The sequence below is a fragment of the Micromesistius poutassou genome (assembly GCF_964030765.1).
Source record: "Micromesistius poutassou genome assembly, chromosome: 23".
NCBI classification, from domain to species: Eukaryota; Metazoa; Chordata; class Actinopteri; order Gadiformes; family Gadidae; genus Micromesistius; species Micromesistius poutassou.
Genome location: NC_140293.1, coordinates 10,146,384 through 10,274,623, shown reverse-complemented (window position 1 = coordinate 10,274,623; position 128,240 = coordinate 10,146,384). Strand labels below are relative to the sequence as shown.

Sequence of the window (128,240 nt, the reverse complement as noted above, 5' to 3'; positions counted from 1 at the left end):
CATCTCACACACACACACATACACACACACACAAATATATATACACACATGCACAGACACAAAAAACCAAGCAATTCACAAAAATATACACACACAGACACACACACATACTCACATAACAAACTCTCTCTCTCTCTCTCTCTCTCTCTCTCTCTCTCCCCCTCAGCATTCTCTCGTCCCCTCCTCAGAAGTATAGGGAGACCTTTCTTCCAACTTCAGGCCCAACACTCACAAAGACACATTGTATGAGGACACACTGGCATATTATCTGGCTCTCTCGGCCGCGCGCGCACACACACACACACACACACACACACACACACACCACCAAACTTTACACATCCTACGCTCGGACACTAATGGCAAAAGCCTGACTCGATGAACAGTGAGCAATTAAAGCCTGATCAAGTTACTCTTATAAAATGCTACTGAGATGCTGGCCGAAGATAGCACGCAGTTTATCCAATAAGCCCCCATCTGGTTTCTGCAACTCACGAAGGTATATCGTTTTGCAAGTTGGAGAACAAACCGTAGAAGTGTTTAATTCAACGTTTAGGAAGATCTGGATTGGGTAGAACATTTGAGTCCTACACTCCCTTCTTCTCGTCTATATTTCATGTTTGGCGGGGGGTTCTTAATATGTGAAACATTGACTCATTCTTTTTTTTCAAACAGTTATTTAATTGGGGCCGAATTTGCACGAATCATCGTTGTATTTTGTTGTAATGTGTCGTAAGCCACGTCCACACTGTATCGGAAGACATTACCCCATTGTTGTTTATTGTCTTTGGTTGTCCGTCTGTTTGTTCCACTTTATTTTCTATGATCTGCTGCCCCCTGGTGGCAGGTCTGCAACGGCGTCATCGCCAGCCGAGACAGCGTTGCCAGATTGGGCCAGATTTCTTGCCCACTCTGGCAACACTAAGCATTGAGAGTTGCTTAACAATAATTCATTTTTTTTGGTGATTTGTCGCAAACCACGTCCAAACTGTATCAGAAGCCATTTCTCCATTATTGTTTAATGTCTTTGAGCGTCTGTCTGTTTGTTCCACTTTTCCTTTATGATCTGCTGCCCCCTAGTGGTAGGTCAGGTACAGTGGTATCATTGCCATCCGGGAATTGCTTCAATGAGGAACTTCAGAAGACAATAAGGGTTATACATCGATTTAATTGATAATTGAAATTTAGAAATAACAGGCATTGGAAACAGAAAAGAGAACACTTTATAGGCCGTAGTACAATTTAAAACAATACCAGATAAAACGTTTTAGCTTGTTATATTGAGTCCTTGAAGAAATACAGAAAATGACCATCAGCGGCGCAGTTTGACAGATATCCTCCTACTAGTCATATCCAAGAGTATAATAGGACTATAAAGTATATTCTTTAATATTTATTTTGATTAGAAAAACAAGAAATATGTATTTTTACCCTGGTCACATTTAAAGTCGCCATTTTCCCATGATAACTTTCCAACATTATAGGATTGTTTTCCACACCTTTTATAATCTGTATAAGAAATTACAAAAAATACTGTGGACAGAAATATTAATATTTCTGTCCACAGTACACTGTTTTGTGCACGGCATCTTTCAAGAACGTTTCAGAGTAAGTCTCTTGATGTGATTCTAAATCAGCCATTAAAAATCCCCAACCAGTTATAGTGCAGCCGGGGCATTCAGCGCAGAGCAACATCTGATTAGTCGAGTACTGAAGCATTTTATTTCTACATCTTTCAACATCTGCAGCCGCAAACCGACTATTTTTCGTTCACTTTGATATGCAGTAAATCACACAAAGTCCTCTTATTGCATCCATAGCAGTTAACTCCATTCTTAACTACATATAATTATCACTTTTATATGTGTTGATCATTCATCTTGATAGCAGTCAGCGCTACAAAACCAATGTTTACTTGCACTGCGGTACGTGAATATAAGTTGTTTTGATAACATGACGGTGCAGTTGTATCGAAACAATTTCATTTTGGATACCAACTTCCTCCGAAAGAGTGAAAGCCTACTTTTAGTTCGAACAGTCTTAAATACGAATGTCTTCTTGGACCAATCACAACAGTTTATCTAATACGAGATAAATACAATGACAGGGCAGAGGATCGACGTAGAGGCATTTTCATCCACAACAAAGATAGCTGCCGGTGATGTAGAACAGTCTGTTTATTCTGCTATCGAGACAGTGTTAAACAAACTGGACAGTATATTTTCACTAAAAGAAGAACAAACTACTGCTCTTAAAGCTTTGTTGAGAAGGATGTATTTTATTTTTCTCTCAGTGCTGCGTCACCCGTTTCGTTGCTATGATTGGTTGTTGATGTCCAGAGGCATTTTGCTCTGCGCCCGTTGGTGACGCCCAATGGAAATCAAAAATGAATGGAGAGGCTCCAGACTTCTTAGGTGAGTGCTGCAAGCAGCGCTCAACTATTGTTATTCTTGGGCTTTATTCTTTCTTTCTTTCTTTCTTTCTTTATTATGCTCTACAAATTTAGGGACCCTACTCATTCCAGTTTTTCACCTAACGACTCCATTCTATTTTTAAAATGTTCATATTAGCTTGGAATTGTGCACTACCATTCAACTTTTAATATATTATTTTTTTATAATGGAAGTCAATGGGAGGACGGCGATGCCGTCCTCCAATTCTCTTCAACTTCAACTACTTCAGAATTTGCAACTTGGTAAATTTTTAACCGTTAACCTTTGTTCAAATATTTTTGCCTAACAACATCAATATTTAACCTAGAAACACAATGTTGAGCTTAAACGGTTACATTATTTCTTGTTTCACCGGCGTTGAAATGATTAATTCCCTTTACATGGCTAGAGGCTAGCCTACTTATCCGGTGTAGGCTACTTCTGGTAGATGCTAAACATGCTTAAAAACAATCTTTTTCACGTCATGCTATCTACACAAACAATATATCATATGAAAGCTGAGACTCCAAGGAGTGCAGCGGTACAAGCCTTATCATTTTGAGAGCTTATCTTGATTAACTAGATGTGAAAGAATCACGTCAATAACATTTTTCCTGGTTACTACAAGTGATGACACACCCCCACCCCTGATGTTTGTGGCTGATGGTGGATCAACCAGACAACTGTTGCTAAATTTGTTCACTACTGACTATCGTGCAGTTGTCTCTAGTGTGAGAAGACTTATACTTTGACTTATACTATACGTTTAATATCTAGTTAGATTAGTTTATTTAGGACAAGGGACAGTGCCATTTAATAAATACATGCGCATGTGGGAGAAAATCTTGAGATGGGCCAGATCTTCGACAGGCACAGTTCTTACAAAGGATAACTTGTTTTAAAATAAGGAATAAACTCAATATACAAATTAATCACAAACAAAAAGAGATTTCACGGAAGTTAGGTTTACTGAAGATTCAACAAATAACAATAAACCGAGCTGGTTCCTGGAGCACCTAAAGCAGAGCAAGAAAACAGCGTCTTTTATCCAAACTTAAACTCCTCCTACAGGATGAATCATTTGGGCGTAGCGTCAACGTATGGCAGCGTCTGCCGGTCATCAGAAGGTTGCTGCCTTTGTGAGCCCCACTTGCCACGGGTTGCTTGAAGCTGGAAAGCCCCCAGCAGCAGGTGCATTCCCCAACAATCTCATTGTTTGTTACTGCTTTATACCAAATACACACATTGGAACATTTGAAAGCACTTTTAGGCTGAAACAAATCATTTGTATAAAAAGAGATTACAATGTCTTTGGAAAATGTATTATAATATAAAGAGTAATACATTATTTGTGTCTAAGTTACATGGTATAGAATAGCGTTTAATAAAAAGGTTATATATTGGCATACAGAGTAACACACTGACATGAATACATTGTACAAAACTTGTTTGTAGGAACATTCTTAAAAAGCCCCCTTTCCTCTTCTTCTGATGCCTTTGGTATTCTATCGGTGGTGACAGGGTGCACACCAGCTCCTCCAAACATGCATACGGACAAATATTTGCAGACAAATCTGTACAACGATATTGTAAACGAAGGAGATGCACAGTCATGGCTGGGCAGCAATGGAAGTGCTTTTATTTTGTATGTGGTGTTCTGAGTGCTTGTTTGCATGGTGATTTGAGTTGTTTCAGCATGCTTTGGTGGGCGTGTGACCAGCTTGTTAAACAGTAGTTCAGATTGGTGAAAATCATAGGATTTAGAATCATCTTGGCAGCCTCTGTAGACTGTATAAGGTATAATCAGTCTAATCATAAGGTCAGATATGATATCACAAATGATTAATCATAACAGTATTAAAAGGTAAATTACACTGATTAACATAAAATGCTATCCTCGATTGGTGTCGTTATTGTTCTCATTATAAGCAAACTAATAGGACACATTCATAGCTGTTAGATATCTTTGTCTTCAAAAGGGCTAGATGTGCTTTAGCTTTGAAGGTCAGTTTTAGATGTATCATCTCTGTCTCTCAGACGCAAAATGTGACCACTACAGTATGACTATTCATGTTCAAATGATTATTCTCAGCCATTTTGTTTATCACCTCTATCAGAACTGCTTAGGGTCATCATGACCTATCAGGGTCAAATGCACATTGCTGAGGGCTCTTTTGTATCTTATGAGTAAATTAATTATCAACACGATTACTTTAACAATATACTGTAATCGGAATAACTACTTATTCTAAAAACAGTTTTTGGCCTTTATTTGCATCATATTTTGTATAATCTAAGAAATAATGGTAATACAGAAAATGACGCAGAGTAGGTAAAACACAAGGTCAATGGAAAACCATTTGTGTGTAAATATAGTGAGATGTACATCTGTATGTGGGAACAGTGAGAGGCTGGAAAATAGAAGGGTGCTTTTCTTAGTTTGCTTCAGGTGCTAGACGGACTATCTCGGTTTATCAATTTGTTGAATCTTCAGTAAACCTTACTTCATTGAAGTCTCTCGTTTGTGCTTGTTTTTTTCCGTATAGTTAAGAGTTTATTCCTTATAGTAAAACAAGTGACCTTTAAATATACGACCAGTGTGTGGTGAAGATCTGATCTGGTTCAAAGATTTTCTCCTACATATCACTCACAAATGTTTCTATCAATAAATAATATATTTGAATATGTAATATTAATATACAAATAATGACGATCTATATAGTATAATAATATATGTCAACGTGAATGCAAACATAGAAGTTTAACAGCTGCTTTACAAATGTCTGCTTCATCTTTGTTGGTTTAACCTTTCATGCCACCATCAAAATGCTTAATTGAAATAATTTGCCTATTCAGAATGTTTAAACCTGCAATATGTAACATATCTGAACCAACTAGAACGTTTCTCAAGAATAAAACATGCCCATCCACTATATTCACATCCATTATTTTAGTTCCCCTTGAAAAAAGGTATAGAAGTAAATCTATGAAAACATAAGTTGATATTTTGGTTTACTTTAGAAGTTAGTGCCTATGCTTAGTGTCTATGCTCTGATTCTGACCAGAAAATACAATAAAAACATTCAGACACTTTTCTGTCCTTTATTTTGTGTTAAACTTACCATCAAATTACACATCAGCTTAATTAATGTTGACAGATATTTCTCAACTGGCTCAATCAAACAAGCAATTAAAAATTACATTTTTTATATTTCTGGATGCTGTAACAATCTAAAAATGAAAAAAAAAAAAAACACTGTAGCAATGCAAGAGTTTATCCAACAAAGCCACATGAACAAATTTAATAAAGAAATCAAAAAAAGAGTGAACATTGAATGAAACAGGAAAAAAAAATAAAATACACCATTTAAAATGCAAAAATATTGACACAAATAATATGTTTTAAGTATTCTAAAATTTTTCTAGACAAAAGTAATGCGAAACAATTAAAATGAATGACCAAGATAGCCTTTATGCTTAGTTTATTACATTAATGTCAAATGTCAAATCATGAAAACAAAAATGCAAACCATCAAACTCAAACTTTTAAAAGTTTCAATGGAACATTACTTCAACAACAACCGCAAAAATAAAGAGGGAGGTTAAGTTCAGAGCTGGGTTTGTAATCAACTGGTTTGAACTAAAAGTAAAGACACATATCCTTATATCACTACTTATATCTTGTCAGTTCAGCCTTTCCTGCCTCACATGTAGTAGGATAACTTCTGCACCAGTGCCGGCTGGTCAATAGAGGGCGCTAGGGCGTCGCCCCTCCGTGAAATATTCACTCGAATATATCTGCCAACTTTGAATAAACTATTATACATACGAAATAAATCAACAAAAATATCCTTGTTTTATCCTTGTTTAATTATGTGATAGACCGTACTTGCAACTGCCAGCAACCATTTAAATGTCAATGATTTGGGCTACGCTAGTTATTGGTCATTTGAAATAAAGCCCTCCTTCAGGTCAGGGGCGCTGGCCAAGTTGAAGTCAACGTAAGCTCGCAAACTTTTTGCTGTCTATCAAGCAGAGGCGGCTTTTCATTGGCGCAAAAAAAAAAATGCCATCGGGGCGCACCAGTGTGTGCCCCAGGCCAATGGTATGGCTTTTCTGTTTTTTTTATCACCACACAATTGGACAATTCAGCGAATCAATCAAATAGGCTACCTCCCTCAGCAACACTCACGCAACACAACTACAGCAGAAGAGATGGATCGCTAACTACTAGCGAGTTGTAAAAGCACTTTCCACCCATTTCAGTGGAGGAATTGGACTCCCCAAGCAATGTTATACTTAAAAGGAGCAAGTAAGTTACATATTAATTTAGTCTTTCGGCCTGTAGCATATAAACTATATAAAGCAACTGTGCCATATTTCTAACTGCATTTGAAATAGCCATTGAGACACAAAAATGGACGCTATAGGACAGGGATCATGATTTGCCTCAATATCATTATAACAACAATGGGTAAGCTTGTAAGCTTGCCCAGGCCCTGCAAGTCAGGATGTAGGCTATTAATCTGAATGAATAGTAGGTAATAGGTAATAGGTAGTGGCCATCTCCAAAATGCACCAGAATACAGTAAATCAAATCTACCAAATTCATTTTTTTCTATTACTGTGCCCCACCAACAATTTTTATCACCAGCCGCCACTGTTCTGCACCATAACATATCGCATGATAAAATTGTGGTGATTTTCATAATGCTCCCATTAGATCAAACATATATTATTCTAAAGGAGGCTGCTCTTGCTCATGGTCAGAGAAGAAATCTCACTCTCATCTTCTCCACAAATCCTATTGCATGCCAAAAGCCTCTTTAAGGCTTTTATAAGCATCCTTCTTGCTAATTGCTGTCCATGCAGTGGGAATATCTGCAGGCTCTGCATTATGAGATTCAGCAAAGTCCTTGTTGAACCTGACCATCACATATTTCCAGTAATCAGATGCTGTATAGCTGTTATCTGCAGGAATTACCCAATCCTCATAATAAGTTTTGTATTTTTTGAAAGGATGAAGCTTCCACACAGAGGGTGTGCAAATAGAAGATAGAAGTTTCTTTGAGTCTTCATGTCTGTATCCTCCTAACCCCTGTGGCCTATGTATTTCAACATGATGAGCGGTGTGACACACTGCCCCTGCGTCACATGGTGCGCTGCAGAATGGGCACCGTTTACCACATCCACCTAACTTAGCTGTAAGGTTGTCTAGTGGCTTTGGCCCGAGTCTGTCTAGTTTTGCTTTGACTTCAGTCTCTTTTTGTTTTTTCTGCAGAGCTTGTTCCATTTCCTTCACTGATTTTTTAAGAAAGTCTGCAAACCTTTCTGCTGTGGCTTCTTTCAAAAGCGCCATGCAAGTACTGAGAGCATCCTGGGACACTACCAATTTATCACTAAGCTCCCTGCAAATATCTTGAACAAACTCTTTTTGGGTCGCTCCTTTGTTCACTTGGGCCTTTTGAATAGCATTGTCAATACATCTGATACATTGTTTTAGATGTTCATCCTCTAACTTCAAAAGTTTAGTCCCATCTGAAAAGTGTTTCTCAATTTGCTCCTGAATCCATTCCCTAATGAATTTATCATATGAACTGATGTACTCTTTGAAGTGGCAAAACTTGTCTTTTGAAAGCAAGTCTTTTAGGACAGAATATTTGAAAGACATGCGCGTGCTGAATGCAAATGACCAATTCATTACATTGACAACTTCTGGAACCAAGGAAACACTAATAAAGGTCTCTACTGCAGGCTGGAGGCAACGATTAACAAATTCCTCAGCTTTCATCCTGCTCCCTTGCGTGATACAGGTCTTTAAAATCATCAAAAAACCTATCTTTATCTCGATTGACACACCCGATTGGGTCATTTTCTGTTATGAAATCCTGGTGCATTCTTTCAAAGTTTCTGGCTGCATGACTACAAATGTGTAATTTTAAACTCACTACATATTGGGTCTCTGTTTTCACATCTTCAAGTTTCGCATCAATGTGCTGCAAAATCTCCTGAATGTAATTGTCATGGTAATCTGTTTTCTCCTGCCTTTTAACAGATACAAGTCTTTTGCAACTTGCTATAATTTCGTCAGCCTTTGCTTGTAACTCTGCTTCATAAGTCCAATTAAAAATTTTTGTCAACTTGCTACATTTCACTTTGAAATCCTCATGTCCATGATCTTTAAGTGATACATTAACTATCTGATTGGCATTACTACCCATTGAGGCTACATGAGTTCTCAGTTGAAAATGAACCTTACCATAGATACAGTCAGTTGTGTGCACTATGTTGTCACGGAGAGGTTCTGCAGCTTTCTCCCACATCTGGTCAAAATCCTTTTTCAGCTCTTCATCTGATTGCTTGATTTTTCTTTTACGGCCTTCCTCTAGCAATCTAAGCACTTCTCCCTCCAAACGTTTTGTGGTGTTTTCCTTGACTTCCTCAACTTTTGCCATTCCCTCTTTATTTGTAGTCGCTATATCTACTTGCGCTTGAAACGACCTTTCCAATGCTTTTCTTAGGGATTTTGCACTGAGTATGAAGTCTTCTCTGTATTTCTCGACTAGGTTGACATGACATCCTTCTTTTTTGAAATATTCATTTACATTGTCAATAAGTTTTTTTTCCCATTTAGTTAGCTCTGAGCAGGCTTTAGTATTCAATTCCCTGACAAGTTCTCTGATGTTGGATGCCTCGGATTTGCCAGCAGCTGTTCCCAAATTTGAAATCTGTGTTTTTGCACTTGTTTCCAATGAGTACATGTGCCTTTTGAATTCCCATTCCCATTTGTTGAATTCTGTGCATAGTTTCATGTACTCATCAGCCACCAGGCTATTTCTAAAGTTGAATATGAAATTTTCATGTTTTACGGCATTCCATAGGTTTGATGTCCACTTCAGAAATTCATCCACGTTAAAAGCAGGTGACTTGTAATCTTTCAACATTTGGATAATGTTCATTTTCAGTTCATGAACTGCTTCACTGTAACCTAAATTAACTGGTGCCATTGGTGGGTTTCCATGCCATAGGCCAGGAATGTATGCATTGCCAGTGTCTAGATCGTATTCCATTACATCCATGAAGCTTTTGTTTTCCTCTTTTTTCTCAACTTTGGCAGCTGCCTGTGTCATCTCATTCAACTGTTCTAACAGCACGGTTCTGTCCCTTAAGTTACTGTCATGGGCTGACACATCCGATATGTTCTGATGAACAAACTGACATTTTGTTTTTTTGCTGACTTCTTTCATCCTGAGAAAGGCATGTACTACGATTTGTAGGATGTCTTTCATGTCTGTCATGTTCCCCATTGCTACGTTTACTATTGTGATGTCACTTAACCCCACAACAATAGTTGCAAGCTCCCTGTCATGCTCATAGCTATCGTCTAATTGTGCTAGCTCTAGCGATTTCAGGCCTTTGGTGTCAATGATGATCACAAAATCACAGTTAATTTCTTTTGAGTACTCTTTGTTCACTCTGATGAGCAACATGAAAGCCCCTCTAGTGCATCGACCACTGCTGACTGCAAACTGCACTCCAAACATGGTGTTGAGAAGAGTGGACTTTCCTGTGCTCTGAATACCAAGAACTGTGACAACTCTTATCTTGCTCTCTGGATCTACCAATTCCTTCAGCCCAGAAAAGACATCCTTCACCCATGACAAAGGAATGCTTAATGCTTCACCTTCCACAAGCTCCAGTGGAAATCCATCAATGAGTAATTGGGCACACAACTTGGGCAAATGCTTGAATTGTTGACGGAACAAATTGGTTTCAGGAAGGGAGACTGTAGATTCGTAGATTTGACACATTTCTCTAAAGTAGTTCTCAATGCCTAAAGAGCTGTTAGAAAGTTGTTGATCAATGGCTTTCAGTGCTTCTTTGCTCGAATCCTTACTTTGGAGTTTATACTGCTCCCTGAGGTTTGATAAATGTTCTCGGGACAAGTTGTCAAGTTTAATTTGCATCCATTTAAAAAAATAAGCCTGTTCAACAGGTGGACATGAGATTGCATTTATGAAGCTGATAATATCATTTGAAATGGCCAAATCCCTCTGCTCATTCCGGAGTATTTTTTTCTTATCTTTTAGGGCACATTTGTAATTTTCTATTTCTTCATTCCCAAGTTTTGTAAGCCTACATTCCTCCTTCTCTAAATGGGTCAGTTCTTTCCATATTAAGCCCTGCCGAGGAAGTTCTTTCTCTTTGTACTGTGCAGTGTTTTTTATTTTTGAGGTGATGGCTTCTGCATTTTTCTCAGCGTTCTGACAGTCTGAGGCTTGCTCATCAACCATTATTCCAAGCTTAATAGCAATTTCAGCCATTTGCTCTATGCTCTTTTTTTTCTCTGTTTTTTGAACAACATTTGTTACAATATCTTGTAGGGTTTTGACAAAGTCGGCGTTGTTGACATTATTTTGTTTAAGAATGATGTTGGTCTTTGTCAATTTTAATTCTTCCAGTACTTTTTTGCACCTGTTGGGGTTGAAATTCTTGCTATTCACATTGATTATCAAGAAAATCTCAGTTTCGTCTTGTTTTTTGAGTAGTTCGTATCGGTTGTCAAAATTGTCAAGAAACACAAAAACTGCAGCAGACGTTTTGCATAAAAATGAAAATTGCAATTCACACAGGGAAATGTCCCCTCTGAGATTAGCTACAGCTACTGGTTCATTGAAAATATCAATGTTGTTGTTACCACAGGGAAGATACCAACTAGTTTCCACCAGTCCATCTGCAATTTCCCTTGGAACATTACCACATTCCATGTTATGGTGAACAAAAGTGTTGTGGTATTGTTGGGGATTGCTCAGGAATATATTCAGAATCTCTGACTTCGATAAAGAACCTTCACCCAGTCTCACAAAGGACACCATCGGAAGTTCAGGGACAACAATTGATTTTTCAATAAAGCTTTTGGTGTTTGAGAGTGCCTGAGTTCTGTACTTTTTAACAATGCCTCTCAAAGCCCAAAGCATGAGCGTGTGCTTCTGTGTGCCACAATCAGGAAGCAGTAGAGGCAACCCAAACTGACACATGGACATTTTGACTGCCATTTCCTGCTGAAGGAGCCCATTAGAGCACAGAAAGAGAGCAGTGATTATGTCTAATGGGTTCAGGTCTTCACCTGACTTTTTAGGGCACAACATGGTGTCAAGATCTAAATCAGCATTGCCATGAGGATCATCCTGCTCTGGCTCACTGCCTGCAGAACATTTCACATTCCTAGCAGTCGCATTGACCATCATTAACTTCTTGAGAAAGCACCGAGGGAGATCTGAAAGACATTTAGCTGCCTCCTCTGTGACGGCCTTCTTGTCAATCTGTAGGACACTGCTTAGTGAGAGCTTCTGCTTGTAGTTCTCTATTAAGCCAAGCTTTTCTAGAAAACCCTCCAGTTCAGGTTCTGTGGATATAATAGTTGTAACCATTATTGTCCATTAATTTTTAATAATAATAGTATATAGTAATAATAGTAATAGTAATAATCATCATCATCATCTTTAAACATTTGCAGTGTTATTTTGATGGAATTTGTGATATGTCATTAATATCCTTTACGTTATTTTAGGTAATTTTATGTGGTTTATTTTTGATTATTTACTATTATGAATGTTTTTTATTAAGGCCCCCAGTAATAGTACTAGTGTGTGTAGCTATCTTATATTGCCAGTAAATAGGAATATAATAGTAGCTTAAAGTAGAGGGGAGAGTATGATAACAATAAACAAAAAGAGTAGTATGAAACTTGTATGAAGAGGTTTTAGTAGCTTATAAGAATAACTCACCTGTGTGGGCAGATGTCAAGGCAGGCTGGCTGAGTCCTCCGCTTTTCAGCTGTGTTTTAATTTGGAAGTCATACTTGAGCCCTGGCTTCAGATCGGTGAATGTCACACTGTCTGAATCTGTTGTCTGCTCTCGGTGTGTCTCTGAATCACGGAAGCAGGTCACAACGTAGCCCCCAACCTCACCAGCAGGTGTTTCCCTTGTAAGAGACACCGTTCTACTGCTGACATGGGAAACTTGGACATTTTCTGGAGGAATAGCCTCTGTAAAAGATGAAAAACAAACAAGCATATTCATGTAGCATGCAACCTTCTGGTTGTATCAGTGTTTGACTTTAAGAGGGGGGTTGATCTCATGTTATGAAGCATGTTTATCAGTGTAGACAGATACAGATGCTGATTTGTATGTTTTCCCTCAGTAATCCTAATGATACTAAAAGTGTATTGTGTCCCAGGCAAAAGGTCCCAGATGTCTATTTTGCAGGAATCACTGATGTGGAAAGTCTGTGACTTGATTTGACAATAGACAAGTTGAGTAGACAAGATGTCAATAAGATTCCACTTGCTGTTCGGTTGTAGCCCAGCCAAGAGTAATGATGTGAGTGCCAGCATGGTGAAATCTATTGATCCAAAAGTACATTTTATATGGTTTATTTCTGTTTATGTACTATTATGAATGTTGTTTATTAAGGCCCCAAATAATTGTGCTAGTGTGTGTGTATCTTAAATTGCCAGTAGATAGGAATAGGATTAGAGATGTTCCAATACGATTATTTTCTTCCCGATACCGATTCCAATTCCTGAACTTGAGTATCGGCGGATACCGAGTATATACGATACAGCATCTAGCATTGTAACAACTAATAGCACTTGTTCTTATTGAAGGGTTCTCTTACGATGACAGCAATGTATAGTCGGTTCACTTACTGTCGGCAAAATTTACTTTCAGAACTAGATTATTTATTTTCATAATCTATAATTATAATAATTAATTTGTATTCTTGTAGTTAAGCATCCATGTTTTTCCGACTTGGTAACTTGAACGCACATAGGTGGGAGATGACGTGTTTCCCATTCCGACTTTCCACCTCTGACCTTTAACAAACGCAGCATAACACCCCACGTGTTTGTGATGTTCGTTGCCTGTGTAGTAAACAGTGTTGGGAGTAACGCGTTACAAAAGTAATGCATTACTGTAATGCATTACTTTTTGCTGTAACGCGGTAATGTAAGGCATTACAAAAAAAAAATTGGTAATATTTTACTCGGTATAAATCTCAGTAACGTGCGTTACAATGCATTTTAAACCCAAAATGAATTGACAGTTCGCAAGCCCCGCGCTCCTTTCCTCTCCTCTGATTTCCTCTCTGGAGCCGTCGCCATAGCGAAATGCAAGCTTGACGGACCTTACCACTCTTGTGATTGGACAGCGCGAACGGTCAATTGGTGTGTTGTTTTTATTGAGAATGAGGCGCTGTCGTCACGGCACAGAGCCCCGCCCCTTCCCGCCATGTTGGAAGGTACGCCCCTGAGAGTGCAGCTGAGCTTTGCGTTATTGTTGACACGGTAGCTGCTAGCAGAGGAGGTTGATGCAACTCTGTACTGTTTTAACAATTCCTGGAAATAACTGCTGCGTTAAAAACTGCTTCAATGCCTCACACGATCGTCGAGGAAACCATAAGAACAGTGGGCTACAGTTTGTCAGGTTCCCTAAATGGACAACGCACTGAAGGCTGCCCCACACTACGATTTTTGAGTCGGATGTACACCACACACATAAAGAGAATCTCTGCCGATTTGTTGCTCTCCGATCGTAAATACAAAGACATGAGATTCGAACACAAGACGGAACACCACACACTATAGGACAATCTTGTCCGATAATTGCCCGCTGCAGGGCCGTGGAGGTAGAACTAGAGCAACTCGCGTCAACAGTGAAAATGGATCAGCGTCTTTTGACAGCAGTGGTTTCCGCGGTGCTTATGCTTACATAATATCAGAGAATATCCGCGTCAGTTCGGCCGCGGCGCAATTAATAAATAAAGATCATAAACATCATACTGTAATAATGCTGTACAAGTGTTCTGAGACACGGCTGCGAACCGGCAACTTTATAAAAAAGTAGTGCCAGTTTGGTTCCGTGCCGCTGCCGTATCCAGTGGAATAGCCTACATTGACTATAATGGTTTCTAATGTCTTCGGCGAACGTTTTTATTGCCGTGCCGCTTCCGTGACGGTTCTGGTGGAAATTGCCCTTCACTCAACATTCCGAAAATATCTATCATGTTGGATATGTTGCGTATTTCCTCATCTGTCTCTATGCCGCTCTGACAACGTTGCCCCTGGCAACCGATAGCCGTGGATGCCATCATGGCGGACGGGCTCAAACCCCTCCCCTCCCCAAAAATCACGTGACTCCTCATTCTCAATAGCGTCAAATGTTTTATCTGCTGACAAAACACAATACCTGTTGGTTTTGAGTTCACTCATTGTTCAGGGAAACACATTGTTAATGACATTGACGGATTGTGAATTTTGTAATTGACTCAAATTGTATATTTATTATTAAATAACAACAACAACAGTTTTGACTCTTCAAATAAAGTGACCATATCACTTTATTTGAAGAGTCAAAACTGTTGTCTTGGCTTTGTTTTGTTCATAGTAGTAATGCTCATGTCATGATAAATCTGGTTAGGTCAAAACTACAGGAATATACATTTTAAATATCAATATACTGTACAGTAGTAGGCTCTAGCTCTATTGATTTCAATATGAATACCTAAAGTTACAGTATTTCTATTATAAAATATATTGCACCATGAGCCATAACTGCGACCATTATATTGTACTTTTGTTGGCCTTAAGCCTAGCTCAGTCATTAATGCCGTACCACATCACCTCCTGATGTGTAATGACCTGCATAACACAAGAAGATCTATTTAACACCAAATCCATATTTCCTTTTATTTTGGCGAAAGTAATGTAAAAGTAGTGTAATGCCTTACAATTCAAAGACAATAATATTGTAATGTAACTAGTTATTTTGAAATGACAGTAACAAGTAATAAATAATGCATTACACTTTTGAAGTAACTTGCCCAACACTGGTAGTAAATGAGCTAGTCATGTGATGGCATCGGATTGGCGCATAAACTTGCATACTCGCTGATACCCGATACTGCGTTTTAGGCAGTATTGGAGGAATTTCCGATACTGGTATCAGTATCAGAACAACTCTAAAATGAATATGAGTTTGTAGGAGAGGGGAGAGTCTGATAACAATCAGCAAAAAGAGTAGTATGTCCCTTAAATGAAAAGGTTTTAGTAGCTTATAAGAATAACTCACCTGTGTGGGCAGATGTTAAGGCAGGCTGGCTGAGTCCTCCGCTTTTCAGCTGTGTTTTAATATGGAAGTCATACTTGAGCCCTGGCTTCAGATGGGAGAATGTCACACTGTCTGAATCTGTTGTCTGCTCTCCGTGTGTCTCTGAATCACGGAAACAGGTCGCAACATAGCCCTCCACCTCACCAGCAGGTGTTTCCCATGTAAGAGACACCGTACTACTGCTGACATGGGAAACGTGGACATTTCCTGGAGGAATGGCCTCTGCAAAAGATGAAAAACAAACAAGCATATTCATGTAGCATTCTGGTTGTATCAGTGTTTGACTTTAAGAGGGGGATTGATCTCATGCTATGAAGCATGGTTACCAGTGCAGGCCGATACAGATGCTGATTTGTATGTTTTCCCTCAGTAATCCTGATGATACTAAAAGTGTATTGCGTCCCAGGCAAAAGGTCCCCGATGTCTACTGTTGTCTGTGACTTTATTTTGCAGCAGTATACAAGATGATAATAAGATTCCACTTGCTGTTCAGTTGGAGCCCAGCCAAGAGTAATGATGTTAGTGCCAGCATGATGAACCTCTTTATTGATCCAAAAGTTATTTTATATGGTTTATTTCTGTTTATGTACTATTATGAATGTTGTTTATTAACCCATTTATGCCTAAAACGCCTGCTAAAACACCTGCTTAAATCCTATGCTATTCTGGGAAAAAGATCCTCATTTCCTGAGGGTTTTCTGAGAAAATAGTAAGAATTGTCAACGTCTACATAAACCTTAATATCTAAGCCTCTGGAGCACCTAGAAAGATGAAATAAGAAGCATTGTAAAGGTAAGAACCACATGTTTTATTAAAACATGCTCCCTGAGCACAACTATAACAGGAAAAAATTGTAAACATTCTCAAAACAAGATAAATAAGAAAAACAGTAAAAACAATGATATAAAATACAAATAATAAAAATTTCAGGCATCAAAACATTATGAGGGAGGGGTGGGGAGGGTTGGGGAGGTGGGGGGAGGGGTGTGGAGGGATGGGGAAAGTCCTGAGGTGGAACTTGACTCCCTAACAACGTGGTGCATAAAGCACTCGCGGTGCAGAGGGACATTGCACTGCTTGCACCCCATCAGTGTTGACCCTGGACGCACGCTGGTGCCACTGTGCTTTAGAGAACACTCCCTGCAGGTCTTCCTTTTCGTAAAGATCTGGGCCAGATCATGGTCCGCAGAAGCAGCTGTTGGGGTGGTGGGGAGCACACAGGGAGCACTTCTTGCGGTCACAGGGATGATCAGCTCCTGGGACAGATCCTCCAGCCAGTCCTTGTAGCCAGTCCTTCTGTACTTCCACTCAGGTCCTCCCACAGACCTGGCAGCAACAAAGGCATTGTAGCCCGCAACACTGAGGAAGTAGAAGAACAGCCTCCTCCACCACTTCGTAGACCGGTGGTGTATCTGATAGTAGCCCACCATCTGGTCCAGTAAATCGACCCCCTTCATGTGTTGCTGATAATCAGCAAGACATGCTGGCACCTGAACATTAGTCTGGCGTTGCCCACCGGTTCTCCTCTTCACTGACCCATGAGCTGTCGGGTCATGAAAGTTGGACAGGACCATGACCGTTTTGGTGTCCTGCCAGACGCAGAAGGTGAGGTCATCCTGCTGTGCCACATTGAATGCATGTTTGTTTAGACCAGCCTTCTTAGTCAGCTCCTTGTTTTTAGGGAGGTCCTTCCTCCCGGCACGCACCGTGCCGCACGCTTGGACACCCCTGTGATGCAGATCCAGCAACAACTTCACGCTAGTGTAGAAGTTGTCCATGTAAACACACAGGTTTGAATCGAAATACGGTGTAGCCAGGTCTGACACAATCCGGTGAGCCAGGCCTGTCTCAGTCTTGCCTGCAATGGCCCCTGTGTACACTTGGAAATTGTTCACGTAGCCTGTTTTGCTCTCTGCCATGACCCACACCTTTATCCCCCACTTCACTGGCTTCATGGGGAGGTACTGCCGGAAGGCAAGGCGTCCCTTGTATTTCACCATGGACTCATCCACGCTCACATACCCATTGACCTCATAGAGGGCCTGGAACTGAAGCAAGAGGAGGTCCATGAACCGCCGGATCTTCCACAGCTTATCGGATTTATCCAAGGCAGGGTCCAAGTTATCTTGTAGATGGAGATATCTGAAAATGCATATGACAAAGAATTTGAGCCTGACATTTATTTCCATCATTGTGTTTATTTGTATTATTATGTATTGTTATTTATAGTATTTATATTTATTCATAATTGTATTACTATTTATTACGCTATTTATTCATTATTCCATTATTGTATTTATTCATTATCAACCATCATCACCATTAGTAATTGCTATAGCACCACTATCATTACTGGCCATTCCGTTATCTAAGAGAAGAGAGAGAAAAGAGTATGGAACTCGGAAGAGAGCACAAGAAAACAAAACATTAATAATTACCTCCAGATCATGTCGAAACGGTCCCTCGACATTGCCCTGGGGACACTCGTTTGGTACAGCCACTTTGTCTGCCTCCAGTAATCCCGACGTGCTGGTAGCTTTAAAATGCCAAAGCAAAGACACAGCCCGAGGAATGTTCTCATCTCTGTTTTCGAGACCGGGGTCCACTTTGAGGTCGTGGGGGTCTGAGCTCGTACCTGTTCCGCGTACCGATTCGTCTCGGTCACTAACGTGTCCCACAGCTCATCGGTAAAGATTAGTGAAAAAACGTCGAGTGGGCTTGCATCCAAGGGGATCGGTTGTTTCACCCCCGGTGTACGAGTGAATGGCTTTGTATGCCGACGTAGGTAATTATCGGTTCTCCAGTCCACCTGGAATCCCCGAAACTCATCCTCCTCCTCCTCTTCTTCGGTGTCCAAAAAATCGCACTGCTGTGCCCGTTCTAGTGGATCATTTGGCACAAACTCATTCTCCTCCTCCTCCTCAGACTCAAATCCCTCGAAATTTAGATCGATATCACTGCCATCGCTATCAAAAACATGCATGTCCATCGCTACTCGCTACTTCCTGCTCGCTAAAAACAACAGAAAAGCATGTGTATATTTGATTGATTTACGTGATTTTCAGCCAATCAAAGTGCATTTTGGTGGTCACGAGATCTTTACCAAAGCCTTAAGACCCACCCCATGTGTATTTTAACCAACCAAAGTGAGTTATTTGCTGCATTCGTCATGAAAACAATCACGTGTACAAAATGCTGCGCCACGCAGCAGCCGGCAGCAGAGCCAATGCTGCGTTGCGCAGCTCCCGGCGGGAGGGGCAATGTTGCGTCACGCAGCATCCGGCGCCAATGGGTTAAGGCACATAGTTATTGTGCTAGTGTGTGTAGCTATCTTAAATTGCCAGTAGATAGGAATAGAATTAGAGATGTTCCGATACCATTTTTTTTCATCCCGATTCCGAATCCTGAACTTCGGCCATTACCGAGCATATACCGATATAGCATCTAGCATTGTAACTACTAATAGCATTTGTTCTCATTGAAAGGTTCTCTTACGATGAGAGCAATGTATAGTCGGTTCACTTAATGTCGATAATTTATTCTCAGAACTAGATCATTTACATTTATAATCGATAATTATGATAATTCATTTGTAGTCAAGCATCCATGCATCCATGTTTTTCTGACTTGGTAACTTGAACGCACATAGGTGGGAGATGACGTGTTTCCCATTCCGACTTTCCACCTCTGACCTTTAACAAACGCAGCATAACACCCCACGTGTTTGTGATGTTCTTTGCCTGTGTAGTAAATGAACTAGTCATGTGATGGCAATACTGAATTTTAGGCAGTATCGGAGGAATTTCCGATACTGGTATCGGTATCAGAACAACTCTAAAAAGAATATGAGTTTAAAGGAGAGAGGAGAGTCTGATAACAATCAGCAAAAAGAGTAGTATGAAACTTGTATGAAAAGGTTTTAGTAGCTTATAAGAATAACTCACCTGTGTGGGCAGATGTCAAGGCAGGCTGGCTGAGTCCTCCGCTTTTCAGCTGTGTTTGAATTTGGAAGTCATACTTGAGCCCTGGCTTCAGATCGGAGAATGTCACACATTCTGAATCTGTTGTCTTCTTTCCGTGTGTCTCTGAATCACAGAAACAGGTCACAACATAGCCCCCCACCTCACCAGCAGGTGTTTCCCATGTAAGAGACACCGTACTACTGCTGACATGGGAAACTTGGACATTTCCTGGAGGAATGGCCTCTGTAAAAGATGAAAAACAAACAAGCATATTCATGTAGCATGCTACCTTCTGGTTGTATCAGTTTTGACTATAAGAGGGGTTTGATCTCATGTTATGAAGCATGTTTACTCGTGCTGCAGAATGACAGGCCTATAGATGCTGCTTTGCTATGCTTTCTTTCGCCAATCCTTATGATGACTAAAGGTTTACTCTTTCGATGGAAGGAACATGTGTTATCAGTAAAACAAAACGTAAAAGTAAGCTTGTGTCTATACACTTGACAAAATCATAGCATGTTATGTGCTTTTCACCTTACCGTTAAGAAGATCATCGGGTTGATGTTCTCTACTGGAATGGCCTGATCCCTCAGAAAGTGAATCAGAAGCATCGGGGAGGTCCTTCAGTTGAAACAAGAGCGAACAAAAATAAACAAATTATTTCATTAATACACAGGATCAGATGTTATAATCCCTTGTGCCAAAATCCAAGGAAAACACATATTCAGAGGCCCCTGTCCAAACCAACCTTACAAGCACGCTGGCTACCAAACTACCAACCAAAGGTGAAAAGAAAAGAAAAATAAATAAATAAATACAATACAATATACCTATCCTATCCTATGGCTATCATAGCCTAAAAACAGCAATGCCACCTTCAACAGACCCAGGCTCCGTTTAAGTGCAAGCTCCAGGTAGTGACAATGCCCCCTGACCAATCCAACCTTATAAGCACATTGGCTACTAAGCTACCAACCAAAGGTGAAAAACACACGGCAACTAGCCCAACTAACAGCAGTAAATACAGCAGTATGCAGTAAGCAGAATATCATTGGGGTTATCAAGTGGGCACCCTCTTTCACAGATGTTTCGTTAAGTTAGGCCCACGACACCTCCTGAAGGCTTAACAATGAAACCAGCGTCCTGGATTCACCCCCCTCAATGCTGCCACCACATTGCCACATTTAATGCATCTAAACACTCTCTTGCATCGTACCCCTAGCCCTACCACTAACCCTGACCAAACAAACACGTTAGCACAATAGCACACGTTAGCACATCTAGCTTACCTTAGCTTGGTAACCCCAGGAAGTATGTTTTCTCCTTACCCACAGCCATTCACTTGCTCGTTCTGCTGCCACGGACATGCTACTAACCGCCTGCCTCAGACTTCGTCCACAAATACCCAGTTCAGTCAGCAAGCTAATAGCAGATCTAGCCATGAACCCCCGTGCACCGACTTCAATAGGTCTTAGTCGTGTAGACCAGCCTCGCTGTGCTGCCTCTCCAGCCATCTCAGCATACTTTGCTTTCTTAAGCTCATTGGCTACTTCAACTCTGTCTTCCCAAGGAACTGTAAGCTCAATAAAATAAACAATCTTCTCTGAGTCTGACCACAATAGCGTGTGTGGCATATGAACATTAAAAAATAACTGACTGACTACCTTTTAGGGCCAGGCACATATTGTCCAAATATCTATCATATCGAAAAATGCTTCTGGCGTCTTATCCGTAATTTTTTTTAATGTCAAAGGTGTATGAGTGTATGTATGAAATTAACAACAAAGAATATATCAGTGACCAATTCATACATGATGAAAACGGCTTTCTGAATAAACTGGTGGGTAAATGTTGCGTTAACACAACCAACTTTTGTGTGTTATGACTTAAGAGTTTGTATGGAAGGCCATAAGTACAAATAAATGCAGCAAAAATTCACATGTGAACACGTCAGGTCTCATTTTGGCACGTTAACATGCAACTGGCCTGCCACAGCCAACGGGTTGCTCCATTCTTATTAAAAACTTGTGGAAGTCTGTTTTTTTTTTTTGCCGAAATAGTTTAGTTTAATAAATATTTGACTTCTGACAATTGCCCTTTGTTAAATAATTTACCAATGTAATACTAAAAAAGGCCCATTTTATATTTACTTTTACTATTTAATCTTTTGTTTCAGTTAAATGTTGTTTTTTACAATTTTAACATCAAGACATTATTGCCAAAGGTAAAAACAAGTACACATGTGACACATCAACCAAACCTCTCCAATAGTGTCTTCTTTGTCATAAAAAAGGCCAATAGAGCGTAACAGCGACTGACTGTTTTAAGGCTGGAACCAAGCCAATTATCTGTCAAGTTAGTTGTGACTATAAAAATATTGATTCAGGCCAAAAAAATATCTGGAAAACGGAAAGAAAGCCAAAGGTATGAAACAGTGTACATTATTTTGTGAACGATTGAAGGAAGTAACCATACACCATTGCAAACTTTTTTCTGACGGCTTCCAACCCGCTTCTTGCATATTATAACCTTTGTCATTATTGTAGTGTTTATATTGTTAATGTTTGTGTGTGTGTGTTTCATAAAGTGTATTGCTGTCATCGACATGGTACGTTTCCTGACTGCAATCACTTCCCGCGCGTCCCTCAATGCCGGTTCTACCGGTTCCCAACGAGTGTAGTTGCTAAGACACAGTGGATGGTTATATAAAGTTATTACACGGCTCTTCTCAATGCTCTGGAACGCTTCGTTCACTTGCATGGGCCTTCCCGACTTCCGGTGGTGAATTATTTTTCAATAATGACCGTTACTAAGCATATAATGACCGCTGTCAAGGAAAGTGGAGTGATTCACGTCTTTCGTATCACTCCGCAAGTAGTATGGTAACTTAAGTGACGTCAACGTCAACGGCGGACTATTTCTCTGCTGATCAACACTACCAATGGTAATTGTAGAATGACACAGCGTGTAAAGTTATTTTTTCGTTTTTGAAAGTAACGTGTAATAAGCGGGATAATGTATAGAACGTCGCCAGTCATTATCTAAAACAAGCCCCTTCAGGGCGAAGCAAGACTGTTGCCCTGTCTGGGCTTATTTCCCAATAATGACCGGCGTTCTATACATTATCCCTTACGTAATCGAGCGGAACAGTGATCGCCCCCTTTTGGAACGGCTGTGGAAGTAAATTTCCCATTTATTTTCTTCATTGACTTTTCAGAAAATCGTTAGATAGTTTTAAGACTGGAATCAAGCCAATTATGCCGTTCCACCACTTCTTCGAGCATGACTTTATTTTAATTTAAAAAAATGCTTGAATTGAATGTTATTTTTTTACAGTTGTAATATTAAGACGTTATTGCCAATGGTAAAAACATGTACAAACATCAAGCAAACCTCTCCAATAGTGTTTTTTTCTTTGCCATAAAAAAGGCTAATCCCCCCCAGTTTGTTTACCATCATCATCACGCTGACACTACTAGCCCGCGTGTGCGTAAAACAAATTTGAAAACTAACAGCAGCTCGTCCTCGATACAGTAAACCAAGGTAAGGGATGTTGAATGATGAGCAATGGCAAAGATATGAGGCCCCCTCCATCTTGGAGCTACTCCGGCCTGTAATTAGCTGTACATACTCGACTGAATACGTTTGGTGTGAATTAGTTGGCGGATCCTGTGTTGTGCTATTGTTATCAATTGGCATGATTTGTGTGGTTATATGAAGCAATGCCGCACACATTATAAATGTTGATAATTTGTTTAAAAAGGTCAATGTACTAGAACTGCCTAGAACTGCTATAGAGACAAACAATTTCTCACTTGAAGGCGGCTGCTGTTGAAGTTTAAAACCTATTGGCTCTGCCCAGTGCTACTCCGGATCTGCCTTAACCAATCGCTAACGTTTGGTCGTGACGTATTTCATGCTTAGCAAACTCCTTCACCAATAACGGAGCCAGCTGGAAAATTCAACTTTTCCCGAATCCCGTGGGAAGAAGCGCCACAACATCTTGACCACCAACAAAAAAAAAATCTGGCTTTAATTTATCTATATTCGGAAGTTTCCACAACAGACCGAATAGCTTTCTCCATGGTCTTCCTGCTGCTTCCTGGTATTCGTTTGACTACAACTGAAACTCGCGCACGACCTGTACGCCACTGTTCTCAGGCCGCACCTCCTGTTTGCTGATTGGAGGGACAAACTTGAGGGAAATCGTTCGAACATACAGCACTCCCAGACCTGTACTGAAGTGAAATGAAAATTGAGCGGAAGTACGGAGGCGGGCGGAACCAGGCTAAATGTACAATGTTTCTGTAATGATATGAGTCCCAACCACTAGGTGGCGGCACCTGTACCTATTTGCATAGTAACTATAACTACCAGGATCAGATGTATTAGAAGACAATGCAAAGCCATGCTTGAGTAACGTACTCACAGAGTTTATTAAATAAAGCCATCTTTTTAGTTCAGTTTCTGCTTAATGTAGTAACATTACAGTTTCAAGTGAGCAAGTATTTAACTTTTGTGACTTCTTTAAAATAGCGTTTCCCCCACTCAAAAAATCCCCTGCAGTCAGATATATTTGTGTCGCATTAAAACTTGTTGGGATTGTTTTGAGTTTTACTGAATAGTAAATTGTTTCCTAGCTATGCCTGTTGTCATATTACAGAATAAGTTGAAACTTAATTGGCTGATTTTCTGACGTAGATATCATGGGCGTCAGTTTGGTTTGAAATGTGCTAGGGACAGAGACGCATTCAAAAGTGCATTTTCAGAAGTGCTGGGTACAATGAGGATGCAATCTTTTTTTTCTCTTTAGTGCAGGTAATGAAAGGTTCTGAAAGACGGCATACCCATGTAGCTTACTAATGATTAAAATGTATACATAAAACTGATGTCTGACACGTTTTATGAAGAAAGTGTTTCCAAAAAGCATTGGACATAGGCTATGACCCACTATGTTGTGCTCCATGTACCAATGTTGACAACGTGACATGACATGACTAAGCTACCAACACAAACAAAGAGGAGCTAGGAAAGGAAATTAACTATGTGTTTAAGTTGTGAAGGGGCAAACGTGTGGCTACACACAGCACTACAAATGTCGAAAAAGATTGAAAAAGCAAAAAATAAATGAACGCTGTATCACATCATGAGGTGGCTGTTCTCAATTCACAACACGCATCCATCCAATCTACATCAGGCATTCTGACCAAAACTCATGTACTCCCCACCACAATTATTCCACTAATTACTCCACTATCGTCATCTCCACTATACCAACACTGTACGAACGCAAACCATGGATAAGTTAGGCTACTTGGTGGCTATGGCTAACATCAATTGCAAGAGTTGAAACGGCCGACCACTTGAGTGCAAAAAAAACACAAAACACCTCACCACAGCACCAGCAAATCTTAAGCAATAAATATCGCATCTTACCTTTATTTATGTGGCAGTGGTCTGCAGATGCATCCCGTGGTGTAGCCTACCACATCCATTTAGTTCAACAGGTTATCGCTCTGATACTGTCCATGGTACTACCGACCTGCTCTGGTGCTTTTTACCTATGTATTCAGGCTAAAATGACTTGATTGTCTGATGCCTCATCATTGCATCCCAGCCAAAGAGTATCGGTATTAATACCTCATTCATTGTCCAAGCCAGGCTGGCAGCTCATACAAAAATAAGTAAGGGATAATGTATAGAATGCCGGTCATTATCGGAAAAATAAGCGCAGACAGGGCGCGAAGCGAAGGTGTCTTGCCCTGAAGGGGCTTGCTCTAGATAATGACCGGCGACGTTCTATACGTTGATCAACAGAGAAATAGTCCGCCAAAGACGTTGACGTTGCTTAGCAACCAAATACGCTGGGGTTGATAAATTACCGGACTACTTGCGGAGTGATACGAGAGACGTGAATCAGAGCCACTTTCCTTGACAGCGGTCATTATATGCAACGGTCAATTATCGAAAAAGAATTCACCGCTGGAAGTCGGGAAGGACCATGCAAGTGAACAGCGCATTCCACAGCATTGAGAAGAGCCGTGTAATAATCTATAATAATTAAACTCAAGTTTTTTGTCTTTTTAAGTGGTGGGTACAAAATGAATCTTGACGAAAACTGGTGGGTACTCGTCAGCGTAATTGACGCCTATGGTAGATATGACTAGTTTGAAAAACATCTGAAGAAATCATCGTGGTGAAGTTAGTTTTAAGTTGGATATTCGACGGATATTCAGTCCGGTTCCAGCCGGACTGAAAATAAAAAGACTTCAACTTCACTGTTACACATTTGTGACTTTAGTGTACACATGCAACATAAATATTTACGACTTCAACTTTACTGTTACACATTTGTGACTTTAGTGTACGCATGCTCAAGACTTTTGCTACAATAATACCTTCATATAAACTGGACAAATAAGACACACTTTATGGCATATATTTAAAATTAATAATAATATTCAGGAATTATCTTCTTCTTTTTTTTTCAATAGCTTCCATGTCATGTGACCCAGTGACTCCTGAAAAGACTCCTTCCATTTAATTTCCTTTCCCTTCCATTTTTATTCTTTCAACACAATGAATGTGTTGAATCTGCCCGTCCTAAATATACCTTTGCCACCTGCCACTTGACCACGCCCACCTCACCTGTTGGTGGGGGGCGGAGCCTATACATTTTTTGAAGAATAAGAAAATACACCAAATTGTGTTGCATCAAACCCTGCTCTTATTCATCACCCATACCACTGTCTTCTGACCGAGACACTGCCTGCTCGCCAAACCTCACTCCACCGGAACCACTATTTACATCAACCTACCTACAGTTCCTACAACTCTAAATCTTTTTTTCCCATAGCTTCTATGTCATGTGACCCAGTGACTCCAAACCAGTATCCAATTCCATTACTAAACTGGACAAAGACACACAACTTTTTATGGTATTTTAGTGCTACTAGTAATACAATTGGATACTGGTTTGGAGTCACTGGGTCACATGTGTCAGTTTGTGTCCAGTTTTCCGTCACGCTGCTGTTCCTGCAGTGGTGACTGAAGACCAGTAGCTCCGTTCATCCGATGTAACGTTCTTTTTTCCCGGCCACGCTGCGTACCGAAGCAGTTGCATTGCGTTTCAGGCAATGCATGCATTGATTTATCCAATGCATGTGTGTGTGTGCAGTATTTTCTTCAGGAAATCCATTTTCTAGTTTTAATATGAGATTGTAAGCACTAAATCTAATCGCCTTTGTATTTTAAGTAAGTTTCCCACAAGATTGTGTATTTCTACTGTGTGTGTGTGTGTGTGTGTGTGTGTGTGTGTGTGTGTGTGTGTGTGTGTGTGTGTATCAGAGATGGAAATTAACTTTTTTGCCCACCAGCCACTCATCTTTTTTACCAGCCACTTTTTATACGCTATATTCTTTTTGATATATGCATACATTTTAAACAATATAATAGTAACAATAGATAAGAAGTGTTTTTCATACACATCATTTTTTCCATCAGAAGAATCTGAAAGTAGTAGTAGAAGCTGAAATAGTAGAAGTAGTTGAAATAGTAGTAGTAGCTGAATTAGTAATACTAATAGCTGAAGTAGAAGTAACTGAAGTAGTAGTAGCTGAAGAAGTAGTAATAGCTGAAATAATAGTACTAATAGCTGAAGTAGAAGTAACTGAAGTAATAGTAGCTGAATTTGTATTACTAATAGTATTAGTAATGGTATTCTCTTTAAGAGAATAGCGGAGCCGGTGCGTGATTAAAAGTAGCACAATAGGGCTGGAAAAACAGCCCAATCTGGCAACCCTGTCTGAAAGTCCTCAAAAAGTAGCTCAATCTGGCAACACTGCTGAACGTCCTCAAAAGGTAGCCCAATCTGGCAACACTGTCTGATCCTCAAAAAGCAGCCCAATCTGGCAACACTGCTGAACGTCCCCTCGCTCGAGCGTCAACGTGAAGTCAACTGAAAAGGACTCTGTTAAACTGTGAAACATAAATATAAAATATAAATAAATATAAATGCTATCGAAATTTCTTTTGATATTATGGGATATACAAGTCTGTATATTTGTGACATGTTTTGAACGAAGGTAAACTATTGAGAATTGACTTAGTTAGGCCTACGATGTGTAACTGTCAGAGATCAATGTGTAATCGATGTGTAACTGTGAGATCAAGAGAACCCGAAACTTAAACTGTGATTCTGAATAAACATAAATGCTATCGAAATTTAGTTTGGATATTATTGAATATACAAGTCTGTAGATAAGTGACATTTTTGAATGAAGGTTAACGGTTGAAAAGTGAATGAATTAGTTACGACGTCAGTGGTAGTGGACAGTGGAAGGTCCGCCGGTTACAATGGGACGAATGGTAGAATATGACGTTTTGAAACTAAAACGGCGAAGAAGGGGGCCGTATGACGAATGTATTAAATATGCAAATTTTATCGGCCCTGACTGGAAAGTATTACCCGACACAGTGGCGGGTGAAGTGACTCAATTCACCCGCCACCATACAAATCCACCCGCAAATGGCGTGTGGCGGGTGTTAATTTCCATCCCTGGTGTGTATACTGCTCCACTGCTATTGGGGAGAGTGGAGGAGGCTTTTATTCTGAAAATTCTCCATTGAGAATAAAAGAGGTGGTATAGGGAGGAGGCTTTTATTCTGTAAGTAAATGAGAATAAATGAGGTGGAGGGTGGAGCAGGCTTTTATTCTGAAAGGTATGTGATCTTACCCCTCCTATTGGCCAGGGCCCCAATCTGTTCATATTGCTGCCGGTGCTTCTGGGCCTCCTCAGCTGGCTTGGCAGGCTGGTTACTGTGTCACACACATACACTAAGAAGAGGGGTTTGATCTCATGTTATGAAGGAAGTTTACTCGTGCTGCAGAATGACAGGCCTATAGATGCTGCTTTGCTTTGCTTTCTTTCACCAATCCTTATGATGACTAAACGTTTACTCTGTCGATGGAAGGAATATCAGTAAAACAAAACGTAAAAGTAAGCTTGTGTCTATACACTTGACAGAATCATAGCATGTTATGTGCTTTTCACCTTACCGTTAAGAAGATCATCGGGTTGATGTTCTACTTTCTCAGAAAGTGAATCAGAAGCATCGGGGAGGTCCTTCAGTTGAAACAAGAGCGAACAAAAATAATCAAATTAATATAATCCAAAAAAACAATTACTTTGTGTGGCATATGAACATTAAAAAATAACTGACTCTGACTACCTTTTAGGGCCAGGCACATATTGTCCAAATATCTATCATGGGGTTAGGGTCTGGGGGGCGCTCCACAGCGTGCGACCCAGCAGTCTACCTCGCCATCTGAAAACGTGTTTTTAACGTGTTTTAATGTGCTTTTAAAGCAATCTATGTAGTTTCTGTCCCGTGTGAATGCGATTATTGCCAGGATCCCAGCCATGCAGATCGTTTTTCGAGTTTTAAATCTTTTTTTGCTACTTTTTGTGGCGACACTACTCTCAGCACCTTCCGCCTGTCAGGAATCAGGTGGAACAGGTGGACGCGGAGTGCTGGGATATGGACGAGAGTTTCTTCTCTCACTCCAGACCTCCACAGCGGGATCGGTCCCGGTCAGCTTACCTAAGGAGCTATGCAAACCGGCCACAAAGACTCGTAAAAGGGGGAGAAGAGGTGGACTACGCCGGAGACTTAAGAGGCTTGGGTTAGACAACCGCCGCCGGCTTCCTCCGCTTCCCACCATACTGTTGTCAAATGTGCAGTCTATCCGGAATAAGATAGATGAGCTGGACGCATGGGCTAAATACAAAAAGGAGATAAGAGAAGCATGTCTCCTTGCCTTCACGGAATCATGGCTCACCGAGTCGGACCGGGATGAGGACCTGACCATAAGCGGATTCGGCAAACCAATTCGACTGGATCGATCCTCGGAAACCACCGGAAAAAGCCGAGGAGGAGGAGTGTGCTTCTATGTTAACGAGAGGTATTGTAATGCCGTCAAAGTCAGGGAAAGGATATGCACCGCTGACTTGGAACTGTTGACGATCTCCATCCGTCCCTTCTACTTGCCACGGGAGTTCCAACAATTGTTTTATACACTTGTATATATTCATCCACGAGCTAAGGCGTCTGCTGCTGCTCAGCTGATCGCTGACACGACGCACAAATTGGATGAAATATGTCCCGACGCACCAAAGTTTATCCTCAGGGATTTTAATAACTGTGACTTGAGCAGCACGATGAGAACTTATGAACAGTACGTGACGTGCCCTACTACCCAGAGGCGCACTATTATTGATCTTTGCTATGGCACAGTAAAGGGTGCTTACAAATCCCTATCCATGCCTTCCCTTGGTGCCTCCTATCACAACAGCGTCTACCTCATGCCAGTGTACATTCCCTCCTTCAGACGCCTGGAGCACAAGGAGAGATCAGTGAAAACCTGGTCAGAGGACAGCATCTCCTCTCTACAGGCATGCTTTGAATGCACAGACTGGCAGTGCTTTTATGATGGCTCTGAGGACATTGATGAGTTATCTGACATAATCACATCTTACATTACATTTTGTGTGGACTTAGTCATTCCATCTAGAAATATTGTCACTTACCCCAATAATAAACCTTGGGTGACCAAAGAACTTAAATCTGTCTTAAATAAGAAGAAAAGGATATTTTATACTGGTGACCCCCAGGAGAAAAAAGAAGTCTCCAGAGAAGTGAGAAATGAAATTAGAAGGGCCAAAATGCAGTATAAGGAGAAAATAGAAAAACAATATAGCAGTGGTGACCTCAGAGCTGCCTGGCAAGGAATTAAGTCAATGGCATCCATAAATCAGCATTCATGTGAATCCAGGCAGCCCATAATGATTGAGGGGTTGGATGTTTATGACCTACCAAATTCTTTTAACTCTTTTTATTCTCGGTTTGAAGGGTCAAACTTCTCTGAGGACATTTCTAATTTGAGGAAGTCCCTTGATCTTAACACCCATATGGTGATATCTCAGGAACAGGTATCTACTCTATTTAAGAGAGTCAATACCAGAAAAGCTGCTGGGCCGGATGGTATCTGTGGACGTACGCTGCGTCATTGCGCTGACCAGCTTAGTATGGTCTTTACTCCACTTTTTAATTTGTGTACAGAGCATGGCCAGCTACCTAAAATATGGAAAAGTTCCATTATAATTCCTGTGCCAAAATCAAAACATCCAAAAGAACTTAAAGATTTTAGACCTGTAGCACTCACATCCTTAGTGATGAAAAATCTTGAGAAAATTTTAAAAGATGAAGTCACATCCCTCATTGGAGACAGATTAGACCCACTACAGTTCACCTATCAGGCGGGGAAAAGCGTAGACGATGCAAAGATTCTTATTTTAGATAAAATCTACAAACACCTGGAGAAGCCGAGCTCTCATGTGAGACTTCTATTCGCAGACTTCTCCTCAGCTTTTAACAAAATGCAGCCACATATTTTGATTGAGAGGCTGGCTTCTTATTTCATGTTACCTCATCATATTTTATTGTTGCTTTTAAATTTTTTAACTGACAGAGTTCAGCGTGTCTTTGTGAATGGCCTCATGTCTCAAGCCATCATCTCAAATACTGGTCCCCCCAAGGCTGTGTCCTCTCCCCGTTACTTTTTATTATGTACACAGACCGCTGCAGGTCATCTCAACAGGGGAGCTTCTTAGTTAAATTTTCAGATGACACCGCTTTGTTGTCTCTACTCCAAGGTCCACAGTCTGATCATGGCAGTGCTCTCACATCTTTTACTGAATGGTGTGAGGATAATCACTTGGACCTAAATGTCATCAAAACCAAGGAATTAATAATAGACTTCAGAAAAAACAGCGAAGACCCCATAGCTAGTATAATTCATGGGGAGGAAGTCCAAATTGTGGATACTTATAAATACCTTGGCACAGTGTTTGACAATCAACTAAAATTTCATGCAAACACGGAGTCTATTGTCAAGAGAGGACAACAAAGAATTTATCTACTAAGGAGGCTGAACTCTTTCTGTGTTTCTAAAGTTATTTTAAGTAACTTTTATCATTGTTTCATAGAAAGCCTTTTAACTTTTTCATTTGTGTGCTGGTTTAATGGGCTATCAGTGAAAGATAAAAACAGTCTTGCCAGCATTATAAAGGTCTGCTCTAAGGTCATCGGAGTGCAACTCGATGACCTGAGCTCACTATGGAAGAGGCAGGTAGTGCAAAAAGCCAAATGCATTACCAGTCAGCCTGGCCACGCCCTGAGGAGTGAATTCATGCTGATGCCCTCAGGGCAGCGCTATTGCGCAGCCAGGACCAAAACTAATCGCTACTCTGACTCTTTTATCCCATCCTCTATCAGGCTTCTGAATAAGATTGTCATGCGTAGGTAGGTTAGTTTGGTTCTTTTCTCCTTTTTTTTTTTTTTTTTTTTTTACTTGCTTAAGTGTATGTGTGTGTGCGTGTAGGGGCACACCATATCTTGGCTTATTTCCCCTGGCTCTTAAATGTTGAGTGTCAATTTGAATGTGTTGCTGAGACTCTTTTCACGTCATGCTGGTTGTGGTATGGTATTGTATTGTCCTTTGTTTATATGTATTTATTCACCATGGCTAGGTGCAACTGCAAACTGAATTGCCCATTGGGATCAATAAAGTTTTCTCTCTCTCTCTCTCTCATATCGAAAAATGCTTCTGGTGTCTTATCCGTAATTTTTTTTTATGTCAAAGGTGTTTGAGTGTATGTATAAAATGAACAACAAAGAATATATCAGTGACCAATCATACAAATTGATGAAAATGGCTTTCTGAATAAACTGGTGGGTAAATGTTGCGTTAACACAACCAACTTGTGTGTGTTATGACTTAAGAGTTTGTATGGAAGGCCAGGGCGGGTTCTACACTGAATTGCGCCCTAGGCTAGACCCCCTCCGAGCGCCCCCCTCCTGGTACGGAATTGCGGGCTTGCGGAATTGTTGACCAGGGGGTGGGTGGGTACGGGATTACCGGGATTACGGGCTGGTGTGATTGTTGACAGGGGGGGGGGGGGGGGGGGTGGGGAAGTAACTTTCCCATTTATTTTCTTCATTGACTTTTCAGAAAATCGTCAGATAAAGAGTTTTAAGACTGGAACCAAGCCAATTATGCCGTTCCCCCACTTCTTCGAGCATGACTTTATTTTAATTTAAAAAAATGCTTGAATTTAATGTTATTTTTGTACAGTTGTAATATTAAGACGTTATTGCCAATGGTAAAAAACATGTACAAACATCAAGCAAACCTCTCCAATAGTGTTTTTTCTTTGTCATAAAAAAGGCTAATCCCCCCCAGTTTGTTTACCATCATCATCACGCTGACACTACTAGCCCGCGTGCGCGTAAAACAAATTTGAAAACTAACAGCAGCTTGTCCTCGATACAGTAAACCAAGGTAAGGGATGTTGAATGATAAGCAATGGCAAAGATATGAGGCCCCCTCCAACTTGGAGCTACTCTGGCCTGTAATTAGCTGTACATACTCGACTGAATACGTTTGGTGTGAATTAGTTGGTGGATCCTGTGTTGTGCTATTGTTATGAAATGGCATGATTTGTGTGGTTATATGAAGCAATGCCGCACACATTATAAATGTTGTTGATCATTTGTTTAAAAAGTCAATGTACAATGTTTCTGTAATGATATGAGTCCCAACCACTAGGTGGCGGCACCTGTACCTATTTGCATACTAACAATAACTACCAGGATCAGATGTATTAGAAGATAACACAAAGCCATGCTTGAGTAACGTGCTCACAGAGTTTATTAAATAAAGCCATCTTTTCAGTTCAGTTTCTGCTTAATGTAGTAACATTATAGTTTCAAGTGAGCAAGTATTTTACTTTTGTGACGTCTTTGAAATAGCGTTTCCTCCACTCAAAAAATCCCCTGCAGTCAGATATATTTGTGTCGCATTAAAACTTGTTAGGATTGTTTTGGGTTTTACTGAATAGTAAATTGTTTCCTAGCTATGCCTGTTGTCATATTATAGAATAAGTTGAAACTTAATTGGCTGATTTTCTGATGTAGATATGACTAGTTTGAAAACCATCTGAAGAAATCATCGCTGTGAAGTTAGTTTTAAGTTGGATATTCTACGGATATTCAGTCCGGTTCCAGCCGGACTGAATATCTAATATTTACTGAGGTTTGCCCGCAGCAGGAGAACGGTTAGCTCACCTCCCAGAGCCTCGCGCTGAATCGCTGGAAACTGATTTAGGGACCATCATTAAATTACTTCACATAAATGATATATATATATATCATAATATAACATCAATATTTTTTTCTTTCAATAGTTTCTATGTAATGTGACCCAGTGACTCCAAACTAGTATCCAATATTGTAGCAAAAGTCTTGAGCATGTGTACACTAAAGTCGCAAATGTGTAACAGTAAATTTGAAGTCGTAAATATTTTTTCTACCATTGTAAACACAAAATAGGGGCTACGAGTTCACAAGTCCTTTGTTACAGGTGCACATATCCTATCCTGTGCATCACAACTTCAAAGAGTCATGCACTTGACACTTTTGCTACAATCATTGCAGCGCAGTTGGTGCAAAACACATTCGCACACCCGTGTTTCGTAATCTGAGAATGTGCACGACATTTGTGCATTCGTAACCCAAATGTGAACTTATGCATCAGAAGTTGCACATCTGTGAAATATTTCCTCACAAATAAAATTATATAGATCACTATGTTCATTGAGCATTTTAATGAGCAAGCACAAGTCCATCGATACAAGTGCTCGAATCTGCTGCCACGAGTCTCAGCTGTTGTTTTTCCTGCAGGGTACTTTTGCAACACGTCTAGGTGGTACATATGTAGCAAAAGTAATTTGTATCCGTATGACGCAGAGCGTCCGTGGGCGGGACAAAATTGCAGCATAAACCAATGAAAGTCGCCGGCAGGGGGTGCACTTTTCAAACTACACTGAGACCTATCCAAGCAAACTCTTTCTGGAGTCTTGAAAGAAGAGAAGAGGGCATCCTACACAACGGAGGTGGGTATCTTACATTATGTCAAATGAAATGACTTAGTTAAACTGAATTCCCCCCAAATTATTGCATAAACATGCCGCAAGTGTCATTCAATGTATTTTGATGGTCGCCATAATATATAATAATATGTATAATATATAAGTTCAGAAATGACTCGGATACTCCCATATGTCTTGGTGGGGGGGGTTGTTCGGGATGGAAGGGTTTAACCAGGTTAGGGATCATAAGCATGTAGCGGTGGGGTGGCTTTTTCATTTGTGTATGTATTTTTAACATTTGTGTATAACTGCTAAATTTGACAATTTGTGTATTTCCACTTGGAATGTGAAGGGCCTAGGACATTCAATTAAGAGGAAAACGATATTTTCCATTTAGAGATCTAAACATTTTGATGTAGTGTTTCTACAGGAAACACCTTTCAGCTGAAGAATCAGAAAAATTGTGTAGAGACTGGGTGAGCCATGTATATTACAGTGTAGGATCTAGCCAAAGCTGTGGGGTTGTGACACTTATTAATAAGAAATTACAGTTTAAATGCATCAGGCAAATTAAAGACACAATAGGAAGGGTCCTAATATTAGTTGCAGAAATTCAAGGCCACACAATCATTTTGACAAATATTCATGCTCCGAACGGAGATGAGCCACAATTTTTTGCCGACTTGGAGGTAAAATTGCAACAGGCAGGAGATTATAATGGTATCATCGGTGGAGATTTTAATTTGGTTATGGATCCCATCCTTGATCGTAGTGGTAATAACCCAATTAGGATGTCCAGGGCTTCATTGGCAGTGAGGCGTATGGCTGAGTCTTTAGGTTATATAGATGTGTGGAGGATTTTAAATCCGAAAGGAAGGGATTATACCTTTTTTTCACCTCCACACTCAACATTTTCCCGAATACTTATTTCTAATTTCTAAAGGTTTTTTGCAATCTGTAATTTCCTGTTCTATTGGGAGCATTTTAGTTTCGGACCATGCTCTAGTTAACTTGGAAGTGCTTCCTTTTAGTGACAGGATTAGGATGCCCAGGTGGAGATTTAATTCCTCTCTTTTGCAAGAATCTGAGTTTAAGGAGGCACTAAGAAACCAAATGAAAGAATATGTTGAGTTGAATGTACCAACAGCGCCCTCTGCAGGGATTTCCTAGGAAGCCCTGAAAGCGGTACTGAGAGGCTTTGTTATTCAGCAGGCTTCATATAAGAAAAAAATGAGGTCTGCAAAAAAGGCTGAAATTGAAGACAAAATTAAGAAGATTGAGAGTAAGTAAAAAAATAATTGTAATTATGAGGATCTTCGGGCCGAAATAATAGATGATAATTCTCTGTTTTATACAATTAGCTAATAATTTCCCTGCTTTATCCCCTGACTCATAATATTTTTGTCTCATTCTGAATAGCGAAAACTCCACTTTTTGTGAAAGTATACAGTTATAATCATATTTAATTCTGTAAGTAAATGAGAATAAATGAAGTGGAGGGTGGAGCAGGCTTTTATTCTGAAAGGTATGCGATCTTACCCCTCCTATTGGCCAGGGCCACCACCATCTCCACCATCTGTTCCACCACCATCTCCACCATCTGTTCCACCACCATCTGTTCATACTGCTGCCGGTGCTTCTGGGCTTCCTCAGCTGGCTTGGCAGGCAGGTTACTGTGTGACACACACACACACACACACACACACACACACACACACACACACACACACACACACACACACACACACACACACACACACACACACACACACACACACACACACACACACACACACACCAACCTCACTTTTAAAAAGCATATTAAAAAGATATCCAGAAATGTCTGAGCTAGTTTGATTAATTTTAGACATATTAGACATCAATTACCAATACATGCTGCTAAACTATTTATGCATTCATGCATTATGCGACCACCACTGTACCATTATTAAAAAAAACATGACCTAACATTTGATAGTTTTCTTTGGTTTTCTGACATGTGCTTGGTGTACAAACTGATTCATGACCTTGCACCACCACCACTCAAGCAATATGTGTCATTCTGTAAGGACAATGTAAGGGTACCTAGGGCTGCAACGAGAGGTGATTGTACCACCAAATATAGGAAGACCACCTTTGGGCAATCAGCATTCTCATTCCAAGCAACTGAAAAATGGAACTCGATCCCACTCCATATTGCAAGTCTTAACAGTTTTAAAGTCTATGAAGTCATGGCTAAAAGAGAATCAATCATGCAATCATTGATCCTTTTATATAGAACACCAAATGTTTTTTTTAATGTATTTTGTATGATTTTTACTCTGTAATGTTGTCTGTAATGCTGTTGTTTTGTTTTAGTTTGTCTGTAATGTTTAGTATGTGTTTTATTGTCCTTTGAACTCCCTGCCCAGGGACCACAGAACTAAACTAAACACCCATTGAAATTCAACAATTTCAAACTTCATTAGAAAAGCTCAGTTATTCTGTATTTTATCTCAAATATATTCAAACTTTATCACTTTAGGTATTTCTTTAACTCTTAAACTGTATTTGTTTACAACCGTTTTTTAAATGGTGTGTATGTTTACTCCATGTAGACTTTTGAACTCTGTTCAAATCTTTTCACTTGATTCAAGCCATTCCACATTTCTTTAGTCTGAAACTATGTGGCTTTATTAAAACATATTTTCAACCTCACTTTGCACGACAGCACTCACCGCATTTTCTGCAGGAAATGCCTTTTCTAGTTTTAATGAGATTGTGAGCGCTGAAACTAATCGCCTTTTTGTTTTCATTTTCCACATGATTGAGTATTTTACATTTAAAAAAAATGTAGCAATCTAAAACACACCTTTTTATGTTGGAAGGAAAGATGTTTGGAAGGGCCTTTCTACTTATTTAAATAGACAAGAGAACTGCTTATCACATCTTTCAACAGTGAGACCAATGCTGAAATGACGTACACCACAACAGATCCAGCCGTATCTGACTGCCTGTATCCAGAATTGATGATGGATCATCAATTATGGATCCCGCCTGCTCATTATGTAAAGATCCGCCCACGCTCCAAATCACGCTGTGATTGGCTGGTGATGACCAAAGCACACAACCTAACTAAACCTCCTTTTCTTTTATCTTTCACACTTTTTAAAATAACACTAGGAAAGTGTAATATGCATGAAACTTGGTACGCATAGGCCTACACCTTTCGTCATAATGAACAACTTTCAGATTGTAACTCCATGTGGATAAAATCATGGGTGTCGGAATCATTTCAAATGTACAGTATGCGTTTAGAAACATGGTTGGTGATTATTTGGATATCTCCTGGTAAACCAGTTTTAGGCATAGCCTACTGTTGGCACTACTGCCGCTGCAATTCTGCACCAGTAGAAAAAATTAATAAATTACAAATATCTAGATCACAACTGGAAAGAAGCCGATATAATGCGCTTGTGTCTTCACATTCTGAACATTATGGGGCAGCTCACAGGAGTCTGATCCTGAAAAAAATGGTGGGATGACCCTAGCTAAAGTGAAAGTATTTCCATTGGAAGTAATTCGCAATGTCTGAGAATTCACTTTCCATGACGATTCGTGATTAGTTATTAATAATGATAAAACGGAGGGGGTCAGAGAAAGAGAGAGAGAGACTAGGCACTAGGTCGACTCCCCAGCCGCTTTAATCCTGCGGCAGTAGAAAAATACAGATAGCAAAAGATGTTATTTCAACGTGGAATTTTGATTGAAATGGTTGATTTACGGTTATGGTTGAAAATGTGTTGGTGAATCAACCACTGAAGAATTTAAAGTTGAAAAAATGTAATTGAATCAACATTGTATTATGGTGGGATTTAATTGTTGAATTGCAAACATTAGATCAATGTTTAATCAATGTTGTCAAACAGATTAGGCGCGACGCACGAGGAGTGGCGGGTACTGCTAGGTGAGACCATTGAGATGAGGGGTTTCATATATTTTTAATTATTATATTTTTAATTAAACACAATGCTGTGGACAATTGATTGTGATGTTTTTTGTTTAACATGTATCTTAGGTTAGAGTGTGTAACCTGTAAGAGAACAAATAAAAACAAGAAACAAAAAACATATCTCGCCACTTTTGGAACAGTCCATATCAGTTTCTAGCTGCTACCGTTACCGTTACAGAACTCCAGCGCCATTTTGAGTGACTGCTTTCCTCATACCCACTCCCGCTTGTGGTAAGTTTTAACTGAATTATGTAAAAAAAACAAAAAAAAACAACATGCTGTTTGTTTGGGCACTTTGTCGTTAAATGGAAACGTTAATGGTGATATACTGGTACCTGCAAAAAGAAAGATATTAATTGATATATTTGGAAGCATCAACAAAACTTTGAGAGGGCAGATTGTGTTGTCAGCTACCAAAGGAGGTCATAACAAAAAATTGTTATTAAGTAATTTTATGTCATGCTAATATGTCAGTTTCATTGTGGAGTTTTGTGTCCATGGCTGTACAAAAAGTGTTGCTGTAGTATGGCATCATACCCTCTCTCTGTGGGACCTGCAGCTGGTGGTACGGCCCAGCGCCGCCGGGGGATGCTGCCATCATTTCTGAAACACACAATAAGAAATGTAAAAGTCAGTGAATGAAATTATTTTACAAAAGACATACAGAGGCTTATGTGACTACTGACCATTATTTGAGCGCTTACCATGGTGAAATTGCTCACGTGCTGTTTGTTTTGCTGCACTGGCACCTGCAAACATATCTGCAAAAGGGGCATACAATACATGTGACTTACCATTTCTTGGACCTTTTTTACATGAGGGAGTTAGCAGTTAGCACTGCCCTCATGCCCCCATGGGTCTGCTATAAGCTGCCTGTCCATAACTTGGTCTACGTTGTCCAAAATTGTCTCGTTCTTTTTCCTATGGGCTACATGTGGTGAGCTTATACAACAGGACTATGGGTCAATTTACACCAGACTTACACTTTAACTAAGCAAAAGGTATGAGTGTCCTATTGGATAATTACTGCATGGAACATTATCTTTCAGCTGGCAACAAGTTATTTAAACCCAACTGATGCAATGAGTATCTTCTCATTCCTTAAACAACCATTTTGTATTCATGTCTTTCAGTTGCTTCTCGGCAGTGACCGAAAACTCACACAGCAGGCCTTCAGCGACATTGTCAAAAATTGGCTATGTTACGCCCCTTGGCGTGCAGGAGGCATCGAGAAAAAGTAGATGTAGGTGAATTTGATATTCCTAATATTCATAAATAGCTGTTGCATAAGTTGCTCTGCAAAATGTTTCATCGTGAGTGCTGACATGTTGTCTCTGCTTCTCTCCCACAGTGTCCTCTTCATATGGGCTATGGCCCTGGTTGCAGCCTTTTGTTTTTTGTTGTTCTCTAATAAATGGTTTTATCCATAGAAACTAAATGAATCCAAAATGTGTCTGTTGTTATTATACAGTTAGTCCTATTGTTGGTGGCATAGTCTTAATAGAGTGTATTTCAGTGGAGGTTGATGTTGATTGTTCTGCAAGCTACAATGGCCATCATTAATTTTAATACTTATATATATATATATATATATATATATATATGTTATACTCAATAATTCATTATTCATTCATACTCAATTAATATTTAGTATACCTTTTAGATAATGGTTGAACCAATATTGATTCAGTAACATTATTTCAACATAAAATCAACTGAAATTGAAATGTAGATTCTCATTTAAATGATGGTTGAATCACCATTGATTCAATATCGATATGGTTGAAGATCCAATGTTGATTCAACAAAAAATAGAGGGGACACTTTCAACATCGTTTCAATGTCAGGCTTCAACGTATTTCTGCCATTTCTGCTAAAGAATATTTAAACATTGATTCAACTGAATTTTGCTATAATTGCATTTATTTGTATTTGTGAAAGTTAAAGTATTTTCCATTGGAAGTAATTCGCAATGTCTGAGAATTCACTTTCCATGACGATTCGTGGTTAATTATTAACCAAATCGAGAGTGTGTATGCCCACTGTGGTCTAACAGCGATCTCCTCTTAATCCTAATATCCTAACTATTATCTCCATGTGTCAACTTACCCCCCAGTTTGGCCTCAAGGCTCACTGCGTTGCTGTTACAGTCGATAGCCCGCAGCATTTCCACCACTACCCTTCCAGCTTCAGCTTCAGTGAAGGTTGAAACGAGAACATCAACAACACCGATTCGGTCCAGGTCCTCCAGTGCGCTGCGCCTGACCCGAGGCTCTCCTTCCCGCTTACGGTCCAACAGTTTGGCGCAAAACTTCTTCAGATCTTGCTTTCCCAGATCACACAGACTGTTTAGCAGAACGTCTTTTATCGTTGAGGCCATAGCTTACACCACTTATTTATATATTAGTTAAATATATGTAGATATTATTCATTATTACAAAATGTTGTCTGAAATCCATCGTCGCCAACGTAGCTACACTAGACAAGGAAAAGCCAAATATAGCGGAAGTAACCTACGATGTAGGCGTAGTTGCTCGGTCGCATCGCGTCACTTACGCGCATCAATCGATAATCACGTCAAAGCAAAGCAATACAGATATACAAATAGTCCCTCTATTGTATTCTATAAACGTCACCTCGTCCGCGGCGGCCATATTGTTGACATAGTTGACATTCCTAACATACGCGACACACGCAACCTTGTCAGCACTACTTTCCCCGAACCTTTTTTTTCCACAATGGTTTGTTGTGTTATCTACGGCTGTTACGGCTGTTCCAACAACAATATGCAATATGTTCCAACATATTGCGATGTGATAGGCGCGCGCGCACGATGACATCCTCACAGCATGCACACCTGTCTATTTTCTGGACGGCAGCCTAATAGTTGTTTTACAGACACTTTGCAGCAACATTGAAGACGACAAGCGTCGAGAAAGTCCTCATATCGGTTCCAGCTTTTCTCTTAGACATGATGCAGGATGAATCCAGTCAAATAGCCTTGCGACTTGCGGCTTTTTTGTTGTTTTTAAATTATATTTAATGTCATCGCAAGGGGGAGGTGGGAGGGTAAACGTGTGCTGTCTGTACATAGCGTTATAATGGAGAAGTGGCTTAATTCGTTTTCAAGACAGACAGCCAAAATTGACATTTTTATTCAGAAAATTTGCTTCCTGTAAAAAGCATATTTGTGAGTGACACTGGATAACTAAATGGATATGGATATATACATCATCTAGCCTGCATGTGGCCACATAAGAAATTGGTTTACTCATGATGACCTGGTCAAAGGTCTAATAAGCGGTCCTAATAAGCTACGATTGTGATCTGATTCTGGTTGGTGCTCCAGCTAGTATGCATTCTAGATACAGATTGCAGCTACACACGGTGCGATTGCTATGCCAATGTGGTTATAGTTGTTTTGTCTGGTTGAGATATGTGACGTTAGACTTGGAGCCTGGTATCCTAACATAAATATGTTCTGAGTCTCGCATAACCTGTGTGATTATCCTAAACTGTAGGGGATTTTATTTGCCGGCAGTTTGCTTATATGACTTTGTAACAAATGAAGTCTACCTTAGTCCTTCGCAAGTGTTTACTACTTTACTGGTGGTGAGGATTTGGCAGATGCAATTCTCCTCTGGGCGCTTGTTTTTTTTTCTTTTTTTAATGCATAACATAGGCTACCAGCAGCCCTTGCTCTTCTTCAAAAGGCTGATGCTCAGTACCTCGTTTCATTTCGTACCCCCTTTACAGTCTGGCATTGTTTGTCTGGTAAACTTTGTTGATGTCAAGAGAAGTGTTTAATTGCCAATACTGTTCTTTGTCCTATATGATGTGTATTAGTATTACATATCCCGAGTCAATACCCTGGTGTTTCCAATGCCGTTTGCAAAACAAGCCAAAAACACAAACTGTGGTTTTCAACTTTTATTGTTCGAATAGGATTTTCAACACCTGACAATACACTGTAGAGCATATTGTAATGCAGCGTTGAATGGATGAATAGCTTACATAAGGGTACCCAGCACTTTTCAAACCACACTCAAGCTTATGGTTATTGTCCCCAGCACTTCTAAAAACAAACTGACGCCACTGTCTGTACCTGTTGTGGAAGAGGGAGAGACGTCGGAATGCCCGTCGTTTATGGGTTCATCATATAAATAGAGCCGTACAGAGCTCGGTGAATTTCACCGTCTTCTCCAGGAGCTCCGTCTGGACGACGACCTTACTCTGCCTTTGTAAATGTGGCTTTTGATGTTGCCACTGCTATCTGGGACTGTCTGGTGGAGGAGTTCATGGCTGTGCCCACAACAGATGGGTGGAGGTCCATTGCAGGGAGGTTTGAGGAGCGGTGGAATTTCCCTCTTTGTTGTGGAGCATTGGATGGCAAGCATGTGGTCATCAAAGCCCCTGCTCACTCTGGATCCCAGTTCTTCAACTACAAGGGAACTTTCTCTCTTGTTCTCTTGGCAGTTGTAGATGCAGAATATTGTTTCCGGGTGATTGATGTCGGGGGCTACGGAAGAACCAGCGATGGTGGGATTCTGGCCAACTCTGCTTTTGGTGCAGCGCTTCAGTCTGGCACCCTCCAACTGCCTGCTGACCTGCCACTACCAGGAGCTGACCACCGAGGACCACAGCCACACGTCTTTGTGGCTGATGAGGCCTTTCCACTCCGGAATAACCTCATGAGGCCATTCCCTGGTCGCAACCTGCCACGAGAGTGCCGGGTGTTCAACTACCGTCTGTCCCGGGCTCGTCTGGTTGTGGAGAATGCCTTTGGGATCCTTTCTTCCCAGTGGAGGGTCTACAGGCGTGCCTTCGAGGTCAATGTAGAAGTTGCGGAGAAGTGTGTGAAGGCTACCTGTGTTCTCCACAACTTCCTGCGGAGGACAACCCCCCCAAATGCATTGAGGGGGAACATCCCAGTTGGTGAGGTGGACCCACTGCCAGGTCTGGGAAGAGTTGCTGCCAACAACTCAGTGAGGGAAGCCATCAGGATTCGGGAGGCCTTCACATCCTTCTTCTCCGCAGAGGGAACCGTCCCATGGCAAGACAACATGTAGCGCACCAGCACACCCAAAACGGTGCTTTTAAGAGCCACCCACAGATTACTATTGAGCCTACTTCCTGCAATTACTATATATATATATATATATATATATATTCATTGTGTCACTCTTCTGACTTAATGAAGCATGTCTCCTTTACGTACAACAGTAATATGCCATCATTAATTAAGTTTGTTAATATTTTGAAATCAGGTAACTGTGACGGTCCTGAGCCGTCTTGCTTCCCTTCTGCTGGCCTCTGTTCTTCTTCCAGGGAAGCTGATTGCCTGGCCACCTCACTGAGGGATTGAACTCACCTGCCGGAAGCCTGCATAAGATGGGGGGAATCCAACATGGCGCTCTCGCTCTCCCACCTGGAAGGCTGGTGCTGCCCGGCACCCAACTGGGTTTTATTTGGGGTTGTTATTCTAGCCCTTTAGCCTTTGTTTGCATACTCATAGTTTAGTTTAACTGTTAGGTTCATATCACTCAAACACCACACTACACTACTGAATACTGATGTGTTTTTTTTTATAAATGTAACGGGACATTTAACTGTAGATGTGTGGATCTCCCGTTCTTGGTTGTGCTCTTCAACAAGTTGGGCACAACATAACTGACAAAAAAATACCTTAAGCAAACGTGAACTACGATTCATCAATAGTCAAAGTAGCTTGGACACCAAATTCTGTGGCACAAAATAATTTTTAACATTTCAATATTTCCCTCAAGCAACATAAATGACCATTCAAGCAGTGCAATGGTAGGAAGATGGTTTGGAAACTGGATCCTATAATGGCTAGAGACCCAATTTAATTGTATAGAGGTAAACCAGCTTTACTTTGGCATGTCTACATACATTACACCAAATTATCAAAAAGTATGGTTATCTTCGGATAAATGAAGCATACACAGTAGCGTAAACAGTGTCAACTGTGTTCTTTAAATAAAGAACATGAAGCCACATTTTTTTTTATAAAAAATCATTTATTTGTGGCTGTGTGTGTGTGAATTATTATTATTATTTTTTTAATGGGCATGGATCGTTCCCTGCAACGATTGTCACCCCAGTGAACCTGGTCTAATTGTCCAAATTATGCAACACTGGGTTATAATAACTGTTTGCCTCGTACAAAAGTTTATGAATTTGAAATTAGATTTCATCTTTGGCATGGGGTGGCAATCGTTGCAGGGAAGGAAGGAGGGACTTAAAAAAGTGCTCATCCTCCGAGAGAGGTGCTGGAGGTGCTGGAGCAGGTGGGGGCGGTCTTCTCAAGACCTCGAGGAGGCACCGCTCCATTTCATCTTCCCTCCCCTCCTTCTCACTGTTTGAAAAGAGACAACATTTTTGGGTCAGGAAACAGACAAAAAATACATTCAACATGAAAGGCTACGAATAAATAACTAGTTATACTCATAACATAATTCATGCATAGGGACCCTCATGACCACATAAACGAAGTGTAGCATAAAAGAAATGTAATTTCTCTCATGTTAAATATAAGAGATAAGACATACCTGGGGCGAAAAGAGGAGTGGCAGGAGTGGCATCAGCAGCAGTTGGGGGTGGTGGTATGGGTTCAGAGGCAGCAGGCTCCTCCACGCTTGAACTAGCGACATCTTCTGAGGTGACAAGAGGTTGTTATCAATCTATAGAACAAATCATGAATCTGTCATGCTGTGTGTGTGTGTGTGTGTGTGTTCACTTATCGACCAACCTCCTGTGTCACTCGCTGTCCCTGCTGCTGCGTCTGAACCCTGGTCCTCTGCAATCCTGTCTTCCTCGACCCCCAGCGCCATGTTGCTACTGGTCTCCCCGGGAGTAACAAATGGGTCAAGGAAAGACAGGATCACAGAGAACCTCCACTTTTTAAATGGCCCTGCTGCTGACCCACTCCTCTTTCCTCCTGCCTCCTTCCGTCTCTCCCTCAGGTAGCTGTCCCTCAGCCCCTTCCACTTTTTGCAGCACTCGTCCTCTGACAAGAAACAAACCTACGTTGTGAAATCCGAACTGAACTGTTGAATGCTAACTGCTAATTAACTAGCTTGGTTCATAGTAAAACACAATTGATAGCTAGAATAAATTTCTCCTCCATTTTGCAGTTTGATCTGGATCAGGGAGTGAATGCTACGTCACTCGGGGAGTGAACACTGATTGGCTGTCTCACCGCGAATGCCGCGAAGAAGTTAAAATATTAAAACATCTGCGAAATCTGTCGCTCATTCGCACGACAAATCCACGTGAACGCACCTGCCCATTTTGGGGAAAACTGTCGCCCCGTCAATCAAATCTTGTCACAGGTTTTTGCTGCGCAGGTTTTTCGCCCGATACGCGTCTCTACGTTCACTTTGCGGTGTGAACACAGTTATATCTAAGTTACTGAGATTCTGCCCCCACCCCCCCATGCGCAAATGTTGCAGCCCTACCGCATGTGCTCGGTGCTGCCCCTTGTGGCTATGGGAGGATATTACCTTTTAACTATTATATGTGTCTCACTCCCTGTGGCTATGTGAGAATATTACGGCTGAAATATATTACATTACGTTGTCGTTGCATCTGGCAATGTACACCAAGTTTTCAACTCAGAAGTTTGTGTTCCTTTGCTCTGTTTGTCTTGTCAGCATAGTCTTCCATTTTGTCGGTGCATTCTTTGTGGGGTCTTTGAATGTCTGTCTTTTAATTTTCATCCACCAGGTTTGTTAACTTAGTAGGCATGTCTAGTAGTCCAAACATGAGCTTGCTAGGAGAATCTTTGGGAGTTCCTCTCTCCATTTCTTCCCTTCACATTCAGCTCCTTTGAAGGCTTTCTTCAGGTATCAGTGAAACGCAGAATCAGGACACGCAGGTAGTGGAGTAGGCTGAGGGCTAGCATTCTGGGGGCTAGCAGGCCGGGTTTCAAGGGTGTTGAGGAAGTCCTTAGCCCACCCAGATAACATGATCCTCAGCCAAGGCTTAGCAGAGACTTCCTTGTGCCATTCTTAGAGATTCCTCTTTTTACTCACGATTAGGGGCCCTCTTCTTTGGTTGCGCGCGGACACAATTGTTGACGGGGGGGCGGGGGGGGGGGGGGGGTTGCGCACAGACACGATTGTTGACGGGGAGGGGGGGGGGGTAGATAATGTGGGGCCGCCGTCGCGACGGTGGGGCCGCGCGATCCCAACAAGCATGCCGCTCCGTGATTGGCCGGCCCAAATGGCCCACGAGAAGCCGCGGCCCTTCTGGCATCTGCCAAAATGCCAGACCGTCCAGTCCGTCACTGCACCCAGGCTCATGTCCAGCCCCTGCCCAACTCACTCATACAACTTGGTAGCACAAGGTCAAGTAGGTCAAGGTCAACCCCGGAGAGCGACCTCTGTTCGGACAGCGGTTGACTGCGGCATCCGAGAGGGGGTTAAGCTTCTCGGACCAATCCCAACCGTTTATCTAATATGAGATAAATACAATGACAGTGAAGAGGATCGACGTAGAGGCATTTTCAATCACAAGCAAACTGCACAGTATATTTTCACTAAAAGAAGAACTACTACTGCTCTTAAAGCTTTGTTGAGAAGAAAGATGTATTTTATTCTTCTCTCAGTGCTGCGTCACCCGTTTCGTTGCTATGATTGGTTGTTGATGTCTAGAGACATTTTGCTCTGCGCCCGTTGGTGACGTCCAATGGAAATCAAAAATGAATTAATTAATTATTCTTGGGCTTTATTCTTTCTTTCTTTCTTATTCTCTGGATTGGAATCGTACACTACCATTCAAACTTTTTAAATATTTATTCAACTTCATTATTTAACATGGAAACATAATGTTGAGCTTTAATGGTTACTTTACGTCTTGTTACACTGACGCTGAAATGATTAATCGATTGGGAATATGATTGTTATATATCAGGCGTTGTGTCGCTAGAGGCTAGGGGCTTCCTACATATCCGGTATACTTCCGGATGCTAGATGCTAACATGCTTAAAATCAATCTTTTCACGTCATGCTATCTACACAATATATCATATGGAAGCTGAGACTCCAAGGAGTCCAACTGTACAAGCCTTATCTTTTTGTGAGATTATCTTGATTAACTATCTGTGAAAGAATAACGTCAATATCACACTTCCTGGTTACTAGTGATGACACACACCCCACCCCTGAGATTTGTAGCTGATGGTGGATCAACCAGGCAACTGTTGTCATGTTTTGTCTCCATTACTGACTATTGTGCAGTTGTCTAGTGTGAGAGGACTTAGTTTAATATTTAGTTAGATTAATTTATTTAAGACAAGGGACAGTGCAATTTAATAAACATACAGTATGTTTGTGGGAGAAAATCTTGAAATGGGCCAGATCTTCGACGTGCACTGTTTTTATAATAAAGGATAACTTGTTTTACTATAAGGAATGAACTCAAAATACAAAATAATCACAAACAAAAAGAGATCTCAACAAAGTTAGGTTTACTGAAGATTCAACAAATAACAATAAACCGAGATGGTCCCTGGAGCACCTAAAGGTGATGAATGATTCATCCTACAGGATGAATCATTTGGGCGTAGCGTCAACGTATGGCAGCGTCATCAGAAGGTTGCTGCCTTTGTGAGCCCCACTTGCCACGGGTTGCTTGAAGCTGGAAAGCCCCCAGCAGCAGGTGCATTCCCCAACAAGCTCATCGTTTGTTACCACTTTATACCAAATACACACATTGGAACATTTGAAGGCCCTTTTAGGCTGAAACAAATCATTTGTATAAAGAGAGATTACAATGTCTTTGGAAAATGTATTAGATATTCATACAAAAAGTAATACATTCTTTGTGTCAAAGTAACATGGTATAGAATAGTTTTATAAATAGGTTATATATTGGCGTACAGAGTAACAGAACTGGTTATACACTGACATGCATATATCGTACAAAACTTGTTTGTAGGAACATTCTTGAAAAGCCCCCTTTCCTCTTCTTCTGATGCCTTTGGTATTCTATCGGGCGCACACCAGCTCCTCCAAACATGCATATGGACAAATATTTGCAGACAAATCTGCATATACAACAACATTGCAAATGGAGGAGAAGCACTTTGCAACAGAATAGTGCATCTCCTCTTCCTTGTGACACGATGAGTCTTGGTTTAGACTACAGGCGGCGGTCAAGCTCAGTCGTGGGTGGATTTGATTACCAAGCACAAGTTAGCATTTTTTATTAAATCATGCTATTTTAAATTTGATATTATTTTTAGAATTGGGCCCCAATGGAAGTGCTTTTATTTTGTATGTGGTGTTCTGAGTGCTTGTTTGCATGGTGATTTGAGTTGTTTCAGCATGCTTTGGTTGGCGTGCGACCAGCTTGTTAAACAGTAGTTCAGAAAAATGAAAGTTTGGTGAAAATCATAGGATTTAGAAACATCTTGGCAGCCTCTTTAGACTAAGTATAATCAGTCTAATCATCATAAGGTGAGAAAATATATCACAAATGTTTAATCATAACAGTATAAGGTAAATTACACTCATTAACATATAATGGTATCCTCGATTAGTGTCGCTTCATATCTGTATCCTACAAACCCCTCTGGCCTATGTATTTCAACATGATGAATCTCGTGAGACGCTGCCCCTGCCTCACATGGTGCTCTGCAGATTGGGCACTGTTTACCACATCCACCCAACTTAGATGAAAGGGTATCTAGTGGCTTTGACTCGAGTCTGTCTAGTTTAGCTCAGTACTTTCCATGCAAGTACTGAGAGCATCCTGGGACATTACCAATTTATCACTAAGTTCCTTGCAAATATCTTGAACAAACTCTTTTTGGGTCGATCCTTTGTTCACTTGGGCCTTTTGAATAGCATTGTCAAAACATCTGATAGATTGTTTTAGATGTTTATCCTCTAACTCCAAAAGTTTAGTCCCATCTGAAAAGTGTTTCTCAATTTGCTCCTGAATCCATTCCCTTATGAATTTCTCATATGAACTGGTGTACTCTTTGAAGTGGCAAAACTTGTCTTTTGAAAGCAACTCTTTTAAGACAGAATATTGGAAAAACATGCGCGTGCTGAATTTCACAGAATCTTTGCCTGACACCATTTCATCAACAACTTCTGGAACCAAGGAATCTCTGATGTAGGTCTCCACTGCAGGCTGGAGGCAACGATTAGCAAATTCCTCAGCTTTCTTTTCATCCTGCTCCCTTGCGTGATACAGGTCAAATCATCAAAAAACTCTCTTTGTGTCAATTGACAGACTTGAAGGGGTCATTTTCTGTTATGAAAGCCTGGTGCATTTTTTCAAATTCTCTAGCTACATAACTACAAATGTGTAATTTTAAACTCACTACAAATTGGGTGTCTGTTTTCATGTTTACAAGTTTCGCCTCAATGTGCTGCCAAATCTCCTGAATGTAATTGTCATGGTAATCTGTTTTCTCCTGCTTTTTAACAGATACAAGTGTTTTGCAACTTGCTATAATTTCTTCAGCCTTTGCTTGTAACGTCGATGTGTAATTCAAGTCAAGGCTTTTAAGATTTGTCCACTTGCTACATTTCACTTTGAAATCCCTTTGTCCATGATCTTTAAGTGATACGTCAATTATCTCATTGGCATGACTACCCATTGAGGCTACATTCTTTCTTAGTTGAGCATGGACCCTACCATATATATCAGTTTTGTGCATTACTTTGTCACAGAGAGGTTCTGTAGCTTTCTCCCACATCTGGTCAAAATCCTTTTTCAGCTCTTCATTCGATTGCTTGATATTACTTTTACGGCCTTCCTCTAGCAATCTAAGCACTTCTTCCTCCAAACGTTTTGTTGTGTTTTTCTTGACTTCCTTAACTCTTGCCATTCCCTTTATTTTCAGCCGCTATATTTACTTCCTTTTGAAACAACCTTTCCAATTCATTTCTTATGAATTTTGCAGTTTATAAAGTTCTTTTTTGAAATATTGTTTAAGATTGTCAATACATTTTTTTTCTCCAATTTAGTTAGCTCTGAGAAGGCTTCAGTATTCAATTCAATTCACTTCAATTCACAAGTTCTCTGATGTCGAATGCCTCAGATTTGCCAGCAGCTGTTCCAAAATTTGAAATGTGTTTTTGCACTTGTTACCCATGAGTACATGTGCTTTTTGAATTCCCATTCCCATTTGTTGAATTCTGTGCATATTTTCATGTAAGCATTAGCCACCAGGCTATTTCTAAAGCTGAATATGAAATTTTCATCTTTTATGGCATTCCATAGGCTTGTTGTCCACTTCAGAAATTCATCCATGTTGTAAGCAGATGACTCGCAATCTTTCAACATTTGGATAATGTTTGTTTTAAGTTCATAAACTGCTTCACTGTAACCTGAATTTACGGGTGCCATTGGTGGGTTTCCACTCCATAGTCCAGGAATGTTGTGGAATGTATACAGGAATGTACCCGTTGCCAGTGTCTGGATCATATTCCATTACATCCATGAAGTTTTTGTTTTCCTCTTTTTTTCTCAACTTTGGCAGCTGCCTGTGTCATCTCATTCAACTGTTGTAACAGCAGGGTTCTGGCCCTTAAGGTATTGTCATGGGCTGACACATCCGATACATTCTGATGAACAAACAGACAGTTTGGTCTTTTGCCGACTTCTTTCATCCTGAGAAAGGCATGTACTACAATTTGTAGGATGTCTTTCATGTCTGTCATGTTCTCCATTGCAATGTTTACTATTGTGATGTCACTTAACCCCACAACAATAGTTGCAAGCTCATTGTCATGCTCATAGCTATTTTCTAATTGTACTAGCTCTAGCGATTTCAGGCCTTCTGTGTCAATGATGATCAAAAAATCACAGTTCATTTCTTTTGAGAACTCTTTGTTCACTCTCTCTAGGTCGTCCTCAAACGAGCCCTCCATCGTTGCTTCCAGTCATCCCGATCCTCCATACATCTGGCCAGTTCAATGGTACTTTGCGCTCCTGCATCCTTCTTGAGTACATCCACGTAGGTTAGTGTAGGACGTCCTCGAGACCGATGCCCATGGTTTGGTTCCCATAGTACCAGTTTGCTGGCTGGCAGCTCTTGGTGTCTTTGGCAGTGTCTCGCCAGTCTCATTCTCCTGGAAGCTACTTTCTTGCTAACCCTTGGTAATCCTTCATACAGGTTACTGTTAGTAACATGTGTACTCTTGCTGATGTTTAGTACTGCACGTAGCATTCTGGTGTAGCACCCGTCTAGAGACTTCTGCAAGATTGGCTTCAGGGACCAGCATTCGCTGCCGTAGAGGAGAACAGACTCTACCGTTGCAAAGAAAAAGCTGAGTTTGATTTGACGGGGGAGGTTGGAGTTCCACACACAGGTCATGCCGTTCAGGGCCCTCCATGCGAGTGCCTTCCTCACCTTTAGGTCCTGCTCGGTTGAGTTGACCCATGAGCCCAGATACTTGAAGTCCTCGACTTCCTTCAGCACAGCGCCACCAGTTGTTGTCAGCGGTTGATGCTCCGGTGAGATGTTGTAGGTGATGACCTCTGTTTTCTTGGCGTTTAGCCTAAGGCCAACCTTGGCGCACTCCAGCTCCACTCTGTTCAGGAGTTCCTGTGCTTGCTCCACGTTGTTGGAGAGCAGGCTGATGTCATCCGCGTAGTCCAGGTCTGACTGTCCAACTGCAGGGTGTCGCTTTGACCTCCTTGGGGTTAGGGTGAAGACGAGGTCCTGCTCCCGCCCACTAATGGCTTTACTGAGCGCGTAATCCAGGACTATGATGAAGAGGAAGGGGGCTAGTGTGTCCCCTTGCATTACTCCAGCCAGGATATCAAACTCCTCAGTGTTGCCATCTGGGGTAACCACCTTGGACCTTGTTCTTGCGTGCATGGTCTCAATAGCCCGGTGTAGGTTGGGAGGAACACCGTAGGCCTTAAGGATCTTCACCATCATGCCTCTGTGGATCGAATCAAATGCCTTTTTGAAGTCGATAAAGCACAGTACAGCTGTCAGGTTATCCTTCTTCACCTCCTCGATCATTCTCCTTAGTGCCAGGATCTGGGCTGTGGTGGTTCTCCCTTCGCGAAAGCCATTTTGGTTCACCCTCAGGTGAGGGTCGATGGCGCTCCTGATCCTGTTTAGTATCATGCGGTTGTATATCTTTGCTGTGATACATGTCAGGCTGATGCCCCGGTAGTTGTCTGGCTTTGAGAGGTCTCCTGATTTAGGCACTGGGATGATGTTGGAGAGAGACCATACTTCAGGTAGTTTGTTTTGCAGTAGCGCTAGGTTGGAAAACTCCAGCATGATGTCATCGAGGTCACAGTTCTTTAAAACCACTGGGGGTATGCCATCTGGCCCAGCACTTTTTCCAGCTCTCACTGTGGCTTTCGTCTGGGCTAGCTCAGTGACAGTGAATGGACCATCATCGATGTCTAGGTTCTGGAGGACTGGTGGAATTTCTTCCTCGGCCCCATCTGCTGTTGAGCCCAGAAGGCTTCGGAAGTGGTTGAACCAGGTTGCCATCCTCTCCTCAGGGCTGTGACCTTCAACCTGTCCCTCCTTTGTCCTTTTCCGCCCAGTCATTTCGTTGATGACCCTCCAGGCTTCCCCATACTGTTTTTCGCCTTGCGCAACCTGCACCCTTCGCACCTTCTCCATCAGTTCCTCCCCCTTGATGTTGTCGTAGGTACTGAACAGAAGCTGCTTGGCTTCTCCCAGTTCCTCACGTCTCTGCTGGGTTGGTTCCCGCTCAAAGTTGAGGCGTGCTTCCTCCACACTTCCTCGTGCCGCTACAACCTCCGGATGTTTGGACCTCAGGGAGGTTCTGGCTCTGTCCAACATCACACAGCACACACATCCTTGTTGCCTCCTCGTTCGCAGCAACAAATCTCATATATTCGCTGCTGGGCTCCGCTCCCTTGTCCAGCTGCTGGAAACTATTCCTGACTTCCACAGTGTACCTGGTTTGAAGGCCAGGATCGTTTGCGAATGCCTTCCAATCGTGCCGGATCTTGGGACTAGGCTTGGGGACCCTGAGGCTCAGTCGCACCCTCATGGACACCACACGGTGGTCCGAACCCACCGAGCTGAACGAACTGTATGGTTCGGCATTAAGGATGGAGTTCCTCCACTTTCTCCTCACAAGTATATAGTCCAGTTGGCGCACCATACATGTGGCTCGATCCTGGAAGGTCCATCTCTTGCCTTTCCTTTTCTGGAACAAGGTATTCGCTGCCAGTAGTCCGTGCTCCGTGAGAAGGGCCGAGAGGTATGCACCATTGCGGTTGGTAGAGTCGTGGTATGGGAAGGGTGTGTCCTCTGGTCCGAGCCTTGCGTTGAAGTCCCCCAGGATTGCCAGGAAGTTGTGTGCTGGAACACCTCGTACGGCTGTTGCCAGGTCCTCGAAGAACTTTTCCGCCTCCTCAGTTGGGGCCACGTTGGTGGGTGAGTACACGACTATGACTGTTGTTACCGGGTTGCCTGAGAACTCTGCGATAAGGATCCTGTCGGTGTGGTGGCAAACCCGACGGAGAGCCTTACGCGCCCGAGAGCCCAGCATTAGCCCCACGCCGCCTGTTGCAGCCTGGGCCTCGTTTCGCCACGCAGACGAGGTGATGAACATGCATCTCTCTACTTTGTGGTAAATGATCTGGTCATCAGTGTGCACTCTTCTGTGTTCCTGGACTCCCAGGATCTCCACTCCCCGCTCCTCAGCACAGTGTGCTAGCTCCATCAATCTAGCTTCTTCTCTCACTGTACATGCGTTGAAGGTTCCCATTACAAATGGTCTCCGACAGCGCATGAGTGCATTGGCAGGGGTGCAGTGATCGGACAGAACCCTCCCTGGTTTCCCAGGGTTTGGGGTCCTGTCGTCATGGTGTCCTCCAGAAGGAGGACCAGCACCACCGTCCGCTGCGTTGCTCCTGCAGACTCCCGCCGCTGGAAGTATAGGGTTGAATAATAATAATAATAATAATAATACTAATAGTATAGGGATGACTTTGTTCTTCATGGTTGGCTTTACTATGCTAATTAAGGACTGTGGGGCGCAAGAGTGTCCTTCTCCTAGGTGGGTTGCCATCCAAGGCTATGAGCCCCTCCTGCCCGTGTCCGCCATGGAGTCTTGTGAACCATTCTTAGTCTGGACCCTCACTTGAGACCACTCTGTCATGGGAGACCCTACCAGGAGCACAAGGCTCCAGACAACACAGCCCCCAGGTTCACAGGGACACGCAAACCTCTCCACCACGATAAGGTGACGGTTCCAGGAGAGGTCACTCTGATGAACACCATAAAAGCCCCTCTAGTGCATCAGCCACTGCTGACTGCAAACTGCACTCCAAACATGGTGTTGAGAAGAGTGGACTTTCCTGTGCTCTGAATCCCAAGAACTGTGACAATTCTTATCTTGCTCTCTAGATTTACCCTTTTTCTCAGTTCAGAAAAGACGTCCTTCACCCATACCAAAGGAATGCTTGATGCTTCACCTTCCACAAGCTCCACTGGAAATTCATCAATGAGTAATTGGGCACACAACTTGGGCAGATGCATGAATTGTTGACGAAACAAATCTGATTCAGGGAGGGAGACTGTAGATTCATAGATTTGACACATTTCTCAAAAGTAGATCTCAATGCCTAAAGAGCTGTTAGAAAGTTGTTGATCAATGATTTTAACTTCTTCCCTGCTGAAATTCTTACTTTTGAGTTTATACTGCTCCCTGAGGTTTGATAAATGTTCTCGAGACAAGTTGTCAAGTTTAATTTGCATCCATTTAAAAAAATAAGCCTGTTCAACAGCTGGACATGAGATTGCATCTATGAAGCTGATCATATCATTTGAGATGTCCAAATCCCTCTGCTGTTTCCGGAGTTGTATTTTCTGTTGGTTTAGGCCACATTTGTAATCTTCTGTCTTCATCCCCAGCTTTTGTAAGCCTACATTCCTCCTTCTCTAAATGGGTCAGTTCTTTCCATATTGAGCCCTGCCGAGGAAGTTCTTTCTCTTTGTACTGAGCAGTGTTTTTTATTTTTGAGGTGATAGCTTCTGCTTTTTTCTCAGCACACTGACAATCTGAGGCTTGCTCATCAACCATTATTCCAAGCTCAATATCAATGTCAGCCATTTTCTCTATGCTCTTTTTTCTCTTTTTTTTAACAACATTTGTTACAATATCTTGTAGAGTTTTGGCAAAGTCTGCGTTGTTGACTTTATTTTGCTTAAGAATGATGTTGGTCTTTGTCAATTTTAATTCTTCCAGTACTTTTTTGCACCTTTTGTGGTTGAAATTCTTGCTCTCCGCATTGACTATCAAGAAAATCTCTGTTTCGTGTTGTTTTTGGAGTAGTTTGTATTGGCTGTCAAAATTGTCAAGAAACACAAAAACTGCAGCAGACGTTTTGCATAAAAAGGAATATTGCAATTCACGGAGAGCAATATCTCCTCTGAGATTAGCTACAGCTACTGGTTCATTGAAAATATCAATGTTTTTGTTACCACAGGGAAGATACCAACTAGTTTCCACCAGTCCATCTGCAATTTCCCGTGGAACATTACCACATTCCATGTTATGTTTAACAAAAGTGTTGTGGTACTGTTGGGGATTGCTCAGGAGTGTATTCAGAATCTCTGACTTCGATAAAGAACCTTCACCCAGTCTCACAAAGGACACCATCGGAAGTTCAGGGACAACAATTGATTTTTCAATAAAGCTTTTGTTGTCCGAGAGTGCATGAGGTCTGTACTTTTTAACAATGCCTCTCAAAGCCCAAAGCATGAGCGTGTGCTTCTGTGTGTCACAATCAGGAAGCAGTAGAGGCAACCCAAACTGACACATGGACATTTTGACTGCCATTTCTTGCTGAAGGAGGCCATTTGAGCACAGAAAGAGAGCAGTGATTATGTCTAATGGGTTCAGTGCTTCACCTGACTCTTCATGGTACAACATGGTGTCAAGATCTAAATCAGCATTGCCATGAGGATCATCCTCCACTGACTCACTGCCTGCAGAACATTTCACATTTCTAGCAGTCGCATTGACCATCATTAACCTCTTGAGAAAGCACCATGGGAGATCTGAAAGACATTTAGCCGCCTCCTCTGTGACGGCCTTCTTGTCAATCTGTAGGACACTGCTTAGTGAGAGCTTCTCCTTGTAGTTCTCTGTTAAGCCAAGCTTTTCTAGAAAACCCTCCAATTCAGTTTCTGTGGATATAATAGTTCTAACCATTATTTCAGTTCATTTCACATTTCTAAAAGTAAGTGAACATCTTTTTACATTTGCACGTGTTATTTTGATGGAATTTGTGAAAGCATGTCATTAATATCCTTTGTCATTTTAGGTAATTGCATGGGGTTTATTTTTGTTTATTGGAAATGAAATGAATAGAGAATATATCTGATAAGCATATTTGATCATATGAGTAGCAAAGCCATGTCAAATTGCCTGCGCAATGATGTCACATTAGAACGTGTGTGCCTGCGTGCACTAGGATTCTATTGTGAGCATGCGCAGAATAAACAGTGAGTGAGTTCCCAGACCAAAGAGACGATGGCGGTCTGTCTTTTCGCTCCCGTGAACATTATCCACTAGAACAGCGGTTCTCAAACTATGGTACGTATACTACTGGTGGTATGTGATGCGCTATTAAGTGGTACGCAAAAGAGTTTCCAAAAATTCATTCATTACTACATACATACATTCAGTGTTTCCCATACATAGACTAATGTGTGGCGCAGCGCCAGATTCAACAACGAGCGCCACAAATTGATTCCGCTTTTTACATTTATTTTTATTTTAACGCGATTTTTAAGTATAATTATCTCATGCACACGCAACAAATGTCACACCAAAAAAAGAAAAATACCCGTTAGATCTTAAGATTAGTTACCGTTAGATCTCTCGTTGCTTCGGATGAGCGCTAAATTGCTGCGGCTGTCACCCCACCCCCCGTCAACAACTCCACCAGCCCGTAATCCCGTACTAACCCTCCCCCCCCCCATCAACAATCCCGTCTGCCCGCAACCCAACCCCCCCAGTCACCAATTCCACCCGCGGTTATAATCAGGGGTGCACATAACTGGTACGGCGCTTTTGCGTAACTCACCGTCAGGTTATCAAAACAAAACTACACGTGTATCTTACTTCTGCGTTTCCCCACCTGCGCAAAAAAAGGCAAACGCTGTGCACCGCGCGCACACGGGAGAACTGCGCAAAATCAGCTGATCGCAACATCCGTTACTGTGAGACATCGCTCCGTGGCAGTGACAGTGATTCCACCCACGGTGGAATCGCCTTATCAATATCAAAACGACACTACGTGTGGAGTGCGTACCGAACACCATCTCCTGATACTCAAATGAGTAACTCACTTAAAAAGTTATGTGCACCCCTGGTTATAATGTAAGCATTATAAGATTCTACAGAGTCTCACTCCGGCCAAAAACCAAAAGTTGCCAACCCTGCAGAGGCACCACACATTGCTACCTGGTCTGTGGGAAACACTGTAGACACATAGGCCTACAACAACAAAAACATAATATCAAAATACTAGGACGAATGGAAATACATTAACCAAGAGATCATTAAAAATGGGGTTTAAAATAAGTTTGGCCTTTCCTGTAATATTTTTGTTTCAATATCAGCTGACCACATCACATCAGTGCGAGAAAGTCTTGTCTTCACTTTCCATCATAAAAACAAAATACAGAAGCGGGATTGATGCTGAACCACACCTGAGACTGAAGCTGACCTCAATGTATCCAGACGTCACTGTGTTTGCAGAGGCAGGCGCGCCCGTCTCATGAGGCTTATGGAAGTTCAGTTATCAGCGGGCTGGCCAACTTTCAATATTATTTGTATTTAGCCTTACATTTTCAAACAGGTTGTTGGTACACAGTTGTTATTCTTAATGTTCTCACTTGTTGTGTGCGTGTGTGTCTCTGTGTCTGTTCTAGTGCTACCACTTTGTACAGCTGACCACAGTTGACAATAAATAATATATTTTTTAAGACAAAATGTGCCTCCGGCGTGAACTGTGTGTAGCAGAATAGGGCCGCAGGCCTACGCTACTGTAGTTTGTTATATTTTATAACATTGTTCCTAATGATGGTACTTGGGGAGACAAATATTTTCTGAGGTGGTACGCGGTATAAAAAGTTTGAGAACCACTGCCGTAGACCACAACAGGTCTGTGTGGGTCCAGTGTGTGGGTATCTGACCGTAAACAGACTGGAGAGGGAGCTTCGGCTGTATGGAGCGGAGTTTGTACTACTGAAATGTATATAATTTCCACATAACCAACCAGCTTCACAACCATTCATTGCCAAACAGTCTAGCTATGTTAGTAGCATGCCTGGCGGCCATGCCTCAGTCTCCTAATATCCAAGATTGTTGGGTTCTAACCCTCTGTTCCATTCCAGACCTTCTCACTACTGTGGTGCTGTCCTTCCACATCAACCAGCCACTGCTCATTCCCAGCAAATAAACATCTGAACTTTTTTTTTCTGAACTCATTTGTTGTTGACTATAAAATGGCTAAGATGTCTACACTGCTTATGTGGAGAGTGTCTTAAAGACCGGGTAAACCAAATTCAGTATTTTTCTTCTTATCATATTAATTAGGCCTTAAATGTGTCCCTCAAAACATGTAAAAAATATTTTTCCCATTCATCATTTCCTTGAGGAGCTAGGCCTCAGAGAATGTTCTGTGTGCAGGTTTAAAATGGGCGGGTCTACATCGAAGACCGCTTTACGTAAAGCGGTCTTCGATGTAGACCCGCCCCCTGCTGCCCTCTAGGTATAAATACATTAACCGCGCACTAGCATTCTGTGGTTTCACCCGTCTATGGTTTTACCGCTCACGAGTCTGGTTTGAATTGTCAGTTTGCAGCTAGCTTGCCCGTTATGCCTCTTCAACCTCGTTGGTGCATCTTCCCTGGATGCCACAGTGGGAAACGTAACGTTAACGGTTCGTTTACTTTATTTAAGTTTCCGACCGAAGACGGTCTCTCTCCGGTGATGGGCGTGGTTTCCTGGCCTGCAGCGCACACGCCCCCACCGTCCTGAGCCAGGGATTACTGCTCATTTTTCATCAACTTTGAAGCATAATTTTATATACTTCGCGATTTTTTTAGTCCTTCAAATTTGGCAGGGTGGTTAATAATATATTTTCCTGTGGTATTATAAACTCAAAACCCATAATTATTTTTGGTTTACCCGGTCTTTAACCTTTTGCATAATCTGCTGGTTCGGCAGCACAGCAGAAGCACTGAAGAGGAGGCTTAGGAAAATAGTGACCACTGCCAGCTAGCTGTTGGGTACTAATTTGAATAGTCTGGAACACACCTACAGAGAGAGAGAACGGAGTAAAATGTTTTTAGAGGCGGGTCAAGGTGGAGGGTGGGGGTGTGGCCCTGAGCAGCTTGCGGCCACGGTACCATGCGCTAGTGTTTACAGTGGAACACTGAACACTCCGGGTGCTCCGGCGGGAGTCCTGGAGCTCTATATCTAATATCATATTATATTTTGATATCTATATAATATAATATATATTATCATGGTCAAAAGCTGTTTTGGCCTCCGGATGATATTATGAATCTCTCAGATGCCTCTGGTTCTTCCACTTTCACGTCAATATTAAGTACAGACTGAACCACGAAAGGGATTGTTGCCCGGGGTTGTCTCCCGCCGGAGCTCCGCTGCCCGCCGGAGCCCCGCTGCCGTGGTAGCGGGGCTCCGGCGGGAGACAGCAATGGGCAGCAGGGCTCCGGCAGACAATCCAGAGGGGTGTTCCAAGAACGGAGGTTTAACAAACACAGAGTTAACGCTGAACTCTAGGTTGATTGATCCTGTGCCGACTAACCCAGAGCTGTCGGTTCCACAGCACCGGTTATGAATTTTAATGCGTCTCGTGGGTTTATGGCCTGGAAAAACGATGAAGTTACGCAACAACCGCTTCAGCGCAAGATAGACGCACTGAGCGGCAGACGGTAGCTTTGCCTATGTGCTCAGCATCTCCTACACTGTACAAAAAGCTACCCGTCGCAAAAAAACGGAAAGCTATGCAAATTGTTTGTAGTGAACTGAGGGCAGATCCACAATTGGTAACATTTGCAATGTAGGGTTGGAGAAGGCTATTTAAATATATCAAAGAATCACGTGAAAAACTATATCTCTCCAGCAAAAAGTCATCCGGAAAGGACAATATGTCGAGCCGTGGTCTAATTAATCTCTGTGAATTGCACGAATTATTTGCGCTCCGATATCAACAGGCGAACACGTAAAAGCTGCGATAAACGCGGGTTTAAATAGCCTACTCTGAGCAAAACAGGGTTATCTTCCAAACTTAACCTGCGCAAAACCTGCTCCGACCAGGTTTGATTGAGAGCATATGTTTCTATAGCAACTTACATACCGTGTTCATTTTGGAACGGAAAACCTAGGGTTGCCGCTAACCCTGGGTTAACTTAGCTGGGTAAGTGATAAAACCGGCTTTGTGGAACACCCCTCTGGGCAACAATCCTTTTCTCCTCCATGTCGTGGTTCCCAAGTCCTTCTCAACCATGGCCGAGATAACCCCCACTACGAATCTCATTGTGGAAATACCAGAGACCTCAGAGAACCTGACGCAGTCTAGTCTTTTCACCAAATGGGAGCTTTATGCAAGCTTATGTTATTGTGTTGCGTGTTATGCGCCATAACATCAACAGCAGAACGGTTATCCAAAATACAAAGAACACTTGCGTTACAGTGTGTGTATTCACACACACATGTGGCGCTCACACGGTCCTAGCTCATTTCATTGGCGGGCCAAATTCTCTGGGCTGGCCAAGCAGAGAAAGGGGAGGTAACCTGGCCCCATATGACGACATATGGGGCCAGATCCCAAATACGCAGTTTATTCAATCAATTCATAGTAACACACCACATTTAACATTCAGTAACGATTGTAACGACGGAAACAGTAATTAGTTTGATTACCCCGTTACTGAAAAAATAACTGCGTTATTCCAAACACTAAGTCTTTCATCAAATTGGAGGTATTTCCCCCCTTACACAAAATAGCTGTATTGCACTTACATGTGCTGCTCATTTTTTGTAAAGCCAAGTAAAGCCATACTTTAGAGCGTTTTACCTTGGACATGATGGCTGCAGCTGGGCAGCAGGAGAGGAAAGTGCTCTGCATTTTTTCCAACCACAAGAGGGCAAGAGGATTGTTGCGGCATCAAAACGAGGCACCAAAAGAAATGTAGTCATTCGGTCCGGGTAGAACCGACCATGTTGTCCCCGGTACCACTCCGTCCTCGGTACCCAACCCTACTAACGTAGGAATAAGGCACATTTGAATATTACCACCCACTTCCCCATCCCCCTCCCATCAGAGCATAAATAAGATACGCCCTTTTGTGGACCAGGGACGAACACTGGGCGGAGATATTCGCGCATTTCAGAAGCAGGGAGGTTCTGTTCGAAAATATGTCTAAATTGTCAGTTTGCCGTGTGTCCGCTAGTGATAGGTCGTTTGCGAACTAATCAGTTCGAATGAACGACTCTTTAACAAGAACAAACCATCCTGATTCCCTGTTTCAGTTTGTCTCGTTCGTTATCTGAGACTCGACTCCCAGCTCCACCCACTAGTCGCTGACTCGCGAGTCGCCGTTCGTTCACTGACTGTGATTAGTGGTGAAGACTCGAGGACTGAGACGTCATGAGAGCCAGCTGGACTCATCCGACAACAACATCCGATTCCGAACATGAAGTGCTCCTCAGCTGAAGGAACTTAGTTACTGTTGTGTTGATTGATGACCGTCTGCACCATTGCATGATCGTGATTCGTTTGAGAATGAGAACGAGGGAGGAGCTGAGTCTGACCGATTCAGCTGAGAACCATGATTCACCGCTACCGGAAACGCGAACAAATGATTATTCTTGACGAACTGGCCGACGCAAACTGATTCAAGCAAACAAATCATGAAATCCATCATTAGTGTCTGCCTGGCAGGGAGTCCGGCAGACTCCTGCCGGAGCTGAGCTCGGACTCCCGGAGCGGAGCTGCAGGAACTTTAAGGCTAATTGTCTTATTGGTTTCATGGTCACCAATGTTAGCTTTTTCTGCTTCAGCTTCCAGACTGTAGGGACAGGGGCTGCAGACCCGTACTCACTCCGGAGCTAAACCCCGTCAGTTCACTCAGTCCACTTACAATAAGACACGGGAACTTCTCTGGTGATGCTGCCGCTTTCTTTGCTTAGCTGCAAATAACTGTACATATACGTATGCTGTACTATTAAACTTGAATACTCCTCTCCGTTTTTCCCCATTGATTACTCTCCACTCACTACACATAGGCCGTTTCTCTCTCTCGCTTCACCTCGAGTGAGATATATTCACTTTTTAAAAGTGAATATTAAAAGATATATATATACAGTATATATGATATAGCAGTGCTATATAGTAATTTGGGTAGGATAAAGGCTAGGAATACATAATGTTGAATGAACACGTAACTGGAATACGTAACCAAATTAACATCTATTAAAAACGAGTAAGGTCATTATCTCATATAACCATCCACCGTGTCTTAGCGACTACAATCGGTGGGAACCGGTGGAACCGGTATTGAAACCCGAACTGGGTTTGCAGTCAGGAACGAAGGAACGTGGAAATAAGGCACTTCCTCAAACAATACAATGCGGTGGTTTCCCAAGTCAAGGTGTGCTTGGCCTTGGGTCAGGAATGGGTGGCCTAGGAGAGTCTCCTCACGAGCTATGTCAACAACAAGGAAATGCATGCTCACCTGGCGGTTGTTGATCTGGACAGGAACGTGAGCCACCCGAGTACAGGTATGTCACCAGGCCCAACACCACTCAGAGTCTTTGTAGTTGATGGTTGAAGTGGTGGTCAGACATCTGGGTGATAGCGTTGTACTGACACAAAGGAAACACACTCTTCCGTGCCCCACTGTCCAAAACAGCACACACTTCCAGCTCATACACAAGCATGTGAATGCTCATCTCTTGACCTTTGGTTTTAAGGTGAAGCAAGGCAGGCTCTGAGCTTTCAGGGTAGGTGGTTGAAACTGGGGCTCTGGTTATTTTCCTTGGTGAGGGGCAGTCTCTCTTCGCGTGACCCAGGCCTGAACAGTTATGACAGCGAATCTCTTCCCATGTAATGTCTTTACGGCTTCTTTGTTTATGCTGTGTGTGGTACCTTTTGTAGTTGGCGTCAGGAGGCTTAGGCTGCCAGGTGGCTGCTGGGAATGCTGCAGCGGTCTCTGCTCTCTCCTCCTCTGTGCCTTCCCTGACGACAGCATCCCGGGTTCTCTGTTCAGTCAAGCTGCGTGCCCTTGATTTAATTAGACTGGTGACTTATGACACTGTCCGCTTGGTGGTTTCATGACGGCAGGTAATGTCATAAGCTTGAGCTAGTGTATGGGGCCGCTGTTCCAACAGTTTCTGTACAATGTCTGCATCTCCTAAAGCGTTAGTGAAAACTTCAACACCTATAGCGTCCTGCTCAGTCTCAGTCCTGTCGCTGTAGGCTACTGACACTTTTCCATATATGTAGTTTCTTAAAACATGAAGAGCCTCACCCAGTTTGCCGGTCTCAGTTCAATGGCCACTGCACCAGCATGTTCTGAAGAAGAGCCATATGCATTCTCCATCTCCTCCACCAAGCGGCTGTAGTCCCACTGAGAAGACTGTGGGTTTCTGTGGATGCTTACCCCTGCTTGTAACATATTTCAGCCATAATATTCTCCCATAGCCACGGTACATAACATAAGCTGTAACACTTGTGCATAGCCACAAGGGGGCAGCAGCTGATCATACATAGATGAAGGGGGCGGGCTTTTAAAGCCACAGAACACGCCCACCTCTACCTGCCTATTTAACTCGGACTCCGCCATCTTAGATTCAGAATCTCTCGGCGGCGTATCCTAGATGCCAAGCTTAGAGACGCTCCGCACGTTTTATATATCATTCCTCTCCTTTTGTTTCATAGACGATAGACAATAGACCAAAACCTTTACCAAATAAAGTGAGTTAAAAGCGATCCTGTCTCGGCGGCCTTTCCTGGACTAAAATATCATAACATGCTGTACCCACCAAGCAGAACTTTAACTGGACAGTCATAGTCTTTTCTGACCAGTGATTAGTCCGAGCACAGCTCTCAAACCGGTGTAGGAACTCTTTCCAGGGAATGTGCATCCATCATACTGACCAGCAGTGTTGGGAAAGCTACTTTGAAAATGTAGTGAGCTAAGCTACCAGTTACTCTGCCTCTTCACTACACAGGAGCTACCACCCAGTCAAATGTAGCAAGCTAAGTTACACAAACACCGCAAAAGTAGTTAACTACATGTGAAGCTGCTTTAAGTTGCGTCAATTTAACATGGCAATCAACATGAGAAACTAAATGTTTAAATTACCATATTCATGCAAAGTCAACTCCATTGGGTTATCAATATACATGCCAGAGTCACTATAATTAATTAAATCAAAGACCAAAGATTGCTTGGATTCCATTTCTTTATACGACAATTCACCATGACGTCACAATATGTTCTTCTGGGTGGCAAAAGCAGATGCGTTCTCCGATGGCACCACTAAACAAACCCTTCCATGTCATTTGACCAGGGCAGAGCGATCGAGAAAACGGCTAGCAAATGGCTTGAATTAATGATTTTCTTCTTGAGGAGTGCTACGGGATGTCTCATTAATATATATATATATATATATATATATATATATATATGAGTTACAGCAAGAGGTGTACACCCCTGGGTATGTGGGGCATGGTAGATAATGGAAGACTGCTCTAGATGAAACTGCCCGAATGGGCAGAGGAAACGTGACGCATCTGGGCCCCGTTTCCCGAAAGCATCGTTAGCCTAACGACGTCGTTAACACCGTCGTACGATCATCGCAGAATTTTCGGACCGTTTCCCGAAAGCATCGTTACGTAACGACGTCGTTAAAACCCTCGTAGCTAACGACGCCTACAGGGGTACTCGTAGAGCACTAAGATGCATCGTTACTATAGCCTCAGTGGAGTCACCAGCTGGACATTCCGTGTATTGGATGTGTTTTATTAAAACACGTCATCCAATACCACTGAATGTCCAGCTGGCGCTATTTCGCAATACCCCAAAAACAGTGGTTCCCGCATATATAATACTCGTAGACTACTGTTAGATTTAAACAGCAAAGACAGAGACATGTTAGAAAGCAACACAAATATAACTTATTGCAGCAATTTAAAATTCCAAAAATAAATGTAGGCCTACCGATGAAACGCCACGTCACAAGGCAACCCTATCACAAGGCATATAATAAAATCAAATGATTCCGTTGCTCGTGTGGGAGGTTGCGAGCGGCACTTGCTGTCTCCCTCTGATTTTAATTCAACCATCGTGGTTAAAATGTCCTCATATTGATCAATGACAGAAGACATAGGCTACTGTACATGAATCATGCTGAGACCAGCGGGTGTCGGATAATTTCTGCAGGCGTTTTTTGTTGCGATTGTTTGCCATAAAGCACTGTAGGCGCGTCGGTGAGGCTGTGATGAAGTTCACTATTTATTGGACCGTGTCTAGACAGTTACGAACATCCCTGACCTTAGTGGACTGCACAATCGCCAAGTTGAGAGCGTGGTTTCTGCAGTGAACGTAGACTGCTGCGGGAAACTGTGCTGCGAATCGATGCGTGCCATTCCCGCTTACATTGCCCGCATCATCATAACCCTGCCCAACAATATGGGCAGGAATCGATCTAGACCAGCAACAGCAATAGCCGTGTCAATGCCTCTGCGTTTGAATGATAATGAATGAATGGAACGTTGCATTTTTAATGTTGACACCAAAGTTTCTAGAGAGTGCGCGGCGCGTCAATCACTGAATGAATGAATGAAACGGAATGCAGGAATCAGAGAAAGTCTGTCCTCTTTGCGGCGCAAAGCATGTTTCAGAAATCAGCACATTTAAATAAATGCTATAGGCCTAGTTGTCACACAGACACATGATATTTTTTTATTTTTGTAATATGGAATAATTTCAGGGGAGAAAATGCCGTGAAACAATGTACGCACGGTGCGTTCGGGATTAGGACTGATATAGCATATGTCGGCCTAGACCAAATCAATTGTGTTTTAATATTTGTAGCATTCATATTAGTCTATTCTTTTCGTAGGCTACTCTGCTGTTGGCCTTGATGGGGAGATATTTTTTTGCTACCACAAAATATAGTTTAATCCAACAACATTCCTGCGTCTCCCCCTCATACGGAGCCCATTTCAGCACCGTGTCAGTAGACAGCTACAATCCTACGACGTCGTAAGAGCAGAGCACGCGCGTTCATGTTAAGATGAGTTTCGGGAAACGCTCCCCTAAAATTAACGATGCATCGTGAGATCCATCGTACGATGGATCGTACGAGCATGGATCCATCGTTATCGGGAAACGGGGCCCTGGACGTGAGCCCTGCAGGTTGTTTTGTTAGCTCTGCACCGCTTGGCACGCACTGTTTCAGGAGGATTTTCTAACTCAGGACTGTTTTGATGTAACACAGTGTTGCTGTTGCACAACTCTGCCTTCACCTGTTATAAACACACCCGCAGATACTCGTGAAACCAATCAGTTAAGATTCAAAGATTCAAACTGGCAGTTAGATTCAGGGCAGATTCAGAGGAGACAGGGCTTTTTGAAAGGCAGTTCTTAAAGAAACAGGCTCTAAAATGTTTTGTTCAGAGAGAGGCTGAAAAGAGGAGATTCAGCATTGGCACTGTGAGAAATAAAGGTGTTTTTTTTTCAGATACTACACAATGAAAGTTTCTTGTATAAACAAATTAAAAATTTGAACCAGAATATTTGAAAAATGTAGGACATTTAAAGTGTTAACATGTTACTACATTGGAAATTTAAAATGTTTTAGTTTGATCTTAATGTATTATCACTATTGCACTTAGTATTGAACTTTGTCTTGTGTTAATGTTGGAAATGTGTACTGCTGTCCATCTTGGCCGGTCTCTCGTCTTCATGTAGGCCTTGTAATGGTATGTAAGTTTGTTGAACCTAACCTATCAATATTTCTTCCCAAAATGTTTTGATCTTTTTCTCCTCTTTGTAAATTTGGATCCAAATCAAAGCAATTAAATGTGTGTGTGTGTGTGTGTGTGTGTGTCACTTATTGCTCAATAGTAGCTCAGTATTGCTCAGGAGAAACAAAGGAGCCATTAAAAACACTGAATTGAGGAATAGCAAACACTACGCCCTCACTCTCTTCACCTCCAGTGAGGGCGTAGTGCGCTCGCTCCCCACACACACTACGCACTGGCTCCGCTACTCTCTTGAAGAGATCGCAAAGATGGGCTAGTAAGGGAGTATTTGCTTTTTCACAATTTCACACTGAAAATACAATAAACACATCATCACAGCAAATCATACACATATATTTTTTGTGTCCAGTAATAAAATATTTCTGGGAAGAGGTAGAGAAAGCCATCAAAGACCTCCTTGACATTAGGGAATCCCTGACATGCGAAAATTGGTTGGGTATTAACATACATAATGGGATAAAATTAAAGGAGCGAAAGATCTTCAATATGTTGCGCCTAACTGCACTGAAACAGCTGAAAAGGCGATGGAAACAGCGCAAACCACCAGAATTACATCAGTGGTGCAAAACAATAGAACAATAGAACCAGTGTTGGAGATGGAGAAGCTTACATCGGTGGCTAATGGTAGCCTGGACAGGTGGAATAGAGAATGTTCAGGGTACATTGGCAACCTGACGGGTACCTCGACGGCCTGGTGTAGGACAGATGATGCACACACACACACACACACACACAAACACACACACACACACCTGAGGGGTGTTCCAAGAACGGAGGTTTAACAAACACAGAGTTAACGCTGAACTCTAGGTTGTCCGATCCTGTGCCGACTAACCCAGAGCTGTCGGTTCCACAGCACCGGTTATGAATTAGTTCAATCAACACGGGGTTGGTTAACACAGGGTTGTGCGCGTTCACGGCAAACCTATAAAGACGTGATGTATGGATCATGGAAATCCTGATCAAAATGGCGAAACGGGCCGCATATTTTACCGATCAAGGTACTAATTATTCTTTTTCCTCCCTCAGCAACTAAAGAATAAAAATGATGGAAGAAAAGTGTTTTTTTTATTTTTTTTTATTTAAATGATTTCTGCAAATGTGGTCTCGCATCCTTTGTCAGCCCTTACAAACATTTGCGAATGTGTTCCTCCTCGAGGAACGGGTAAAGTGGGGAGGCATCTCTTTGCGCAGAGTGGCTATATTGTGGAGGACGGCGCATGCAACAATTAGGCCTACATCGCATGCCCGTTCCGGACAAACTCTTAGTCCACGTAGGCATTGGAATCTGGACTTCAATATCCAGAATGTATTTTCAATCTTAACGCGGGTTCTGCTGTGTGCCAGGTTAAATGTTGTCTGTGGTCCAGGAGCGGGATTAGGGTACGGGGTGATGAGCGTCGGGAGGCATTGATACCCTCGATCTCCTAGGAGATCCCCATCGAATTGCCCTGCGATCAAATACAAACTTTGAGCTATCTTGCACAAGCACAACAATTATATGAGGTCTATGATATGTTCATAATGCAACGCACCCTGTTGAAATGTATTGCTCACATTGGATGTGTGCCATCAATGCACCCAATTACATTAGGAAATCCTGAAATATAACACCCAGATGAAAAGTCAACAAGGATAATTTCGGAGCCATTTGGGAACACTTAAAGTAGATAATGCTGACCTGCAAGTTAGTGAAACTCCATGAAGTTACGCAACAACCGCTTCAGCGCAAGACAGACGCACGGAGCGGCAGCTTTGCCTATGTGCTCAGCATCTCCTACACTGTACAAAAAGCTACCCGTCGCAAAAAAACGGAAAGCTATGCAAATTGTTTGTAGTGAACTGAGGGCAGATCCACGATTGGTAACATTTGCAATGTAGGGTTGGAGAAGGCTATTTAAATATATCAAAGAATCACGTGAAAAACTATATCTCTCCAGCAAAAAGTCATCCGGAAAGGACAATATGTCGAGCCGTGGTCTAATTAATCTCTCTGTGAATTGCACAAATTATTTGTGCTCCGATATCAATAGGCGAACACGTAAAAGCTGCGATAAACGTGGGTTTAAATAGCCTACTCTGAGCAAAACCGGGTTATCTTCCAAACTTAACCTGCGCAAAACCTGCTCCGACCAGGTTTGATTGAGAGCATATGTTTCCATAGCAACTTACATGCCGTGGTCATTTTGGAACGGAAAACCTAGGGTTGCCGCTAACCCTGGGTTAACTTAGCTGGGTAAGTGATAAAACCGGCTTTGTGGAACACCCCTCTGAACTAACTTTACTGTTTTGTTTTCTTTTGTTTTATTTATTTTTTATATTTTTATTTTTGTTTTTATTTTTCTCTTAATTAAAAAAAAAAGAAAATATTTTGGGGCACAATCGGGAAAACACGTAGGCCTACAAGATTGTGGTTTGATGTGAAAGCACTTCAATAAAAGTGATAAAAAGAGCTATCAAAGAGATACGCTACTCAGTAGACAGTCTTTTACCTTTGCCTTTTCTTCCGTTTCCCAAATTGTTATTTGATCCGAATCAAATGTTTTATGGTAACAAATAATTTGTGGGATAATTGGCCTGGTTCCAGACTTACAACTTTTTTTTTCTTCTGAAAAGTCAATGGAGAAAATGAATTTGAAATAAATTCTGGAACCAGAGCCGTTCAAAAAGGGGGTGGTCACTGACTGTCGTGCTCTACATAGACTGAATTTTACCTGGTGAGATGTTCCTGGTCTGTCGTCTCCTCCTGCAGTTCAAGAGAGATGCTGAGGTCTTCTTCCAGCCCAGCCTCCACAACGTGGCCATCTTTGAGGCTGAGTTAGAAGCATACATAGAAATCTGTAAGATCATGGAACCAAGGTAGGCTGGGGACTAATTCAACAATGATTTATAGAAATATGTTCCTTGAGTTAATAACAGCATCATTTGACAGTAAACCATGTCATTCACAGCTCTGCAATTGGACGAGGTAAACCACCACGGGTTCAGTTGAAGGATTTAACATCAGATGACCTGCGAAATATCAGTTCTCACGTCGACCAGCTTTCTGCTATCAGGTGAGCGCCACACAGGATCTGGAGGTGGACAATTATGACTTTCAATGTTTTCAGGGGTCCGAGCTCCCCTATTGTTTCTGTACCGTTCATTTTTTCACCCAAATTCTGTAAAAGTCATACTGCAGCCTATACCATAAGTTGAAAACTCTTGAAATCCTCAGATATGGTTACCAATAACCCCCACTAACCATAAACCCACATTTGTGGTACTGCACCCAAAGATGGCGCTATTGTAAAAAATCATGAATTAGGCTTATTTCTCCTCACCAGATTGACCTGGACTCAAAATTCTTTAATCATATGAATCTCTAGAATCAGATGCATCATTATGGCCCTGTTCTTATGCCCTAAAAATGTTTACTTTTCCCAATTTCATAGAAAAGCCAAACGTCCACAGTCTCAGCCCATTTTTCCTAAATGACTTTTTGTTATTGTATAACTACCATATGACTATCATTAGGTGGATACTATTAAGTGCAAATTTTCAGATCTGTACTCTTTTAAGAAAGCCCTTGATTCTCTTGTGAAATGTGTGCTTGGAGTTTTCTTGATGTGTGCTTATCAATATACATTTTCACCATGTGAATGAGGGTTCAGTACAGGAGTGTCAGTGGCTCAACGGGATAATGCCTTGAACTGGTGATCCTTAGGTTGAGAGTTTGAATACCGACTAGAGCCTGCTGAACTATCATTGCCACTCATTTAAGAAACACAACATTGAACAGCACCTGAAATTCATCAGGCAACCAACATTCCGGCTCATTTGTTTCCAAGAATCTGACTCAAAAGCATTGTTGGCTTTGTTGTGAAAGTTAATATTAACTCGCTGACTTGCTAAAAAGAGTCCATCAAGATATGGCAAACATTACACACAGAAAAAAATGATTGTCTAAGGACAGAATTAATCATATATTTTTTATCCACTTTGTCCAGGAAGGACAAGGACTTCAGACTGACATTCTTATTCCAGGAGAAGTCGTTGTCTGGCTTTGTCGACCAGTTCAGCGAGTGTCGTCCCAGAATGCTCCAGTTACTCCCTGAGGATTTAAGACTTGCCCCAACTCTGACAGCTTTTAAAACAAGACTGAAGACTTTTATGTTTGCTTTAGCTTTCTGCTAAATCTTAAATCTACAATGCTTCTATTTTTTATTTTATTAGTAACTTTGCCTTTATTTTCTCACTTTCTAAAATGCATTTTTTTTAACTCTGCCTTTCTAAAATGTTTTTTCTTTAAACTTTGCCTTTATTTTCTATCTATTTTACTTTTTACTTATCTATTATTTTCTTTTATTGTATGACAATGTTTATATGTAAAGCACTTTGAGTCTGCCTTGTGTATGAAAAGTGCTATATAAATAAAGTTGCCTTGCCTTGCCTTCCTTGATGACATGGAGGGCTGTGCCGTCCAGCTGGACCGGATGAAGAAGGGCTCCGAGATCTCTAGTGTGGCTGGGAGCTCAGTGGGGGTCGTTGGTGGGGTCATGACCCTTGCAGGTCTGTTTCTAGCCCCGATGACAGCTGGGGGGTCTCTGGCTCTGAGCATCGGGGGGGTTGGGTCTGGGGGTTTCCAGTGGAGCAGCCATTGCAGTCACCGCAGTAACAGAGATGGCAGTCAATAAAGTACAGCAGAAGAAAGCCAGTAAAGGCCTTCAGAGCTTCATGCAGGATGTGAATACAATCCAGGGGTGCCTGGATGAGGTCATCAACCAGAGGGAAGAGAAATTAGGAGAGGATCATTGGGATAGTGCTAAAGGGGCAGCAAAAGTGGTTTTTGGAGTTGGTGGAATTGGCTTCAGTGTTAAGAATATTTGTAAAGCTAGAAAGGCTGCAAGAATTTCAAGAATAGCAGCAAAGCAAACCTCGAAAAAAATTGAAGGTGTTGGCTCGTGGGTGGAATTGATTTTTTATTGGTTTGGACATCTACACCATCTGTAAATAGAGCATCAGTTTGGCCAGAGGGAAACAGAGTGAAGTCTCAGAGTTCATCAGAGCCAGGGCGGCCCTTCTGCGCTCAGAAGTGGACTGTTGGACGAGAATCCATGACTCTGTGGGTACTGGCAGGCAGAAATTAGAGAATGGGAAAAAGGTTCTTCAAAAGCGTTGGATTGTTCCACAATTGATCGTTGTTCCACAGTCGATCGTTGTTCCACAGTCGATTTCAACTAGAGCTTTTTGGAGACAATTATTATACGTTTTATTTACTATATTAATTTTTTAATTAATAGGCTACTTCTACTGTTAAGAGATGCACAGTTGTGTTTTGTTTGAACACTGGGCTTGTCCCAAGCATTAAGAACGCTTGGGTAGTGTGTTTGTGTTGATGATATACTATAACAATAAATAGTTTAAATGTGTATGTATTTTCCTGTTCTTGTTTCGTAGAATCCATTTATGTATTGGGATCCTTCACACGTACTGTCGTCCCATGCCCCCCTGCCAAGCCCTCTTGCCACCCCATGTAAAACTTTCTAGATCCACCACTGGTCGGGATTAAGTAAATCAGAGTTCATGTCAGGAACTATTGAAATAATTTGTCAAATATACTGCAAACTAAATCAAACTCAGAAATACAAATGAGAGCCTAACAGAACACGATGACATCGCTAACCTTAAAGGCCTGTTTTTGGCTGATATTTTCTGGTTTTCTTTCTTTGATGTCAATTGTCCACATTAGCCTACCATTTGTTCTAGCCGTGTGGGAGAAATTGGAACTCATACCATTTGAGCTTTCATATATTTGAGAAAATGCATTATCCGAGGTCAAACTGAACTCTGGTTTGAGTGGGATAGTTTCAGACTGTCAAACTTCGCTTTAGTTTTGGTTGCAGACTGAGGTCATAGGCTAGACTATGGAACCAACTCAATTGAAGACCATCTATTGTATCTACATTTAACATAATAAAATCCTGTTTGTTTCTAGCATTTAGAAATCCCATAATCAGACCCAAACGGGTGAGGTAGAAGAGAAACAAAGTTCTGTTGGCTGACTCCAGGCAATGTGAACAGAATCTACTAGCGACGTGATTTCATAAAACTTTATGCTTTTATGAAATGATGAAAATGAAGTCAATAGGCCGACAAGCAATTATTCCGTTATGAAGTCCAAACAGATAAACAGATATCAAACAGATATTTGATGCTAATAGCTTCAGAAACACTAATGAAAAAAGCAATAAATTGATCAATCGGGTGAATTCATTCATTGAGGCAAGTGAGTTAATTGGTAAATGAGAGCGGGCTCACCATTGGCTGATCCTCGTCTATGTGCTGCAGGACTTCCCTCTGCCTCACGACCAGCAGATCCAGCCGACGGGCCTGGGCCTTCTCCAGCTGGAGGAGAGGTGGAGACAGGTAGAAATAGAGAGAGAGGGGGGAGAGAGGGAGAGAAAGAGGGGGAGAGAGAGAAAAGAGATGCATGTCATTCACCACTACACTTTTCCTTCTCCTCGGCATAAATGTTATGGTGCCATCATTACTTCCAGTTTTGTTGCAAAACAATAGAACAAGTGTTGGAGATGGAGAAGCTTACATCAGTGGCTAATGGTAGCTTTAGTTTTATTTATTTTTATATTTTTATTTTTCTCTTTCTTAAAAAAAAAAGGACCAACATTTTGGGGCGCAATCGGGAAAACATGTAGGCCTACAAGATTGTGGTTTGATGTGAAACCACTTCAATAAAAGTGATTTAAAAAAGAGCTATCAAAGAGATACGCTACTCTTACAACAGTACACAGTCTTTTACCTTTGCCTTTTCTCTTCAGTTTTCCAAATTGTTATTTGATCCGAATCAAATGTTTTATGGTAACGAATAATTTGTGGGATAATTGGTTCCAGACTTACAACTTTTTTTTTCTTCTGAAAAGTCAATGGAGAAAATTAATTTGCTCTAGACTGAATTTTACCTGGTGAGATGTTCCATGAACCATCTCCAGGATGCAAGCTTGTTTACCTTGAATCTCTGAATAAACCACGTGTTGAACATTTACCACTCTCCGAGTCATACCTCGCCCGAAACCATGACAACACAGAAGATTGAAATGACGTTTCATCACCATGCCACAAGGGCATTTAGATCTGTCTTGCCATGCATCTGGAATCCTCCATCTTTATGCATGGCTCTTTTCCAGTTTGAAAAACCAATGCCCGAGGAAAACGGACGTTGTCTCAAGAGCATAGGGGAGCGAAACATGTCCCCACAATGTGCAGTATTCTATCCTAGCATTGAGAATTCTCCAGCCAAGGGTACTCTTTATACCAGGAGCAGGGCTGTAGTGGTGGCTAAACGCACGTAAACGCCGTTTACCCACCTCTGGAATTTTGGAAATAGCGTTTACACACCTCTGAGTGGCGTTTACGCAAAAAAAGTGGCAACATTTCATGTGTTGTACCTACACAAGCACAAGCAATTTGCGCTGTATTATGGTGCGTGTCTGTGTAACCAATCACTACCTGTGGCGCCGGCTATCAGGAAGCAGCAGGTTGTCTCTATTGATCAATAGCTCGAGAAACGTTTATGCGGTTTGCAATATATATATATATATATATATAAAAAATTTAGTGATTTCTGAAGCGTCTCCGCAGCATCTCCCCTCCCAAAGATGCCAACACAAGGCCCCGAATACAAAGTAAGTTCAAAGAGCAATATTATGTTTATTTTAAGGTTGTTTTGGTTCGCATAAGATGATGCATTCAGTCAGTGATGATAACGTTACCACTAATTGTACACAGCTCTTTGCTAGCGAGTTATGTTTATTGCGTTGCTTTACAGTGTGGAACAAAGCTTATTTTTCACTTACAATGCAATCTTGGGTTTAAAGTCACAACGAACAGGTGTAGATGATGTTGGTGCATGTCATCACTTTGTAGGAAAATAAAGAACACGCCTACTCTGGCAGAAAGTTCTCAGAAAGCGCCCCTTCTTAAGATGCTTCTCTAATAACAGAAACGTGTGTGAACGTGGACCTGGGCTGTAGCACTAGACATTCAGACATGCTTTTGTAGGTATTTTAGCAAGGGGTAGATTAGCCAGTAGGCTAAATAAAATGACAGGCTGCCTACCAAGTGTAGGAAGTAGGCACCTACCAGGTACTTCCACATAATTCTCCAATACAATTAATTTTACATTTATTTTACAGGCAGTGGTGAGACAGGCAGTGATGAGAGAGGAGGAACAGGAGGTCAAAGAGAGGGAGGAGAAAGAGAGAGATAGAATTGGATATAGTGACTGAAGGCATGAGAGCGCACTCAGTGATGTAATTGGTACAGTCTAATGGCCACACATGTGAATTGGATAAAAAACATTGGGTAATAGACTGCAGGTAGTATCCCATTTCTTTTCACAAAATGAACATTAAACAATAACCACAATATCATCATAACCATAACCAACAATTTTGACAATGATGCCACAGGTCCGGTTTGGTACAAAATATATACGCCGCGCGGTCTGCCTCACTGCATCGTGGTCCATCTGATCACAGAATTCAGAGTTTACCCACCTCTGATTTTACCACTACAGCCCTGACCAGGAGCCGTTACAGCCTCTTGTCCGACCTACCCCGTCCGTGCTGAGTGCGATGGAAGGTTTTCATGATCGGTTGTGCAGCTCTTGTAGGAGAAAAAAAAAGAAAAAGATTTTCGGTCAATGCTGAAATTGTCTACGACTATCATTGAGAGAGACTAGCATTGAGAGTTGCTTAACAATAATTCATTTTTTTATGGTGATTTGTCGCAAACCACATCCACACTGTATCAGAAGCCATTTCTCCATTATTGTTTAATGTCTTTGAGCGTCTGTCTGTTTGTTCCACTTTTCATTTATGATCTGCTGCCCCCTAGTGGTAAGTCTACAGTGGTATCATTTCCACCTTGGAATTGCTTGAATGAGGAACTTCAGAAGACGATAAGGGTTATATATCGATTTAATTGATAATTGAAATTTAGAAATAACAGGCATTGGAAACAGAAAATAGAACACTTCATAGGCTATAGTACAATTTAAAACAATACCAGATAAAACGTTTAGCCTGTTATATTGAGTCTTTGAAGAAATACAGAAAATTACCATCAGCAGCGCAGTTTGACAGATATCCTCCTACTAGTCATATCCAAGAGTATAATAGGACTATAATGTATATTCTTTAATTATTTATTTTGATTAGAAAAATAAGAAATCTGTATTTTTACCCTGGTCATATTTAAAGTCGCCATCTTGATAGCAGTCAGCGCTACAAAACCAATGTTGACTTGCACTGCGGTACGTGAATATAAGTTGTTTTGATAACACGACGGTGCAGTTGTATCGAAACAATTTCATTTTGGATACCAACTTCCTCCGAAAGAGTGATACCCTACTTTTAGTTATCCAACAGGGAAACAGCCTTAAATATGAATGTCTCAAAAATGTGTATCATCATATATGGGTGGGGCTGGACCTAGTCCAGCTCAACCTCTAGGTCCAGCCCTACCCCGGCTCAGGTCCAGCCCCTCCCCAACTCATCTAGCTACGGCCCCGGAGAGCGACCTCTGATCGGGCAGCGGTTGCGGCAGAGGATCAACGTAGAGGCATTTTAAACCACAAGCAAACTGAAGTAGATGTTCACTAAAAGAAGAGCAAACTACTGCTCTTAAAGCTTCTCAGTGCTGCGTCACCCGTTTTGTTGCTTTGATTGGTTGTTGATGTCCAGAGAGATTTGGTCTGGGCCCGTTGGTGACACCCCATGGAAATCAAAAATGAATGGAGAGGCTCCAGACTTCTTAGGTGAGTGCTGCAAGCAGCGCTAAGCTATTGCTATTCTTGGGCTTTATTCTTTCTTTCTTTATTATTCTCTACACATTTATAGACCCTACTCCTTCCACAATTTTTCACCTAAAGACTCCACTCCACTATTAAAATGGTCATATTAGATTGGAATCACGCACTACCATTCAAACTTTGAAAATAATTATTCAACTTCATTATTTAACCTAGAAACACAATGTTGACCTTTAATGGTTACTCTATTCCATGTTACACTGGCGCTGAAATGATTAATCAATTGGGAATACGATTGTTATATATCGGGCTGTTACGGGGACAGGACGAGCGAACCCAAACGCTGGACACAGGGAGGCGGAGACGGGGTGAAAGGAAGTGGGATTTATTGGAACCAAGGGGTAGTCAGGCAGGCGAGGGTCCGGTAACGGGCAGGCAGTCAAGCAGGCGAGGGTTCTGCGACAGGCGGGTGGTCAGGCAGGCGAGGGTCCGCGGTAACAGGTAGTCAAGTAGGCAAGGGTTCGGCGGCAGGCGGGTGGTCAGGCAGGCAGGTGTTCGGCAACAGTAGACAGAACGAAGAACGAGAACTAGAGGACAGGGAAAAGGGTTGTCAAGGAAGTCAGGGAAACTGAACTAATCTCAAAGAATGCTGGTAGGACCGATACGAACTTGGTAGTAGTATACGACGAACTGGCGCTGGCTGATTGAAGATCACCGGCTGAAGTAGGGAATGGAGATTGCAGATTGCAGACAGGTGTGTTGGGAGAATGAGGACCAGTGGCGACAAGCGGCCACTAGATGGGGGTGTTGTAGCAGGACGTGTAGCAGGACGTGGCGTAACACGGGCGTTTGTGTGTGGCGACCTCCGTTTACATATCTGGTGTACTTCCGGTAGATTTCCTTCACGTCATGCTATCTACACAATATATCACATGAAAGCTGAGAGTCCAAGGAGTGCAACAGTACAAGCCTTGGCCATTACGGCCATCATTTTGTGAGCTTATCTTGATTAACTAGATGTGAAAGAATCACGTCAATATCATACTTCCTGGTTACTACAAGTGATGACACACACCTCACCCCTGGGATTTGTTGCTGATGGTGGATCAACCAGGCAACTGTTGTCATGTTTTGTCTCCATTACTGACTACTGTGCAGTTGTCTCTAGTGTGAGAAGTCTAAGTTTAATATTTAGTAAGTTTAGTTTATTTAAGAGCACTTCAATAATTATACATATGCATGTGGGACAAAATCTTGAGATGGACCAGATCTTCGACACGCACTGTTCTTATAATAAAGGATCATTTGTTTGGAATAAACTCAAAATACAAAATAATCACAAACAAAAAGAGATCTCAACAAAGTTAGGTTTACTGAAGATTCAACAAATAACAATAAACCGAGATGGTCCCTGGAGCACCTAAAGCAGAGCAAGAAAACAGCGTCTTTTATCCAAACTTAAACTCCTCCTACAGGATGAATCATTTGGGCGTAGCGTCAACGTATGGCAGCGTCTGCCGGTCATCAGAAGGTTGCTGCCTTTGTGAGCCCCACTTGCCACGGGTTGCTTGAAGCTGGAAAGCCCCCAGCAGCAGGTGCATTCCCCAACAATCATCGTTTGTTACCGCTTTATACCAAATACACACATTGGAACAATTTAAGGCACTTTTATTGGTGTATGTAAAAAAAAAATATATATATATATTTTTAAATGTATTAGATATTCATACAAAGAGTAATACATTCTTTCAGTCGAAGTTACATAGTGTAGTATAGAGTTGTATAAATAGGTTATATATTGGCCTACAGAGTAACAGAACTGGTAACACACTGACATGAATATATCATACAAAACTTGTTTGTAGGAACATTCTTAAAAAGCCCCCTTTCCTCTTCCTCTGATGCCTTTGGTATTCTATCGGTGGTGACAGGGTGCACACCAGCTCCTCCAAACATGCATACAGACAAATATTTGCAGACAAATCTGTACAACGATATTGTTAACGAAGGAGATGCACAGTCATGGCTGGGCAGCAATTGAAGTGATTTTATTTTGTATGTGGTGTTCTGAGTGCTTGTTTGCATGGTGATTTGAGTTGTTTCAGCATGCTTTGGTTGGCATGTGACCAGCTTGTTAAACAGTAGTTCATATTAGTGAAAATCATAGGATTTAGAATCATCTTGGCAGCCTCTGTAGACTGTATAAAGTATAATCAGTCTAATCTTCATAAGGTCAGATATGATATCACAAATGATTAATCATAACAGTATTAAAAGGTAAATTACACTGATAAACATAAAATGCTATCCTTGATTGGTGTCATTATTGTTCTCATTATAAGCAAACTAATAGGACACATTCATAGCTGTTAGATATCTTTGTCTTCAAAAGGGCTAGATTATGCTCTTGAGCTTTTTAGCTTTGAAGGTCAGTTTTAGATGTATCATCTCTGTCTCTCGGACGCAAAATGTGACCACTACAGTATGACTATTCATGTTCAAATGATTATTCTCAGCCATTTTGTTTATCACCTCTATCAGAACTGCATATGTAGCGGACGGAACCTATGTCCGCTTAGTAGGGGTAAATCACTCTTCCCTGAACGGCTAGAAATCAGAGGATCTAGGTCCCTAACCCCCAGGCCTATTAGTCTCCTGTCTACTCTGCCTGCTCAGTTGGAGTACAGTAGCTCAGGCTTTAGGATTTGGACCTGTCACGGTGAAGACCTAAAGAACAGAATACCAGTAAGTAGCTGTGTGTGTGACTTACCCTGTATTCCCCCTAACTACTATACTTTAAGGACAGAGGGTGAGACGCCCCTACTTCAGAGAAGATGGAAAAACTCCACAATAAAAGCAATAATGTAAAAGTTGAAAAATGAATGTGTATTTATTATGCTAAATACTAGTTTTCTTACTAAGTAAAATAGAAAAGTAAATGAAAAATAGAAATAAACACACACATATGTAGAAATCACGTGTAAAGCATATATGAATAGCTTCCCTATCCACCTGTAACCACTATATAACGTTCAAAACCTTACACCAACATCCACTTCACCAGAGTGGCTCAATAACACTTTCACAAGTTGGCTTAACAACACAATCACACAACAGTAACATTAGTATGTCGATTGTAACATCAGAAACGGTTTTGCACCATACACATCATAACACTCAATAACTATGTCCACTTTCAATGTTCCTTTTGGTTGATTGTCCACGTGTGTGCCGACCGTTCACCAATTAGACATGTCCATCATGAGTGCGTTGCTGTCCGTTGAGAATGATAGTCTTGTGTGGCAGGGTAGCCTATTTACTCACCCACCGCACCGTGCATTAATGGCGGGAGAGAGAGAGGGAGAGAGCAGGAGCCACAGACACGTCCTGGTCTGTAGCAATGAACTGGCTGGCTCTTCGTCCTCTGGCATGACAGGCTTCCAACGACGGGCTATATAACTGACTAGTCAACACTTTGCACTACCTAGCGAGGACGGTCGCCTCGCACTACGCAAACTATACTTGTTCATGATACGACCCCGGATGAATCTTCAGCGCTGATGGCGTGGAGTCTCCCGCTCTTCCACACGCCACTCAAGCCGTAACTGTTCCGTAGCTCAGATTAAAACATGTCGCACACGCAATAACTAAGAGCTAAACTGTTATTCAACTGATCTATCATACCGAAATCTCCGTCAGCATGGGACCTCTCAGAGCGCCGCCATCTTCCTCGTTCTTCTTCGCCAACTCTCTCAAGTCCCGCTCTCTCAAGTCCCGCTTTCTCCTCTCATTCGCCAGTGCACCTGCATGCGAGTCATTGATTGGCCGAGCCTATGGCGAAGTTCATGGGTGCGATTGGGTGAGGCTATTTTGAGGGAAAGGTTATCGTAGGGGCTACTTATCAAGAAATATATGCACACTCTAGGTGTACACCGACACTTAGGGTCATCATGATCTATCAGGGTCAAATGCACCTTGCTGAGGGCTCTTTTGTATCTTATGAGTGAATTAATTGTCATCAACACGATTACTTTAACAATATACTGTAATAGGATTAACTACATATTTAAAAAAAACAAAAAACTTCATTGAATTCTCTTGTTAGTGCTTATTTTGTTACGTTTATTCCTTATAGTAAAACAAGTGATATTTTAATATAAGAACAGTGTGTGCTGAAGATCTGATGACATCTTGCCCATCTAAAGATTTTCTCCTACATTATCACTGACAAATGTTTCTATCATTAAATAATATATTTAAATATGTAATATTAATATATAAATAATAATGATCTATATAATATATGTCACTGTGAATGCCAACAGAAGTTTAACAGCTGCTCTACAAATCTTCATCTTTTGTTGTTGGTTTGATGTTTTCATGCCACCATCGAAATACTAAATCAAAAGCATTTGCCTATTTAGAATGTTTAAACCTAACCTAGTCCTAACTAGACCTTCATACTCATTTCATTTCATTCGATGGTCTAGAACTGCTATAGAGACAAACGATTTTTCACTTGAAGGTGGGTGCTGTTGAAGTTTAAAACCTATTGGCTCTGCCCAGTGCCACTCCGGATCTGCCTTAACCAATCGCTAACGTTTGGTCGTGACGTATTTCATGCTTCGCAAACTCCTTCACCACTAACGGAGCCAGCTGGAAAATTAAACTTTTCCTGAATCCCGTGGGAAGAAGCGCCACAACATCTTGACCACCAACAAAACTAAGCAAAGCCTGTTCCTGCTCCGGCTTTAATTTATCTATATTCGGCAGAGTTTCCACAACAGACCGAATAGCTTCTTTCTCCATGATTTTCCTGCTGCTTCCTGGTATTCGTTTGACTACAACTGAAACTCGCGCACGACCTGTACGTCACTGTTCTCAGGCCGCGCCTCCTGTTCGCTGATTGGAGGGACAAACTTGAGGGAAAATAAATCGTTCGAACATACAGCACTCCCAGACCTAGTACTGAAGTGAAATGAAAATTTAGCGGAAGTACGGAGGCGGGCGGAACCAGGCTAGTTTAAACCTGCAATATGTAACATATCTGAACTAGAACGTTTTTCAAGAATAAAACCCATCGACAAGTCAATCCCTCCAGGGAAATTATCATGTTGGTTCTATCATGTCCCGAAAGGAATTGACTCCACCAAGCCGTGTGTACTAGCAAGTTGACTTTTATATTGTATAAGCCACGTACAGGTTACATGATATGTTCACTACCGTATATCACTGGTGCATCAACTCTACTCGCGTCTTATGAACAACCCCCAGAACCCCAAGTCCAACCTGATTGGCTATTAGGATGCAGCATATAGTGGGCTGCCTAGCACTATACTACAGGTTCCACTTGAAAAAAGGTATAGAAGTAAATCTATGAAAACATAAAATGATATTTTGGTTTACTGTAGAAGTTATGCACAGTGTATGCTCTGATTTTGACCAGAAAATACAATAAAAACATTCATAGACACTTTTCTGTCCTTTATTTTGTGTCAAACTTACCAAAAAAGCACACACACCAGTTTAATTAATTTTGAGAGATATTTCTCAACTGTCTATATCAAATGAACAATTAAAAATTACATTTTAAATATTTCTGGATGCAGTAACAATATAAAATGACAAAAACACCTTAGCAATGCAGGAGATATCTTCTCCTAATTTCTGAATTCTTACAATGCCTGAGAGATTATCCAACAAAGTCACTTTAACAAATTGAATGAAGAAATCAAAAAAAGAGTGAACATTGAATGGATGAGAAAAAAAACAAAATAACCTAGGCAAAAATATTAACACAAATAATATATTTTAAGTAAAAAAAATAATTAAAATGTATATGCATGATAGCCTTTATGCTTAGTTTATTACGTGATTGTCCACTTTCAAATCATCAAACAAAAATGTCATCAAGCATCAAGCTCAAGCTTTTAAAAGTTACAATGGAACATTACTTCAACAACGAACCGTGAAATTAAAGAGGCAAGTTAAGTTCAGAGCTGAGTTTGTAATAAGACACACATCCTTTTATCACTACTTATCTCGTCAGTTCAGCCTTTCTTGCCTCACATATGTAGTAGGATAAGTTGTGCACCATAACATGTCGCATGATAAAATTGTGATGATTTTCATAATGCTCCCATTAGATCAAATATATATATTATTCTAAAACAAGCTGCTCTTCCTAATGGTCAGAGAAGAAACTCTCACTCTCATCATCTCCACAAATCCTATTTGATGTTAAAAGCCACTTTAAGGCTTTTATCAGCATCTTCCATCTTAATTTGTTCCCATTCCTTGGGAATATCTGCAGGCTCTGCATCATACAATTTGGCAAAGTCCTTGTTGAACTTGGCCATCACATATTTCCAGTAATCAGATGCTATATAGCTCTGATCTGCAGGAATTGACCAATTCTCGTAAAATGTTTTGTATTCCTTGTAAGGATGACACTCCCACTTTGTATCATCATTACGGAATCGGCTGTCACTAAAGACAGAGGATGTGCAAATAGAAGTAGTAAGTTTCTTTGAGTCTTCATATCTGTATCGTCCTAACCCCTGTGGCCTATGTATTTCAACATGATGAAACTCGTGAGACGCTGCCCCTGCCTCACACGGTGCACTGCAGAATGGGCACTGTTAACCACATCCACCTAACTTAGCTACAAGGTCATTCAGTGGCTTTGACCCGAGTCCGTCTAGTTTCACTTTGACTTCAGATTCTTTTTGTTTTTTCTTCAGAGCTTCTTCCATTTCCCTCACAGATTTTTTAAGAAAGTCTGCAAACTTTTCTGCTGTGGCTTCTTTCAAAAGCACCATGCAAGCACTGAGAGCATCCTGGGACATTACCAATTGATCACCAAGTTCCTTGCAAATATCTTGAACAAACTCTTTTTGGGTTGCTTGTTTGTTCACTTGGGCCTTTTGAATAGCATTGTCAATACATCTGATACATTGTTTTAGGTATTTATCCTCTAGCTCCAAAAGTTTAGTCCCATCTGAAAAGCGTTTCTCAATTTCCTTCTGAATCCATTCCCTTATGAATTTCTCATATGAACTGGTGTACTCTATGAAGTGGCAAACCTCTTTTGAAAGCAAGTATTTCAAGACAGAATATTGGAAAGACATGCGCGAGCTGAATTCAAATGAATCTCTGCCTGACACCATTTCATCAACAACATCTGGAACCAAGGAAACTCTAATGTAGGTCTCCACTGCAGGCTGGAGGCATCGATTAGCAAATTCCTCAGCTTTCTTTTCATCCTGCTCCCTTGCGTGATACAGGTCTTTAAAATCATTAAAAAAACTATCTTTGTCTCGATTGACACACTTGAAGGGGTCATTTTCTGTTATGAAAGCCTGGTGCATTTCTTCAAAGTTTCTGGCTGCATAACTACAAATGTGTAATTTTAAACTCACTACAAATCTGATGTCTTTGTTTGTATTTGCAAGTTTCCCCTCAATGTGCTGCAAAATCTCCTGAATGTAATTGTCATGGTAATCAGTTTTCTCCTGCTTTTTATCAGATACAATTTTTTTGCAACTTGTTGTAACTTCGTCAGCCTTTTCTTGTAGCTTTGCTTCATAAAATGCATCGACATTTTTTACCGCTGTTTTAGCCCTATCAAACCAATTGCCACTTTTCACTTTGAAATTCCCTTTTCCATGGTTTTTAAGTGATACGTCAATTATCTCATTGGCATGACTACCCATTGAGGCTACATTCTTTCTCAGTTGAGCATTGACCCTACCATAGATATCAGTTTTGTGCATTACTTTGTCACGGAGAGGTTCTGTAGCTTTCTCCCACATCTGGTCAAAATCATTTTTCAGCTCTTCATCTGATTGCTTGATTTTTCTTTTACGGCCTTCCTCTAGCAATCTAAGCACTTCTTCCTCCAAACGTTTTGTTGTGTTTTTCTTGACTTCCTCAACTTTTGCCATTCCCTCTTTATTGTCAGCTGCTATATTTACTTCTGCTTTAAACAACCTTTCCAATTCTTTTCTTAGGGATTTTGCACTGTTTATGAAGTCTTCCCTGTATTTCTCAACTAGGTTGACATGACATCCTTCTTTTTTGAAGTATTCATTTAGATTGTCAATAAGTTTTTTTTCCCATTTAGTTAGCTCTGAGCAGGCGTCAGTATTCAATTTCCTGACAAGTTCTTTGACATTGGATGCCTCAAAATTGCCAGCATCTGTTCCAAAATTTGAAATCTGTGTTTTTGCACTTGTTTCCAATGAGTACATGTGCCTTTTGAATTCCCATTCCCATTTGTTGAATTCTGTGCATATTTTCATGTAAGCATCAGCCACCAGGCTATTTCTAAAGCTGAATATGAAATTTTCATGTTTTATGGCTGTCCATAGACTTGCTGTCCACTCCAGAAATGCATCCATGTTGTAACCAGATGACTTACAATCTTTCAACATTTGGATAATGTTTGTTTTCAGTTCATAAACTGCTTCACTGTAACCTGAATTTACTGGTGCCATTGGTGGGTTTCCACGCCACAGTCCAGGAATGTACCCGTTGCCAGTGTCTGGATCATATTCCATTACATCCATGAAGCTTTTGTTTTCCTCTTTTTTCTCAACTTTGGCAACTGCCTGTGTCATCTCGTTCAACTGTTGTAACAGTACGGTTCTGTCCCTTAAGTTACTGTCATGGGCTGACACATCCGATACGTTCTGATGAACAAACAGACAGTTTGGTTTTTTGCCGACTTCTTTCATCCTGAGAAAGGCATGTACTACAATTTGTAGGATGTCTTTCATGTCTGTCATGTTCTCCATTGCTATGTTTACTATTGTGATGTCACTTAACCCCACAACAATAGTTGCAAGCTCATTGTCATGCTCATAGCTATCGTCTAATTGTGCTAGCTCTAGCGATTTCAGGCCTTCGGTGTCAACGATGATCACAAAATCACAGTTAATTTCTTTTGAGTACTCTTTGTTCACTCTGATGAGCAACATGAAAGCCCCTCTAGTGCATCTGCCACTGCTGACTGCAAACTGCACTCCAAACATGGTGTTGAGAAGAGTGGACTTTCCTGTGCTCTGAATACCAAGAACTGTGACAACTCTTATCTTGCTCTCTGGATCTACCAGTTTTCTCAGTTCAGAAAAGACGTCCTTCACCCATTCCAAAGGAATGCTTGATGCTTCACCTTCCACAAGCTCCAGTGGAAATCCATCAATGAGTAATTGGGCACACAACTTGGGCAAATGCTTGAATTGTTGACGGAACAAATTGGTTTTAGGAAGGGAGACTGTAGATTCGTAGATTTGACACATTTCTCTAAAGTAGTTCTCAATGCCTAAAGAGCTGTTAGAAAGTTGTTGATCAATGACTTTAAGTTCTTCTTTGCTCAATGTCTTACTTTTGAGTTTATACTGCTCCCTGAGGTATGATAAATGTTCTCGGGACAAGTTGTCAAGTTTAATTTGCATCCATTTAAAAAAATAAGCCTGTTCAACAGGTGGACATGAGATTGCATTTATGAAGCTGATCATATCATTTGAAATGGCCAAATCCCTCTGCTCTTCCCGGAGTTTTTTTTTCTTATCTTTTAGGCCACATTTGTAATTTTCTATGTCTTCATTCCCAAGTTTTGTAAGCCTACATTCCTCCTTCTCTAAATGGGTCAGTTCTTTCCATATTGAGCCCTGCCGAGGAAGTTCTCTCTTTTTGTACTGTGCAGTGTTTTTTATTTTTGAGGTGATGGCTTCTGCATTTTTCTCAGCGTTCTGACAGTCTGGGGCTTGCTCATCAACCATTATTCCAAGCTCAATAGCAATGTGAGCCATTTGTTCTATGCTCTTTTTTTTCTCTGTTTTTTTAACAACATTTGTTACAATATCTTGTAGCGTTTTGGCAAAGTCTGCGTTGTTTACTGTATTTCGCTTAAGAATTATGTTGGTCTTTGTCAATCTTAATTCTTCCAGTACTTTTTTGTTGAAATTCTTGCTAGCCACATTGACTATCAAGAAAATCTCTGTTTCGTGTTGTTTTTTGAGTAGTTCGTATCGATTGTCAAAATTGTCAAGAAACACAAAAACTGCAGCAGACGTTTTGCATAAAAATGAATATTGCAATTCACAGAGAGCAATATCTCCTCTGAGATTGGCTACAGCTACTGGTTCATTGAAAATATCAATGTTTTTGTTACCACAGGGAAGATACCAACTAGTTTCCACCAGTCCATCTGCAATTTCCCTTGGAACATTACCACATTCCATGTTATGGTGAACAAAAGTGTTGTGGTACTGTTTCTGATTGCTCAGGAATATATTCAGAATCTCTGACTTCGATAAAGAACCTTCACCCAGTCTCACAAAGGACACCATCGGAAGTTCAGGGACAACAATTGATTTTTCAATAAAGCTTTTGCTGTCTGAGAGTGCCTGAGTTCTGTACTTTTTAACAATGCCTCTCAAAGCCCAAAGCATGAGCGTGTGCTTCTGTGTGCCACAATCAGGAAGCAGTAGAGGCAACCCAAACTGACACATGGACATTTTGACTGCCATTTCCTGCTGAAGGAGGCCATTAGAGCACAGAAAGAGAGCAGTGATTATGTCTAATGGGTTCAGCGCTTCACCTGACTCTTCATGGTACAACATGGTGTCAATATCTAAATCAGCATTGCCATGAGGATCATCCTGCTCTGGCTCACTGCCTGCAGAACATTTCACATTCCTAGCAGTCGCATTGACCATCATTAACTTCTTTAGAAAGCACCAAGGGAGATCTGAAAGACATTTAGCTGCCTCCTCTGTGACGGCCTTCTTGTCAATCTGTAGGAGCTTCTCCTTGTAGTTCTCTGTTAAGCCAAGCTTTTCTAGAAAACCCTCCAGTTCAGGTTCTGTGGATATAATAGTTGTAACCATTATTGTCCATTAATTTTTAATAATAATAGTATATAGTAATAATAGTAATAGTAATAATAATCATCATCATCTTTAAACATTTGCAGTGTTATTTTGATGGAATTTTAACGTAAAGAAATTTTCATTAATATCCTTTACGTTATTTTAGGTAATTTTATGTGGTTTATTTTTGATTATTTACTATTATGAATGTTTTTTATTAAGGCCCCCAGTAATAGTACTAGTGTGTGTAGCTATCTTATATTGCCAGTAAATAGGAATATAATAGTAGCTTAAAGTAGAGGGGAGAGTATGATAACAATAAACGAAAAGAGTAGTATGAAACTTGTATGAAAAGGTTTTAGTAGCTTATAAGAATAACTCACCTGTGTGGGCAGATGTCAAGGCAGGCTGGCTGAGTCTGTGTGAGTCTGAGTGCTGTGTTTTAATTTGGAAGTCATACTTGAGCCCTGGCTTCAGATCGGAGAATGTCACACTGTCTGAATGTGTTGTCTGCTCTCCGTGTGTCTCTGAATCACAGAAACAGGTCACAACATAGCCCCCCACCTCACCAGCAGGTGTTTCCCATGTAAGAGACACCGTACTACTGCTGACATGGGAAACTTGGACATTTCCTGGAGGAATGGCCTCTGCAAAAGATGAAAAACAAACAAGCATATTCATGTAGCATGCTACCTTCTGGTTGTATCAGTTTTGACTATAAGAGGGGTTTGATCTCATGTTATGAAGCATGTTTACTCGTGCTGCAGAATGACAGGCCTATAGATGCTGCTTTGCTATGCTTTCTTTCACCAATCCTTATGATGACTAAAGGTTTACTCTTTCGATGGAAGGAACATGTGTTATCAGTAAAACAAAACGTAAAAGTAAGCTTGTGTCTATACACTTGACAGAATCATAGCATGTTATGTTCTTTTCACCTTACCGTTAAGAAGATCATTGGGTTGATGTTCTCTACTGGAATGGCCTGATCCCTCAGAAAGTGAATCAGAAGCATTGGGGAGGTCCTTCAGTTGAAACAAGAGCGAACAAAAATAAACAAATTAATATAATCCAAAAAAAACAATTACTTTGTGTGGCATATGAACATTAAAAAATAACTGACTGACTACCTTTTAGGGCCAGGCACATATTGTCCAAATATCTATCATATCGAAAAATGCTTCTGGCGTCTTATCCGTAATTCTTTTTTATGTCAAAGGTGTATGAGTGTATGTATAAAATGAACAACAAAGAATATATCAGTGACCAATCATACAAATTGATGAAAACGGCTTTCTGAATAAACTGGTGGGTAAATGTTGCGTTAACACAACCAACTTTTGTGTGTTATGACTTAAGAGTTTGTATGGAAGGCCATAAGTGCAAATAAATGCAGCAAAAATTTACATGTGAACACGTCAGGTCTCATTTTGGCACGTTAACATGCAGCTGGCCGGCCACAGCCAACGGGTTGCTCCATTCTTATTAAAAACTTGTGGAAGTCTGTTTTTTTTTTTTCCGAAATAGTTTAGTTTAATAAATATTTGACTTCTGACAATTGCCCTTTGTTAAATAATTTACCAATGTAATACTAGAAAAGGCCTATTTTACATTTACTTTGACTATTTAATCTTTTGTTTCAATAAAATGTTGTTTTTTACAATTTTAACATCAAGACGTTATTGCCAATGGTAAAAACAAGTACACATGTGACACATCAACCAAACCTCTCCAATAGTGTCTTCTTTGTCATAAAAAAGGCCAATAGAGCATAACAGCGACTGACTGTTTTAAGGCTGGAACCAAGCCAATTATCTGTCAAGTTAGTTGTGACTATAAAAATATTGATTCAGGGCAAAAAATATCTGGAAAACGGAAAGAAAGCCAAAGGTACAAGACTGTGTACATTATTTTGTGAACGATTGAAGGAAGTAACCATAAACCATTGCAAACTTTTTTCTGATGGCTTCCAACCCACTTCTTGCATATTATAACCTTTGTCATTATTGTAGTGTTTATATTGTTAATAAAAGTTGTCATATATTGCTTGTGTGTGTGTGTGTGTTTCATAAAGTGTATTGCTGTCATCGACATGGTACGTTTCCTGACTGCATTCACTGCCCGCACGTCCATCAATGCCGGTTCTACCGGTTCCCAACGAGTGTAGTTGCTAAGACACAGTGGATGGTTATATAAAGTTATTACACGGCTCTTCTAAATGCTGTGGAACGCTCCGTTCACTTGCATGGGCCTTCCCGACTTCCGGTGGTGAATTATTTTTCAATAATGACCATTGCTAAGCATATAATGACCGCTGTCAAGGAAAGTGGAGTGATTCACGTCTTTCGTATCACTCCGCAAGTAGTATGGTAACTTAAGTGACGTCAACGTCAACGTCTTCGGCGGACTATTTCTCTGCTGATCAACACTACCAATGGTAATTGTAGAATGACACAGCGTGTAAAGTTATTTTTTCATTTTTGAAAGTAACGTGTAATAAGCGGGATAATGTATAGAACGTCGCCGGTCATTATCTAAAACAAGCCCCTTCAGGGCGAAGCAAGACTGTTGCCCTGTCTGGGCTTATTTCCCAATAATGACCGGCGTTCTATACATTATCCCTTACGTAATCGAGCGGAACAGTGAACGCCCCCTTTTGGAACGGCTGTGGAAGTAAATTTCCCATTTATTTTCTTCATTGACTTTTCAGAAAATCATTAGATAGTTTTAAGACTGGAACCAAGCCAATTATGCCGTTCCACCACTTCTTCGAGCATGACTTTATTTTAATTTTTTTAAATGCTTGAATTGAATGTTTTTTTTTACAGTTAATAGTTAATATTAAGACGTTATTGCCAATGATAAAAACATGTAGGCCTACAAACATCAAGCAAACCTCTCCAATAGTGTTTTTTCTTTGCCATAAAAAAGGCTAATCCCCCCCAGTTTGTTTACCATCATCATCACGCTGACACTACTAGCCCGCGTGCGCGTAAAACTAATTTGAAAACTTAACAGCAGCTCGTCCTCGATACAGTAAACCAAGGTAAGGGATGTTGAATGATAAGCAATGGCAAAGATATGAGGCCCCCTCCAACTTGGAGCTACTCTGGCCTGTAATTAGCTGTACATACTCGACTGAATACGTTTGGTGTGAATTAGTTGGCGGATCCTGTGTTGTGCTATTGTTATGAATTGGCATGATTTGTGTGGTTATATGAAGCAATGCCGCACACATTATAAATGTTGTTGATAATTTGTTTAAAAAGTCAATATATAATGTTTCTGTAATGATATGAGTCCCAACCACTAGGTGGCGGCACCTGTACCTATTCGCATACTAACTATAACTACCAGGATCAGATGTATTAGAAGACAATGCAAAGCCATGCTTGAGTAACGTACTCACGGAGTTTATTAAATAAAGCCATCTTTTCAGTTCAGTTTCTGCTTAATGTAGTAACATTACAGTTTCAAGTGAGCAAGTATTTTACTTTTGTGACTTCTTTGAAATAGCGTTTCCCCCACTCAACAAATCCCCTGCAGTCAGATATATTTGTGTTGCATTAAAACTTGTTGGGATTGTTTTGAGTTTTACTGAATAGTAAATTGGCGAGATGGCGGCGGCGGCGGCGGCGGCGGGTGCTGCTGGTGGAGGCTCTGCTTGTCCTCGCACAAAACCTGCAATTTATAAAGCAGATGATGGGGAGGTGATTGTGGAAGATGAACTGTTAAACTTTATCGTGGTTAAGATGAAGACACTAAGCCATGATGAAATTGTTCTGCTAACAACAAACAACTTTTCATCTGAGTGGATTGAGGAGTCCAAGCGGCTGCTATTCAATGCATGCCCGTATACCTCGCAACGCTGTGTCGCACACAAAGGCCCACAGAAGGACACAAATAATATCAAGGCCTGTTTGAAGGTTCTAAATGAGTGCGGTGAAAATATTCCACGCTTTGTCTCTCATTACCTGGACGTACTGCCTACTGTCGGCTTTGGCAATATGGACGCCTCGGCGTTGCTTAGCCGAATGGAGCAGCTGAGCCAAGAAGTCACTGGCCTGAGGAGGGCATTGGAAACACAGGCAGAAGTGAGTGAGAACCTGGGGGCAGTTGTTGTGGCCATGGATCGCAGACTGACAGTGGTGGAAACGCACCGATCAGAGGACTACGACTCGTCGACTGCTGGCACCGCACGAGAGGGGCTGCGGGGGCTAACAGGCTCTAATCGGCAGCAGGAGTCGATAACGTCTGACGCTGGGAAGACCCGACTCTTGGGGCTGGGCACCGGGTGCGCCAGCACCTCACGCGGGGAGATGAATGGGCTGATGAGCTCCGCACAACAACAGGAGCGCCTAGATGGAGCGGGCACATCGCCACGATTACGACCACAATCCCCACAGTGGAATGTAGTTGTGAGAGAGGGGCGTAAAAAGTCGGGGCCCCTCAAAGCAACTGTGCCACCGAAACCCGGCAACAAACAAGCCCACAGGCAAGCTCACATGAAACGTGAGCAGAGGAATGTGGGAATCATTGGAACCGGTACTGAGAGCAACATTGGAGTAGTGAAAACAAAGCTGGTCAATGTGTTTGCTACCCGGTTTTCTCCTACTCTGGATGCAGACACACTACGTGACTATCTGTCTGAGAAGATGGAGAATGAAACAGTGACGTGTCGAAAGATCGAGTCGGCCCGCAGCAGGTATGGCTCGTTTCACATCACCGCTGAATGTAACAATATTGCTGATATGTACGATCCAAAACTCTGGCCAGCCGGGACCTATGTCCGCCGCTATTATGAGCCCCGTGGACATAAGGTTGTTGGTAATGAGGGGGGGAGTGAGCTGAATTGCCATGGTACACCTGCAGCTCCACCTGAGAGCCAGTCTGCATAGCGGATATGAATTAACATCTCTATGAACATCTGTGTCGTGTCTTACAATGCGCGTGGGCTGCGTGTTGGGCACAGTGAAACTGACAAATCACGTCGTGTCGTTGTGGACAAATTGATGGAGACATGTGACATTTTGTGTGTTCAGGAGACGTTCCTGGCTAAACAACACCTGGAAGGATTGAATTCTATTCACAGGGACTTTCATGGGGCGGGTGAATCAACAACTGATTTAAGTGATAAAATTGTTCGGGGTAGGATCCCAGGGGGGGTAGCCACAATGTGGAATAAAAAATATGACCAGTTGGTTAATGTCATAAGACTGGGTGTTGATTGGGCTATTGGGATTGAGCTGTGCTGTAATGATAAGAAGTTGTTGATTTTGAATGTATATACGCCATATGAGTGTGTACAAAACGAGGATGAGTACCTCAGTAGATTGGCATTTATCATGTCTTTTATTCAGGACAATCCGTCCACCTGCATCTATGTTATTGGTGACATGAATGCGGATGTAACTGATGCCAACTCCTTATTTGGTAATCATTTAACTCAGTTCTGTTCAGACAGTGGATTGATTTTGTCCAGTAAGGTACTACTGCCAAATGATAGTTATACTTAGTATATCAGCGAGGCCTGGCATTCAACCTCTTGGCTAGACCACTGCTTCTGTACGATGGATGCCCATGACTCCATCGATATGATAAAAATTGATTATGATTTGGCCACAACAGACCATATACCCTTTCACATGGTACTGAACACAGGTAATTTACCAGTGCTGTTGCCTGTGGATAATGGCATTGGTGTAGGGAAAGTAGACTGGGCAAAATTGTCCAAGAAGGATTTTAATAAATATGTTAATTACTCTGATGTATTTCTGGGTAATATTAAAGTACCAAAAGATGCCTTATTGTGTCAGGATATGAATTGTAAGAATGTACAACATTGTAAGGAATTATGTTCTCTGTATGAAGATATTGTGGAGTCTCTCCGTATCTCGAGCAGGCCTCTACATAAGCATAGGGCTAAAGTGTGCAATGGTAAGCCAGGATGGAAGGACCATGTAGAGGAGCTCCATGCAGAGGCCCGAAATGCTTTTAAAAAATGGGCTGAGGCAGGAAAAAGCAGGCATGGTCCTCTGTTTGAAAATAAAAAATGTACTAATGCTAGGTTTAAATATGCACTTCGCTACATTAAAAGAAATGAAAATACTATGAGGTCAGATTCATTGGCACAGAAGCTGCAAAAAAATAATGTTAATGACTTCTGGAAAGAAATAAAAACTATTAACAATTGCAAAACATCTCTTCCATCTAATATAGATGGTGTGAGTGGTCTTGATGAAATCGCACAGCTATGGCGGAAACAATATTTTGAACTGTTAAACTGTGTAAAGAGTAATCTGTTTGTAGTTGATAATGTTGAGTTTAATGATGATGTTATTGTCACTTCTGATGAGGTACATGAAGCAATACTGAAGTTAAGAGATAATAAGGCCTGTGGTCTCGATAATATTACAGCTGAACATATTAAGTTCGCCAGTAAGAAAATGTGCCCTCTGGTGGCTATGTGCTATACAGGTTTTTTTGTTCATGGAGTGTTACCCGATTCTATGATTTCTGTTGTGCTAGTGCCAGTTATTAAAGATAAAGTGGGGAAGCTGAACAGCTCAGATAATTACAGGCCAATAGCTCTGGCCAGTGTCATGTCCAAGGTACTGGAGACAGTTCTACTGAGTAGACTTGAGAGATACATCATGTCTACAGACAACCAGTTTGGTTTTAAACAAAAGCATGGCACTGATCTATGTATTTTTGCACTAAAGGAAATCTTAGAGAAATACAATAGTCATAATTCTACCATGTTCTTGTGCTTCATCGATGCTTCTAAAGCATTCGACCGTGTTAATCATGTGAAATTATTTTTGAAATTGTCGAAAAGTGGGGTCCCTGGTTTTTTGATTAGAATCCTGGTCTACTGGTACTCGCATCAGACAATGCGAGTGAGATGGGGGAATGTAACATCTGATCCCTTCCATGTGACCAATGGTGTCCGCCAGGGCGGAATCCTGTCTCCCTTTCTTTTTAATGTGTACATGAATGATTTGTCTCTGATGTTGAATACATGTGGTACAGGTTGTAGAGTTGGTGATCTACTAATTAATCACTTTATGTACGCAGACGACCTGGTCATCTTCAGCCCTTACAATGCTGGTCTCCAACAGCTATTGAGAACATGCACACAGTATGGTGCTGACTTTGACATAAAGTACAATGCTGGTAAGAGTAAAGTTATGATTATTAGAAGCAGAGAAGACAGACAGTCAACCTTCCCTGACTTCCATCTGTCTGGTACTGCACTCAGTGTGTGCAGTGAGATTAAGTATCTGGGGCATATTATTGTTAATGACTTGTCCGATGATAAAGATATGTACAGGCAGCGTCGTAAGCTCTATGCACAAGCAAACATGCTATGTCGTAAGTTTAGCATGTGCTCTGTATCTGTAAAAATTGCATTGTTTAAAGCATATTGCACACCTCTGTACACAGCCCACCTGTGGTGCCGCTACAAACAAGGTAGTATAAGAAAGCTTACAGTAGCTTATAATGACAGCATGAGGCTACTGTTGAGAGCCCCAAGAAGCTCCAGTGCAAGCCATATGTTTGTTAGTGTCGGGGTACCCACCTGCTCTGCTGTTCTGCGCAATCTGATGCACAGATTTATGTGTAGGGCGTCAGAATCAGAGAATGAACTTATTAATGTGTTGGTTAATCCTGTACGCAGTTCTGTAAGATTTTCGTCCAGACTGTGGAACCATTTTAGAACATGTTTGTATGCAAGCCTACACTGAATAGTGGGGAAGGCTCTGTACTTTGTATTTTGTGTTTTTTTTTTCTGTCTTTGTTTTTATTATCTTATTCTGCTTTTATGGTGATATGGATCCCCCTGGGTCTGAAAAATAAAGATTTATTATTATTATTATTATTAAATTGTTTCCTAGCTATGCCTGTTGTCATATTATAGAATAAGTTGAAACTTAATTGGCTGATTTTCTGATGTAGATATGACTAGTTTGAAAACCATCTGAAGAAATCATCGCGGTGAAGTTAGTTTTAAGTTGGATATTCGACGGATATTCAGTCCGGTTCCAGCCGGACTGAATATCTAATATTTACTGAGGTTTACCCGCAGCAGGAGAACGGTTAGCTCACCTCCCAGAGCCTTGCGCTGAATCGCTGGAAACTGATTTAGGGACCGTCATTAAATTACTTCACATAAATGATATATATATATATCATCATATGACATCAATATTTTTTTCTTTCAATAGTTTATATGTAATGTGACCCAGTGCCTCCAAACTAGTATCCAATTGTAGTACTAAACTTGAGCATGCGTACACTAAAGTAACAAATGTGTAACAGTAAAATTGAAGTCGTAAATATTTATGTTGCATGCGTACACTAAAGTCACAAATGTGTAACAGTAAAGTTGAAGTCGTAAATATTTATGTTGCATGTGTACACTAAAGTCACAAATGTGTAACAGTAAATATGAAGTCGTAAATATTTTTTCTACCATTGTAAACACAAAATAGGGGCTACTAGTTCACAAGTCCTTTGTTACAGGTGCACAAATCCTATCCTGTGCATCACAACTTCAAAGAGTCATGCAGTTGACACTTTTGCTACAATCATTGCAGCGCAGTTGGTGCAAAACACATTCGCACACTCGTGTTTCATAATCTGAGAACGTGCACAACATTTGTGCATTCGTAACCCAAATGTGAACTTATGCATCAGAAGTTACACATCTGTGAAATATTTCCTCACAAATAAAATTATATAGATCGCTATGTTCATTGAGCATTTTAATGAGCGAGCACAAGTCCATCGATACAAGTGCTCGAATCTGCTGCTATGAGTCTCAGCTGTTGTTTTTCCTGCGGGTACTTTTCCAACACGTCTAGGTGGTACATGTGTAGCAAAAGTGATTTGTATCCGTATGACGCAGAGCGTCCGTGGGCGGGACAAAATTGCAGCATAAACCAATGAAAGTCGCAGGCAGGGGGTGCACTTTTCAAACTACAATGGGACCTATCCAAGCAAACTCTTACTTTCTGGAGTCTTGAAAGAAGAGAAGAGGGCATCCTACACGACGGAGGTGGGTATCTTACATTATGTCAAATGAAATTACTTAGTTGAACTGAATTCCTCCCAAATTATTGCATCAACATGCCGCAAGTGTCATTCAATGTATTTTGATGGTCGCCATAATATATAATAATATGTATAATATATAAGTTCAGAAATGACTGATGATACTGCGCCATTCTCAAAAATAAAAAAAATAAATCCATAAACAAAAATAAGTTTCACAAACACATTTCTGATCTTTTGATATTCATCAAAAATGTATTTGGATGTTGTTACATTTATATACAAACTGTTAAACTTGAATTTACAAGACGCTTTTCATTTGTGAACTTGTTTGCATTTGTGTGTGAACTGGTCTGTATTTATATGTGGATTTTTGAGACTCCCCTGACACGGCTGGATTCACAAATGCATTTTTTTCACCAAGGAACTCTCTGTAGCCAATCAGATGCCTCCTTATTTTTCAGCCAATCGCATGACTGCAATCCCAAGAGGGGTACCTCAGCATAGACCTCTGAAGAAGTTGTCGGGAACTGAAGAAGTTTTTGAATGATCGTCCATAACGAACTCTGTAGGTGGCGAAGAAGTAAAAGCTGCGTCACGTTTTCAACTACAACCTTTTTCCATCTGGTTTCCACTGGGTTTTGGATTGTCGGGCCATTAAAGTAGTAAACGATTATTAATGCTAACCGGGAGCTAGTTACAATCTGCGCAGACTTCATACGTCATACTTAGGGAGGAGGGAGTGCTCGCAACCTGTCACAACCTAACATGATGGTCATTCCACACGCGATTTCAGTGTGTGTATAAAACTTATTCACTGGCGAGGTTCAGCCTCTTTTCTCCACGACTTGACTTTTTGGTTTGACCGTGATAAGAGTTTGTTGGCTGTTATTGAGATTTAGATCGATTTGATCGATTTCACACATGAACGAGCAGCGTTGGCGCCACCTCCGTAGGCGGGCTCTGGTGCCACTGAACTCCATTTCGGTGAAGACAAAAAAATAAACATTGCCGTTGCTATGCAACCTTGACTGGGAGAGTCGTGACGTCCTAAGTCTGCGCAGATCCGCGTTAGCATAATACTTCTTCATAATAGTTTACTACTTTAACGGCCCGACAATCCAAAACCCAAGTGGAAACCAGATGGGAAAAGGTTGTAGTTGAAAACGTGACGCAGCTTTTGCTTCTTCGCCACCTACAGAGTTTGTTATGGACGATCATTTGACCGAGAGACACGGGAGCCATGTGATTGGCTGAAAACGAGGCAGGCATCTGATTGGCTACAGAGAGTTCCTTGTTGAAAAAAATGCATTTGTGAATCCAGCCGTGTCAGGGGAGTCTCAAAAATCCACATATAAATACAGACCAGTTCACACACAAATGCAAACAAGTTCACAAATGAAAAGCGTCTTGTAAATTCAAGTTTAACAGTTTGTATATAAATGTAACAACATCCAAATACATTTTTGATGAAAATTGCTAATATTTTTTTCATTTATATATTTATGGATTTATATTACATTTATTTTAAACAAGACACATTTGTGTGTGGATCAGAAATGTGTTTGTGAAACTTATTTTTGTTTATGGATTTATTTTACATTTATACATGCCGATATCCATTTGTGTGTGCATTGAAATGTATTTGTGAGAAGAGAGTAATTTATGTATAAATCACAAAATACATTTGTGAATCCTTCTCTGTGCATTCATTATTAATGAGACTGTTCTGACCCCATAGACCACGCCCACCTCACCTTTTGGTGGAGGGGCGGAGCCTATACATTTTTCGAAGAATAAGAAAATACACCAAATTGTGTTGCATCAAACCCTGCCTCCTTATTCATCACCCATACCACTGTCTTCTGACTGAGACACTGCCTGCTCGCCAAACCTCACTCCACCAGAACCACTATTTACATCAACCTACCTACAGTTCCTACAACTCCAAATCTTTTTTTCCCATAGCTTCTATGTCATGTGACCCAGTGACTCCAAACCAGTATCCAATTCCATTACTAAACTGGACAAATAAGACACACAACTTTTTATGGTATTTTAGTGCTACTAGTAATACAATTGGATACTGGTTTGGAGTCACTGGGTCACATGTGTCAGTTTGTGTCCAGTTTTCCGTCACGCTGCTGTTCCTGCAGTGGTGGCTGAAGACCAGGAGCTCCGTTCATCCGATGTAACGTTCTTTTTTCCCGGCCACGCTGCGTACCGAAGCACTTGCATTGCGTTTCAGGCAATGCATGCATTGATTTATCCAATGCATGTGTGTGTGTGTGTGTGTGCACTCACAATCTCATATTAAAACTAGGGCTGGGCGATTAATCGAATTTTGATCGCGATTTCGATTTCAGAGTGAAACGATCACCAAACTAATATAATCGAGTTGAAACTATTTAAAAAAATATATATATATATATATTTTTTTTTTTTTATAGAAATTGCAGAACAGCTGGATTCATATCTGGACTTTATTTTCTATTTGACCATTTTGTGTATATTTTTAAGGGGAAATTTCTCATTTACAAAGTGTTTTTTTTGGAGAGAAATTATGAATAAATGCATCATGTTTTCAAACTCAAAAATAATCGTTTGAATAATCTAGATTTCAATATTGACCAAAATAATCGTGATTATGATTTTTTCCATAATCAAGCAGCCCTAATTAAAACTAGAAAATGCGGTGCTGCACTCACCACGCGCACAGTGCACACGCTGTTTGTGTGTCTGTGGGTGTGCGCATCAGTAGTACAGCATTTTCTGCAGGAAATCCATTTCCATTTCAGTTTTAATATGAGATTGTAAGCACTAAATTTAATCGCCTTATTTTAAGTAAGTTTCCCACAAGATTGTGTATTTCTACTGAGTGTGTGTGTGTGTGTGTGTGTGTGTGTGTGTGTGTGTGTGTGTGTGTGTACTGCTCCACTGCTATCGGGGAGAGTGGAGGAGGCTTTTATTCTGTAAGTCCTCCACTGAGAATAAAAGAGGGGGTATGCAGAGGGTGGAGCAGGCTTTTATTCTGAAAGGTATGAGATCTTACCCCTCCTATTGGCCAGGGCCACCACCATCTGTTCCACCACCATCTCCACCATCTGTTCCACCACCATCTGTTCATACTGCTGCCGGTGCTTCTGGGCTTCCTCAGCTGGCTTGGCAGGCAGGTTACTGTGTGACACACACACACACACACACACACACACACACAATCATCAACCTCACTTTTAAAAAGCATATTAAAAAGATATCCAGAAATGTCTGAGCTAGTTTGATTAATTTTAGACATATTAGACATCAATTACCAATACATGCTGCTAAACTATTTATGCATTCAATTCATCTTTCACATTTATCATATTGTGCTACAAGCTGGCGCAGGCAGGTGTGACTACGCTGAAATCCTTGTATACTCATTACAAACAGGCTGTGAAAGGCTTTGATAAAAAAAACAAGAAATGACCACCACTGTATCATTATTAAAAAAAAACATAACCTAACATTTGACAGTTTTCTTTGGTTTTCTGACATGTGCTTGGTGTACAAACTGATTCATGACCTTGCACCACCACCACTCAAGCAATATGTGTCATTCTGTAAGGACAATGTAAGGGTACCTAGGGCTGCAACGAGAGGTGATTGTACCACCAAATATAGGAAGACCACCTTTGGGCAATCAGCATTCTCATTCCAAGCAACTGAAAAATGGAACTCAATCCCACTCCATATTGCAAGTCTTAACAGTTTTAAAGTCTATGAAGTCATGGCTAAAAGAGAATCAATCATGCGATCATTGATCCTTTTATATAGAACACCAAATGTTTTTTTTATGATTTTTACTCTGTAATGTTGTCTGTAATGCTGTTGTTTTGTTTTAGTTTGTCTGTAATGTTTAGTATGTGTTTTATTGTCCTTTGAACTCCCTGCCCAGGGACCACAGAACTAAACTAAACACCCATTGAAATTCAACCATTTCAAACTTCATTAGAAAAGCTCAGTTATTCTGTATTTTATCTCAAATGTATTCAAACTTTATCACTTTAGGTATTTCTTTAACTCTTAAACTGTATTTGTTTACAACCGTTTTTTAAATGGTGTGTATGTTTACTCCATGTAGACTTTTGAACTCTGTTCAAATCTCTTCACTTGATTCAAGCCATTCCACATTTCTTTAGTCTGAAACTATGTGGCTTTATTAAAACATATTTTCAACCTCACTTTGCACGACAGCACTCACCGCATTTTCTGCAGGAAATGCCTTTTCTAGTTTTAATGAGATTCTGAGCGCTGAAACTAATCGCCTTTTTGTTTTCATTTTCCACATGATTGAGTATTTTACATTTAAAAAAAAGTTGAGGTCCAATCATAGCAATCTAAAACACACCTTTTTATGTTGGAAGGAAAGATCTTTGGAAGGGCCTTTCTACTAATTTAAATAGACAAGAGAACTGCTTATCACATCTTTCAACAGTGAGACCAATGCTGAAATGACGTACACCACAACAGATCCAGCCGTATCTGACTGCCTGTATCCAGAATTGATGATGGATCATCAATTATGGATCCCGCCTGCTCATTATGTAAAGATCCGCCCACGCTCCAAATCACGCTGTGATTGGCTGGTGATGACCAAAGCACACAACCTAACTAAACCTCCTTTTCTTTTATCTTTCACACTTTTTAAAATAACACTAGGAAAGTGTAATATGCATGAAACTTGGTACGCATAGGCCTACACCTTTCGTCATAATGAACAACTTTCAGATTGTAACTCCATGTGGATAAAATCATGGGTGTCGGAATCATTTCAAATGTACAGTATGCGTTTAGAAACATGATTGGTGATTATTTGGATATCTCCTGGTAAACCAGTTTTAGGCATAGCCTACTGTTGGCACTACTGCCGCTGCAATTCTGCACCAGTAGAAAAAATAAATAAATTACAAATATCTAGATCACAACTGGAAAGAAGCCGATATAATGCGCTTGTGTCTTCACATTCTGAACATTATGGGGCAGCTCACAGGAGTCTGATCCTGAAAAAAATGGTGGGATGACCCTAGCTAAAGTGAAAGTATTTCCATTGGAAGTAATTCGCAATGTCTGAGAATTCACTTTCCATGACGATTCGTGATTAGTTATTAATAATGATAAAACGGAGGGGGTCAGAGAAAGAGAGAGAGAGACTAGGCACTAGGTCGACTCCCCAGCCGCTTTAATCCTGCGGCAGTAGAAAAATACAGATAGCAAAAGATGTTATTTCAACGTGGAATTTTGATTGAAATGGTTGATTTATGGTTATGGTTGAAAATGTGTTGGTGAATCAACCACTGAAGAATTTAAAGTTGAAAAAATGTAATTGAATCAACATTGTATTATGGTGGGATTTAATTGTTGAATTGCAAACATTAGATCAATGTTTAATCAATGTTGTCAAACAGATTAGGCGCGACGCACGAGGAGTGGCGGGTACTGCTAGGTGAGACCATTGAGATGAGGGGTTTCATATATTTTTAATTATTATATTTTTAATTAAACACAATGCTGTGGACAATTGATTGTGATGTTTTTTGTTTAACATGTATCTTGGTATCTCTAGGTTAGTGTGTGTAACCTGTAAGAGAACAAATAAAAACAAGAAACAAAAAACATATCTCGCCACTTTTGGAACAGTCCATATCAGTTTCTAGCTGCTACCGTTACCGTTACAGAACTCCAGCGCCATTTTGAGTGACTGCTTTCCTCATACCCACTCCCGCTTGTGGTAAGTTTTAACTGAATTATGTAAAAAAAACAAAAAAAACATGCTGTTTGTTTGGGCACTTTGTCGTTAAATGGAAACGTTAATGGTGATATACTGGTACCTGCAAAAAGAAAGATATTAATTGATATATTTGGAAGCATCAACAAAACTTTGAGAGGGCAGATTGTGTTGTCAGCTACCAAAGGAGGTCATAACAAAAAATTGTTATTAAGTAATTTTATGTCATGCTAATATGTCAGTTTCATTGTGGAGTTTTGTGTCCATGGCTGTACAAAAAGTGTTGCTGTAGTATGGCATCATACCCTCTCTCTGTGGGACCTGCAGCTGGTGGTACGGCCCAGCGCCGCCGGGGGATGCTGCCATCATTTCTGAAACACACAATAAGAAATGTAAAAGTCAGTGAATGAAATTATTTTACAAAAGACATACAGAGGCTTATGTGACTACTGACCATTATTTGAGCGCTTACCATGGTGAAATTGCTCACGTGCTGTTTGTTTTGCTGCACTGGCACCTGCAAACATATCTGCAAAAGGGGCATACAATACATGTGACTTACCATTTCTTGGACCTTTTTTACATGAGGGAGTTAGCAGTTAGCACTGCCCTCATGCCCCCATGGGTCTGCTATAAGCTGCCTGTCCATAACTTGGTCTACGTTGTCCAAAATTGTCTCGTTCTTTTTCCTATGGGCTACATGTGGTGAGCTTATACAACAGGACTATGGGTCAATTTACACCAGACTTACACTTTAACTAAGCAAAAGGTATGAGTGTCCTATTGGATAATTACTGCATGGAACATTATCTTTCAGCTGGCAACAAGTTATTTAAACCCAACTGATGCAATGAGTATCTTCTCATTCCTTAAACAACCATTTTGTATTCATGTCTTTCAGTTGCTTCTCGGCAGTGATCGAAAACTCACACAGCAGGCCTTCAGCGACATTGTCAAAAATTGGCTATGTTACGCCCCTTGGCGTGCAGGAGGCATCGAGAAAAAGTAGATGTAGGTGAATTTGATATTCCTAATATTCCTAAATAGCTGTTGCATAAGTTGCTCTGCAAAATGTTTCATCGTGAGTGCTGACATGTTGTCTCTGCTTCTCTCCCACAGTGTCCTCTTCATATGGGCTATGGCCCTGGTTGCAGCCTTTTGTTTTTTGTTGTTCTCTAATAAATGGTGTTATCCATAGAAACTAAATGAATCCAAAATGTGTCTGTTGTTATTATACAGTTAGTCCTATTGTTGGTGGCATAGTCTTAATAGAGTGTATTTCAGTGGAGGTTGATGTTGATTGTTCTGCAAGCTACAATGGCCATCATTAATTTTAATACTTATATATATATATATATATGTTATACTCAATAATTCATTATTCATTCATATTAATATTTAGTATACCTTTTAGATAATGGTTGAACCAATATTGATTCAGTAACATTATTTCAACATAAAATCAACTGAAATTGAAATGTAGATTCTCATTTAAATGATGGTTAAATCACCATTGATTCAATATCGATATGGTTGAAGATCCAATGTTGATTCAACAAAAAATAGAGGGGACACTTTCAACATCGTTTCAATGTCAGGCTTCAACGTATTTCTGCCATTTCTGCTAAAGAATATTTAAAGATTGATTCAACTGAATTTTGCTATAATTGCATTTATTTGTATTTGTGAAAGTTAAAGTATTTTCCATTGGAAGTAATTCGCAATGTCTGAGAATTCACTTTCCATGACGATTCGTGGTTAATTATTAACCAAATCGAGAGTGTGTATGCCCACTGTGGTCTAACAGCGATCTCCTCTTAATCCTAATATCCTAACTATTATCTCCATGTGTCAACTTACCCCCCAGTTTGTCTTCAAGGCTCACGGCGTTGCTGTTACAGTCGATAGCCCGCAGCATTTCCACCGCTACCCTTCCAGCTTCAGCTTCAGTGAAGGTTGAAACGAGAACATCAACAACACCGATTCGGTCCTGGTCCTCCAGTGCGCTGCGCCTGACCCGAGGCTCTCCTTCCCGCTCACGGTCCAACAGTCTGGCGCAAAACTTCCTCAGATCTTGCTTTCCCAGATCCTCCAGACTGTTTAGCAGAACGTCTTTTATCGTTGAGGCCATAGCTTATACCACTTATTTATATATTACAGAGCTGCCAACTCTCACGGTTTCACCGTGTGACACACGCTTTACGCCACACATTCTCACGGCAAAAAAAAAGCCGAGACGCGTTCGTTCCTTTCCCCCCGTCAATAACTCAGTCAGCCTGTAATTCCGTAGGCCTACGCCCCCTCCGCCCCCTAGTTTGTGGGGGCAGAGGGAGGAGGTTTCAGAGTCCAGAGTCCAGAGTTAGTCCAGAGCATAGCCAGGGCCATATACCTTATCAAGGGAGAGACTGCTTCTGTTCTTTAGTTATTTACATTTTCTTATTATAATACTCACCCCAAACCTTTGGTTCGGCGAGAAGAGGGATCGACAGCCAAGGAGCACGTCAGGAGACTGCTCCTCACCACCTACACTATAGATTATTGTATTACATCCTGGAATAAACCATCCATTCGACCCTCTGATCCAACCTGTCAAGCTTCCTTGATTTACACTTCAAGAATTACTAATACAATTGGGAATATACACAACGCAGAGACTATACGAACAGTTTAGAAATAAGCTGAAATCTAACACATACCACACAGTGATGCAGCCGGTCAGGATGCTCTCGATGGTGCACCGCTGGGACTTCTTGGCCAGTGATGTGGTGTTGGTTGTCCGGGAGAGATCCTCACTGATGTGAACCCACAGGAACTTGGTGCTGCTCACCTTCTCCACAGCAGCACTGTCGGTGGTCAGTGGGGTGTTCACATCCAATCATCGCCCTGCTTGGGCATGTGGAGGTCGTCCTCGGGCGCACCTTGCTCTCCCCTTCTAGTGGGTTTGGCGCAAGTGGGGAGGAACTGATCAGTGGGGTTGTATACAGTCTCAGCCATGTAGGCCTGGAATTGGGCTCTAGCCTGTGGGGTTGATAGGGCAGTAGTAATGAGGTGATTAACTAGAGTGCAAGTGCAAGGGATACAGCAAGGTACAGACTTCGGTGGAATAGTCTTAGTATAGGTGGGCGAGGAGCAGTCTCCAGGCGCGCTCCTTAGCTGTCGATCCCTCTTTTCACCAAACCAAAGGTTTGGGGAGAGTGTTATACATAAAACGTGAATAACAAAAGAAGCAGTCTCTCCCTTGATAAGGCATATGGGCCTGGCTCTGTCCCAGACAGCCTGGTTGGTTCGTCCTTGTAGGGACATAAACAAATGGAGGATTGTTGGAAATAACACCTGGGGGGTATTCCATCAACCAAGCTAAACCCAAAGCCGGGCTTATTTTGCTTAGCCTGGCTTCTTTCAGCTAGAGTTGTGTTCCATTAATGTGGCTTAAGGGAATCTCCGCTAAGTAACCATGGCAACTTATCCGACCAAACAACCATCAAGCTAAACATAAAGCCGGGCTTCTTTCAGCTGGAGTTGCGTTCCATGAACGTCACTTAAGGGAATCTCCGCTAAGTAACCATGGCAATTTATCCGACCAAACTAACCTGGTCGGGAGCAGGTTAACTGTCAGGCTAACTTGAGCGGTGTTTCAGAGAAATCCATCTGTCAGCAACAATTGTACCATCAGAAGGTTCCGCCAAGCCCAGTCCTCACAATTTTGTCATAAATGTACATATATGAAGTACAAACAGCGTATATTTTCACTAAGGGTCTAAGATTAAATGACGCAAATGAAATAATTCAATGAATTGCTATCTATTATTACTGTGGCTATTTGTTCAACACATTTTTACACAAATCTATGTATTATCGCGTTATCAGTAATCAGCGGCTGGGTGAATAGTCTAGCACTTGCCCTGTGATACGTGCGACCCGAGTTCTAATGTGTAGTATTCTTGGCGTTGGCTTCATTTTGTAATTCCCTTTATTAATTTTATTAATTACCTAATTAAGAATATTCAAAGAAATGGAAAATAAATGGCATGAAAAGTTATTTGATTTCTCTAGTAATGCTTCCTATATTACTATTGCTTGCGTGGGGATAGAACCCCGGACGACCCGGTACAAGTCCGACACGTTAACTCGAGACTATCTCCCTGCTTTTAAATCCATGGTCAATATTAAATTAAAATATGTTACGGTTAATACTACTTATGCATTCAACAGATCGCCGATTTTTGTGCCAGGCAGCCTCCCTGTTTCTATTAATGGTTACAGTGTTCCCTTTTTGAGTTATTATATGCGTGTACTCCTCATAGACCTCCACAAGCAGCTTCTGTTCGCCGCTGGAAAAGATCCCGCTCTGTCCTTTTCGGACATTTGATCCATGATTCGACATTCACGGTTCTGGGCTTGGTTACATATCTCGTGAACGCGCGTAATCCACGATAACGTGAGCCTGGTTTGAACTAACCTGAGCAATGCGTGGCTGAACTGCGTTGATGGAACGGCTTTAGCCTCAAGTGGAAGTTGGCGCTAGTTCTAACCGGGCTTAATCAACTAATCGCCGCTTTCGTTAGCGACTTTGATGGAATACCCCCCTGGTATCAGTAGGAGAGGCACTGGCCTGTCACACTAAGAAGTGTGAACACAGAGAGACACTAAAATACACCAACATTCTACATTCCTCCCTCTTGATCATATTAAACTTTGTTTAAAGAACACCCTTTAAAGGAGAATTCATACTGGCAAACAACTAACAATTAACCAAATCAACAAAGAAAATGTATAAACGGCAATAGTAAACATAAAAGTATACTCGTCATACACAAGGAAACCAGGTGTAGGCTACTTAAAAATAACAAACTCATTAGGTTACTCATGATTAAACCAAAAACAGATAACAAAGTGAAAAATGAAGGAAACAGACTGTCCAGACACCTCCCTCTGCTCGGCAGTGAAGCTGCTTTAATAGCTCCCACTGTTGCCAGCAGAAAAGTGGTTCCGTTGGTCTAAACTTCATGACAGGGCCCAGAGGTGGGCTTAGCCTTAGAAACTTTGTGAAGGTTGGGGCACCAGCCCTTGCGACGGGGTGGGCTCTCTAACACAGCCACCCTAAGGGGGGTCAACCAGATCGGGGCAGTCCCCGGGGGGGGGGGGGGGGTGATTCGGTGAAACACAGAGAGAGAGATAACTTGATGACCATTTAGAGCATAATAATGGGAAGGACGAGAGAGAGAGAGAGAGAGAGAGAGAGAGAGAGAGAGAGAGAGAGAGAGAGAGAGAGAGAGAGAGAGAGAGAGAGAGAGAGTGGATCTGGTAGTATCACGATAGTCCGGTCTGGGGTGGGGCTAATGCTATGGTTGTTGACCATCCTACACTTCGTAATGAGCCTAGCGATTTAAGATGTTGAGTAACCCAGGTCCATTGTCACAGCCTCCAACAGTAATAATAATTAACTATGGTTTGTAATTGTCTTAATGATTAGATATCGATACACATTTACTACGTCATTGTAACTTGTCTTAATAATAAATAAACAACAGAAATGATCATACAAATATTGTTTGATTCGAAAATGGTTACATCAGTAATCAGTCATCATGGTTCTAAATAAACTTGTGTGAATGAGTGAATGAATGAACCTTTGTTCAAAAAAAAAAAAAGGAGGCATAAATGTTCTAAAACTGATTATTCTTCCTGTACTGGCGTCTGGGGGGGGGGGGGGGGGGGGGGGCGCCTGTAGTATGCAAATGTGGAGGCAAATATGTTTTATTTACCCTTAGGTGTTCGGTGTATAATAACATAACTTATCATGTAGGCCTTGTAAAGGCATGTAAGCTTGTTGAACCTAACCTATCAATATTTCTTCCCAAAATGTTTGGATCTTTTTCTCCTCTTTGTAAATTTGGATCCAAATCAAAGCATTTAAGTGTGTGTGTGTGTGTGTGTGTGTGTGTGTGTGTGTGTGTGTGTGTGTGTCACTTATTGCTCAATAGTAGCTCCAGTATTGCTCGTTCTACTTTTCCAAAGGAGAAACAAAGGAGCCATTAAAAACACTGAATTGAGGAATAGCAAACACTACGCCCTCACTCTCTTCACCTCCAGTGAGGGCGTAGTGCGCTCGCTCCCCACACACACTACGCACTGGCTCCGCTACTCTCTTGAAGAGATCGCAAAGATGGGCTAGTAAGGGAGTATTTGCTTTTTCACAATTTCACACTGAAAATACAATAAACACATCATCACAGCAAATCATACACATATATTTTTTGTGTGCGGTAATAAAATATTTCTGGGAAGAGGTAGAGAAAGCCATCAAAGACCTCCTTGACATTAGGGAATCCCTGACATGTGAACATTGGTTGGGTATTAACATACATAATAGGATAAAATTAAAGGAGCGAAAGATGTGTATATGTTGCGCCTAACTGCACTGAAACAGCTGAAAAGGCGATGGAAACAGCGCAAACCACCAGAATTACATCAGTGGTGCAAAACAATAGAACCAGTGTTGGAGATGGAGAAGCTTACATCAGTGGCTAATGGTAGCCTGGACAGGTGGAATAGAGAATGTTCAGGGTACAGTGGCAAGCTGACGGGTACCTCGACGGCCTGGTGTAGGACAGATGATGTGCGCGCACGCACACACACACACACACACACACACACCTGAACTAACTTTACTGTTTTGTTTTCTTGTTTTATTTATTTTTATATATATATATTTTTTGTCTTTCTTAAAAAAAAAAGGACCAACATTTTGGGGCACAATCGGGAAAACATGTAGGCCTACAAGATTGTTGTTTGATGTGAAAGCACTTCAATAAAAGTGATAAAAAATAGCTATCAAAGAGATACGCTACTCTTACAACAGTACACAGTCTTTTACCTTTGCCTTTTCTTCTGTTTTCCAAATTGTTATTTGATCCGATTCAAATGTTTTATGGTAACAAATAATTTGTGGGATAATTGGCCTGGTTCCAGACTTACAACTTTTTTTTTTCTGAAAAGTCAATGGAGAAAATGAATTTGAAATTATTTCTGGAACCAGAGCCGTTCAAAAAGGGGGTGGTCACCGACTGTCGTGCTCTACATAGACTGAATTTTAGCTGGTGAGATGTTCCATGAACCATCTCCAGGATGCAAGCTTGTTTACCTTGAATCTCTGAATAAACCACGTGTTGAACATTTACCACTCTCCGAGTCATACCCCGCCCGAAACCATGACAACACAGAAGATTGAAATGACGTTTCATCACCATGCCACAAGGGCATTTAGATCTGTCTTGCCATGCATCTGGAATCCTCCATCTTTATGCATGGCTCTTTTCCAGTTTGAAAAACCAATGCCCGAGGAAAACGGACGTTGTCTCAGGAGCAAGGGGAGCGGTATGCAGTATCCTATCCTATCCTGACAATAATCATCAAAAAAATATTTTCTGTTGAAACTAGTCCTCAAGGTCAATGCTGATATTGTCTACGACTATCATTGTTAAGCATTGAGAGTTGCTTAACAATAATTCATTTTTTATGGTGATTTGTCGCAAACCATGTCCACACTGTATCAGAAGCCATTTCTCCATTATTGTTTAATGTCTTTGAGCGTCTGTCTGTTTGTTCCACTTTTAATTTATGATCTGCTGCCCCCTATTGGTAGGTCTACAGTGGTATCTTTGAACTTCAGAAGACGATAAGAAAAAAGAAAAAGAAAAGAGAACACTTCATAGGCCGTAGTACAATTTAAAACAATACCAGATAAAACGTTTAGCCTGTTATATTGAGTCCTTGAAGAAATACAGAAAATTACCATCAGATATGGTACAGATACAGATATCCACCCATTGGTCATATCCAAGAGTATATAGGACTATAAAGTATACTCTTTAATTATTTATTTTGATTAGAAAAATAAGAAATCTGTATTTTTAGGAGTTTTTCACTCCTTTTCTAATCTATATAAGAAATGACAAAAAATACTGTGGACAGAAATATTAATATTTGGGGACAACTGTTTTGTGCACGGCATCTTTCACGAATGTGTGAGATTAAGTCTCTTGATGTGATTCTAAATCAGCCATTTAAAATCCCACCCAATTATGGTTAGAGCTTTGGGGCCGGGGCTTGTAGCGCTGAACATCTCTGATTAGTCCAGTACTGAAGCATTTTATTTCTACATCTTTCAACATCTGCAGCCACAAACACTCTTTTTTGTTCACGTCGATATGCAGTAAATCACGCAAAGTCCTCTTATTGCATCCATAGCAGTTAACGCTATTCTGAACTACATATAATTATCACTTTCTGTTATATGTGTTGATCATTCATCTTGATAGCAGTCAACGCTACAAAACCAATGTTGCCTTGCACTGCGGTACGTGAATATAAGTTGTTCTGATAACACGACGGTGCAGTTGTATCGAAACAATTTCATTTTGGATACCAACTTCCTCTGAAAGAGTGAAAGCCTACTTTTAGTTATCCAACAGGGAAACAGCCTTAAATACGAATGTCTCAAAAATGTGTATCATCATATATGGGTGGGGCTGGACCTAGTCCAGCTCAACCTCTAGGTCCAGCCCTACCCCGGCTCAGGTCCAGCCCCTCCCCAACTCATCTAGCTACAGCCCAGGAGAGCGACCTCTGATCGGACAGCGGTTGCGGCAGAGGATCAACGTAGAGGCATTTTCAACCACAAGCAAACTGGACAGTATATTTTCACTAAAAGAAGAGCAAACTACTGCTCTTAAAGCTTCTCAGTGCTGCGTCACCCGTTTCGTTGCTTTGATTGGTTGTTGATGTCCAGAGAGATTTGGTCTGGGCCCGTTGGTGACGCCCCATGGAAATCAAAAATGAATGGAGAGGCTCCAGACTTCTTAGGTGAGTGCTGCAAGCAGCGCTAAGCTATTGCTATTCTTTGGCTTTATTCTTTCTTTCTTATTCTCTACACATTTATAGACCCTACTCCTTCCACAATTTTTCACCTAAAGACTCCACTCCACTATTAAAATGGTCATATTAGATTGGAATCACGCACTACCATTCAAACTTTTAAAATAATTATTCAACTTCATTATTTAACCTAGAAACACAATGTTGACCTTTAATGGTTACTCTATTCCATGTTACACTGGCGCTGAAATGATTAATCAATTGGGAATACGATTGTTATATATCGGGCTGTTACGGGGACAGGACGAGCGAACCCAAACGCTGGACACAGGGAGGCGGAGACGGGGTGAAAGGAAGTGGGATTTATTGGAACCAAGGGGTAGTCAGGCAGGCGAGGGTCCGGTAACGGGCAGGCAGTCAAGCAGGCGAGGGTTCTGCGACAGGCGGGTGGTCAGGCAGGCGAGGGTCCGCGGTAACAGGTAGTCAGGTAGGCAAGGGTTCGGCGGCAGGCGGGTGGTCAGGCAGGCAGGTGTTCGGCAACAGTAGACAGAACGAAGAACGAGAACTAGAGGACAGGGAAAAGGGTTGTCAAGGAAGTCAGGGAAACTGAACTAATCTCAAAGAATGCTGGTAGGACCGATACGAACTTGGTAGTAGTATACGACGAACTGGCGCTGGCTGATTGAAGATCACCGGCTGAAGTAGGGAATGGAGATTGCAGATTGCAGACAGGTGTGTTGGGAGAATGAGGACCAGTGGCGACAAGCGGCCACTAGATGGGGGTGTTGTAGCAGGACGTGTAGCAGGACGTGGCGTAACACGGGCGTTTGTGTGTGGCGACCTCCGTTTACATATCTGGTGTACTTCCGGTAGATTTCCTTCACGTCATGCTATCTACACAATATATCACATGAAAGCTGAGAGTCCAAGGAGTGCAACAGTACAAGCCTTGGCCATTACGGCCATCATTTTGTGAGCTTATCTTGATTAACGAGATGTGAAAGAATCACGTCAATATCATACTTCCTGGTTACTACAAGTGATGACACACACCTCACCCCTGGGATTTGTTGCTGATGGTGGATCAACCAGGCAACTGTTGTCATGTTTTGTCTCCATTACTGACTACTGTGCAGTTGTCTCTAGTGTGAGAAGTCTAAGTTTAATATTTAGTAAGTTTAGTTTATTTAAGAGCACTTCAATAATTATACATATGCATGTGGGACAAAATCTTGAGATGGACCAGATCTTCGACACGCACTGTTCTTATAATAAAGGATCATTTGTTTGGAATAAACTCAAAATACAAAATAATCACAAACAAAAAGAGATCTCAACAAAGTTAGGTTTACTGAAGATTCAACAAATAACAATAAACCGAGATGGTCCCTGGAGCACCTAAAGCAGAGCAAGAAAACAGCGTCTTTTATCCAAACTTAAACTCCTCCTACAGGATGAATCATTTGGGCGTAGCGTCAACGTATGGCAGCGTCTGCCGGTCATCAGAAGGTTGCTGCCTTTGTGAGCCCCACTTGCCACGGGTTGCTTGAAGCTGGAAAGCCCCCAGCAGCAGGTGCATTCCCCAACAATCATCGTTTGTTACCGCTTTATACCAAATACACACATTGGAACAATTTAAGGCACTTTTATTGGTGTATGTAAAAAAAAAAAATATATATATATTTTTAAATGTATTAGATATTCATACAAAGAGTAATACATTCTTTCAGTCGAAGTTACATAGTGTAGTATAGAGTTGTATAAATAGGTTATATATTGGCCTACAGAGTAACAGAACTGGTAACACACTGACATGAATATATCGTACAAAACTTGTTTGTAGGAACATTCTTAAAAAGCCCCCTTTCCTCTTCCTCTGATGCCTTTGGTATTCTATCGGTGGTGACAGGGTGCACACCAGCTCCTCCAAACATGCATACAGACAAATATTTGCAGACAAATCTGTACAACGATATTGTTAACGAAGGAGATGCACAGTCATGGCTGGGCAGCAATTGAAGTGATTTTATTTTGTATGTGGTGTTCTGAGTGCTTGTTTGCATGGTGATTTGAGTTGTTTCAGCATGCTTTGGTTGGCATGTGACCAGCTTGTTAAACAGTAGTTCATATTAGTGAAAATCATAGGATTTAGAATCATCTTGGCAGCCTCTGTAGACTGTATAAAGTATAATCAGTCTAATCTTCATAAGGTCAGATATGATATCACAAATGATTAATCATAACAGTATTAAAAGGTAAATTACACTGATAAACATAAAATGCTATCCTTGATTGGTGTCATTATTGTTCTCATTATAAGCAAACTAATAGGACACATTCATAGCTGTTAGATATCTTTGTCTTCAAAAGGGCTAGATTATGCTCTTGAGCTTTTTAGCTTTGAAGGTCAGTTTTAGATGTATCATCTCTGTCTCTCGGACGCAAAATGTGACCACTACAGTATGACTATTCATGTTCAAATGATTATTCTCAGCCATTTTGTTTATCACCTCTATCAGAACTGCATATGTAGCGGACGGAACCTATGTCCGCTTAGTAGGGGTAAATCACTCTTCCCTGAACGGCTAGAAATCAGAGGATCTAGGTCCCTAACCCCCAGGCCTATTAGTCTCCTGTCTACTCTGCCTGCTCAGTTGGAGTACAGTAGCTCAGGCTTTAGGATTTGGACCTGTCACGGTGAAGACCTAAAGAACAGAATACCAGTAAGTAGCTGTGTGTGTGACTTACCCTGTATTCCCCCTAACTACTATACTTTAAGGACAGAGGGTGAGACGCCCCTACTTCAGAGAAGATGGAAAAACTCCACAATAAAAGCAATAATGTAAAAGTTGAAAAATGAATGTGTATTTATTATGCTAAATACTAGTTTTCTTACTAAGTAAAATAGAAAAGTAAATGAAAAATAGAAATAAACACACACATATGTAGAAATCACGTGTAAAGCATATATGAATAGCTTCCCTATCCACCTGTAACCACTATATAACGTTCAAAACCTTACACCAACATCCACTTCACCAGAGTGGCTCAATAACACTTTCACAAGTTGGCTTAACAACACAATCACACAACAGTAACATTAGTATGTCGATTGTAACATCAGAAACGGTTTTGCACCATACACATCATAACACTCAATAACTATGTCCACTTTCAATGTTCCTTTTGGTTGATTGTCCACGTGTGTGCCGACCGTTCACCAATTAGACATGTCCATCATGAGTGCGTTGCTGTCCGTTGAGAATGATAGTCTTGTGTGGCAGGGTAGCCTATTTACTCACCCACCGCACCGTGCATTAATGGCGGGAGAGAGAGAGGGAGAGAGCAGGAGCCACAGACACGTCCTGGTCTGTAGCAATGAACTGGCTGGCTCTTCGTCCTCTGGCATGACAGGCTTCCAACGACGGGCTATATAACTGACTAGTCAACACTTTGCACTACCTAGCGAGGACGGTCGCCTCGCACTACGCAAACTATACTTGTTCATGATACGACCCCGGATGAATCTTCAGCGCTGATGGCGTGGAGTCTCCCGCTCTTCCACACGCCACTCAAGCCGTAACTGTTCCGTAGCTCAGATTAAAACATGTCGCACACGCAATAACTAAGAGCTAAACTGTTATTCAACTGATCTATCATACCGAAATCTCCGTCAGCATGGGACCTCTCAGAGCGCCGCCATCTTCCTCGTTCTTCTTCGCCAACTCTCTCAAGTCCCGCTCTCTCAAGTCCCGCTTTCTCCTCTCATTCGCCAGTGCACCTGCATGCGAGTCATTGATTGGCCGAGCCTATGGCGAAGTTCATGGGTGCGATTGGGTGAGGCTATTTTGAGGGAAAGGTTATCGTAGGGGCTACTTATCAAGAAATATATGCACACTCTTGGTGTACACCGACACTTAGGGTCATCATGATCTATCAGGGTCAAATGCACCTTGCTGAGGGCTCTTTTGTATCTTATGAGTGAATTAATTGTCATCAACACGATTACTTTAACAATATACTGTAATAGGATTAACTACATATTTAAAAAAAACAAAAAACTTCATTGAATTCTCTTGTTAGTGCTTATTTTGTTACGTTTATTCCTTATAGTAAAACAAGTGATATTTTAATATAAGAACAGTGTGTGCTGAAGATCTGATGACATCTTGCCCATCTAAAGATTTTCTCCTACATTATCACTGACAAATGTTTCTATCATTAAATAATATATTTAAATATGTAATATTAATATATAAATAATAATGATCTATATAATATATGTCACTGTGAATGCCAACAGAAGTTTAACAGCTGCTCTACAAATCTTCATCTTTTGTTGTTGGTTTGATGTTTTCATGCCACCATCGAAATACTAAATCAAAAGCATTTGCCTATTTAGAATGTTTAAACCTAGCCTAGTCCTAACTAGACCTTCATACTCATTTCATTTCATTCGATGGTCTAGAACTGCTATAGAGACAAACGATTTTTCACTTGAAGGTGGGTGCTGTTGAAGTTTAAAACCTATTGGCTCTGCCCAGTGCCACTCCGGATCTGCCTTAACCAATCGCTAACGTTTGGTCGTGACGTATTTCATGCTTCGCAAACTCCTTCACCACTAACGGAGCCAGCTGGAAAATTAAACTTTTCCTGAATCCCGTGGGAAGAAGCGCCACAACATCTTGACCACCAACAAAACTAAGCAAAGCCTGTTCCTGCTCCGGCTTTAATTTATCTATATTCGGCAGAGTTTCCACAACAGACCGAATAGCTTCTTTCTCCATGATCTTCCTGCTGCTTCCTGGTATTCGTTTGACTACAACTGAAACTCGCGCACGACCTGTACGTCACTGTTCTCAGGCCGCGCCTCCTGTTCGCTGATTGGAGGGACAAACTTGAGGGAAAATAAATCGTTCGAACATACAGCACTCCCAGACCTAGTACTGAAGTGAAATGAAAATTTAGCGGAAGTACGGAGGCGGGCGGAACCAGGCTAGTTTAAACCTGCAATATGTAACATATCTGAACTAGAACGTTTTTCAAGAATAAAACCCATCGACAAGTCAATCCCTCCAGGGAAATTATCATGTTGGTTCTATCATGTCCCGAAAGGAATTGACTCCACCAAGCCGTGTGTACTAGCAAGTTGACTTTTATATTGTATAAGCCACGTACAGGTTACATGATATGTTCACTACCGTATATCACTGGTGCATCAACTCTACTCGCGTCTTATGAACAACCCCCAGAACCCCAAGTCCAACCTGATTGGCTATTAGGACGCAGCATATAGTGGGCTGCCTAGCACTATACTACAGGTTCCACTTGAAAAAAGGTATAGATCTATGAAAACATAAGATGATATTTTGGTTTACTGTAGAAGTTATGCAGTGTATGCTCTGATTTTGACCAGAAAATACAATAAAAACATTCATAGACACTTTTCTGTCCTTTATTTTGTGTCAAACCAAAAAAGCACACACACCAGCTTAATTAATTTTGACAGATATTTCTCAACTGTCTAAATCAAATGAACAATTAAAAATTACATTTTAAATATTTCTGGATGCAGTAACACTATAAAATGACAAAAACACCTTAGCAATGCAGGATATATCTTCTCCTAATTTCTGAATTCTTACAATGCCTGAGAGATTATCCAACAAAGTCACTTTAACGAATTGAAAGAATAAATCAAAAAAAGAGTGAACATTGAATGGATGAGAAAAAAAACAAAATAACCTAGGCAAAAATATTGACACAAATAATGTATTTTAATTTATAAAAAAAACATTAAAATGTATATGCAGGATAGCCTTCATGCTTAGTTTATTATGTGAATGTCCACTTTCAAATCATCAAACTAAAATGTCATCAAGCATCAAGCTCAAACTTTTAAAAGTTACAATGGAACATTACTTCAACAACGAACCACGAAATTAAAGAGGCAAGTTAAGTTCAGCGCTGAGTTTGTAAGACACACTTCCTTTCATCTCTACTTATCTCGTCAGTTCAGCCTTTCTTGCCTCACATATGTAGTAGGATAAGTTGTGCACCATAACATGATAAAATTATGATGATTTTCATAATGCTCCCATTAGATCAAATATATATTATTCTAAAACAAGCTGCTCTTCCTCATGGTCAGAGAAGAAAATCTCACTCTCATCATCTCCACTAATCCTTTTGATGCCAAAAGCCTTGTCAAGGCTTTCATCAACAACTTTCTCCTTAATGTCTTTCCATTCCTCGGGAATATCTGCAGGCTCTGCATCATACAATATAGCAAAGTCCTTGTTGAACTTGGCCATCACATATTTCCAGTAATCAGATGCTGTATAGCTCTGATCTGCAGGAATTGACCAATTCTCGTAAAATGTTTTGTATTCCTTGTATTGATGCCACTCCCCCTTTGTATCACCATTACGGAATCGGTGGTCACTAAAGACAGAGGATGTGCAAATAGAAGTAACAAGTTTCTTTGAGTCTTCATATCTGTATCCTCCTAACCCCTGTGGCCTATGTATTTCAACATGATGAAACTTGTGAGACGTTGCCCCTGCCTCACAGGGTGCTCTGCAGAACGGGCACTGTTGACCACATCCAACTAACTTAGCTGTAAGGTCATTCAGTGGCTTTGACCCGAGTCTCTCTACTTTCGCTCGGACTTTAGTTTCTTTTTGTTTTTTCATCAGAGCTTGTTCCATTTCCCTCACAGATTTTTTAAGAAAGTCTGCAAACTTTTCTGCCGTGGCTTCTTTCAAAAGCACCATGCAAGCACTGAGAGCATCCTGGGACATTACCAATTTATCACCAAGTTCCTTGCAAATATCTTGAACAAACTCTTTTTGGGTTGCTTGTTTGTTCACTTGGGCCTTTTGAATAGCATTGTCAATACATTTGATACATTGTTTTAGGTATTTATCCTCTAACTCCAAAAGTTTAGTCCCATCTGAAAAGCATTTCTCAATTTCCATCTGAATCCATTTCCTTATGAATTTCTCATATGAACTGGTGTACTCTTCGACGTGGCAAAACTCTTTTGAAAGCAAGTCTTTTAAGACAAAATATTGGAAAATCATGCGTGTGCTGAAAATCACTGAATCTCCGCCTGACACCATTTCATCAACAACATCTGGAACCAAGGAAACTTTAATGTAGGTCTCCACTGCAGGCTGGATGCATCGATTAGCAAATTCCTCAGCTTTCTTTTCATCCTGCTCCCTTGCGTGATACAGGTCTTTAAAATCATTAAAAAAATTAAATTTGTCTCGATTGACACACTCGAAGGGGTCATTTTCTGTTATGAAATCCTGGTGCATTTCTTCAAAGTTTCTGGCTGCATAACTACAAATGTGTAATTTTAAACGCACTACAAATCCGATGTCTGTGTTTGTAAGTTTCCCCTCAATGTGCTGCAAAATCTCCTGAATGTAATTGTCATGGTAATCAGTTTTCTCCTGCTTTTTATCAGATACAAGTTTTTTGCAACTTGCTGTAATTTCGTCAGCCTTTGCTTGTAACTTTTTTGCATAATTCCAATCCCCTTCTTCTAACCTTTTTTTAATCTTATCTAACCAATTGCCACGTTTCACTATGAAATCCCCTTGTCCATGATCTTTAAGTGAAACGTCAATTATCTCATTGGCATAACCACCCAATGAGGCTACATTCTTTCTCAGTTGAGCATTGACCCTACCATAGATATCAGTTTTGTGCATTACTTTGTCACGGAGAGGTTCTGTAGCATTCTCCCACATCTGGTCAAAATCATTTTTCAGCTCTTCATCTGATTGCTTGATTTTTCTTTTACGGCCTTCCTCTAGCAATCTAAGCACTTTTTCCTCCAAACATTTTGTTGTGTTTTTCTTGACTTCCTCAACTTTTGCCATTCCCTCTTTATTGTCAGCTGCTATATTTATTTCTGCTTGAAACAACCTTTCCAATTCTTTTCTTAGGGATTTTGCACTGTTTATGAAGTCTTCTCTGTATTTCTCGACTAGGTTGACATGACATTCTTTTTTTTTGAAATATTCATTTAGATTGTCAATAAGTTTTTTTTCCCATTTAGTTAGCTCTGAGCAGGCATCGGTATTCAATTTCACGACAAGTTCATTGATGTTGGATGCCTCAAAATTGCCAGCATCTGTTCCAAAATTTGAAATCTGTGTTTTTGCGCTTGTTTCCAATGAGTACATGTGCCTTTTGAATTCCCATTCCCATTTGTTGAATTCTGTGCATATTTTCATGTAAGCATCAGCCACCAGGCTATTTCTAAAGCTGAATATGAAATGTTCGTGTTTTATGGCTGTCCATAGACTTGCTGTCCACTCCATAAATGCATCCATGTTGTAACCAGATGACTTACAATCTTTCAACATTTGGATAATGTTTGTTTTCAGTTCATAAACTGCTTCACTGTAACCTGAATTTACTGGTGCCATTGGTGGGTTTCCACGCCATAGTCCAGGAATGTACCCGTTGCCAGTGTCTGGATCATATTCCATTACATCACTGAAGCTTTTGTTTTCCTCTTTTTTCTCAACTTTGGCAACTGCCTGTGTCATCTCGTTCAACTGTTGTAACAGCACGGTTCTGTCCCTTAAGTTACTGTCATGGGCTGACACATCTGATACGTTCTGATGAACAAACAGACAGTTTGGTTTTTTGCCGACTTCTTTCATCCTGAGAAAGGCATGTACTACAATTTGTAGGATGTCTTTCATGTCTGTCATGTTCTCCATTGCTATGTTTACTATTGTGATGTCACTTAACCCCACAACAATAGTTGCAAGCTCATTGTCATGCTCATAGCTATCGTCTAATTGTGCTAGCTCTAGCGATTTCAGGCCTTCGGTGTCAAGGATGATCAGAAAGTCACAGTTAATTTCTTTTGAGTACTCTTTGTTCACTCTGATGAGCAGCATGAAAGCCCCTCTAGTGCATCTGCCACTGCTGACTGCAAACTGCACTCCAAACATGGTGTTGAGAAGAGTGGACTTTCCTGTGCTCTGAATACCAAGAACTGTGACAACTCTTATCTTGCTCTCTGGATCTACCAGTTTTCTCAGTTCTGAAAAGACGTCCTTCACCCATTCCAAAGGAATGCTTGATGCTTCACCTTCCACAAGCTCCAGTGGAAATCCATCAATGAGTAATTGGGCACACAACTTGGGCAAATGCTTGAATTGTTGACGGAACAAATTGGTTTTAGAAAGGGAGACTGTAGATTCGTAGATTTGACACATTTCTCTAAAGTAGTTCTCAATGCCTAAAGAGCTGTTAGAAAGTTGTTGATCAATGGCTTTCAGTGCTTCTTTGCTCGAATCCTTACTTTGGAGTTTATACTGCTCCCTGAGGTTTGATAAATGTTCTCGGGACAAGTTGTCAAGTTTAATTTGCATCCATTTAAAAAAATAAGCCTGTTCAACAGGTGGACATGAGATTGATTCCATGAAGCTGATCATATCATTTGAAATGGCCAAATCCCTCTGCTCATCCCGGAGTCTTTTTTTCTTATCATTTAGGGCACATTTGTATTTTTCCATGTCTTCATTCCCAAGTTTTGTAAGCCTACATTCCTCCTTCTCTAAATGGGTCAGTTCTTTCCATATTGAGCCCTGCCGAGGAAGTTCTCTCTTTTTGTACTGTGCAGTGTTTTTTATTTTTGAGGTGATGGCTTCTGCATTTTTCTCAGCGTTCTGACAGTCTGGGGCTTGCTCATCAACCATTATTCCAAGCTCAATAGCAATGTGAGCCATTTGTTCTATGCTCTTTTTTTTCTCTGTTTTTTTAACAACATTTGTTACAATATCTTGTAGCATTTTGGCAAAGTCGGCGTTGTTTACTGTATTTCGCTTAAGAATTATGTTGGTCTTTGTCAATCTTAATTCTTCCAGTACTTTTTTGTTGAAATTCTTGCTAGCCACATTGACTATCAAGAAAATCTCTGTTTCGTGTGGTTTTTTGAGTAGTTCGTATCGATTGTCAAAATTGTCAAGAAACACAAAAACTGCAGCAGACGTTTTGCATAAAAATGAATATTGCAATTCACAGAGAGCAATATCTCCTCTGAGATTGGCTACAGCTACTGGTTCATTGAAAATATCAATGTTTTTGTTACCACAGGGAAGATACCAACAAGTTTCCACCAGTCCATCTGCAATTTCCCTTGGAACATTACCACATTCCATGTTATGGTGAACAAAAGTGTTGTGGTACTGTTGGGGATTGCTCAGGAATATATTCAGAATCTCTGACTTCGATAAAGAACCTTCACCCAGTCTCACAAAGGACACCATCGGAAGTTCAGGGACAACAATTGATTTTTCAATAAAGCTTTTGGTGTCCGAGAGTGCCTGAGTTCTGTACTTTTTAACAATGCCTCTCAAAGCCCAAAGCATGAGCGTGTGCTTCTGTGTGCCACAATCAGGAAGCAGTAGAGGCAACCCAAACTGACACATGGACATTTTGACTGCCATTTCCTGCTGAAGGAGGCCATTTGAGCACAGAAAGAGAGCAGTGATTATGTCTAATGGGTTCAGTGCTTCACCTGACTCTTCATGGTACAACATGGTGTCAATATCTAAATCAGCATTGCCATGAGGATCATCCTGCTCTGGCTCACTGCCTGCAGAACATTTCACATTCCTAGCAGTCGCATTGACCATCATTAACTTCTTTAGAAAGCACCAAGGGAGATCTGAAAGACATTTAGCTGCCTCCTCTGTGACGGCCTTCTTGTCAATCTGTAGGACACTGCTTAGTGAGAGCTTCTCCTTGTAGTTCTCTGTTAAGCCAAGCTTTTCTAGAAAACCTTCCAGTGCAGTTACTGTGGATATAACAGTTCTAACCATTATTGTCCATTCATTTTTAATAATAATAATAATAATAATAATAATAATCTTTAAACATTTGCACAGTGTTATTTTGGTGGAATTTGTGGTCATTAATATCCTTTACATTCCTTTACATCATTTCAGGTAATTTTATGTGGTTTATCTTTGATTATTTACTATTATGAATGTTTTTTATTAAGGCCCCCAGTAATAGTACTAGTGTGTGTAGCTATCTTATATTGCCAGTAAATGTAAAAGGAATATAATAGTAGCTTAAAGTAGAGGGGAGAATATGATAACAATAAACAAAAAGAGTAGTATGAAACTTGTATGAAAAGGTTTCAGTAGCTTATAAGAATAACTCACCTGTGTGGGCAGATGTCAAGGCAGGCTGGCTAAGTCCTCCGCTTTTCAGCTGTGTTTTAATTTGGAAGTCATACTTGAGCCCTGGCTTCAGATCGGAGAATGTCACACTGTCTGAAGGTGTTGTCTGCTCTCCGTGTGTCTCTGAATCACATAAACAGGTCACAACATAGCCCCCCACCTCACCAGCAGGTGTTTCCCATGTAAGAGACACCGTACTACTGCTGACATGGGAAACTTGGACATTTCCTGGAGGAATGGCCTCTGCAAAAGATGAAAAACAAACAAGCATATTCATGTAGCATGCTGCCTTCATCTTGTAGCAGTGTTTAACTTTAAGAGTGGGATTGATCTCATGTTATGAAGCATGTTTACCAGTGAAGACCAATACAGATGCTGATTTGTATGTTTTCCGTCAGTAATCCTAATGATACTAAAAGTGTATTGCGTCCCAGGCCAAAGGTCCCAGATGTCTACTTTGCAGGAATCTGTGATGTGGATAGTCTGTGACTTGACTTTGCAAGAGTAGGCAAGATGATAATGAGATTCCACTTGCTGTTCGGTTGGAGCCCAGCCAAGAGTAATGATGTGAGTGCCAGCATGATGAACCTCTATTGATCCAAAAGTAATTTTATATGGTTTATGTCAGTTTATGTACTATTACAAATGTTGTTTATTAAATCCCCTAGTAATTGTGCTAGTGTGTGTAGCTATCTTAAATTGCTAGTAGATAGGAATAGAATTCGAGATTTTCTGATACCGATTCTGATTCCTGAACTTGATTATCGGCCATTACCGAGCATATACCGATATAGCATCTAGCATTGTAACTACTAATAGCACTTGTTCTTATTGAAAGGTTCTCTTGCGATCAAAGCAATGTATTGTCGGTTCACTTACTGTCGACCAAATTTATTTCAGAACTGGATCATTTACATTTATAATTGATATCTATAATAATTCATTGATACTGTTGTAGTTAAGCGTCCATCGTTTTTCAGACTTGGTAGATCGAACGCACGTAGGTCAGATATGACGAGTTTTCCCTACCAGCTTTCCACCTCCAACTCACATACTATTATGAATGTTGTTCATTAAGGCCCCCAGTAATAGTACTAGTGTGTGTAGCTATCTTATATTGCAGTACTCGCCGATACCTGATACTGCTTTTTAGGCAGTATCGGAGGAATTTCCGATACTGGTATCAGTATCGAAACAACTCTAAATAGAATATGAGTTTATAGCAGAGGGTAGAGTCTGATAACAATGAGCAAAAAGAGTAGTATGGAACTTGTATGAAAATGTTTTAGTAGCTTATAAGAATAACTCACCTGTGTGGGCAGATGTCAAGGCAGGCTGGCTGAGTCCTCCGCTTTTCAGCTGTGTTTGAATTTGGAAGTCATACTTGAGCCCTGGCTTCAGATCGGTGAATGTCACACTGTCCGAATCTGTCGTCTTCTCTCCGTGTGTCTCCGAATCACAGAAACAGGTCACCACATAGCCCCCCACCTCACCAGCAGGGGTTTCCCATGTAAGAGACACCGTACTACTGCTGACATGGGAAACTTGGACATTTCCTGGAGGAATGGCCTCTGTAAAAGATGAAAAACAAACAAGCACGTTACCTTCTGGTTGTATAAGTGTTTGACTTTAACAGGGGGGTTGATCTCATATTATGAAGCATGTTTACCAGTGCAGACCGATACAGATGCTGATTTGTATGTTTTCCGTCAGTAATCCTGATGATACTAAAAGTGTATTCCGTCCCAGGCCAAAGGTCCCAGATGTGTACTCTGTAGGAATCTGTGATGTGGATAGTCTGTGACTTGATTTTGCAAGGGTAGGCAAGATGATAATGAGATTCCACTTGCTGTTCGGTTGGAGCCCAGCCAAGAGTAATGATGTGAGTGCCAGCATGATGAACCTCTTTATTGATCCAAAAGTAATTTTATATGGTTTATGTCTGTGTATGTACTATTATGAATGTTGTTTATTAAATCCCCTAGCAATTGCGCTAGTGTGTGTAGCTATCTTAAATTGCTAGTAGATAGGAATAGAATTCGAGATTTTCTGATACCATTTTTTTCATCCCGATACCGATTCTGATTCCTGAACTTGATTATCGGCCATTACCGAGTATATACCGATATAGCATCTAGCATTGTAACTACTAATAGCACTTGTTCTTATTGAAAGGTTCTCTTACGATCAAAGCAATGTATTGTCGGTTCACTTACTGTCGACCAAATTTATTTCAGAACTGGATCATTTACATTTATAATTGATATCTATAATAATTCATTGATACTGTTGTAGTTAAGCGTCCATCGTTTTTCAGACTTGGTAGATCGAACGCACGTAGGTCAGATATGACGAGTTTCCCCTACCAGCTTTCCACCTCCAACTCACATACTATTATGAATGTTGTTCATTAAGGCCCCCAGTAATAGTACTAGTGTGTGTAGCTATCTCATATTGCAGTACTCGCCGATACCTGATACTGCTTTTTAGGCAGTATCGGAGGAATTTCCGATACTGGTATCAGTATCGAAACAACTCTAAATAGAATATGAGTTTATAGCAGAGGGTAGAGTCTGATAACAATGAGCAAAAAGAGTAGTATGGAACTTGTATGAAAAGGTTTTAGTAGCTTATAAGAATAACTCACCTGTGTGGGCAGATGTCAAGGCAGGCTGGCTGAGTCCTCCGCTTTTCAGCTGTGTTTTAATTTGGAAGTCATACTTGAGCCCTGGCTTCAGATCGGTGAATGTCACACTGTCTGAATCTGTTGTCTGCTCTCTGTGTGTCTCTGAATCACAGAAACAGGTCACCACGTAGCCCCCCACCTCATCAGCAGGTGTTTCCCATGTAAGAGACACCGTACTACTGCTGACATGGGAAACTTGGACATTTCCTGGAGGAATGGCCGCTGTAAAAGATGAAAAACAAACAAGCATGCTACCTGGTTGTATCAGTGTTTGACTTTAACAGGGGGGTTGATCTCATGTTATGAAGCATGTTTACCAGTGCAGACCAATACAGATGCTGAGTTGTATGTTTTCCGTCAGTAATCCTAATGATACTAAAAGTGTATTGCGTTCCAGGCCAAAGGTCCCAGATGTCTACTTTGCAGGAATCTGTGATGTGGATAGTCTGTGACTTGACTTTGCAAGAGTAGGCAAGATGATAATGAGATTCCACTTGCTGTTCGGTTGGAGCCCAGCCAAGAGTAATGATGTGAGTGCCAGCATGATGAACCTCTTTATTGATCCAAAATTTTTTAATATGGTTTATGTCTGTGTATGTACTATTATGAATGTTGTTTATTAAATCCCCTAGCAATTGCGCAAGTGTGTGTAGCTATCTTAAATTGCTAGTAGATAGGAATAGAATTCGAGATTTTCTGATACCATTTTTTTCATCCCGATACCGATTCTGATTCCTGAACTTCATTATCGGCCATTACCGAGTATATACCGATACAGCATCTAGCATTGTAACTAGTAATAGCACTTGTTCTTATTGAAAGGTTCTCTTACGATCAAAGCAATGTATTGTCGGCTCACTTACTGTCGACCAAATTTATTTCAGAACTGGATCATTTACATTTATAATTGATATCTATAATAATTCATTGATACTGTTGTAGTTAAGCGTCCATTGTTTTTCAGACTTGGTAGATCGAACGTACGTAGGTCGGATATGACGAGTTTCCCCTACTGGCTTTCCACCTCCAACTCACGTACTATTATGAATGTTGTTCATTAAGGCCCCCAGTAATAGTACTAGTGTGTGTAGCTATCTTATACTGCAGTACTCGCCGATACCCGATACTGCTTTTTAGGCAGTATCTGAGGAATTTCCGATACTGGTATCAGTATCGAAACAACTCTAAATAGAATATGAGTTTATAGGAGAGGGTAGAGTCTGATAACAATGAGCAAAAAGAGTAGTATGGAACTTGTATGAAAAGGTTTTAGTAGCTTATAAGAATAACTCACCTGTGTGGGCAGATGTCAAGGCAGGCTGGCTGAGTCGTCCGCTTTTCAGCTGTGTTTTAATTTGGAAGTCATACTTGAGCCCTGGCTTCAGATCGGTGAATGTCACACTGTCTGAATCTGTTGTCTGCTCTCCGTGTGTCTCTGAATCACAGAAACAGGTCACAACATAGCCCCCCACCTCACCAGCAGGTGTTTCCCATGTAAGAGACACCGTACTACTGCTGACATGGGAAACTTGGACATTTCCTGGAGGAATGGCCGCTGTAAAAGATGAAAAACAAACAAGCATATTCATGTAGCATGCTACCTTCTGGTTGTATCAGTGTTTGACTTTAAGAGGGGGATTGATCTCATGTTATGAAGCATGTTTACCAGTGCAGACCGATACAGATGCTGATTTGCTATGTTTTCCGTCAGTGATCCTAATGATACTAAAAGTGTATTCCGTTCCAGGCAAAAGGTCCCCGATGTCTACTTTGTAGGAATCTGTGATCTGGATAGTCTGAGACTTGATTTTGCAAGAGTAGAGAATGTGATAATGAGATTCCACTTGCTGTTCGGTTGGAGCCCAGCCAAGAGTAATGATGTTAGTGCCAGCATGATGAACCTCTATTGATCCAAAAGATGACCCTTCTGCAAATTAAAGATGCATGACAATTAGACCAGTTAGTTTACTGAGTGAGTGAAATGTGTTTCACTTAAATGGCGGCCTTGCAATAAATGGCCAAAACTGTCAAACAGGACCTCTAAAAATACACACTATGGAGATGAACAAGTGAGATGATAACCAAATGAAGGAAAACGTTAACGGCTATTTATTTAAGTAATTAAATTAAAATCAAATTAAATCACACTTTCTCTCATTGACTTAGAATGGTGTCAGGTGTCAGGTCCTCATTGAACACCTATATGCCGTTGTGTCTATACTTGATAGCATATTATGTGCTTCTAACCTTACCGTTAAGAAGATCATTGGGTTGATTGGAATGGCCTGATGCCTCAGA

General features: G+C 41.0%; 4 protein-coding genes and 3 pseudogenes across 7 annotated transcripts; 2 read left to right on the top strand and 5 right to left on the bottom strand.

The window, feature by feature from the left end:
* Positions 1-7,236: 7,236 nt before the first annotated feature.
* Positions 7,237-39,261, bottom strand: LOC311368797 (interferon-induced very large GTPase 1-like; the record flags this gene model as incomplete). Its single annotated transcript, XM_084487566.1, is given in 10 exon segments — positions 7,237-8,221; positions 8,223-11,838; positions 12,221-12,481; positions 19,550-19,810; positions 20,107-20,188; positions 28,303-28,403; positions 28,626-28,692; positions 36,097-36,230; positions 39,086-39,151; positions 39,253-39,261. Coding segments are annotated over 9 exon segments (5,571 nt in total). The 5' UTR covers positions 39,150-39,151; positions 39,253-39,261.
* An 11,365-nt stretch (positions 39,262-50,626) lies between these two features.
* On the bottom strand, positions 50,627-55,079 carry LOC311368796 (interferon-induced very large GTPase 1-like; the record flags this gene model as incomplete). Its single annotated transcript, XM_084487565.1, is given in 5 exon segments — positions 50,627-50,996; positions 50,998-51,056; positions 51,058-51,432; positions 54,810-54,839; positions 54,843-55,079. Coding segments are annotated over 5 exon segments (1,071 nt in total).
* A 146-nt stretch (positions 55,080-55,225) lies between these two features.
* On the bottom strand, positions 55,226-56,792 carry LOC311368512 (up-regulator of cell proliferation-like). Its single transcript, XM_084487317.1, has one exon. It carries the CDS (start codon positions 56,755-56,757, stop codon positions 55,363-55,365), a length of 1,395 nt encoding a protein of 464 aa, XP_084343443.1. The 5' UTR covers positions 56,758-56,792; the 3' UTR covers positions 55,226-55,362.
* Positions 56,793-70,364: 13,572 nt separating this feature from the next.
* LOC311368794 (apolipoprotein L2-like) lies at positions 70,365-82,757 on the top strand (the record flags this gene model as incomplete). The annotated part of the gene is given in 9 exon segments (XM_084487564.1): positions 70,365-70,501; positions 70,594-70,698; positions 71,632-71,727; positions 72,075-72,237; positions 72,239-72,601; positions 72,603-72,635; positions 72,639-72,785; positions 73,973-74,050; positions 82,728-82,757. Coding segments are annotated over 9 exon segments (1,152 nt in total).
* Positions 82,758-85,602: 2,845 nt separating this feature from the next.
* Positions 85,603-88,348, bottom strand: LOC311368793 (up-regulator of cell proliferation-like; annotated as a pseudogene). Its single transcript has one exon. The product of its transcript is annotated as an up-regulator of cell proliferation-like (transcript).
* Positions 88,349-93,249: 4,901 nt separating this feature from the next.
* Positions 93,250-95,369, top strand: LOC311368792 (annotated as a pseudogene). Its single transcript has 3 exons — positions 93,250-93,991; positions 94,202-95,297; positions 95,363-95,369. The product of its transcript is annotated as an uncharacterized misc_RNA (transcript).
* Positions 95,370-120,135: 24,766 nt separating this feature from the next.
* On the bottom strand, positions 120,136-127,531 carry LOC311368511 (up-regulator of cell proliferation-like; annotated as a pseudogene). Its single transcript has 5 exons — positions 127,237-127,531; positions 125,904-126,164; positions 124,567-124,827; positions 123,239-123,499; positions 120,136-122,865 (listed from the first exon to the last, which is right to left on the bottom strand). The product of its transcript is annotated as an up-regulator of cell proliferation-like (transcript).
* Positions 127,532-128,240: the final 709 nt, after the last annotated feature.

Bases quoted from the DNA above. Each gene is read 5' to 3' on its own strand.
- LOC311368512 (XM_084487317.1), bottom strand. From the start codon at position 56,757: ATGGTTAGAACTATTATATCCACAGAAACTGAATTGGAGGGTTTTCTA.